This window comes from Blennius ocellaris, assembly GCF_963422515.1.
Source record: "Blennius ocellaris genome assembly, chromosome: 17".
In the NCBI taxonomy this organism is placed as follows: Eukaryota; Metazoa; Chordata; class Actinopteri; order Blenniiformes; family Blenniidae; genus Blennius; species Blennius ocellaris.
The window spans coordinates 12240790-12358348 of record NC_137666.1 but is presented as its reverse complement, the minus strand read 5'-3'; the positions used below and the strand labels follow the sequence as shown (position 1 = coordinate 12358348).

The window sequence follows — 117559 nt, the reverse complement described above, 5'->3', positions numbered from 1 at the left end:
TTATTGCGCTTTATTTATTCTGTCCTCCTTTCTGCCTCTCCAGCAGCTTCACAAGTGGCCACTGCAATTTTCACTTTCTGCTAATTCCAAACCCCCGTAGCTATGTTATTTGACTAATTATAATTTTTTTTGTCATCATTAAGATTTATTTAGCAGGGGTGAGCGTGTCTCGTGGAGGGTGTGTGTGTGTGTCTGTGTGTGTGTGTGTGTGTGTGTGTGTGTGTGTGTGTGTGTGTGTGTGTGTGTGTGTGTGTGCGTGCGTGCGTGCGCGCGCGTGTGACAGTCACTCATTTTTAAGAAGACAAGTCCCACTGAAGTGTGAAAAAAAAATCGCCTCTAATTCAAGCTGCGGCCAAGCGCAAACAGTCATGAATATCAGCCATCCAGTTGGAAGATTTGTTTTTTGCTTTTCTTTTATCGGTTGAAATAATGTCGTCGTGTTAGTGTGTTGTGTTTGAATTTGACCCACGTTTTTGTTTTGTTTTTTCCAAGTGCAGAAAAGAAAGAGACAGATTTCTTTGGAAATCAATTACCGTGAGGTTTATATTAATGTATTTATGTATTTGTTGCTCTTGAAAAGTAAGAAACGTACAGTTTTTAGATTATCCACAGTTCCCTGCGTTTTTAAAAGATGAAAATGTTGCCTATATCAAAATGTCATAGGATCAATGAGCAGCCTGTAAAAGGGCAAGCGCGCCCTGTTACGCACAGTGCGCAGTGGTCGCACGCAGAGGGTCCGTGGGCGCGTTTCTTTTTCCTCCTCCATTGTCTAAGGAAATACTACAATAAATGATAAATAGATAATGGAGCTGTCTCCTGCAGACACGTTCATCAGCGGTAAATGGGAGCTGGCGCGGAGCACCACGGAGAATTAAGGCGAAAGAGTTTGCAACATTCCTGCAGGGGATAAGTTGTTGACAATTAAAGAACACGCACAAGAACTAAGGAAGCAAGAGAGAGAGAGAGCGAGAGAGAGAGGGAAAGAGAAAGAGGTCAGGGATGCGTTCACTGTCCGTCCGCTTGGTTTGTTTTTGTTATTTACAAGGTGTTGTTTTAATTGCCTTTTATTTAAGACTTTTCCCTGCATCAGGTGCCACGCTCGAGACAAATAAAACAAGTATGAAACGCTAATTTGACTCCCAGTTTGGCGTTATAAAAATCCCACACAATGTGGATTATGTTTTTTTTTTTTTTAAACTTTAAGTCATTTAGATTTTCATTTCTCAATTATTTACATCCCAAGTAGATATTATTAATTACAATACTTTTTTTTTTTTTCAATGACTGAATGGTGCTTCAATTCAGCAGTGACTAATAATTGGGTTAAATTACGTTTTAAGACTGAGGAACAAAAACATGGTGAAAACTGCAACCAGATAAAGTTTTTCCTCAATTGTCTTTGCACACATCAAGTCTGTCTTCTATTTAAAAGAAAGGGGGGTACAAAAAAAAAAGAAAGAAAAGAAAAGAAAACAGCCAGTCCCCTCTTCCCTCTTCCAGAAAGTCTTTTCGGTGGTGCTATAATAAACCATTTTCCCTGGGCTTTATTGATCAGTCACTCTGAGCTAATGTAATTATCCTCATCAATAGGGGGACTGCAGGGAGAATCATTATGCGGTTGACATTGATAAATGATCAGCCAAATGCGGCCCTTTTCTCCCAGGGACCCCCGCCTCTGACCCGCGCACACAGGCCTACATAACGTAGTCATAGAAACACCTTATGGCAAGAGGAGAAAAAACTGCTGAAATGTTGGGAAAAAAAGGAGGGCACGCACGCACACACACACACACACACACACACACACACACACACACACACACACACACACACACACACACACACACACACACACACACACACACACACACACACACCTACAAACTGTCCCCCAGAGCAAGCCATTTTGGGGAGAGCCAGCTGCACAGCGAAGGACACTCAGCCCCTGTGAGCGCTCATTTTTATGACCACTATCCAAATCAGCAATTTGAAAGGAAAACAAAGAAAAAGCAAAACTTTCTTCTTCTTCTTCTTTTGTAATGAATTCCTCCCTCCCCTCGCTCTATGCAGATGCACTTACATATCTAAAAATATTTATTCCTCTCTCAGATCATAAACCCTACTTTAGTCGGTACCAGATGCTCTGCGGGAGGAAAGAAAGAGAAGAGAAGCAGAGGCAATAACATACGCATTATTAACATGTTGGCTGTGTAACTCGTGCACGCGCGCGCGCGCACGCACACGCGCGCATGTTGTCTCTGGCGGCTGAACTGTGTGTGGACTTTTAATATTGTTGCACGGCGAGAAGAAGAGTGTCTTCCAGAGGAACGGGCTGCATTGTGCAGCAGTGCAAGAGGGAATATATTCCTTATTTTATTCCTGCAGCAGCAGCCCGGACTGGCTTTGACAGGGAGGAGATGAAGGGGAGGAGTTGTTTAGCTCGGCTGGATCATCCATCATCCCTGTCACACCGAATCGGCAAAAGGAAAGCAGCAGAGGCAATCTACCTTCTGTCTCATCGGGGAAGAGAGGGGGAGGAAGGGAGGGAAGCAGGGGGAGAAACCGAGGGAGGGAGGGGGAGAAAAGAAAAGAAAAAAAAAACTATTAATATTAAAATCCTCTCCATCCACAGTAATCCTCACGTTTTCTCTCTTTTTCATCTGATAATCTCCGCACAAAACGGAGGGCTTCTTCCTTCCGTTTTATCCACAGAATAATAGACCACTAGAAAAACAAAAGGGTCTTTTAGGTTTTAAATAGCTGAGAGAAGAGGATAGATACAGTATTAATAAGATTCTGGTGTAAAACCAATAATGATAATAGTAATTAAAAAAACTCTCCAGTTTTTTGCAAACGTGCCTGGTTAAGGCCTAACATCCGTCTGTATACTTGGAGACGTGCTAAACAAATAGGATGTTTTGCTGGTGATATATCAAACACACACACACTCTCACACACTCACTAATGCTGCCTTTTGGCTCCAGACCTAAAAAAATATATTAAAAAAAATTGAAAATCTAAATAAACATACAATTGACCTGTTTATATTATTTCTGAAATGTAAAAGGCCTTACACTTGAAATAATCCATGTATAATAAAAAATGATACCAAGATTAGGACTTTTCAATACTTAAAAAAAATATAAATGTTGCGCTTGTTGCTGAAAGTGAAAATGTTCAAGGGAGCCCAGAATATTTGCAAATTCTGAGATATGAAATCACGGAACTGGTAACATCCAAACACAGGCTACTATTAAAAAAAAATACAAAAAGCCAGGAAAAGGTGAGAATGGGGGAAAAAATTCAACAGTCAGACCAGTTATTATTATTATTATTATTATTATTGTTATTATTATTATTATTATTATTTTTATTATTAGTATTATTATTATTAATTCACAAACAGACAAATGTCCGTGATAATTCAAATATTTAAAGGCTGGAATGCAACATGTTTTAACTGAACAGAAAATATTTCATCCGGAGTGATGTTGTCATTTCTGGTTTAAGGCTATGACTTGGATGGCCGCGGGCAAACACGGGCCGAGAGATGGAGAAAAGAGAGGAAAGAAAGAGGAGATAGCCTATCAAAGCCCATCTGTGTGCTCCTGGACGGCAGTCCCGAATCGAGCCGACAGGCGGCGCTGCAAAACGGTAGAAACCAGTATAGCACACCGAGAGAGGGCCAGACCTGTTCTCACTATAAAAGCAATTATCCAGGAAACAAATCATTTCTCTATTCTTTAAACAACCATGGACGCACTTAACAGTCAGAATATAAGCTCTTTATAATTTTCTCGCTATTCAAATAAAGCTTATATCACATTCAAATAGGTAGACGTGTTAAAAAAAAATGTTTGAATCTCCACGAATGTAATATGTATTTTGAAAATTAAAATCATTTCATAAAAACAAGATTATCATTGAAAATGTATAGACTTATTTTTATCAATTCAACTTTTCCCTCCATTTTGTATTTTGAATGACCCTTGCTTATTTGTATTTTCTCTATTGCTCTGAGACCAGGATGTGGAGGTGGTTTATTTGTTGTGTAATTTGCACCCTTAATTTGCATTTGACACTTATTTATCATTTGGAGGATATATTTGTGTGCACAAATAAATTGCCATGGCAGGATGCATTTCAACCATAATTTGTTAATGTCATTTTAAGGGGGGCACTCAGTGCTTGACTGGGCAGTCTGTGCTCAAACAAGGGAAAATATAAATGGTGTGTCTTACGTTTTGCAAAAACAATTAAACAGTAAGAAGCAACAGTATGTAATAATAATAATAATAATAATAATAATAATAATGTATTGTGTTAGGTAAACTGGGGAGGTGAATTAGGACTTTGTATGTAACACAGGTAATCACACAAAAATCTAACAAAAATCAAAAATGAAATATTTATTACAGCATTTGTGACTGAACACCTTTTAAACATTACGTCACAGTCCTCATACAAGTATTTAATGTATTTTTGACAAAGCTTAAGGGAGACGGCATCTTATCATCTAGTGAGGAACACGTGCTGAAAAAGGAAGGAATTCATGGACATACAATATCAATGCCACAGCAGATCTGAAACTAGCAAAAACATTCTTTTTCAATTGAGGTAAACACATAGAATATCTAACATGAAACAATTAATAGACTGAACTCTGTACGAAGTTTGTTACAATATTCTCTCAGCTTTTTTCTCCCAAAAGCATTGAGTTCATAATTTAAGTTTTTTTTTTTGTTTCTTTGTTTTAGTTTTTTTTTTTTTTTTTTTTTAGTTTTTTTTTTTTTTCATTTTAGGTTTTTTGGTGCATCAACCATCAAATGCTTCTCCAGTGCCACAGAATCAACGTTTGTGTCAGTATTTGTCCGTATGGCAAAGAAAGTTGATCCGCAGGTAAAGAAGCGCTGTAGGATGTTGCTTTTCCTCTGTTGAGCTTCCTTCAATAGGCTCTTACCAACGAGAGTCCAGGGTACAAAAAAATAAAATAATATTAAAATAAAAATGTATAAAACCAACACAATCCAGTGCTTGGGCAATTCAAACAAAGAACTTTTTTTTTTCTCCTTTAAAACCTACAGGGCAACATTCATTCATGAACCAAAAAAAAAGAGGGGCATGACAAATGTTCAAACTGAATCTTCTGGAGAGATCCGGTGTCATTTAGCAGCCTTTTCCCATCATGCCCTGTTCTTATGGGGGACAGGACCTGATTGCCCTCTGTGGTGGTTTGAAGCCTTTTTGAGATGTTCCATCTTCTTGGTTTTTTTTTTTTTCTTCTTCTTTTTCTTTCTTTTCTTTTATAGTGCTGTGCTGCGAGACAGTTTCTCCTCCAGGAAGGAGCACACACAGTGTGAGAGAGAAAAGGTTAACCTTTAGTTCTAAAACTAGCTCAGGAAACATAAACCATGTGATCAACAAAAAATGCACAAGTTTTAACTTATTTATCTATACTTTTATACTACAGTAGTTATAACTCTTGGAGTCTTTCTGGTGTTTCTTTTTTAAATCTTCCAGAGTGATATTATTTTAGATGTGTGTTTGAATGTGTCACATGAAAATGGACTGAACATGTTTACGATGGCGTGTGAGAAAAAGAGTGTCTTCGGGTCTGCATGTACTGTATGTGTGTGTGTATGAGAGTGTGTGCGTCTGTCCATTCTTTGCACACGTGTGTGTCAAAACATCCTCTGTTGATCTTTACCAAAAGCCCAAGACTTTACAAAGTGTTCTTGTCAGCTTGGTCCTCCGTTTGGATGAAAGTAACAAAATTGACAAGTTTTTAAAAAGGAAAAAAGAAAAAAAGAAAGAATTATCACAGCTCATCTGGAATTCTGTTTCTTTAGTGTCAAATTCTGGTCAAAAGGGTTTTGCTTTTTATTCTTAAAAATAGTCTCAAAATAGGATTTATCGTGGGCTGCTGCTTTCTTTTTTTTTCTTTTTACTGTCTTCTTGTGATAGCTGCTGTTGACGTGGTAGCAAAGTTCCCTTATACTATTGGGCATGGATGTCCAGGCCTTGTCCTCCAGTACTGGGGTCAATGGGAGTGAGCAAAGGGGGTCTCTGTGCAGGCATGGCCATTCCCGGGTGCGACGAGGGTCCTCCGTGCATCAGCATGGCGTGGTGAGGATGGTGGTGAGCGTGGTGGACGTGGGGACGGTCGGAGAGGTACGCATGGAGAGGTGGTCCGTGTCGGAGCTGGGAGGGGTGGGAAGTCATCTGGTGGGGGTTGGTGAAAGTTGGTGGGGCCATGCTCATGCCCACAGGACCGCTCTGAGGTACGTACTCCCCTGGCATGCCTGGCAGACCTGCGAGAACGACAGGAGGGGAGAAATGTGTTTACACAAGTCAATAAATTTATTTTGCAACTGCAGCTTTGACATGCTCCCTCTCCATTAACGGGCCCTAATTCAATTTAAACTCAACTTCACCAACAAAGAGCTCAGGAGATTTTATGACACTGCGTCTGTGACTACAGAGCCTTCAGCTTCCACAAGTAAAGAGAGACATTATTGCACATAGCTATTTTAGGCTATGGTGAGTGGTTTACAATGCCCAATAGCGTTGCGGTCGGGTCTCAGGTTGGAAAATGATCCTCGGTCATCCACAGACACTGTAGTCCTGGAGGATGTGAGGAAAACCAAGCAGGCACATCTATTGATGTGGAGAAGTGCTAATACTTTTACAAGTGGAACAGTCAATTCCCCGGCTGAACGTGGTGGCAAACCGAACAGGCATTCTCTCACGGGGATGCGTCTCAGTGAACATATTTGATTTAGCATCCCTTAAAGAAGTTGTTAAATAATTTAGGACTCGGTTAGTTTTATCTCCAAGAGAAATAGAACCTTAAAAGGGCTTGTTTCCACACATGAATACGAGCATTCTAAGCAAAACAAGGTACCTTTCATGAATGCACGAGTTTGTATTTTTGGAAGGCGAATAAGAAAATAAAAGATGAGGAAGCAGCAGCAAAACGGTCATAAAGATGAAAGGAAGTAGAAGGAGAAAGAAAAGGAAAAGGAGGTGGGGTATGTTGATTTCCCTCAAGCTGGACTCCACTTCAAATGTGTGGAGACCTCAGCATGCTGGCATCTCTCATACTGTGACAAGACCCAGGACACAGAGCTCGCCCAGCAGTACCACTGTTTGGCTTTTCACATGGCTGTTTGTTGTAATCAAAAGGAAAAGAGTAAAATGTGTGTGTGTGTGTGGGGGGGGGGTTCCTGGAGCCTGGGACTGGAGTATGGGAACATGGCTGGTGGAGAGGCCTGGACCTTGGGGAGAAAGAAGTGAGCAGGAGGTCCTGCTGGAGCCAGGGGGCCTGGGTCTGGGATTGGGTCTGGGCTGGCCTGCTTTGTAATGTGAACCCCTGGGGATTAGAAGCTGTAATAGGAGGGGAGAGGTCGCTGCAAGGTCACTAGGCATGCTCACTCTCTGCATTCCTCCACCTTAGTACACTGCAATTAAGAAATTACACTGGAGGGCCCCGGTGAGGGGAAGAAGGAGGAGGACAGAAAGGAGAGAGGGACAGCAAAGGCCAAGATTAATGGTCAGTCTCCCCTGGTTGAAAGCTGTGCCGTTTTCTAATACTCCCTTTGCATGTCAGTTCATTTGAAATGCAAGTGTTTGTCCGAGCAGGTCTCTTAAAACCTCACTACTGGGGTCATAAAATAAATAAATCACTCAGTGTGTTGGGGTATGATGGGTGCCCTCACCTCCATATAACCTAGAGCAGCTCCTGTTAAAAGACCCAGCACATGTTTTTGACACTGTAAGCTGGTAATCTCTAGTCTTGTAAGCTGCAGTCATTCCATTAAGTAGATCTGAGACCCCCCCTCCTTTATTAACAAGAGTGGTAAAACCATCTCAAGACAATAACCGAGGACAGCCTGGGCCTCTCTCTCTCTCTCTCTCTCTCTCTCTCTCTTTCTCTCTCTCTCTCTGTGTGTCTCTCTTTCTTGCCACCCCTACTTGCCTGCCTCCCTTAGCTGGCTGTGCACTTCTGTTATGGCACAGCAGTCCTGCTCAATGGCTGGTCATAATTAAGTACCAAATATACCATATTGTGTGGCTGTGTAATCAAATCAAGAGAGGATAATATTCCTCTGTATTAAGCTATTAATGTAATTGGTCATGAAGCATAAAGTATGTTACGTAATTAAATAGTCTCAAAATTATATAGCCCTATATTAAGAATTAGCCAACCTGAGCAAATGTTGTCTCTATGTGGCTGTTTTAGGGAACATTGCTTCCTGATTTTCCTTTTTTTTCTGCTGCCATTAGCAACGACAGGAGGGGATGAGAGAAAATGTGAGGGACAGAGGGAAACAGATGGATAGAGAGAGAGAGAGAGAGAGAGAGAGAGAGAGAGAGAGCGAGAAAGAGGAAGGACTCGAGGGGTGAAATGATCTCTGTCGGCAGAATTGCTGCTGTGACCCTTTGGAAAATCCAGTCTCCATTTACATATAAAGGGTTCTTTTAATCAAGGTAAGTGTTATTATATTGTGCCTCATTGGGCAAGGGAGTTTAGGTGTTAAATAAAATCTTGTCTGCCCTGCTGCCTTTAGGATGTGATATGTCTTGATTTTTCAAATGTCAGCACTGTGGCAGAATGGCCGGTTTAATCAGGCTCCAGCTATTTAGCTATGGAGGGATTGAGTGTGTGTGTGTGTGTGTGCGTGTGTGTGTGTGGGTGTGTGCACGTGAGTGCGTGCGTGCGTGCGTGAAACGAGACCGCATCTGTATGTGTGAAACAGATTCACTCCTTTCAGACGCACAGTGCACGCTTGTGTCTACAACCTTATAAATTTATTTCAGTGTCTCCCTGCTCTTGTCTGCGAGTCTCAGGTCAGGCTTGTGAGCGGACCCCCCGCTCCCCCCTTAAATCGTCTCCCTCCAGTAAAAAATAATCAAAACACACGGCCCCCCCACACACTCATTCCTCCCTTTACACAGCTCAAACCAAACCCCCAGTGAAGGATCGGCCATGTCACCCACGGCCCGTATATCTCGCTCAGGGACTGTAATGTACTGCGGTGTTCCCGTCTTTGCATATAAGATAATTTGGGCATCAATCCTTCCCCAGACAGATTTATGTCACTCGGAGGACAGTTTCACTTCTCCTTCTTTATCGCTTCACTGGAGCCTGCTTAATTTCTCCCTGTCAGACCCTTCCCCAGGAGATGTTATTTTTTCCCTAAATGTCCAACATTTGCATTGGCTGTCCAAGATGGGGAGAGCGATGGCGCTGTTGTGATAAATAAATTTGTGCATGCCATGCCAGGTTGTTTCTTCCCCTCTTCTTCTGTTGTTGTTGCCGCTGTTGTCTGGCGCCACAAGTCGGGTCCTCTCTGTCCCAGGATGGTTCCCCATTTTTCTCAAGTCTTCAATTCAACCCCCCCACCCCCCTCCACAAAACATCCTTAAAGTATCTTACTGAAACAGCCCTGCAGGCGAGCTGATAGCTGTTGCTGGGGGAGCTGGGTGGCCAGAACTCACTGTAGAATTATGGCCAGGGTAAGAATAAGCTATGTTGGTGAGGTGAAAGGGAATTGTGGGTGGGAAAAAAAAAAAAAAAAATCCGACACCCCCAAAGTGTAAGAAAAATACAAAAGAGCCCAGTACTTACTTCCCCCTTTTTCTTTGCGTTTTGCGTTACAAGATGGAGGTTACATGTAGTGCCATTGCCCATCCATGCCCATATTCATCCCCATTCCACTCATAGGCCCTAGAAAGAGGAGATAAATGCCAGGAAAAAGGGTCAGCAGGAGTTTGAATCACAAGAGGTCAGAGAAGACCCAGAAAAGTTGCATTAGGTGGAGTACGATGGAGGAGAAAGTAGAAGTCAGAGAAGAGCTGAAGAGTTGGGGTTTTTTTTGCACTACATCCCAAAGAACCCTTTGTTATGATCAATTGTGAGAGACTTTCCCAGATGTGTTAGATTAGAAACAAAAACACCAAGCAAGACAGACAGAACACTGTTGAGAGAATGCTAAAGATTGTTAAAAGGAGAAGGTATTTTGTCGTTAAGGTGCACGGTTAGTACTAGGTTTATGTGGCTGACTTGAGGGGGACCTGCGCCATGCTGAGGTGGCTAATTCTCAAGCTACATGACAAGAGGATCAGTGTTGATCAGCTCTGCGATAACCAGGGGTGACCCCGGTGTCCGGTGAAGCAGGCATGACGAAGGGTTGGTGGGGGTGAAGGATGCAAGGTGGACACACTTACCAGCTGGTCGGATCCCCATGTGTTGCTGACCATCCAGTACAAAGCTGCCCATTGGCTGGCCCTCTGGACTGTACGCTGCTCCTTGGCTCACTGAAGGATCAAGAAGAAAACCTGATTGTAGTCAAAACGTGGACATGAAAAAGGGAGGGGGGGAAGAAGAAGAGAAAACACACCAGACAATCAGCAATTGTCCCAGCTCCAGCCCAAACATACTGTAAGACATTGTGCTCATGTTTGTGGACCACATTGACTGACACGTGGCATGCAAACACGCATACAGTAGGTCCTTACGCATGCAAAAGCATGCACACACACACACACACACACACACACACACACACACACACACACACACACACACACACACACACACACACACACACACACACGCACACACACATGCACACACACACACGCACAGGCACGCAAACACACATTCTTGTGTGTGCACGCAGCCAGTGTCATTCAAAACCACTCTCACAGGAGATACATTGTTCTCTAAGCGAGAGAAAAAAAGCATGCAGTTTGACAGGATGAGAAGAATTTCTGCCAAGGCAGGCAATTCACCCAGTCATATAAATAGCATACGTTTCTACTCTGCACCAGAACATAATACACAACTCTAAAATGTAGACAATCCCAAAATTGCCATCATTTCACATTATGAGTGATTTTCATGATTATCTGTGATGCCACAGTAACATTCAATTTGCTCAGGTCTATCGTGTTTTGTTTGATATTATTAGCCTTAATGAACTAATGCTATTTGGAATCTGCAGAAAGCAGTGCATTCTAGGACTATAACAGTCTTATCTTGGATAATCTGTAATTCTTCAAGATTAGTGGGAGATGTTAGTCATGCTGGGTTTGTGCAGATTGTTGATTGGCACGCACTGGATGCACGCTGTCAGATATTACACACAAAAGCGCAATAACTGCAGAGAGAGTCGCCCACATTTGTAAGTGCATCTCATTTTAATCACGGCTCATGTTTGTTTGAACAATCTCCACCCCAGCGTGTAGGGATCTTTATAAGTCGGTGAAGCCTGCTAATCAACAAAAACAGCTTTTCCCTCCCTGAGACAAATTACTTGGCTTCTTTTTGGTAATGCCATAGTCAATGAAGCTTAGGGTGACTGAATCATTCTACAGGATCACAGAATGGCGTGTTTACCACTCAGTTTGTGCTTTTTGTAATCTGACCACAATAGATATGGAAAATGTGTGTTATCAGTTCACAATGTGAAGCTTTCCATAATCTAATCAAATGTAAATCTCTCACTACATCAATGTTAAATCAAAACACGAGATCTGATTTAATCATGAAATAATATAAAAACCATTCCCCCCTCCATGGTGGGGTTTTTAAAAAAGCTAATATTTATCAAATCAAAATATAACATTTGTTGATGTAAATGCATATACGTCTACATATTTGAGTTGTGCCGAATGACCAGTGAAGATCAAAATTCAGATGGATGATTCTGAGGGGATTCGAATCAAAATGTATTAAAAAATGCAAAGAGAACCGCCCCCAACCCTTCAACCGCTCCCCCCCCCCAAAAAAACTGAAACCAAAGCAGACTAAAAAAAGAAGATAACTCATAAATTGCTGCTAGCGTTTCTGGCGCTCCTCTTGTGTCCAATTAGTAATTCACAGAGAGAGTGCTAATATACCTCTCTCCCCACTTAGACTGGGAAATCTCCAATTAGAGTCAATCAGCAAACGGCAGCACCACTGCAGAACACATCTCATTGAGAAAATGGAAAAAGGAATGAACAGGAGGAAAGGAAGAGGTGGGAGTCGAAGGGATTTCTGAAGGGGAAGTAGGTGTAGGATACCCCTCGAAAAAAATACAAAATAAAAATTCTGGGCTCCAGGCAGGATGTGCTTGCCAGTAAAGGATTTAGAAAGGGTGTCTTCATGCAAACAGGGAGACGGAGCGTTGTACTGTATATCAGATGGATTGTTTCTCTTCTTTTTCTTTTTTTTTACCTGCTCGATTTGACTGGTCAATCATGGGTTGTACTATTCTTCTCCTGGCATTAATAAACCTAGAAGAGAGAGACAGAGAGGGCGAGAGAGACAGAGAGGGCGAGAGAGAGAGAGAGAGAGAGAGAGAGAGAGAAAGAGGAACAGAGAAGAGAAAAACAAACGTTAAATCACCCTGCATTCACACATAGAAAGATTCATCACAAGCCACCACAAAGACAAAACAGTTTTGCATGACTTAATGGCAACATTAGCCACCGAGTCCTTGAGAGAGGCACACACAACAAAACAGCAACAAACAAAAGGGCAATTGTGTGCTGACTTGGGAACCCAGTGAGGGATACTTTTAATGTTCCTTATGATCTATTCCCCCCTCTTTTAATAAAGCTTTTGATTAGGTTTGGTTGCTATGGGCACCGGGGAGACATTCCTCAAGTATTAAGTGCAACTTGGGCACAGTAGAGCCCTCAACATGGCACATCTCTTTCTCCTTTGCTCTACTATTCTTTCTCAGTGACTCCTGGAGCCAGAGCCATGACAACTTTAGACATAACCAACAACCTCTTGACAGAATCGGCCAAATACTATATTTGTAGTTATCAAAAATGGGCGGAAAAAAAAAAATCAAAGTAAGCCGCAGGTTTGTTGAATGAATGATACAAATGGTTCTTTTCATTGCACCCCACTACTCCGCCCTCCCACCTCCACCCTCCCCCTCTGTGGGACCCCCACTCTGGTTGCATTGTAGGGGGTTCTGCTCCCCTTCCAGCTGTCTAGAAATGAGGACCAGGCTTGGGCCACTCCGTGCTTTCACAAGGTATTGTTATGTCAGTGAGCCCATCAATTAGGCTGTCTGAAGTTTTATCACCACCACAGCAGCGAATAAGTACAGCTCCACAAAGCTTCCCCAGCCAGCCTTGCTCCTGTGGCTTTTCCAGTGTAGAGCCAGAGGTCATCTGGAGGTGACTGCCAGCCAGGGGCAACCTTTTTAACTTCCAATGGGATGCCTTGGGCCGTGTCAAACGCAAGCTGGCCACTCGGGCCAAGCTAGGGCTTCACCTTTCTCTCTCTTCTTTCCTCCCCCCCTTCACATTCAGGCTTTCACTCATTCACTGTCATAAACTTAAAGAACACCGCGTGGACATAGCACTACGGGTACTACCATGTGGTTGATATTAAAGAGGGGTTTCAAATCACGTTGGGGCTGTCCAGAAAGGAGTCCTTTGCTAGTTCCAAAAAAAAAAAAAAAGGAGGAGGAAGAAAAAAAAAAAAAAAAGGCCTCACCGCCCTCTCCTAACACACGGGCAACAGCACCATCAATACGGCTAAAGAAATGGTCATTAGAAGGAAGGGAGAGCTGGAACCAATTTGGGCTCCTAATCCCCCATGAAGCCCTGATACCTGCCCTTACCTTCTCCAATGAACTTAAACGTCTGTAATCTGCCTGGCTCAAAGTGACATGGTTAAACATACAAAATGCACGGTTGGGAAAAGAGAAACGCGGTGCTCATTTGCCAGGGGGCATCCAGAGTGCAGGTACGTAGGGGTGCTATGGGCCCCTGAGAGAAAAAGATGAAACACGTCTATATGAGAGACAGAAAGACGGAGGAAGAGGGAAGGAGGTGCAGTGCATGAATCAGAGTTGGATTGCAAATTATTTGATTGAAATGCACGATCTGTGGTTTAAGGGAGGAATGAGGATTAAGTTTTATTAACTGTGAAAGTATTTTCTGGTAGAACAAAGGGGACAAAGCATTGTTAAATAGCTAGGCTGTCAAAAACGTCTGCAGTGCTTAAGACAGAGAGACAGCTCAAGCATCAAAACCAGCTGAGCAAGTAAACAGTGAGCCATTCCTGGTATCACACTCCCTCCTTAAGCTGTGCACGTCCTGCCAAAAATATATGTGTTGCTCTCCTCTGGTCTACATGCACAAAGGGACTCAAAATCACAACCATGTGCATTCTTACCTATTCTGAGCCATAACCATAAACACATAATATTAGGAATGTTCTTCACAGGTGTTAAACTTGACCATACGGTCCTCACTCACTCCAGTGGGAATACTCAAAATACTGGAGAGTGTCAAAAAGTTCAACAAAATGTTTTTTCAAATTTTTATGGGAAATGGTGTAACTACCAGAGTGTCTGCTCTTACTGAAATGCTCATTTCTGTAGGAAAACAGCCTATCACTGTGTGGACAAATAAATGAATATCTAAATGTGTTCCCAACAGATTTGCTCCCTATGAGCATTCTGCAGTGATTACGACTGTTGCATCGCAGCACATACTTACAACGACTTCATTTTTGCACGATGCACAAGTTGCCACAGTCACTGTGACGCATGGAGGTACATTGGAGGGAGTGGGAGGGGTGACCACAAGCCCCTGTTGTGGCCTTAGAGCACCTTTTATCAGTCTGAGTAAAGCCAATTGAGATTATCAGAGTCAGGCCTGATAACACTGTTTTCCCTCGACCCGTGAGCTGCTAATGGAGTGTGCTTAGAACAACACAACCAGGAATCCTCCAGGGATGAGGGCGAGTCAACTCGGATGGATGGTCAGATGGATGGATCTGAGGACCCAAAGCCCTAAGAGAGACACATAAGTTGACCACAGGGACTTAGAATTCCTAAACCACTTGCTAAAACATACGTGCATGCTGTAAATCTACACATCGACACCACGGACATGACCACAACCGCTGCCAGTGTGTGTCCGTAGGCTAACCAGAACACAGAGGGGGGCTCACAAGGGACACTAGCTAAAAAAACCTCCAACCCAAAGCCCATGTTTTATTATCTACATCTGGTGGTCTAGCTTATTATGGCCTGCCTCTGCTCAATGTTAGAGCACAGAAACCCCAACACACACATGCACACTCGGTACACAGAGTACCTCTCAGCATGGGAACTCCATGCTGTCTTCAAACAAATAATTAAAGACAAGGTTAGGGGGTCATGTGGAGGTCATTCATTGGAATACAGCTTAGAGTGTGTACAATACCCCAGGAGAATACAGGCTGTTGGGGGCAGTGGCCCACTGCTGTTTAATGTGAGCGACTGCTTTTGTCCAGCCAATAAACCTTAAACACATTTTCAAGTCGCATATCAAAAAGTACACTTGCAGTGCTAAGTACGCTTTGGAGCAAGCATGTGAATATGTATGCATGTGTCAGTCAATATGTGTGTATTGTGCATGTCAGCACATTCTTCGCACACTACTGCCAACTGGCCCACAGTAGCACTTCCCGCTGACATGTCCTGAAATGGTGTGAGCGATTCGTGCGTACAAAACACATGTGTTCCTGCAGATATGATATGTATCTGTTTGGAACTGAGAACCCGGCCCTTTGATGAAGTTTACTGGTGCTCCAAGTGTCGCAGAGGAAAATAGCAGGAAGATATGAAAGATGGAGCCAGGGCAGCAGGAGTCCACTTGACACAGTCTCCACCAGGCAGGATCAACACAGCATCCTTGGTCACCAATATCTGCTTTCACACACAGGGGGGGGGCTTCAGAGAGTGCCCTTTCAGGTGTTAAGCACCCTGACTAACATACAATGTTTCAGATGCTCCATTTGATGGTAAAATGTGGTTTAAAATAGAAGACAAGAATTAGATGAAACTTTAGAAGAAAAAGAGAATTTCCATACTCCTGAAATGTATCATGTGCTTTTTTTGTAATGCAGTAGATTCTTAACCTGAAAGAGGCTTCCGTTTTATGGATATAAGAGTTAAATAGGATGAGAAAATACTCTTGAAGATTCCTAGAAGTTTGAAGATATAATCACAAGAAACCAGTCAGACTAAGTTCCAGTGTTTAATCTTTTCTTTTTTTTTTTTTCTTCACTTCCTCATCTCAATCTGTCAGAAAGACCTAGTTTCTGGTTAACTGACTCGCAGCCACACCTGGTAACTCACTCCTGTTGTCAGCATTCCTTCTCTGAGAAATTGTCATGCCAAACCACCCTACCCTGGAGCACAGCCAAGAGAGAAGGAGAGAGAAAAAGTGAGAGAGAGAGAGAGAGAGAGAGAGAGAGAGAGAGAGAGAGAGAGCCTCGCTGTTTGGTTGGCCAATTGCTGTGGAGCTCGGAGGAAACCCAGCCAATCACGAGTGGGGTCACTTGTTTGACGAGTTTGTGATGAAAGAAAGAAACCAAGCCAGAGCCAGAGTGAGCCAGGAGAGAGAAACAGAGAAACCCTAAACATGTCTCCTCCAACAACCGAGCACCAGACGGCTCCAAACGTAGCCTGGTAGAGGATGCAAATGCAGGAGGTGGCTTTGAAAATTGTGACGCAGGAATTGTTGACAGGTTATTGCCTTCATGGCTGACCTGCATGTGTCCATTTTGAAGGCTCATCGGCATGGGAGCGAGGGGCAAGTGTCTGTTTGTCAGTCAAAATACCCGGCCCCGGTCTGTCTGTGTAGAAAGATTACATGCAACACAATCTGTACAAGAACGTGCTGAACTCAATCCACGATCACTGCTTGCAAACACGGCTGTCCTCTGGTTCCTATTAAAGATCATTGCTTCCATACTTCCGCTTCAGACAGAAATAAAGATTCCAAACCCCCATCAATTGAGTCACATCTCACTGGAATCAAAGGAGGAAGGGTTTAGTTTGATCCTCTCCCTCCAAAAAGACAGACAGCTCAAAAAGAGTAAAAACACCCAGTAGTCTTTGACCAGGAAGTGCATGCAAATTAACCCCATGAGGAGGGTGTGTTTAGTATAAGCAAACACTAATTACGGCCTGGTCAGGCTGTGGGGCAGTCTGGGGCTACTGAACCTCCAACACTGATCTACTGTAGTGTCAACAACAATGATTTAATCAGCTCACGTGGTCCATCCAGGCCCCCTGTAACAGTTTATACACAGTTTGCCACCAGACTGAACTTACAGTATCTGTGGATTTATCATAAACTATCACAAAGGAACTTTTCACAGGCTCCATTCCTCCAGGATGGAGATAAACGACAAAGAGATAGGCAAGAAATGAGCGAGCTTCCTCAAGCTCATCCTATCAGAGAGAGTTTTCCCTTTTTTCCTTTCTTTAACTTAAAACAGGAGTCAAGAGACATACGCCGGGCGAACATTACCTCACCCCCGTGTTTGATTTAGTGCAGATGTGAAGCGGAGCAAGACAGGATCGTTTTTTAGGAGCGTCAGAGAGGGCCCACGTTTAGGGCAGCCACTGTGTTTACATAGTTTTACCTCTGTCTATCTCTCCCTCTCTCCCTCTTTCTCTCATCCACAGTGCCTCCATACACTGCCCCCCCACACATGCTCTTTTGTCTGCCTCTGAAAGGGGGACTGTTTCACCTCTCCTCCATGGACTTTCACTGACCTGTTTTTCTTTCCCTTTTTATTACTGCACTCATTGCCCATTTGTGGCATCCCCCCCTCAGCCCTATATGACTAACATTTGCATTGCTCTGTCAATCTAGCTGCAGAAGTCATTTCTCTCCGAAACCCGTGGAGTACGAGTCATTAAGACTCCAGTGGAAAATCAGACAAAGAATTATATATTTGTGTTGCGAGCTGACAAGATTTAACGAGGAGCTAATTAAAATAAATCAATAGCACTGCGGCATGCTTGCTCTGTCTCTCATTTTTTTTTTCCCCACTCTGATTCTCTGTCAGCACCAAAGAGGTGGAATACTGCAGTGTGGAAGTAATAGTAGGCTAGGGATTGTTTAGCCTTAAATTCATACTTGATAAGGATAAATACACGGGAAATCACTCAATTGTCACAAAGGAGGTAATATAAAGCAAAAAATATGAGTAAGTATTCCCAGAAGTCACTTACTAAACTACAGCAGCAACACAAACAACAAAAGAAACAAACATAGACATCTCTCCTGCTATTTACCACCCCCCGCCCCCCCAATAACACCTTCTCCCCTCTTCCCCCTGTTCAGTCAAGGCATGTCACCTCTGGGCCCGGCAGTCCAGCAGCCTGACCCCTACAGGGCGGGCTGTGCAGCCCCAGCTGCTGACTGTCCGTCAAACACCTCCAGAGCCGCGTTGGGCCAGGAAGACCACGCTTGTTGCCCCTTTGATCCGGCAAGCAGCAGCTGCTGCTCCACACAGCAGCACTTTGTTCCTCTGTCTCCTCACCACACTCTGTCCTACGGCACAAAAACACTGAAGCTCGTACAGAAGTGGAGAGAGAGAAAGAAGAAGGAGCAAAAAAAAAAGTGGGGGTTATGGGGGTGGTGGAGGGGGGTGTTAAAAAAATCCCCCCCCCCCTTCCCACAACATCAACAAGCTCTGACAACAGCAGCAGGGGTTTTTCTTGGCCCCAACGCAGCTCTCAGGCATCTCCTTCTTAACGCTTCACCCTCCCTTCTCTTTTAAGAGATACGTTAGTTATTGTTCAAATCAGACAGGGTGAAAGGAATGGACTCAGGCCAAGCCCGCCCCAGGCGTCAACACACCTGTATGAAAGACACCTTATTGTAGCAACCCTGTATGGCTAACCTGCCCTAGCTCCCCCTGTTTCATGACATTCAGAGGGAAAATCGCTTCTTTTCATTCCCCTAATATTTCCCTTTATTAACCTCTCTTACCTCAGAGGTTGGCACCCCTGCCCTGGAAAGTAATATTATTATAATATCATCTTAGAGCATCACCACTAGACAGGGGGATTACAGAAATAGCTGATCCACATCTCCCTTGTTAGCAAGGCCTTCTTTTATTACTGTTGCAGCCCTCCCGTAAGACAACACCTTATTAATGTGCATAAGTGCACAAGCGGTATTTTTGTTGCCTTCCCAGGAGTTGTGCAGGAGTTGTTTGAAGAGCACCCGAAAACAGCAAACACACGTAGGTCAATATTAGCCCCCGTCAAAGGCTGCAGCACATAGCGTATGACAGGGGCCAATAGCACCGGAAGCTAATGCTCATTCCTCATGAGCCAGCGTCTCACCTTGTGAGTAGGTGAGGGCTTCCTGCTTTCTAACACAGGGCCAGCAAGAAATAGAACAGAGACATACTGGCAGTTTGAATCACACACAGAGACACTCATGCAACACACAGTGATGGGGGGAAGAGAGGGAAGAAAGCATGCGTCCAGCATTTTTATCACCCCAACCTACCCATCAGCCCTCCTGAGATGAGAGGGTGTGCGTACAAGATCACCTCAATTTTCCAGTCATGAGGAGTGCCACCCCCTTTGCCCTGATTTGCTTTATTCCCCACACTGCCAGGCCTGTTGGGGTACTCTGTATAGTCTTTGTAGGGACGGCAGGTATAATCTCAGTTACCATCCACTTGTCAGTGCTCTCATACAAATGGGTGGCTTTTTTAGCCTCTCTGTCTCCCTCCTGCATTATCTTTCCATCTCAATTTCTTTTACCCTCTCTTTGTCTCTTGCTCTATCGTCTTGTGCTCCCTTTCATTCTCAACCATTTTTTCTCTCTCTCTGGCTGGTAATCGAGTGAGAGATTCCGTGACTCTGTGACTCCCCCTTATTGTCAGATATCAAACAGGGTGGCTTTGTGGATTACCAGGGGAAGCTGATAATGACATGATAGAGGCGTGATATTTCAAACAAAATTGAGTGTCAATTGCCTAGGCAACACAAGTGTCTGCGTTGCGGCAGCCAGGCAGGAAATAAGGCCAATCTATTTCCTTTGCTTCATATCAAACGCCTCTCTTCTCTCTCCTTTATAAGACTATAATGGGTTCAGCTCAAAGAGAAGAAGAGGGGGCCTGCCAAGAGCAACAGTTACATCCTTGCACAACACACACGCACGCATGCATGTGGCATACATGCACGTACACACTTGGAGGCGGCTTGCACTTTTGAATTTTAAAATGCATTAGCAGAAGTCAGAAAGGAGAGCCAATGAGAGGCCGCGCAGAAAGTGTCCCATTTTACCACCCTACCCCCCAAACATATACTGTATACACATGCTCTCACTGCTTTTTTTCGCTTACATACTGGTTGTGCTACTAACCATGAATTTGGGGCAGCGAAAATGCACAGCGGTCTGAGCAATTAAAAAGTGACACCCAAACCTAGAGGATCGACTACTGACATTGTCTAATGCCTGGATATGGGTGCCGCTGCACTTGGGGTCTTTAAGAAGCAGACAACTGTGGCGTACGGGACCCGGTGTGTGTCTGCATGTTTGGAAAGGGATTCTCCCTCCCACTGGGATGTCATCATCCTTTCATCATAGTGTCTCTGGCATTTGCGTGAGTGTTTCCATCAAGCACGTTTCCATGATGTGTCTAAGTGAGCGAATGAGTTTGCGTCTAGCACATATTAGTGACCACGAGAGTCATCGGTTAAATGTTGCCAGCTTGCCTCTGACTTCCCTTTTGAATAATTAATACGAGTGTCAATTGCACATAATCGCTTTGAAATACATATGCGTGAACACACAAGTGCACAAACACCCACAGTCAGAGGAAGAGTTTAGGGCTAAAAAGCCCAGCAGCAGGCTAGTGATATAAATAGCTGTTGTTTGTGGAGGGGACTGCTGGCAGAAACAGCATCGACACTGTGGAGCAGACCACAGGGACTCTGATGTGCCTGGTGGCCTGAAGCGAGCCCTCTGCCTCTCAGATCAGCTCTACCACTGACTGTGCACAGCTTTGACTGGCCTCCTTCATATGTGACAGCCTTAAACAAATACAACAAAGCCACATTCAATTCAGCCTGCAGTGCAGAACATGGTCCTTGATTTTAAGTCTAAGAACTGTCGTGAGCGATTCTTTGTATGAGACAGTGGTAATAATAGCAACTCTAAGAGATGCTTCATTTCTTTTGGAGTGAAATCCGGATGAACTTTTCATGCAGTGGCAGACATATTACTTGCTATTTTCTTTTACTCAGAGAAAGCTTAAGAGAGGCTTTCATACAGTATAACAAAAAAAGTGGTAAAGCATTGGGATGGGGGTGGGGGGTGGGGGGTGGGGGCTGCGGGATAACACCTTATACTCCCTCAAGGGAGATGTGTTCACACCACCCTTGCTGCCATTTCCCTCCTCACATGCTCAAAGAGCCTCCCAATTGAAATATCATCACCAGTAATGAGAGAGATAAATATTCATAAGGCTGGGAATTGAGAAAACCTAGATTAGGATAATACACTCATCATTGTTCTGCTTCTCTCTCTCCTTTCTCCGCTGTATCTCTGCATCTTGTTATGCATGTTATCGCATTGGCTAATAGTCGCTAATTCCTCCAGCTACCTCTGATAACTTCATCAAAGTGGAAGCGCACGTTGATGTTTGCAGGCGGAGAACGCCACAGCATGCTGCACCGTTTATTTCTCACCTCTTCCAAATTGCAAATTACTAGGTTTGATCTGAGCACGAGTTTGGGCCCGGTTCCAATCAAGATGGGATTGTTTTTGTGAAGAGGCCCTGTGACTCCCTCCCCTTTGCCTGGCACCAACTCTACTGATATCTCATCCTTAACAGGCCTGAACCAGGGTAGAGCATGGCTTAAACCAACAAAGGACTATATTGATTTATAGGGTCTTCTATGATGGGATTATTGGCCTACACCTCAAAGCCACAGAGGGCACGGGGCCATGAATCACAGTTTCAGAAAATACTCACACATGTACAACAGGTAAGAATGATATATTGTAGTGTTGTTAAGGGTGTGATTACAACTCTCCCCCATATTTTATATCCCAAAACACACTTTCATTGTGCCTAACAGGAGGGGGAGTGAGGTTGTGAGAGGTTATTTTTGAAAGCGACACCACATAAACAAAGAGGAACATGCCTATTTACATGGTGGGACTGTATATCAAAATACACAGCAATGGAGGGAATGTGTAAGACAGAGAAAATGAGAAAGAGTGAGAGAATGAGCATGCCTGGACAGAGAGAAAATACCTTGTAGAGGTTCACAGAGTTTAAAGAGCTCAGCCAAAGAAGGAGCTCCTGTCCTCTTTGGCTCCAACAGACACACACACACACACACACACACACACACACACACACACACACACACACACACACACACACACACACACACACACACACACACACACACACACACACACACACACACACACACACACACACACACCCTCCAGGCCATTCTGTTACACCTGGTCACCTTTATCCCTTTTAGTCCTCCACACCCAACCCCACCGTCCAAACACACGCACAACACAGTAGAACACGTACACAACATGCAGTCACTTGATTAACATGACAAACACGCACGCACGCACGCACGCACGCACGCACGCACGCACGCACGCACGCACGCACGCACGCACGCACGCACGCACGCACGCACGCACGCACGCACACACACACACACACACACACACACAAAGCAGCTCCCTGTGGCTAACGCAGAGCTCCTCTGGCTATCTCCCTCAGAAGATAAAACTAATTATTCCAAATCTACTCTGTCAGGTTGTCTGATCCTCTGGGGGGCTCAGTTTAATTCTCGCTTGTGCTCTCTTTCCCTGCATGTCGCTGCTTCTCTCTCTCAGTCATAAACCACAAAAAGGCCAAGAATCTGTGCCAACTGACCGACGGAGTAAAACAAATAAACAGAGTGACGAGCCGTATAGACACATATAGCATCGCAGCAGCTGAAGCACATGACTTCCTCTGTAAAACAAACAACTGCCAAACTCATAGCATAGTTCCGCTTTAAATTAATAATCAAATACTTTTGAAAAGCATCAATGGAGCGTCTAAACAACTCTGAAAAGTCACAGAAAAAGCATGACATCATCTTGCACACAATCCAAAAGGACTTATGCACCTATTGAATTGCTTAGTCCCTCTGTTGGCACTTGCCACCGCTGGCATCCATGTTAGGTTTTAGAGCTAAATAACAGGCCAATATGCCAGGGTTTCCAACTGCATGCCCTGAAAGCTTGTGGAGAAACCATTCGTCCCAATGAGCTCTAAAGGCAAATGGAAGCTCATAAACAGAGACTTGACTGTATAGACTTTGAATTTTATCTTTCAGCAGTTTCCCCCTTTTATGAGCCAGGGACCTCTATAACAGAGGGGAGGAAGGGAGGGATGAGCAGGATGGGAGGATAGCAGCAAGAGAGAGAGAAAGAAGGAGAGAGAGCGCAAGGATGACAGTAAGGATGTTAAGAAAGAAGATGATGGCAGAAAGAGCAGGAGAATAAGAATGAGGTACAGGTTGGGAGAATGAGATAGAGAAGTGCTGGGGTCACAAATCTTGCTGCTATTCTAGTACGTGACATCTTCGCTCGTTTGCGGCTGCTCATTAACAAACAATACTGCTGTGAAATTGGTTTAATGACAAAGTAATAAAATTGCTATTCTGCTCACAGATGGCCTCGGGCGCAGGGAGATTCTAGCAGGCTTACTGTGGCTGCCCGTGTGCATTAAGCTGCTTGTTCATGAAAACAGCATCCTACACTTTCTTTCTCACTACCACCAATCTTTTTTTCTTCCTCTTTTTAAGTTCTCTCTCTTCTTACAAATGAAATAAATTAACCTACTTTTCTCCCTTGTATTCTACTTGAGTTCTCCCTCTCCCACACCCTCACCTCTCGCTCTCCCTCGGTCTTCCTCTCCCTTCTCTCTCTAGTGTATTCGCTTCTCTCTCCATCTCTCTCCCGTTCTCACCCCGAGTACAGAAATTACCATCTTAAAATAAAAAAGGGAGGCTCGCCCACGCAAACGCAGCTCGACTTCATTTCAAACGCGGAGCCCTTGTTATTAAACGACCCACCAATAAAACCAAGCCGTTGAGGAATAAAAGAGCCAAAAGGAGCAGAGAAGTACAAAGACCTCCCTCCTCCCATCTCTCTCCATCTCTCTCTAATGCTCCCTCTGTAATGCCTCTTTCAGCTCCTTGCCGCTCTATCTTGCCTCGTCTGGCTTCGTTCTCCTTGCATGCCGTCTTAGCTGGGAGAATTCCACAGCCTTGGAGAGTCTTGAGCTTGTAATGGGAAAACAAGTAAAAGGCATTCATTTTTGTGCATGATCGGCCAACATTGCCCGCTTTATTAAAGCACCACCTGCTTTTCATAATGCTAGACTCACACTGAGGTGGGCATCAGGTTGCTCCATAGCCTTAGTGGGTGTCCATGCCATGCCATGACCCAATGTGCCCCCCGTGCCCGATAAAGTGGGAGTGGGCCCCGGTTAATCACACTGAGCATTTCAACAGCGCTCATGTGCTAATGCACTGCACATATACTGTGAGAGCACGCATACTCACTCAGTGGCATGCATTATCATCAGCTGTTTAAGGCTCCCATGGCTTATCCTGTGAGCAAAGCATGTGTCTAGATTGTGCCGTGAACAGATATTTGGATCACTAACAACTGCTAAAGCGAAATGAATGAAAGAATAAAAACCTGCTACAACAGGGAGCCTGTTCTATCGTGCTCTGCCAATAATGAGAATATGCTTTTGTAAATGTGTTTCACCCTCCAAAACAGATAAAATGGGATTATTATTACAGCATCAAGAAAGCAGCCAGATCAAATGAACTTTGTGAGTAGCGTGTGTTGGTAGGGGGGCTGGCACTTGGGATCTGACAACAGAGTCAATTCAGCTAATTAACTGCCAATTAGGGGTCCCTAAATGAGAGGGATCATGATGCCTGTGTTGGCAGCGCCCCGAGAGTCTCTCTTTTTAGGGTTAGGTGCACATATACACTAACATTCGTGTGCACAGAAACGACGAAACGATACACACATGCATAGCCACAACCTCTCCACACTCCAGATGTATATTTAGAAAGCCAGGGGCATGAGATGGCCACTGCTGGGAGTCCCTGGTTGCAGCCAAAATAAGGCATGACATTTCCATCTGGGTCAGTGTTAGACAGATAACCAGCAACTTCAGTCAACTAACCCACCAATGTGGCAGAAAAGTAAGAACTGGACAAAGATATAGAGCAGAGGATCGAGAGGGAAAAAAGGGCCGGCCAAAGTCTCTGTGCAAGATTCATGAGATTTAAATACTTATAAAATGTGGGGAAAAAATGGCTCGCCGAGTTTCATAACTTTATATTACATTTGGAAAATATTAGTTATTATTTTGCAGTTCATAACAGAATCGTCTGCCAAACCAAGGAATCATAAAAAAAAAATCATAAAAAAATCATAAAAAGCAGTGTTCCTAAGTGTCTCCTTGAACTCAGAAAGGGGTTCAGAAAATGCTTTTCTGAAGTAGAGGAACAAATTTGATTCTTGTGTCTTTTTCCCAGATACCACAAACAAATGTGCTTCACATTTTGCATGTGAACCTGCAGTGCTGCTTCTGTGTACATCTGCTGTGTGATTTAAACCCAGCGACGACTGAAGGGATCCGTGGAAGGAAATGTGAGAGAAAGAGAAGATCTGAATGGAAATGGGGAACCTGCTGTGAAGAGAGCTACAGAGCAGACTGTTTAGAGTGATCTAAACTGAGTTTATCTGCATGCTGGGCTATAACAGGGCAAAAACTGAGTGGAGAATCAGTATTCTACAGCTTTGCTGAAGTTGGGAAGGAAAAACATCCCTATTTTACCCTTTTCCTTTACTGACCATTTCATGAATAGAAATATGTCAACATCATCAGATTAGACATATGACCTCATTCCGCTGCAGCTGAATTTTAAAATAACTGAATCGAACTCCTAATGTGAATAAGTAACTGTAAATTGGATGATGAGGTGATGTTGCGCCATGTGGACTTTGTTCTCCTGGTCAGGACAGATTCAGAGAAAAGAAGAAAGGAAAAGAAAAACAATCAGTGCACCATGGCCCGTCGCATAGAGATTGAGCCTATTTCATCTCCTCATCTCCTCAGTGGGCACAGGCTGCTTGGCGCCGTCGTCTGGCGGATATCCTTCCCTTATCATGTGACCTGTGCTCCGACAGGGGGCAAAGGTTGCCCGCGATCCGCCCCTGTGTCTTAATAACTCACTCATTGTATTCCTTTCTGCCGCTAATTAGAGCCTCTCCCCTGTGTGTGTGTGTGTGTGTGTGTGTGTGTGTGTGTGTGTGTGTGTGTGGGGGGGGGGGGGGGGGGGGGGGGGGGGGGGTTCCCCTTGGGCTGCAGAGAGGAGACAGAGAAGTAAAAATAGAGTGTGGCTTAGTGCCCTCTTTATTGTTATTAGTGCTCCAGTGGCACAGCAGTTCGTCATCATAGATGCCAAGAACTGACATATTCACTCCCTGACTTGCTCTGCCCCCTTCTCTCTCTCTCTCTCTCTCTCTCTCTCTCTCTCTCTCTCTCTCTCTCTCTCTCTCTCTCTCTCTCTCTCCAGCTCTCTTTGCCATGGAAATGACCAACAGGCTGTCTGCGAGATGAGGGAATAATGACGGGACGATTTCCTTCCTTTCTTAGATGCCGTGTCTCTCAGTCATCTGTCATCGGTTTCATCTCCCAGGCCATGTAATAACCTGGCATGTGTGTGTGTGTGTGTGTGTGTGTGTGTGTGTGTGTGTGTGTGTGTGTGTGTGTGTGTGTGTGTGTGTGTGTGTGTGTGTGTGTGTGTGTGTGTGTGTGTGTGTGTGTGTGTGTGTGTGTGTGGGGTGATATGCATGCATGAGCGTATGTGTAAGCACTGCTGCAGTGGTAAATAATGGCAGTAGCTAGTGTGTGTGTGTGTTTATGGCAATGAGTGAGGGCACATCGTGCTGAGTCTGACACTGAGACATGAAAGGATTTGGTCAGGCTCCATTTAGCCCAGACTGATAGCAGGACACCAAGAGCTGCTGAGACAGGCAAGTATAACAGGATATACTGTAAACTCTAAAGGCCTCTTTACTGTATGGATACCTGACTTTGCCATTTCACCTACTCTAACGTCCCAGACTGCAGTGGGTGTCATGACCCTCACCTTTTTGTGCAATCTTAAACAAATGCAATTACATGTCAGACCACTCCCCTATTCAGTTTGCGTGACCCTTGTTTTCTCGTATGCAAACACTTCCTAATGGTCAGCTAATGGTGCACCGACATACTGTACGTGTATAGCATGTGCACATTGTGGGAGGGCACAGTTCCATATTAGTAATTATTTTGCAAAGTGTGCACATATGCACGCTTTTGAACACACGGGACACGATTAACAGGATAATCAGGTCCTCTTTCTCATCTGCTCAACACTAGTGCAGGGAGATTGTGGACTTTGACCTTTTCCTTTGCTCCTTATTAACGTTGGACAGCTAATGGGGTGTGGGTTACAAACAGGTGAGGCTGTTGGCTAATGATATAGATGAGATAAAGCACAAAGTGGAGTGCCTGTGTCTGCATTATGGAAACAAAATATTTCAGATCAGCTGGGTTTTGTTTTCTGAGTGTACAGGTGAGCTTGCAGGTAAACACGCCAGGAGACGTCGGTTGTACGGTACGGTTCTTGGAGAGGGGGGGGGGGGGGGGGGGGCCTTCGTGGGGCTAAAGGGGAGCTAGCAAGATGCACTGTCTATTGACTATCGCACAGAGCACCGTTGTGCCCTCGCTGGGCTGCGATTGTGCCGGCGGACAAAGCCCTGATTCAGCACATCCTTTCCCCGAGGGAGAGCTCTGGAAACCGAAGACGGCGGCCATCCCCTCCCTCCCCGCCCCCCCACTCATCCTCTGCCTCTGTCTCTCCTTCCGTCTGTCTCTATCTCTCCCTTTCTCTCTTTGGCTGGTTACATGGCAGCAACCATGCATCAAAGGGAACTACAGAACAATGCAAGGGGCCAGCCAGGAATTTGAAGAGGTTGTTGTTAAACAAGAATTTCATACGCTAAATTCTGTCCTATCCGTAGTGGACCGACTCAGCTGCCACTGGAACCAGAAATGAAAGTGGAATGAAGATCCATTAAACTGTAGCTTACTACCCAACCTTGATAGTGAAAGGTGGAAAATGTCAACATCCTCCCTCCTTCTCATCTTTCCCTCGCTGTAACATAACCAATAACTTGGCAGCATCTTCCAGGCGTGTTGACAACACCTGGAACGTATCACAGACTGACTGGCACAGTCTGAGCCTCTTCCATGACTTTATTTGTGAAAACTGATGCCTGGGCTGGTTTTGTTTACATGGATGGTGTGACATTAATACAGCCCCATGATCATATATGTTTATGCTTTACACGTGCATGTGTGTGGAAACAAACTACTATGAATGTTACACCTTTAGAGATTCTTTCAGACCAAATGCATGGAGAGTATTTCTGGGCTTAGATTTCATGGCCAATGAGAACACATGAACCAGTCCTATATCTATCTCTGTCTCTGTCTATGTCTCTGTCTATTTCTCTCACTCTCCCTGCTCCCAGGTTAGCAGAGTATTTCTGCATTAATCACCATGACACAGGCAAGGCAACTCAATTTTCTGCTCCTGTAGGTAAGGTGCATGGCGTCCCGAAACGGTGGCACGAGGCATGAAACAGGCAAGCAGGGGCTAATCTTTGGTTACTGGTGTAATTGAAATGCTATCCACACTGTAGGGTGCATTAAAGTCTGATAACAGCGGTTCCTGTGGCCAATTTAAGTAGCTTGACTTCCCCTGGCTAGAAGGGAATAAAGCAAAGGGTGAGAGAAAGAGAGAGAAATAGAGAGCGAGAGAGACAGAATGAGACGGAGTATGTCAGGTTGGAGGGGGGAGGACGAGGGAGGGGGCTGATAGATAAGGCCGACAAACCAGGCTAATTCTCCAGGCATGTTTCTCATTGTGATCCAGGAAAAATGAGAAAAAAATGAATCACAGAACCAAAAAATCAATTGACCCTCGGGTGGCTTGTCAGGCTGCGCGTCTGATAAACCTAAAAGCTTCGTTAATGTCGGCCTGCCTGTACCCAACAGATAGAGCACTTTGTAAATGAACCCGCTTTGATAAATATATTAAGGAAAGCTGTGAATAAAAGGCACAGACTTGTCATTTGTAAATAGAACCCCCGCTACATGGAATTAGAATGATAAAATGGGGTTCCATATAATTAAGTTTGTGTAAGACCTGAAATCCGTGCAAATACCTTCCCAGAATTTTGAAAGGAAGCTGTCAGTTCAATTAATCTGAACATCACCCTGAGAATGTACTGAACAAAATTAAGCTGCAGATAAAACCTGGGCTAGTATTTTGATAAGTAATTCCTGTATCATTTCTTTGCTTCTGTGATCATTTTATTTAATCCACCACCCCCAGTTATGTGCTAAGCCATCTACAAAGGCCCTGCTGGCCAGGCCACCAAAACCTTAATCCACCATATAGCTTGTGTAGAACGGGGAGGGGGTGGAAGGCAGTTTTGCCTTTTGTGGGGGCACTGGTGGCAGTGCTAGGTATGGTTTTGGATGGAGGGGTGGGGTGGGTGTTGGGGTTGTAAGGGTAGCTTATGATCTCTGCCTGCCTCCCTTAAATATATCCCACTGAATACATGGGCATCAAACCACAAAGACCACTGACTTAGCTGCAGAACACTTTACCGATAACACCGGAACATCCTGGTAGCTTACATATAATAATGTTACAAAGGTTGTCTGTGTGTGTGTGTGTGTGTGTGTGTGTGTGTGTGTGTGTGTGTGTGTGTGTGTGTGTGTGTGTGTGTGTGTGTGTGTGTGTGTGTGTGTGTGTGTGTGTGTGTGTGTGTGTGTGTGTGTGTGTGCGTCCGTGCGTGTGCGACGGGGAGGGATGTACATAAACGGTTTTCACACTTTAGGAGTATTAGCCGTTTTGGCTGGTGGGGAGAGGGAGGCGAAGGCTTTTGAAAATAAAAGGCAGAGCGATGCTGGTGGTGGAGATAGGGCAAGCGGAAATCTTGACTCACCAGTTGTTTACTTGTAAGATGGTGAGGCCTGTGTCTTGGGCTAGCTGCTTCTTCTGCTCTTCAGAAGGGTATGGGTGCTGTTGGGGCAAACAGAAGGAGAGACAAACACACACGTGAACCTCTCCGACATACAGATGAACTTAAATATTCACGCATGTAAGCACTTTTAAAAGAAGAGAACAAATGCTCCCAGTCAAGTTCCTAGAGGTTGAATTTGACTGTATGTACTCAATATGTTCCTGTGCTTGTTGCATTGTGTAACCCAAGACTGCTGCTTCTCGTGACCTCCACCCAACCCTTCCCCTCCCTCCCTCCCTCACACTGTATAGACGGCAACAGCATACACGTGTCCAACCACCCACACTCACACTCACACACACCCACACACACACACACACACACACACACACACACACACAATTCAGTGCACAACCTGTCAGAGCTGGCTAAACAAGTTTGTCAAAACTGTCAGCTATGATAACCCTCTTCCCTAGTCCCGCCACACCCACACACAAACAACATATAGTACACGTAGATCATATACACCATCTATAGAACAACAACAACAACAAAAACAACACACACACACACTTGTGAGCACTTTAACGAACCACACTTTAGTTTCCAGTAGGGCCTAACACTGATATTGTGGCATCTGAGGATCCTTTTATAATACCATGCAGCGGAATGAGTGGGCGCAGATTTACTGTGAATACATTTATCTTTCCTTGAATGTCTGACATGTATCCTGGTGGTGGCTCTTTCATAGAGAGCGGTTGAATACAGGCTAATGCTAAAAGAACAGAACGCTGTGAAATCTCCTCCACAGCTTCGCCAAGATTTTTACCTGAAAATGTAATTCTCCGACAAGGGCTGCAATGATACTATTTGTGTCAGGTCCAATCTAGAGAACATTGGCTGATATAAATGGCAGACCTTGGGCTGCCTTGCTCCCTCTGGGCCTGCTATGAAGCATGACAAAACAACAGTGATCGCTGGTGACAGATGTCTTTAAGGGCCAGATTAGGAGTCGGGGCGCACGCAAACGAAACAAATGAGACACTATGTGTTTCATTCAGCCGCTTCAAACAGAGAGCATGCCTGCACACAGAGTCACACATACACACTCACAAACGCAAGCACGGGCCAACAGAAATGCACACGGACACAGAAATATTCATAGACATGACACCTGCGGATCAAAACACACAAGAATTCCTTTTTAAGTGTGACACTTAAATCCTCCTCTATTTTCAGGTGGTTTCAGGCTTCATTAATTCACACTCTACCTATCAAGGAAAATACTTTCAGTCCTCAAAACTTAGTCGTTTGGGCTTTTTTTGCTCTCCCATTCTCAGAGAGAGGGGGGTACATTTCATGGCCATATAGCTGGTAATGTATGGCTGGCCTTGTGTTAATTGAAATTCAATTTTAACTTGAAATGATAACAGTTGCTCAAGAAGCATTTTCTCATTTACTGCTGAAATAATTGATGTAAGTAAGAATTCATATCAGAGGCGGAGAGGATTTCTCTGTTCAGGTCCTGCCTGTTTAAATGTGCCGGTTTTAATTAAAGGAGAAAAAAAAATGGTTTGAGGAATGTGCTCAATTAATAACAAACAAGGTTACGATTGGACGAATAATGAGTCTGGGTTGTGGAGAAGGATTAATCTGATTTGTACGTGTGTGTAGTCCTTTTTAATATGCTAAAATCATTAACAAAGGAAAGATGATAATGCTTGCATAGAAATACATTTTTCGATTGCCAGGTGCTGACATTTCCTTGGCTCGTGGAAACGGAGTTGCTGGCTGTGTGTGTGTGTGTGTGTGTGTGTGTGTGTGTGTGTGTGTGTGTGTGTGTAAACAAGCTCAAAAGAAGGCACTGTGTGCAAAGGAGATGTATATATAAAGCAACATGTAATCAGAGTGCAACCTTTCCTGCTCCCCTTTACACTACTGGGCTTCCTTTGTGTTTTCACACAAGCTGGGTACCCATCAAAACAACCTTTCAAAAATAACAAAATACACCCTTGCTCCATTTGTATGTATACATTCTACACGAGCATATACAGACAGAGCATTGGCTAAATATGCTTTGGTATCGAGGTGTGGGGATAGGAGAAAGCCTAAATTGGATATGGGAGTGGGTCATTTACATTGTATTAAGGCTTCCTCAGCCTCTCAGGCCCAGACCTGGTCATCAATCGCCAACTGTCAGCTGGAGCGCGCTCTACCTTGGTGATAAATACGCCGGCCAGCGGCACAGCTCGTCCAACAGCCACCACGTAATGAATGGTTTGAACAAACAAGAAAGATGTCTCATCAAGGAGAGTGGGGACGTAAAAGCCCCCCTCGCACACAAAACCCCTGAGTAAGGAGATTTACTCTGACCACATAGACACGACACTAAAAAAAAACAACTATTTTGTTCAGCTCGTACCTCTTCCAGCCCATGCTCATTCTCACCATTCCTTACCTCCTCCTGTCTAATCACCCCCGCAACCCCCATGCAGGCTTACATGCATTTGTCCACATGCACAGCCAAGCATGCACACAGGAAAGAACATTTACAAAAACACAAACATATATAACATACACCCACTAGGCCTATATATAAGCTTTCTTAATTTGCTTTTTATTTCTCCCTTAAATCTCTCTTTTACATTTCTTTCGGATTCTCACTGCCCAACATAAAGACATATATTTTATGGCTCAGACTGCAGGCCACCCAGGCTTCATGCTATGGCAGCTCTCCCTAAAGCATGGCACTCTGAAATCTCAGCAAGAGAAAATGGTGTGTGTGGCAATGGTGTCACACACACAGACATGAGAAGCAAGCCGGCATGGTGGGTGTAGTGGTTACATGGCTGCAGCAGCCGTGAAATTGGAGAATGGCTATTTAGACCTCGGAGTAACCCCTTAATGGTAATTGCAGCAGTAAAAAAAAAAAAAAAAACATGGAAAAAAAGGGGGGAAAACATATTTGTAATTAAAAATCACTCAGCAAGTACAAACAAATTTGATAGAAAAGGAAGGACTTTACTGAAAAAAATCAAACATGAAAACAAACTTCAGTTGGTTGTATTGCATTTTCTCTTGAAGATGTCCTTCTCTACCCTTGGGAGGCAGGATGACATGGTTATTTAATGGATGAAACACAAACACAGCGAAAGATCAAAGACGGTATTGATAATCTCCCCACTAGCTTTAGGGTAGCTCAATATGTTCAGTTACAAACACCAAGGCCAATATCCTTAAAAGAGGATTGACCACAAAACGTAAAACAGTCTATAAATAATTAGAGGCAGAAATGAGCAGGTTCAATTTGTTGTCCGGGCAGCGCCAGTCCCCAATCGAAACAACTCCGTTAATTATGCTGAAATCTGTTAATGGCACAAAGGCGCACTATCCTGATTCACACATGCTGTCCAGATCCCACAATCTGACCTACAAAAAGCTGAGCCAAACATCAACACAAACACAGGCGCGAAGCAGGTGGATCCTCTCTGCCATTTATCAAGACTCGAGCAGTGTGTGTGTGTGTGTGTGTGTGTGTGTGTGTGTGTGTGTGTGTGTGTGTGTGTGTGAGAGAGAGAGAGAGAGAGAGAGAGAGAGAGAGAGAGAGAGAGAGAGAGAGAGAGAGAGAGAGAGAGAGGGACTGACTGCTGGCTAAATTACAGGGTTTGATGTGCTCTGTGCTCTCTGATAGTGCTGGATGTAATGGCCCCTGTGGTCGCCTGAATATTACAAACTGAGGAAGCTCTATCATCTGCTGTGTATGGTCCTTAAACCCCCCCTGAGCCCAGCTTGGCATTTCACTATATACAATAACCACAGCTACGGCTGGACCACTCCTCCTCTGCACCACACCTTTCACCCACACTGACTCCTATCTACTCATTCAACATCCAGTTTGCTATATATCACTTTTGTACTCTCCTGACGCCTATTTGCAGCCGTCATCAAATCCCACAGCCCGATCATTATCCTGGCTGTTCCGTGCAACCCCCACCACTTTTCCCGCTCTGCCGCTTCCTCTCCACCCACTGAACCTGCAGCCGCTTTGCCTAAGCCGCCGGTGGACCCCATTGATGAATTACATCATCAGTGTTTGACATGAGTTATAGAGCCAGGTCACAGGGTTGCAGTGGCTTGCAAACCTATTCCATGCTAATGACTCCCAGGAAATCACAGGCCATTGGCTGTTTACCCCCAGTGTCTTAGCAACAGATTTACCCAGAATGATGGCGTTGATTCTGCTGCGGCTATTTTGGATCTTCCACAAGGGTTTCGAGAGCCCTTCAACTCTTGTGCTGAATCATTTTCAAATGTTAGATTTAATAATGGTGATGCATTGATGGCTTTTTATCATGTCTTTTTTTCTCTCCATCTAATTTAAAAAAAAAATATTGTATCTATTTTCTTTCATATACACCTTCCACACATTGATTGGAATCATATTTGTTTTTAATCAAGGTGACTGGAGGATGATAATAACATTCACTGTCAAAAATAATGCAATCAAATATAGGTGTGACATTTTAATATGGATTCTGCATGGAGCTAGGATAAGATTGGCACATTTTAAATATGAAGATGCTGTTGTTAATAATGCCACAATTGGCTTCTTTGACAAATGACAATGGGATTGAATGCATATCGGCATTACTAAGAGATCAAACAGATATGACAAATATAATCCAGTTGGAGTTTCAGGATCTGTGGCGAATGTTTACTATGCCTCCTGGAATTGCCTTTTCAGTTGTTGGTTTGTGACAGGTTTTGTGCCTTAAATTGAAAAATGCAGTTAATTAAGTTGAAGTTTGTAAACATCAAATATGCGGACATTTGACGATAAAAAAACAACAACAAACAAACGAAAAAACTTTAAAGGTTCTCACTATATACCACAAAGAACGATTTGAATCAAGTTATAGTAAAGATACATTTGGGAAGTAGTAAGTTAGCATTGTGATTTTCTATTTAAAGTGTAATTTTTTGTAGTTACAAAAAGTTTTCAACTGTTGCTACGCAAAGGATGAATTGAACTTGGATGGAAATTAAGTTATTCAGAACAGTTAAAATGTGCATGAACTGCAGTTACATTAAAAAAAAGCATTTATTCATATCTATCACAGATTTTATCTCTAAGTTCAGCACTACATCAATCTGGATCCTTTCCTCTCCCTCTTTGTGTGATCTTGGAGGCGGGAGGTAACAGAGGGTTATTTGGGTGTTTATTTTATTTGACTGGGAACCACACAGCTTCCTGACAACAGTCTGAAAACAGGCAAGAATGCCTCATGACTCAATGAGTCAACCCTGTTGCTCCCCCTTTTCTCGCTCTTGATTGCGCATGTGCGCGCACGCACACACAGATTCGGCCAACTTATAAACAGAACTCACATGATGCCAAACAACAAACCGCACGCACTGCATGCCAACCGCTGATAACAGCAAATGAAAGTACATCCATATCTACACCTCATACAATCTGCATTCAGAACATACCACTACACTTCTGTCTCGCTCACTGCAAACTCCAAAGCTTCCACACTAAGTATAAGGGCTCTCAGTGGACTGCCCTCTGACAGTAAAACAGTGATGATTGCAAATACAAGGCGGATGGCAAAGCCTGCGGCATCTATTATAGAGCAAAAGGGCCCCGAGTCTGTCTGTCTGCCTCTCTGACTGGCTGTTTGGCAGTGCATCAGTACTACTACTGCTGTTGCTGCCACGGCCCCCCACAACAATTGCTGGCTGGGCTCCTGAAGCCAGCTTCTGGACCACAGCCAGCAGCCTGTTTGCTCTACACCATTAATTTATGTTCACTGGAGACAGTGCAAGGTTGTAGAGAAGCTCTACGGCATAACTGCCCCGCTTGCCTGCCAAGCTCCAGCAAGAGTAAAGTGGGTGAGGGGAGTCAGAGGGAGGCAGGAATGAATGGAAGAAGCGGGTGAGGAAGGAGCCCTGGAGGATGTGCGAGATATAGGCATCTGATTGTACCAAGCTCCATGAGGCTAAATAGCAATCACTCCCACACAATCCCAATGCACCTCCAGACTTAGCGATCGACCAACAAAGAGCCAGAGATGTTTTAGGGGAACATTTTCAAATGCTATCATGCATAATGAATTGATAAGATATCACTTTTATCCCATAAAGCAAATAAAACAGTGAAAACCATATTCATTACGTATATATAAATCTGTGAAAGACTCCCCAACGAGTATCTATTGAGCTCAACCTATGGATCTATTGGAGCTTGCCAACAGTTATATTTACAACCTGCCTGTGTGCGGTGGGGCAGACCTGGTCCCGTTTGTGGCCTGCAGTCATATAGATGTGCCTATGCAATCATCAGATCGAGTTCATGGCTTATTTTTCCAACACATGGCTGGCCCTCTGCGTTAAAGAAAAGAAACACGATCCCCCCCCCCAATGCTTACAGTGGGGCCTGGTCTCCACTCCATCTCTATTCTGTCGGTCTCGTCTTCTCCCACCATACTCCAAAGGCCCCAGCAGCCATCCCTCTCTCACTACACGCTAACCCCTTTGCCCTCGTCTCGTATCCTCTTCACTCCACCTCTTCCCTTCTCCTCTTCTCTCATCTCATCTCATCTCGTCCCCCTTTTTCAAAGTTTCCGCTCAAGCTTTAAGCCAGGTCCTAGAGGGCAGGGATTTGGCCTGGTTTTTCAGACCAGTCTGTTGGCTTTGTTGTGGTAACTGCCTGCTCAGGGGCACCCAGCTCTGTTCTGCTCTCCTTTCCAGCCTTTCTGATGTCAACACACAGCCACGCTCACTACTCACTCTCAAGAAATCTTTAAAACATCTTGTTGCAATGATTACAGCTGAGCCATAGGACCGCCCTATTACTATAGAGGGGGTGTTCAAGATCTGCAATATAAAGTATTCAAATAGTCTGTACATACCAAGGGTGGTTCAAGGAAGGAGAAGTGATGAACCAGCAATATATATATATATATATATATATATATATATATATATATATATATATATATATATATATATATATATATATATATATATATATATATATAGACACACACACACACACACACACACACACACACACACACACACACACACACACACACACACACACACACACACATATACATATACATATACATATACATATACATATACATATACATATACATATACATATACATATACATATACATACGTGCTGGATGTGTGAAGTAGTTGGTGTGTTTTAGAGGTACTTTTAAGACCTATAAGCAGATCATTAGAGGCCTGGTGGGCCCGTCAAAGCTGGGGACCCACCCACTTGGGACAACCCCATGTCCATGGCACTTGTTACTGTTGCTAGTCATAAAGCCATTGAGAGCACATGCTATAGCTCGAGCACAGTGAACAAGCTGAGCCTCTGAATAAACAGTGACACTGGTTTAATGACGTATGTACACATTGTAAAAAAACATTTTCTGAACTGACTGAGAGACTTGACCCGAGGAAACCTTTTTTAAAGGTGGATTGAGAGAGAAAAATACAGTGTTGTTATGCATATTTTTTTTTATTCCTTTAAGAGACTATTGGTTTCATTGTATGGCAAAGTTCACCAGTCAATCAGTCTGTTGGAAAAAGTACTTGACGTTAACATGCAGAGTCTTTTTAAGTTTATCCTCTTTTCCAATTGTGTTCTTTAGACTTTGTTTAACTTTCAAAGTCAATGTAAAGTGAGGCTGATCTTCAATAGAAGCAGAAACAGATTCATTTGTGAGGAGATGGACAGACAGAGCTGAAAAAGGAGGGTGGACGTTCACTCTTCAAATAGAAACTACTGAGAGTTTCCACTTGATGGTTCTCCCTTTCATTGTGCACTAACTTAATGAGAATAAGTATTCAAATCCACAACCAACACCTCTTTTAGCTCTCTCCGGTCTCTTTCTAGGCGCTCCCTCTGCCTCTTTAAGACTCCACATTCTCGGGAAGAAAAAAAAAAAAAGGCCAGTTCGTTGTAATAGCAAGCTGCGGGACTCAACAACAAGAGCACAACCACTTACAGAGGACAAACAAGAAACCCCCGGGGCCAACTATGGAATGTCAAGCCAATTTAGACGATATCACAGGACATTTGTGAAGTCAATTTTTTTGTTTTCAGGTCAAAAATCAAAGGCAAACATGGTGGGTAACATTTGTCCATTACACTGAAGGCAGGAACACCCCCTCCCTGACTGAAAAACAGCTGCAGGGGACACTTCCTGTTTGCTAATGATGCTAAATGTGTTCAAGTCGACCATGTCAAATTTTCCCCCTTTGAATGGACAGCTGGGGTGGAAAGAAACATTTTCTCTCTTCTGCTTTTTTCTCTTCCTTCTGCCGGTACGGAAAGCTCTTAGGTCAGTGACAGACATGCACTTCACATCGTGTCCCCGTCAGTGAGACAGAGAGGCAGAGCTGATGGTAACCATAGGTGCATTCATCTGAGATCACAAGTACTTCCATTGAACAAAGCCAGCCAAGCCCTGATCAGTCACCACCCGGTCCCTACCTGTTGTGTCTGTTCTCCCTCACTGAATATACTTTTTTGCCTTTCAGAAATGCACGTCTTCTGAGCTCTCCTTTCATCTCGGAGTGAATGAGTCAAGGAGATATCTCCTGTCATTGCTCAACACGCTGGCTACGCCGGGCTGTGTGGACTGACGAATGCCCTCAGGATCTTTCAATTTCTTAATGTTGCTCAACGTAGAGTCGGCATGTGACAGGAGTTAAAAAGCCTTTTTTGAAGTAATGCCAAGAGAAGAGAAGAGAAGAGAAGAGAAGAGAAGAGAAGAGAAGAGAAGAGAAGAGAAGAGAAGAGAAGAGAAGAGAAGAGAAGAGAAGAGAAGAGAAGAGAAGAGAAGAGAAGAGAAGAGAAGAGAAGAGAAGAGAAGAGAAAGCAAGAGAAAGCTTATGTAGCTTTTAGGCCAGGTTAATTGCAGCCAATCTTTAAGCACATTCTTCCATCGTCTCGCTCTCTCTCTCTCTCCTTGTAGTGCTCGTAGGCTGAATCCTGCCCGGGGGCCGAGGTGACCTTTGACCTGGCTGGCCTGCCTAGCTACAGCCCTCTCGTTTGTTAGGCGCTTTATCCACTGACAAAGCAGGCAGGAAGTTGGCAGCCACCCAGCAGCCCCATGGGAGGATGACCATCAGCTAGCTCAGCTTACCGCTTATTACAGGATGGTGGGGAGCATGTGTGTTTGTGTGTGTGTGTGTGTGTCGGTGTGTACTTATGTCTTATGCATGCACTGTATGTTTTCACACATGTATGTTTACAAATGTGCAACTGAGGGCATCTGTGGCTGCATGCTTTGAAAGACAAAAGACAAAATCAGATCATGACTGACATTTTTTTGTGCTTTCAATTTTTAGTACGCTAACTAATGACATGCAAAGAATAAGCCTGGAAGCTACAAACGGCCCTGTCTCCAAGCTAACCAGATCAGCTACGCATGTTAGCAACAATCAGGCAACCTTCCAGCCACTGGACTCATGGGACCCCAGCACACTTCAGTCTCTCTCTTTCGCTCGCTCGCCCGCTCCAGTCTCCCTATCCTCCACCTCCTCTGCAGCCTGTTCATCAGAGCGCTCAGAACAGCTCACTAAAACATTATATCATAAGACACTCCAGTTTCACTCTCGCCACTCCATAAAAGTCAGGTAATTCATACTTCATTTATATACCTTCCCATTAATAAAGCTGATGAACTTTTACTCCTTAAATCTAATGGGCCATTTTAGCACGACTGCCAGCGCTTGCCGTTTTCTCTTTCTCTCTCTCTCTCTCTCTGTCTGCCTCTCCTCTTCCTTCTACTCATCTAGCACTTTGGAGACACATAATCCACAGACACTTAGCCACCGCTCACGCAGTGTTATATGGGTGAAGAGAGAAAGGAGAAAGCTTTGGAGATTTTGGAGACTTTTGACTGACCTCTGCCACAGATGCGCAGTGACACGTACCGTATGGTGCGTTTGAACACAGGTTTTTTTTTCTCTTTTTTTTGTACTTTTTTCCATTAGTTTCTCTCCAGTGTTTTCCTATACCTTTGGGTCTGGGTGCAACAGAAGGTCATTGACCTACGGGCCTAACGCAAAGCATGATGGCTCCCCAGCTCGAAGACTGTTGACAAGCGTCTGTGTTCTTTTCAACAACTCGTTGAACCACCCCCCTACCCCTTCCCTTCTCAGGAATGTAACACAACCGCTCACTGAGGTAACCCAAGCCCCTCCCCTCTCCCATCCTTCATTTACAGAAAGAGAAAGAGAGACAGAGAGTGAGAGCAAGACCAACTGGGGGTGTTAGACAGCTGTCCCCCATCTCCCCATCTAACTCTTGCTCCCTCTCTATTTCTCTTCCTCTCTTTAGATTTGCTTCTAGCCCACTGCCTGTGGAATAATTAATGATGCAATTGAGCCGAGGAGAGGACTCTGACCAGCAGGGGCCATTCCTGAATGCCTGGGTAGCCTTTTTATGGAGGGCCGGAAAATAGAAACACAGAAAGACATGAAGAGACAGATAGGCAAAGGAAGAGAAGGACATAAAACAGTCAGACAGTGAGAGGAAGAGATTGTTAATACTCAGTTCCCCAACAGTCTTCCTCTCTGTTTTCGTCCCCTCTAGTCTAATCCTCCATCCCCATCCCCCTCTCCTCTCCTCCATCCTCATGGCAGGATTGGGGGGCCTGACCTGTCTGGTGATTGATGGTAATGTCTCAGGAAGTCATTTTCCCCGACAGCACCCTGCCGCCTTTCACCAGGCCTGGTGCAGAGGTGAGCCTATCACATGGACGCTTTTAACTCTTTGCTCACTCGCCGCCCAGATCTCTCGGACCATCTATCTCACGCACCTCTTCCCAACACCAACTTCACTCCGATGCACTGCTAACACTTACCCATGAGCCCGCTAATTATTATACCCTGGCCAGGGTGAGAAAGTTGTCACAATTCTGTAAGGCTAAAAAAGAAAGAAAAAAAACAGAGACCATCTTGAAGTGGATCTGCCAAGCAGCCTTTAATTCAGGTTGCTGGGGATGGATCCCCAAGACTCCATTACTGTCAGCGCTTACCACCTCCATTATGGCAATTAGGACATGGTTCCAACACTAGGAATGCTTTGCTATGCACTGGAATTGCTAACATCTGCCGTGTCTTCGCTCCATGTGTCAGAGTAGAGTTGTCGTTTCTTAAACACACATCTTTTTACAGACACACTCTCCTTCTTTTCCTCTTGTTTCTTCAACACTGCTCTCTACATTTATTTTCTTAATTCGACTCAAACTGTGCCTTAAAGAGATCCCTCTCTGTTTGAGTCCAAATAACCTAAAATGATCCGTGAAGAGACTTGCGGTTCTCGTTTTCAATAGGCTTCATTAGTTTTTAATATCTAGCCAAGGAAGGGAGAGGAAAATGGCATAGAGATAATCAATGGAAAGGGGCTGGTAGCCTATTAATCTCCCCCAAAGGATTGTGGGTTAATACACGCTCTTGCATAGGCAAACATGGCTGTGTGGTGAACACATCTGTCTGCCTGGATGGGCTACTTAATGAAACAGCCAGCGTTTGGCTGCTGAGATGGATGTCGTTCCCCCAGTGAAAAATGAGTTCTGCTTCCCACTATGCTGAGACAGAGCTACACATGATAGGGCTCCATTCAATTCACTAGAGACCTGACGGTGCCCCTGTGCGAGAGCAGCTTAAACAATAAAGGTGCCGGGGAGGAGAGGCAACGCATGGCCACTAGAGCAGGTCTTCATGGAGATCGTATCAAGGACTCCTAATGTGAACAAGACTCAGACTGATCTGGGAAGGAGAGTAGAAAGACTAGATGAGCAATAGTACAGTAGACAGATAAAGGCGAACAGGGAAGGGGAGAGATGAATGCCGTGCCACCTGGGACAGATAAGCAGGCTCAATGTGTTTGTGTGAGGAGATTGTGCGTATGTCTGTGTGTATGCATGAGCAGGTATTACTGCCTGTCTGCCAGGACATGTGTGCATGTTTCTCTGTGTGTACGTGTGTGTGTCGGACAGTGTCGGAGGTGACCCCTGGTCAGGGAGTCCTGTAACTGGAGCTCACCTCCGGTTCTGCGAGCTCTCCTCTCAGTGTGCTAAACAGCCACCTGAAGACAGGATTAGCCATTGTGACCCAGCCCCAGAGGTAACTGAGATATACCTCCAGGGACAGACATGAAACACACACTGTCACGTGTTGCAGAGACACAGCCAGGTGGGGCGGGACATAGAGGAAGATAGAGGTTTTAAAAAAGAACGACGGAAAACGAAGATAGGATGTGACAGGTGGTGGCAGGGATTGTAAGTGCAAACAGGACACTTATAAGAGGATGAATGCAAGTAGGATATGGTATAATGTTGAGCAAGCTAAGGTGAAGGTATCAGTGGTGTTTGCTGTTGTCTAGTGAAAACAAAGCATCAGAGCGTAAGAGGATTGAACGGTCTAACCCAGCGCCTTAGGGTAGCTGAGATTTGTGCCTATATGGAAATTGATGCCTGTCAGCCTGTCTATGACTCAACTCTGACTGACAAAATGCATGCATGTGTGTTTCTGTGTGCATGCTGTGCTATGACAAATGAGCAGTGCTTAATTTGTGACTGATTATGCAGGCTGTGGGTGCCCTAAACCCCTTTGAACTTGTAATTGCCCCTGGTTTCAGTAATGAACATTAAGGAGGATTCAGAAATGTGTGGCTAATTACAAATTTGCCCCCTTTTACATTTTTTTCACCTCCATGCTGGATAAGAAGGAAGAAAATGAGGAGCGAGACTTGAGGTAGGAGGAAAAGAGCCAAGGAGGAGGGTCTAGGTTGGGAGGCATACACTGCTGTTATCGGCCTCTTTATCTAAATAATTGTACAAGCTGGTTTATGGGGTTTAGAGAGGTGCTTTGTGTGTCAGTTGCTGCAGCCCCGGGGATATGGGGGACTAGCTTTCCCCATGATCAATATTCAGAGAGATTCACATCAGGTGCCACTGCCTGCTCTGCTTAGATTTGGATTTATTTATTTATTTATTCTTTTTTTATTGGTTCTCTTCACCCTCTATCCAACTGCTTTTCCTATCAACTGGTACAGCATTTAGTTTTTTGTTTTTTGATCGTGAGATTAGAATCTATGACACATTTCAATAACCCTGTATATCATGGGGAAATGAGCAAGCAGAAATCCAGGGGTCTGCTCTATGTGGAGAGCAGACACACTCACAACACATGGCCCAATATGTATGCTTGGCAGAAATGCTTGAGCAATGAAGCACTCTGGGTAAATGTCTGCGGTGCAGGGAGGGTCCACTGTGGCTACCGGAGGGGAAAGAGTTGGAGAAAGCAGCAACAAATTGACCCGCTCAGACTCAGTCTTTGATGTGGACGGGGCTCTCTCTTAAAAAACAGTCCATATGTTCAGAGAGGGAATGAGAGAGGATATCAATGGGGAGAAAAATGAAAAGGTGAGGAAGTGGGGGGAAGAGGTGAGAACAAGAGACATGGCTCCCAGTTATAAGGACCCCACTGTGCAGGAATCCCACCGCCTGCCCCTGGACTGTGCACTGGGCAAAACAAAAGCATGCATTTGAGAAGAGCAGCAAAAGGAGGGGAAAAAAAATCACACAAAATGGCAGGAGTGGGATTTGGTGCAGCTAGGGTCCCATGACTAACCAAACAGTGAAACAAATAGTCTGTTTTTGATTTCGACTCATTGCCTCCATCCCTCAACCTTTACTCTCTCCTTGCCTCTCCTCTCTACTTCAGCCTGGTTTGCCGTTGCTATGCATGTGTTGCTCCTTTTCCCTTTTGCATTTTCTTCTCTTGGTGTGAGATGAATATCAAAGCAATGCTGGAGCAGCTTGGAGGCCTGCAGCAGAATCTCATTGGCCTTCATGGTCCCCAGCAAGCAGCAGCCACCGTTCTAACAGCTCTCGCCACAACTTTGCAATCAACCATCGGGGCAATGAGACTTGCCTGCAGGGTGGAACCCCTGGAAGGGTAAGGGGTAATTTAGAGGAACTAGCTCTAAGATGTGAAACCAAAATCCTCTTAGACATTTTGTTATGAGTAAGATAACCCCAAAAGTGTAGAAGAGAAAAAAAAAAAAAACTGTACAGAATCAGCTCACAACATCTGCCTTTTTTCTTTCACCAGGGGCAGGTATGCTATCACTGACTACCACATGGGTTCCCCCCTTATTACAAATGACGTCAGTCTACCCTAATTCCCATAGAGTCTGCTCAGCCAGCTTGTAGCCAGAATCAGTGTTATGGCTACAGAAGCAATGGACAGCTCTGTAGGCAGGGAAATCTTCCTGGGCTGGGGTCTATTTTCAGTGGAGCATAGGATCTTAAAGAAGGCTCCTAAGCGCTTTGTGTGAGCATGTGTGTGTGTGTGTGTGTGTGTGTGTGTTCATGTCCCTTACTGCTCAGAGCAGAGAGTTTATAAATCTGACTGCCCTCCATGGGCTTTGCTCTGTTTGTATTTCGCTGTGGTCAGGGCATGTGTAGTCACCTCTGTAGGGGCAAGTCAAACTCACGCTGTGCTCCCGCATTTCCATCAGGACACCCCAACTGTAAAACCATCGTTTAAGAAGCACATCACTTTTCAGGGAACATTCCTCTTTTGCAGTCTTACTGAAGGATGAGTTAATGGTTTTGCTCATTTCTTTTTCCTTTGGCAAACGCTGAGGAGCTTCACACAGCTTAATTGCCTCCATGCAGTGGGAATGTGCCGTAAACAGTCCCTCAGCAAAGGCAGTCATTTCTGCTACTTCATTAACCTGCATTAAGAGGCAAACAGCAGGAATGGAAATGAACAGGAATGGGTAGAAATGACAGGAATCATGAAGGAGGTGGAGTAATGGAGTTATCCAGGTATCCCTTTATTTAGGAATGCACAATAACATGATGCTCATGTTGAGGGTGAGAATGCCTGAGGGAGCAAAATGTTTAAAAAACAGCAAATATGCCATTAGTTCTGTCAAACACACTGCGTGGTGTATGCAAGGTTAATGTGCCATACTTTATATGTCAGTGGATTCCACGTGGGGTTAGTTGGCTTTGAAGTGTAACTGTGACAGATCTGGATTAGGGGGCAAAGTGTAAAGGTCTGATGTCGGAGCATGAAATGAATTAGGGCTTATTACATTCTGATGCAGCACTAAATCTCTGGAACAGCTACCATCTATGCCAGAGCACACTGTAAACAAGGCATACAGCTGTGAAACGCTAACACTTGAAAGTTACAGCAGAGCTAACAAAAACAGGATGGTGAACTTGATGAAGCTCATAGAGAATCACAGATAGACTCAGGAGGTCTTTCCTATCCAGAGCCATCAGGATTTATATGCTTCTATATACAATGTGCCAGAAAATGTGCCTTTTATAGGACAATTTAAATCTATATCATTTTTGCTTACTATTTGTTTTCTACTTTTTATGAATTGCTTGGTATTAATGTATTTTCTTCCATCCATCCATCCATCCATCCATCCATCCATAGCCGCTCCCTGACCAAACCAGAGATATAATCTCTCCAGTAAGTCCGAGGCCAACCTTGAGGCCTCCACCCAGTCGAATGTGTTTGGTAAACCTCTAATAGGAGGCGACCAGGAGGCATCCTAATTAAATGCCCGAATCACCTCAACTGGCTCTTCTCAGTCCATCCTCAAGCATATATTACATTTTCTGGTATGTTCAATTAATAATTGAGCTGTGACAAGAAAGCTGAAAACCATAGACGCTAGAGCACCAATTCACTGTAATATTTGCACTTGAGGGTCTCTCTTAGTAAGAGTCTGCCATTGCTATGGTAGCCTCTTAATGGTGGCCTGGCTGGGGACGAACAGATGGCAGACTGAGGTGGCTTGTGTCTCTGTTGTCCAGGGTCGCTGAGCAGCCAACATTAGAACACAGCGGCTAGACAATGGCTTGGCACCTCGACCCCCACAAAGGTCTCCTCCACACTCATTATCAATGACTTTCAATGACTCCTGAGCTAAACATCACCAAACTATCCTGTCATATTGTCTCCAACATCTGTTTTGCAAACACACACAAAGCAGCGGGTACGGTCACAAAAGCAATGTGATGACTCTGTTTTTCCCTACACCGTCCACTCAAAGTCTCACATTTGGGCAGTGGCAGTGAACCAAACTGTCGCCCGGGTTTCTATGGGTGACTGGAGAACTGACTTTTGAGCTCCTGAGGCAAACAAGCACATGACAGATTAGTGTGTGGGCCTCCTCCAGGCCTCCACCTCTCTGACCCCGAAGAGCCCCCTCTTTACCCCCTCCCCACCCTTGCTCTTATGCCTTAAACCCACTCCTTGCCTCTCCTTTGTCTCCACCTTCTCTTCGTCCACAATCACAACCATCTAAGGAGGTGGAAAAGCAAACTCATTTTCAATCCAAATTTTTGGTTTGCTTTGTTTTGATTCAATTTTCTTTCATCTTTTGAGGTTTGTTGTTGTCGTTTTTTGGTTTTGAAGTGTTTACTTGTCTTGGGATATGGACATGCTGTCAATTGTGTTAAAGAAAGGGTAAAGTGAGACCTCTACCTTGACTTGCTGGATTGTTCATTAATGAAATAGCATTAATTAAGCACATGTCAATGACTAAATGAGTAAAGTCCCCTATGAATTATTTTTGTTTAAAAAAAAAAAGTTTTTAGACACTGCTAACTATTTATAAACAGTACTGATATTCATTTCAAACTGTGCATTCATTTAACATAATCATGCATTGTGCCATGTATACTGGAAAGAAAATGTAGTCAGCAAAAAAATATGGAATAAACAGCTTTCGGCAGTTCAGTGTTAAAGGAGGAAGGGCTCGGGTATTTCAAACTGTTTGCAGATGTGTGTCTCCACCAGTTAAATGCTGCTTGTACTGGAACAACACACAAGGATTAGAAGGACTAGATGAGCTTAAACAAAACTGGGGATACTACAGGGCTGACTGTTTAGTCTACTCAAACAACATGCCCTCTCTTTTTGAGGGATGGACCTGTACACTTGTTTATCGTATGGAACAAACATCCGTTGCCAGGGTTTGGCCTTGCCTGTGCTCATGTCTTGTGAATGACCCTAGCTGGCTTCTTTTATGTTCGTCTATAAAGGGTGGTAGAGGGAGCAGCTCCCATAGGAGGGCTCGACCTGACGATGACACCCTGTTGTCATGGAGACTAATGCTATGTTGGGCTTGGGTTGGGAGTGCGTGTGTGAGTGTGTGTTCGGGCACATTGTCACCACGATATCTAATGATGTTTGCAGCTCCGTACACTTAACTCCTGACAAAAGTCCCCCTAAGACCCAGGAGGCTTCCATCTCAATTTTGTACACAATTTCATTAAGTTCATGGGAAATTCCACAAAACCAACATTAACCCAAGCTTGAGGATTCATCAAATTAGTTCCATCATTTCCAAATATGATTGTACAACATACTTGCAGCAGCAGACACATGATATCTACCCAATATTGATGACGTGCTGCATTCATCTCGAAAAAATGTGAGACCTGCCTCCTGTGCCAATTGTCGTACAAACATGACAATAGAGGCATCACAACAAAGCCCACAATCCTGTTCATGACACAGCAAGATTAAATTGGTTAGCATAAATAGTGCTTGACTTTGAGGCCTCAGACTCATGTCGCCTACAGCGGACAAAAGTGAATTGCAGGGTCTTGTGAGGATATTCGTATGGAAAAGCAGTCATTTTCATTTCAGCACTTCAATCAGAAGAACAGCCCAGGAGTCAATAATCACACTTTGGTTGCATTCAAAGGGATCAAAACAAAAGATTACACATATATCCTCGGCTACCATCTGATCATACTTGAACATTTTCAATCTAAGCATTTAGTTTTACTTCAAAATCCAATGACTCTTTAAATGACCAAAGGATATATCACTTCCCTTTCAAGGAGCCCAGGGGACCAATACACCTGGCTTAGCAGCTTAACAGCATTTCCCCAAACACCCAGGCCAAAGGGTGGCCCGGCACAGAACCTGAGACGCTTGATGCTTGAGAGGACTACCTACTTACTCATCTGACTGACCATTCTCCCTCTTTCACTCAATCCTTCCCTCCCTCCCTTTCAGCTCACACGTACACACGAGGCGCACACTTTGAACAAGCTCAGTTTGCTCCTGAGGTCTCCTATTTATTTTCATAGGTGTTTGAGGGTTTACACTAGTCAAAAGACAAGGCCAAAGCTTGGAGTGGTATCTTTGTATCTGAGTGCTTCCTGTTTTCATTGCAGGGCCGACCCTTGTCTTTACAGGGGTGAGTGAGGGCTAGCAGTGGGCTAGCAGGGGGTGAGAGGGAAGGAAGGCCAGGGGCGCCAAGGGGCTAATTGTAAAATTTAGAGTTTGCTTTTGCCAAAGACAAAAGGGCATCACACATGCAACCCATGAAAAACTCATCCCTGCTTTCTTTTTTCCTCCGCACTCTTTGCCAATTTCTGTTCTCACTCCTCTTCTCACGTCCACCTATGCAACTCTCTCTTCTCATTCTGAATTCTGTAGTTCCTGCTTTTGAAGTACCTCAGAACATTTTACCCCTAACAGTGAAGTTTACCTTTCTGATAACATAATCTCCCTGTAGTATTGAAAAGCTTATACCAACAGTCTGGGATTTCCCTTCCCCTAATGTGGCTGGAAGACATCCAGAAACTCATGGTGAGGGAGAGAGGGAGGGCGGGTATTAGAGAGAAAGAGAGGGAGGGTGGATAGAAGAAGGGAGTGCAGAGACAGTCTGACCCTCTTCTGCCAGCTAACACCAGCTGATCTGTCCAGCCGTTTGCCAATTACGTATGGGACATTTAAGGTTGCCAGATCACGTGTTCTCTAGTGCATGTGCATATGGCCTCAACATAAAAGAGGTCAGGGTTACCACAGCTTCTCCTCAGAGCAATGGCATGGTCTTTTCATGTTTTGTGAGATCAATACCGAGCAAAAAGTGTATTTTCCCCCTGACTGCAATGTCGACATCGTCAGGCGGGCGGTAAATACAGCTCAAAACGAGGTTACTTTCAATATGTGAGTGTCATGATGAAAACAATCTGCAATTTCTCCCAAGAGAGAGTGAGGTCAGAGTAACACGAGGGAAAGGGTGGGAGGGTAGAGGGCAATTTTGTTATACTGAATCTAAAAGCCAACAGTTGTTACTATTGGCCTGTGTTGTTTTTTGTGTGTGAAGGGGGGTCCTGTCCTTTTGAGCTTTTCAGAAGATGTGACAATGGCTGGATGTTGAGAACATATGTAGAGAGACCCCTGTGGCTCATGGAAGAGAAGCTCCATGCTGGCCCCTCAGTTTGAGAAAATACAAGGCTTTCTCCTTTCACTCCTCAGTTAATGAATGCGTGAATGGTAGAATGCTGCTATAGGCCATTCAGGGGCCAAAGTCCCCAAGAATTCACCCTTGCACAAACGCATCCAGCTATGGCAAATACATTTGCTTAACAAATTAAAAGAAAGGAGAATGGTTAATGGGTGTGTATGTGTGTGTGCGAGTGAGAGGGAGCGAGTTTATGGGTGGGAGACCAGGATGGTGAGAAGAGAAGGGGGATAATTCAATTAGTCCTCTTCCTCAGTAGAGAAATGAAGGCAGGTTAAAAGGGAGGGATTATTATTTGTACAAGCCTGGCTAGGGGTTCACACAAAAGAAACAAATAAAGATTGAAGAACATCTACAAGCAGGCAATGTGATAAAGGAGAGAGGGACAGAGAAAGAGAGGGCCTTGAAAGCTCCGCTCTGTCTGAATTAACTAGCTCCCTGAAAAAAAAAATGTGCCCGACTTTGAGTTCCCCCCTCCTTCCTCTTGCCACTATTTCTCCATTTTAAAACAAATTTGCAGAACTGTTGGTGACCCTTTCAGAACGTCTATGAGACAGCGAGTGCTGAAGCTGTGTGAGGTTTGCAACCAGGAAAAAAGCCAAATCACGAGGAAATTTCCAGTCTAAACATAAGGTGTGTTTATGAATTGTGTCCATGCTTATATGAACCTACAGTAAATTCCACGTCGACATATATAACATTTTACAATTTTTTGTTTGTCAAACACTAACAAGGTACTCCACCAAACATGCTCCAAGCTCAGGGGAGGAAAAAGTCCTGGGGCACGAGAAGAAAAATAATAGGTAATAATGATCATAAAAAAAAAAAGTTGATCCTCCCTCCCACCCTAAGCCTCTGAATGAAGCTTGGTCTATACGGTTTGCTGAGAGGTCTCCAGTCAGGGAACGATGGAGCTGTGAACAGCTGTGAAGTCATTTTGATAATGATGAGAATAATAAGCGTGCAGACTGGCGTGGTGGAGCCGCTAAGGCCTGCGAGGCTCAGGGCTTTGCAGTTGCAGCTTCACTGCTCCTGAATAGATAAAAGTGATTAAAGCACTCCTGATTATCCCTGACCAATATGTAATGGATTTACAGCCCTTTCAATTAGGCTGTATTTGCTGCCTGCTTATTACTTGGGCTTTTGGTTAGGTAATCAGGGTACAGGGGGCTTTAAGCTGGGAGTGGGTACTGCATTGGCGGTGCCGGCTACAGGGAGCACAGAGGGCACCTGACCCTTTTAACTGTGCGGATGATCTGTAAGACCAAAGCTCTACACAAAGTCTCCTCAACTTTCTCCCTTTATCCATTTTCTTTGCCCATCCCCCTGTGTCATCCCTCCATCTCTGGGACAGGGAGCCACAAGCTCCAGCAGCTTATGTGTCTCGGAGTGGCCACCTCCTTCTGAAATCTGACCTGTGATGCAAAATCAATACAGCCTGATGTTCTGATAATGTCCTGACATTAGCAAGGGTGAGGGGACATGTGAACCACCCCTAAGATCCACAGAGACAAGCTGAAAAACAAAGTGAGGGAGTACTTTATGATTTTACACAACACATTCGATTTGCTGTGATATTACAATTTGAGGTTTACTGAAGCGAGTAAGCAAATGTCAGTGTTGTTTTTGCCCCCTCACTTTTGGAGAAGTACATTCACAAAAGTGTTATTTTGTTAAACATCCATTCAAATACAAATTAACAATTGGCTGAGAGAAGAAATGATGAAACCAATCCACTGATTCCCCAATTATTTACACTCATTCACAATATCACAATCATAACCTAGTATAACATTCCTTCTTGTGTTACTGTGCAGTAAAAAACCTTGTTCATCAGGGAAGACAAGCACTGAATCTTTGAATGCCACAGATTCTTGGGCCCTTTCTGCTTTTCCCTGAGAGTGCTGGGCAGAGTAAACAGTTCAGACTGATTAGATTGACCTGGTCACTATGTTCCTCTGACAGGTGGCTGACAGGTGAGCACCACATCACTGCCATCACTCACTCTCCAGCTTCTTCAGTAACTACTTTGTGACAGGTGTGTGTATGTTCTGGCTTATTTGTGTATTTTTTTTAATGCGTGTGTTTCTATTTGCATTGCTTTCATATATCTTTAAAATGAACTTACCGTGAGATGCTGGAAGAGCCATGCCCTCATGATGTTCGTAGCCACCTTGGGGAAAATGCCACGCTTTTTCTGCCTCTTCTTATCTTTGTCCGGGTCGTCGTCGTCCCCCGTGCCAGGCGATGCGACGCTGTTGTCTAAGCCATCTCCTGGACGGGAACCAAACCCTGAGTTAAATAACATCCCAGACCACACTACTGACTCCAGGCAATTCAACAAATCCAGATGCAAAATTTTTTAAAGCTGACACACAGGTACAAAGCTGAGTTTAAGGTTTTTGATAGATGGATACATGGACAAATACCATGGATTGTTAAGGAGGAATTCAAACATGGTGCTCTGAGGCCAAAAGAATTTCTGCAGCAAAGCCAGTGTTTTGTAGTGAAGTTATAGAGGAAGGGTGGGGGGGGGGGGGGGATTTAGGATGGCCTTAGACGAAGGCCTGAGCAGAGAATGAGGGGTTTACTCAGAGGCCTAGCAGAGCTGCTCTATACCCCAGAGCACAGGAGAGGAGAATAGGGGTTAATGACTCAAATGTTATGGTTGGATGCTGAAAAACTCGCTTCCTCGTTACATTTCTACCAAAGGAGGAAGACGAGGAAAGGAAAAAAAAAAAATGGACAAGGACCCTTCAAGTACAGTAGAGACTCAAACTCATGCCATTAATTCAATTAAATTTGCATGCTTGACATAATGTGGAGCATTTTTTCATCTTTTGAAGAGAGCCAAAGGGGACAGAATGGAGTTATGCAGATATGTATAGTAACACGCAGACATTCATGAATTCACAACATGCAGTTGGGTGCCTGAGTATGAAAGTAGATATGTGATTTGGGGTTGTTCATTGTTGCACTTCGATGCACATAATGGACTCTTCGTCTGCTCCCCCCACCCCACCCCGGACCCTGAACTCCCCCCCCCCCAACCCTCTGCCCCTCTTCCCGCCCCATTCCGCCACAAGATTAGCATGACAGGCCAGCGGCAGCTTTGCCTACATTAATGTCCATCAGCGTTTGATTTCACAAGGAAAACACGCACACACTCCAGCATGGTTTCTCCTTTAAATTGAAGTTTCCATCTTTGTCCCTTGCCTTTTTCTTGTTCCTCTTCCTCTGCATTAATTGTGCATTAGCAAAAATGATTTACTTTTAACAGTCATAGTTATTTTTTCTTGCCCCCGGGCACAAATGCCTTGAAAGCCTTCCTTCAGGGCATCTAAATTATGTATCTGAAAAACTCCTCCACTAAGGAAGAGAAGGACCCTGACATTCTGAAAATTCAGACTCACATGTCTTCCTGTTTTTGGAGAGGCGTCAATCACAACCACCTATACAAGCCTTAATCTCACATAAATATTTGAACTAATAACATTAAAAAGGGGAAAAGAAAAAGGATCCGACTGGTGGTGTAATCAAATGCAAAATAAATGAAGAATACAAGGACAGCAGGGGCCCGCACTTCTAACTACTTTCCCCACTTTCTTTTTCGCCCCCTCCTTGTTTTTCCCTCTCTTTTTCTTCCATGTCTTTCTTTTTTGTCTGTGCACAGTGTTTTCCTTCCACATCATTAGTGCAGAGCCACACAAAAGAGGAAAACAGAGAAGTGCCGACTTTGCGCTCTCTGTGTGAAGTTAAAGAAGCAACAACCCCTCTGAAGGACATATGGGAACAGGGACACAGACTCGGGGTGTTGTAATTGTAGAATGGGCATTCATTAGTGGCAAATGCCATAAATCCCAAGCTAAGTACGAATCCTTGTTCAGGAAAGCCTAAAACAATAAACTTTGGTCTGGCCGTAGCCCTACCCTGACTGTGAGGGGCTTCCTGAGAAATGCGACCCATGCGGAAGCTAAGACTAACTCCCTCAGTTTGCTTCCAAAGTTCAATAAAAACACGAGTGAGCTGTGAATTTTAACCCCCCCCCCAACCTTTGTTTCCCTGCTTTTGAGCTTCACTGAATAATGTTGATACACAGTTTGGTGTTTGTTTGTATGCCGCTAGGTTTTGTGTTGATTTTCGAGCTAGTCTCCAAATCCCTCTCCTGCTGTGAGCAGTCAGGCTCATCCAATAGAACCACACAGTGGCCAAAAGGCTGGCAGATTAATTTTATTGACGTTTCCATTTTCACTGCAATGCGATAGCCTCCCCCCTGGCCAGGGCCAGAGCGACCCGTGCGTATTTACAGACTGACCTGTCACTTCATTACCCAGCATGCTCGCTGCCTCCTGCCCTAGCCCGCGAGGATGAAACCAGACTCCGATGCTTTTCAAGTCCTCTCTCTCTCTGACATGCACATCTATACCGAGATGTATCCACAGATCAAACGTGTGGCTTTCAAGTTTTAATTCTGTGTACACTTGTAATCGTTTTGCATAACTACACACTGATAATATAGGTAGGAATATTCCATTCATATTCAATACAAATACAGATTGAAGAAAAATCAAGTGTGGATGAACATGAAAAGAATGATAGAAACAAAGAAAAGAAAGGGAAACAAGAGAAGCGGGGCAATAAAGGAGAAGAAATAGAATAAAGAAGATCCAACTTGCACAACCTCATTACATCTAAAGGAGAGCTGGTGCTTTGCATCCACCCCCACTCCTTTCTTATGAGCAAGAGAAGGAACGCTGCAGGGCAAATTGTCCCAAACGCTAATGGCTTCTGACTGTTCCCTGGCAACTCTGCCATTCTAACCTGTGTGGATGTGCATGCTGAAAAAAATTGGGTAAGGAAAAAAAAAAAGTGCGGGGCAGAGCAGGGGGAAGCGTCCCATCATCTGGCCATGTGACACAGATGGGGGTTGGCTTAGGAGGCAGTCGAAGGGCCTAAGGGAGCCGAGGTGCTGGAGTGTAGCCCCAGGCACTTTTGGAAAAGCAGCGCCCTTGGAGACGGAAAAAAGACATACCCCCCCGCCTTCGCTCCCACTCTCCCCACTCTCTTTTCTGTCTTCTCTCAACCTTTCCTGCTCTCCCCTTCTCCCTCACTTACTTGTTCACAATCTTGACTTAAAGTGCTTGCAATGAAAGTTTCTGTGCATATTCTCATATGTGCGAACACAGTGAAAGTGTAATCACGCAAGATGGAAGACAATGACCGGATGCAATGAGGGCAAGAGAGTGAATGAGCGTGTTAGCAAACAAACAAGACCAAGTGCAAGAGCACATTACACTCACATACATTCCCTCTCTCATCACCAGTGGGTGGTTATTAAAAATGCATTCAGATATATCTCCTTGTGAGTAAATTGGTCTCAGGGCTGAGCTCATTAACGGGTTGGGATAGGACTGTAAACACATTGCAGCTCTGCTTATCTGATGTTGGCACATTCAGGGTCGCTTCAGGATTTTGTGCACAAAAATTGTTTGGTACAAAGTGTCCTCCAGTCTCTGTAAAGAGTAAGGGAGACTTCGGGGAAGTCCTAATGACTCCAGAGCTCATAGTTCATGTCTAGGAGGTACCTGCACCTCAGGGAGCCACTACGGTCTAGTCAGCCCTACAAGTATTATGGATATGACCATGAGTAACACATATTACGGCTATCAGCACATTGAGAATTCCCTCTCCGTGCTGTTCCACCATCCTCATATACTCATGTGTGAATAAATAATGACTTGTCAATAGCTGGAGAACACATTGAAACCCAGTCATGATTAGTTATCAAATAACACTCCAGACTGGTTCTTTTACCATCAATGTGCATGCAGAAGAGCCCGTGGACAAGCTTTAGATATTGTGTGTATTATTCTAAAGGTTGTGCAGTGATTTTGCACTGGGAGGCCCCGGTGTTTGTTTCAGGGTAATGAAGCAAGAGTGTAGAAGCAGTGGCCTATGGAAGCTGTGGTTAAAGTGACTAATTACAACAGACCCCCCACGCCCCCTGTCAGCCCAAACTAGTCAGGCATGTTCACCCAAGCTAACCCAAATAAGGAGAAGAGGAAAAACTCATGAGGGGAGTTGGAAGGAGAGAGAAGTCGAACAGAAACTGAGAGGTGTGTCGTTTTAGGGGCTTCTTTGGCCTTCTCTACCTTAACACACCATAGTGACCGAGCCCTCCACCTCTCCCTTACACCACATCCCTACAGGCTTGGCTGCGGAGAATGAAGAGAAAAGAAGAGGGGGGATTTAGAGCCTCCCTTTTCCCTCTTTTTCTTCTCAACTTTTCAGCCAACATAAGCGGCGTTTAGCACATTCAGTCCCCCAAATGGCAGCGAATGAGAGAAGCAGTGGGGGCTCCTCTTTTGTCCGTCTGGTTACCCCTTTTATTTACTCTGGATTTACGAAGGGGTCTTTGCCGGCTCTGGGACCACATGCTCTTGACGCACACACAATCTCTCTCACATACACACATACACAAACACGTAGAGGCCCTATTCACACTGGTGAAACGACGAGCTCTCTGTTGCTCTGTGCTGACTGAGGATTACAGGGCTTTTGCTATAACCGCATGCTACCAATATGTTTCGCACTCACATAACATGCAACATAGACAAGTACTAACGAGGAGGACATAATCCCTTTAATGATAAAACACACACTCGACCATCCAATTTCTAATAGTAAGTAAGCCATCAGTGAGTTTGCGTGTCCGTGTGACCACACACCACATGGTTTACTGTGCCCATTTCAGATCCATACAGTAGCTGAGGGCTCTAACCTGAACTGTTTTAGTATGGCTGCACCACTGCAGCCAGTGTTTTACGCTGATTATTTCCTGATCTGTGCTTAAACAAGCAGCAGCCCCTTGCACTGGACCATAAAACAACAGCTTAGTAAACAGCAAGCATGCTGACAAATTGGTAGCGCTCAGGCCGGAGTCATTAACAGCCTTAAAACCTGTCAGAGCAATTACAACAAACTCTCTCCTTCAGCAAGTCTGAAGTCTCCCTGCCAAACTCAGATGTCACTGCCTGCCTCCTCTTTACTGCCCTTTTTTCTACCCGGACACTGGCGAAAGGTGAATGAGAAAACACTACCTTTTATCCCTCTTTCCCCCAATGGCCATAACACCCTGGAGAAAGGAGGACAGACCTCCATCTCGAACACAGCTGTATCTGCATCTTGGGGGCTTCAACCGTGCAGTTCCTTTTGCATGAGAAATAATGTGTAGTTGTCTCCCCCCAAAAACACATCATTAAGTGTTCCCTTAAATGAAGTGGAATAAGAGCTTCTAATTAGATGGGGTTTTTTTCTATGTGTGGGGAAGCGAGGCAGTCAGGCAGTAAGAAAAGCATGGAGGGAAGGAGGGAGGGAGATGCATGGGGGTAGGGGGGGGGGGGTTGCTCAACAGCTCCTGTACCTCTTCTACTCCCTCCCTTCTCCGCCCCTTCTCTAAGCCCCCTAACCCTGCCATCAGGCAGATATCTCTCTGTCATCCCTGGAATGCTGGAGATAACTATCGCCTCTCCACCGATACACGGCCTCTCTCCTCTCACAGGCACAGCACTGACCCCACTGTGCACATCCCTACCATAGAGGGCGAGGCTGGAGTGGAGGGAACAGAGAGAAAGAGAGGGGTGGGGTGAGGGTGTCAGGGTTGGAGGTAAAAACTTGTTTTTAACAGGCAGTTAGACTATTTTACCTTTTAACCCAAAATATGGGCTGGAGCAAAGCCACCCTCCCCTTTCAGCTTCTCCCCTGGAGCCAAAGATGAGCAGTTCATCCAGAAGCAAGAGGGAGGAAGAGGGGCCAGCTGCCTGGTTACTGCCTTTTCTCCAGAGTCACAGCCTCCACCTCTCTTGATCTTTTCAGAAGATTATATTCTGCTAAGATCTGAAGATTAACCTGCTACTTGCAACAAAGATTACCTGATTACATCATAAATTGGAACTTTAAGGATCACACAGCTATTGGCATTCCAACTTCACTTTTTTGTCTTTCAGTTTCATACGTATAACAGCGTATGTATATCCACAAAATTATGCTGCTTTCACACAGATGTGGACTATACATGAACGCATGCTTGTCGGCTGCGACAAGGCTCAACCATCTAAAGGGGGCTTTTCTCTGAGGAAGAAAAAAAGATCCAAAGAAAAGAAATGGAATAAAGATGTATAAAAGAAAAGAGGCAGGCTGTTGCAGATGTCAGGACCCAATTTGCATGAATGGCAAAGGGCTAAATTGCAGGGGATGGGGGAGCTACCCTCCACCCCCTCATTCGGCTTTTTTTGGGGAGGGGGAGAACTAAAAGGGAGTTGTGATGCCCATGACTGCCCCTCACTCAGCAGACAGGGATCAGTGGCTAATGAAGGGCTTTGGGTCTCCACCAGACATTTCACACTCTCTGCCTCCCTGACAACTCCACCCTGCTCCCCCTGCACACTAACACAGAAGAAGACACTGCCGCTTCCCTTACTCTCGAAATCGAACCAGGATAATTGGTCTCACAGGTAATCGCGGTTCATCACTTGTTTCTTCATAAACAAATTTACAAGCCTTTAACAAAGAAACACAGGATTGGGTGCTCACAGAGAAGAATACCTGATTCCTAAGGTTTGATGCTGCATTAACTATTAAAGAATAAGTGTTGTCCAAAAGTAATTGGGCCAATGCTGGATTGAAACAAGCATGGTAATTAGTAAGACATGCTGCTTTCACATCATACAATATGATTACTAGAAAATACAAGCTCGATCCACTTGGGAGTCATCATTTTATGAATAGAGTGATAAAACAAAATAGAAGAAACAAACAAATGGCGACTACATAGTTGCACCATATGGATCCAAATGCCAGTAAACAAATGCCTCCATAATCCCTTCTAGGAAATATCAAAGTCTTCTATCGAAACCATGAGAAAAAGCATCTGCAATGCTGGTTGTTAGTTTCAACTGAGTGCGGTTGTGATTCAGAACAGCTTACACTGTTTGAGGCAATGTATGATAACAGCATAAGCAGTGATTTTCTACCCTCAATTACAATTCCAAACCAAACAAACAAACTTGGTGTTTTATTACTGAAAGAGAGGGACAACTTGGACTTATTACAGACAGCTTTACCTGATCGGCAGTGGCATCAAACAGAAGTTTAAGAGAGATGGGAGATTTTACATAGCGCTGGAGGGTTTGGTGGAGTAAATGAATTAAAAGGTTTATAAATCAACAAGTCAACCATCAGATTGTAGCCTCTGCTCAGCAGCCCTCTCATCAGCCAAATGCCATGAAGTTTTTTTTTTTTTCCCTCCTCGCTCCCTTTTTTCACACAAATGTCCTGGAGGCAGGGAACAAAGCGAGCAGAACTGATTACTGCACTGTTGCTCCGCTCCGCCAGTCTAAACTCTGTTTGGCTTCCTAATGAGCTCACTAAAAACCCAATTCATCACCCATAACCCCTTCTCAACCTGCCTTGAAATCCCCCATTATGGGGAGTCAAGGACAGTCCGTTTACAGGCTTTGGGCTGGGGTCAAGGGCTGTGAGGGGTGGATGGCAGTGGCCGTGACAATGGTGCAGGCAAGGTTATTTTGATACTGGGGATATTTCCTTTGTCTCCCTACACATATATGTGTTTACTGTTCATTTTATTCCACCTAATCTGCTCCTTTGATTGTCACACTCCATTAATTTTAAACGCAAAAAGATAATTGAGTTTACTACTTCAGCATGGTGGGTTGTTTTTCCAAGTCCTATACCAGCTTCCCCCACCCTTTATGCCCCCCCCTCTTATTCTGCAATACCAGCGGTGTCCCAGCCTGAGCGGAGGAATGTCCGGCTTGATGGCTGCAGCAGCGGGAATGTCCCGTTCTAGTCAGCTTTCGCACCAGAGATTTCAAGTTTAATACCCTTTCGTCTCATCCCTGCAAAGACTGGAATTCGGTGGGAAGGGGAATGTATTGAGGTGGGGGAGAGGAGGTTTAAAAGAGTGAAATACAGTTGGTGCATTAAGAGCAGGGCAAGTAAAGAGAAAAAAATGCAAAAGAAAAAAAGAAGAATATGGTAACAGCTGAGAAGGTAGAAGATGGGATGTAAAAGAAAATGTGCTGGTTGAAAGGAGGAGTCAGAAGCTGAGAGGTGGAGGAGGACAGCAGAGGGTTGGGGTAAACTCCCACAGTTCCTCATTACATGGAGCTGAAATGATCCTCCTGACACCTGAGCTGTAACCAAGAGATTACAGAATTGATGAATCCTTGGTTTAAAATGCAGCTGTTTTATTCTGCTTTAGTAATTAATTCTTTTTCCGATAGAGTATTGATTTAGCGTAGCCCCTGATAAAGTTCAAACTGAGAGAGTTCCCTCCAGGGTTTTGGGTTGGCCTGCTCTAGAGAGTCAATGAAAACTTCCTTTCCTCCCTTCACCTGCCTCTCTCTCTCTCTCTCTCTCTCTCTCTCTCTCTCTCTCTGTCTCTCCCCCCTCTCTCTCTCTCTCTCTCTCTCCATGCAGTTTACACTCATAAATTAATCACATCTGCAAAGAGTGAAGATCTTAGTTAGTTGATATTAGACGCTTTTCTTAATACTATATTTCCCTCATTATTTTAATATAACCATGGCTGCACAAATACAGATGCCCTTATTGACAAGTTCATATTGGATATCTTGCCAAAACATAACCTCACACAGTTTCACTCTGGCTTCACATCATACATATACTCATGTATGTAGCTCCTTCACCAAGCTGCTGATTTCTTCATTTCCTTCATCCTTCTCCGTCGCCCTCATTCTCACCCTAACAGGGAAATCATGGCATACAGAATGAGAGCGTCTCTTTTCACAAAACTGCTCTTTCATTCTTTTTATCACTGCGTTTTTCTATACAGCTGTGAGTGAGAGTCTGATCAACAGAGGGTAGAGTGGGTCTCTCCAGGGAGCCAACTAGCAGAGAAATCAGATACAGCTTTACAAGAGAGTCAGACGCTCATGTCTTGTCAAGACCCCTCACCTACCGGCTTCTTTACAAGTCAATAACCAGGGCCCAATGTCCTCCACTGGGCCTTGGCACACATTCATCTCTTTCTATAGGAAGCAGATGCAACGGGAAGCTGAGAGGTTCTGATCCCTGTGTCTGTCCCATAATTCTGTCCAAAAGTTTTCTTGTATGCTGCTATGGAATAATGCAAGCTTGGGATATGTATTTCTAACATGTTCGCTGTTGTGGGATGCTACATTTATCCCCAATATATAACAAGGACTCTTTTGACATACTCATAATGCATGGTGACAAATAATTGGTGACCCTATGAAGACAGAAGAGACAGTTAAAAGCCTTTTTCAATATTAAGAACTAATGAAAGAGTGAATGAATTATGAAGGGAGAAGGGAAAAATATAATTACAAGGTGGAAGTAGTGCTTAATACATTTACTCGAGACTATTTCCTTTCGTTAATGGAACTGCTGCATGCAGAGAGAGGACTTTGACGAGGCTAGTATTGACTGTTCGCCCAGCTCCTTAAGGTAAATCCAGCAGGTCATTTCATTAAGGCCCAATTCCATGGCACTAATTTTGATTTTAGGGGCTTGACAGCTGTTGGCAGTGGAAATTGCGATTGCAGGATCTGTGAGAGAGGAGCCTATTACTGCTGCGAAAAATACAAATTGCAAGGCCCCAGTTCAAATTACTGCCAATCTGGCTTGGTGACCCACAAAAAGTCTGATTTCATCACACTCTTGAACATCATCTTTTGCTAGGTTGCAATCAAAAGGAGAGAACGGACAAAAAACGGTTTGTTTTGAATTAAAACTTAAGAAAATTTAAATGTAGTTTAAAACAAAAAAAAGTCACAATGTTGGAGTTTGCATGTTCTCTGTGTGTTCAGTGTGCGTTCTGTCAGGAATTGGCTCCAATCCCATATGATGATGGATAGATGAATGGATGTACTCCTTTTTGTTTCACATTGCTGTATGTTTTCTGTGTTACAGTGCATCTATATGATTTAATATAAAGATGAAACAAATAGAATTATTTCAGAACACAGTAAAACTGCTAGCACATAAAGCAAACAAAGACTTGAATTATCTCCTCCCTCTCACAGACTGCTGATTCAGCCATTTCAAAAAGGTATGTCTGTATTGCAAACAAAACAGCACTTTCTTTTGGCAACTTTTATGAAATATGTGTTGGGCTTCTATTTTCCAAAGGAGACATTCCCAATTCTCCCTCATACAGCATAGATACTGTAGGCTGCTTTAGTCTGGCACTGAGATGATGGATCTGACTCACAAATTGAGCTCTTAATCACCCTACCATGCAAGTTAATATGCAGCACTAAAGTTCCAGAAGGAGGGGGGGGGGGGGGGCTCTTCTTCTGATGCTATTAATTAGCAGTGCTCTATAGCTCTCAGCTTTTTGAAGCTCCCCATCTCCTTTTGTTTCACCCTCTTTTTCTTTTTTCTTTCTTTTTTTTTTGTCCGGCCTTTGCTATTGACTTTTCAATTTTCACCTCACATACACCCCCCCCCCCCTGCTCTAGCAGTAGCACCAGTGCTTCTGCAGTGGTACCCAGCCCAACAATACCCCCAAGCCCACTCTCCGAGACGCTGGCTGGGGAGCCCAGAGAGCTGGGCCAGCCCTTAAGCTCCCACCAGCCCACTACTCACTCCCCACGAGACCAAAATCAAAGAGAGAGGCCCTTAAAATATAACCATGGGTATAATGAGGGTGCTCCAAAGAACAATAAGCATATACACCAAAGAAGAGAGAAGAGTAGGAGTACAAAAGGAAGAGAGAGAAAACTATAGGAATGTTGGCCCAAAAGTGTTCTCGAGAGGTGAACAACAGAGTGTGGATGAGAAGAAAACAGAACGATACTGTGCAGTGGGAGAGAGGGCAAAGGGCCACAGCCAGTGGTAATGGTAGCCAGGGCCACGCATCTATCCAACCACGTATCTGAACCCGAAACAACAAGGGGGTCTGCCGCATGCCTCTGGAGCCGAAGGGAGCCAAAGGGAGCACGACTAATTTCTGCACAACAATGGGCCTGGATGAGCGCCCACACAATGGCAGGTGCTTTGAATAGCAGCAGGGCCCTTGCAGCAGGGATCTTCTCCTCTCTCACTCCGAGGGCTTGGGCTCTGGCTTGTGTAACCTTTCATTTTCAACCAGGCTTCCTTTTGACTCATAAAGGATGAAAATGATCTCATGGGGGGGCCAAAGGAGTAAGAGACAGCAAGGCCTGCAAGGCAAAACTCTGACCAAGTCTGTCTGTCTCCTCAGTTGCACGTTATCTATCTCATGTTTCTTTCCTTCCTTCTTTCCTCCTGTTTACATTAGTGGTATTAACACGCTTCAGTTTCCTTGAAATGATCGCTTTTTTGCATTTACTGTATTCTCACTTGTTTGATTCACAAAAAACTTCGCTGAACTTCTTTTATGATTTTGTTTTGATATTATGTCAATGACTGTTTGTGCTGCATGTTATCTTCTGCCGTGCTTGTTTTTGTTGTGCCGCTGCTGGGCCGTCCTGTAGGCCATGATTCAGTGGAAAAGGCAGTTTTCCCCCCACCTTAAGAGCATTCTTTCCGAGGTCACAAGGTCAGGCTTCACAGATGTCTCCTGCAGACACTCAGTTGTCTAAGGACCGCATCCCTGGGAGTAAGCGTTCGTACTAAACAATGCAGTTTTCCCCCTCACTTTGGAAAGTGTTAAATGTTTGTGTGTGTGTGTGTGTGTGTGTGTGTGTGTGTGTGTGTGTGTGTGTGTGTGTGTGTGTGTGTGTGTGTGTGTGTGTGTGTGTGTGTGTGTGTGTGTGTGTGTGTGTGTGTGTGTGTGTGTGTGTGTGTCTGTCTGTCTGTCTGTCTTTCCCTTCCAACCTTGTTGTTTATATTGTTTTATTTTGAATGAAGCAGTAGAGTGAGAGCAATTTTTTCCAAGGTGGAGGATTTTGTGTTGAGACAATAAAAGAAAGGGCCGGTTATCACAAGATAGTGGTGTTTTCTTGGTGCTTTCATTCCTTTAAACACTCCCCGTCTCCCTAAGTTTCCTCCAATTGTTCTAATGGGGCCTTAGTCATCCTTGCCTGATGGCAGAGAGAACGATGCTTTTAAAGGTCTTTTTCTTCTCTCGGTATGTGTTGCCAGGAGTGAAAAATGAAAACATGTAGTAACTGTCCTGAAATCGACACTGCGAGACTGATACAAAAACCCTTGAGTAAGCAGTGTTGAAGCCAAACAAAGAGCAAACCCTAAATGAACAGAAAGGCAATATTTGAAGAAGAACATCATTGTGTGTAACCCCCCCCCCACACACACACACACGCGCACACACACACACACACACACACACACACACACACACACACACACACACACACACACACACACACACACACACACACACTGAATCCCAACAAAAATGTAGAGGAGAGAATTCCTGAGCCAAACAGCTTTCATTAAAGGAAAATCAGCTTCTGCTTTTCGTAGGGGGCGGAGCGTGACTGGTAAAAGAGACGAGATTGCACCATTTAACATGCAAGTTCTGCCTCAGAACATGGAAAAGTGTGTAATTGGAACAACATTTTTTTTTTTTTTTAATCCAGGCGGTGAGCTATCCTTGAATATCTTGCTCCTTTTCATCTTGCTTTCCTTGTTCCTTTTTCTCTTCCTTCGTTTGATATGGTGTTATTGCTTCCCCCTCCAAACATCTTGTCTGTATTCTGCAAATTGATAACCCTCTAAATGAATTATGGTAAATGCATAATGAAGGTTTTCTCAGCTTCAGCCCTGCAGCCAGCCAGGAAGGAGCATCTCGTTTGGCATGTTTGATTCGTTTTGTTGCGCATTTAGCCCCAGTGTTCCTTCAGAGTGTTCACTGCTTGGGGCATGTAAATAAGAAATTATCCTTGCTGACTAACATGGCTAATACCTCCTCTGGGGTAATCAAAAATTATTAGACGCTTGCTTCCAATAAACATTAGGGCTCATGGCACTAACCACTGTCGAATCGCTCACCTCCGCCCGCTCCCCAATAGCCATAAAATGGGTGAACAAAAGTGATCAGGTGTGGAAAAAGCAGCCTGGCTACGTGGAAACTGAGAGACCGCGGGACTGCTATTATGCCTAAAAAAGCAGCCCTTGGCTTTAAGAGTCATTAAAGCATGTACTAGAGTGGGAATCAGACTAGAAAATGAGCTTATCTTGCATAATGCCCTGAAAAGCTTTGCATAAACGTGAAAGATGTGCGCGTGAAAATCAGCAGCAGAGAGGAAGAACTCGGATTGTAACACACTTCCTTTATCATACTCCCACTCTCTTGGAAGGTGGCAGCATGGTTAAAGCACTACCTGTAGGGTATAGCTGCTTTGCTCAGTTCCAAATATGCCTCTGTGTGTGTGTAAACCCCGGTTTACACAAGAGAAAACCACACAGCAAGTGAACAAGCTGCAGCTAGCTCTGCTAAGCCACTCTACTCAACCGCGTTCTGTCTTTTGGAGGGATCTTTGCGGTGATGTGAGGTTTGGACATTAGGGGGAGGAGAATTGGGAGGGTAGGGGGTGGTGGAAGAGATTAAAGAGCCAAGGGAGGCAGAAGAAAGAAAAGAAAGTAAAAGAGCACAAGGCCCATTGGTCAAACACAAAGGGGAAGAGAGGGAAAGGACATTTGAAGTCAGGGTTAAACTCCAAATAAGCACACCTTAAACGGGCCTGTGTAAGCTGGCAGTCGGGGTTTTTGGAGTTTCCCTGCAGGTGTGCCTTTGACAGGCTTGGCCTTCATAACCTTTCTCTGATCTAGAATGGGGCCCGGGGTTGGACACAGAAACCGGTGGCATCTTGCTGTCTCTCGCTCCCATTCTATGTCTATTACACCCACGCACGCAGGCCTAGATTCTGCTAAAACACACACACACACACACACACACACACACACACACACACACACACACACACACACACACACACACACACACACACACACACACACACACACACACACACACACACACACACACACACACACACACACACACACACACACACACACACCAATACACTGCCAGACAAGGGGAAAACAAATCTGGTGAGGACTAGAGCAATTGGATTATCACCTCTTAAGGGTGACTTCTTGGCTGACCCCCTTCAGGCTAGCCTGCTGAAACAAGACAGAAAATTTCCTGGGAAAACACTCGCTCCCTTTAAAGAACTAAAGCACTGTCATCCTTGTGAAAATGCAGCAGCGGCAGCATTAATGGACGTGGAAATGCCCTTTGGGGCATGTGCTCCAATCCCTTTTAGCCATATTACATCAGACCTCTGTGCACTCCTCATCAACACCACATGCACTGGTGTAATCAGCAGAGGAACATGGGTGTGTGTAAACCCACAGTATAATGAACTGATCCAGCCGCACAACGGCTGGATCAGTTCAATGCCTTTGTTTTTGGCTAAGGGTACAAGAAAGAAAAAGTCTCTCCCCTCCCGTTCCTTTTACTATAGTTGATTCATGATTACTTCCCCACAACGCCGTTTCCTCTGTGCTTGTCAACTATGCCCCGCTCACTCCCAGATAAGCTGGTCTTCATCTACTTCTGAGAAGAAGACAGAAAAAGAAAAGAAAGAAAAGAAGAAAAAAAAAACATTTTCCGCCAGCTTTCCCCTTAATGGTGCAAAACAGACATTCTCCTCAGCTGCTGTCAGAATAATCTGGATAATTTTTTCCCTATGTTCTCCAAACATTAGTTTGCACATTAGGCTGACCCAGTTAATGTGCCTTTCCTGCTGTGTTGGACCCAGTTCCTGGCCAAGTTAGGCCATGCTGGGTTGGGCCAGGTCGCACCAGGGGCCTGTTCATGATTATGGACCAGAGGGACCAGGCCCCATCTAGAGCTGAGGCAGAGGGGGAGAGGGAGGGAAAATCAGGAGTGCAAAGGACACGATAAGAGTGGGAGAGCTTGAGTGTCAGGGGGGATGGAAGGGCAACAGGGTGGTGGTGATGTTGTGGGAAGAGTTTGTAACTGGAAGCGAGGCTGACTATATTGGCAGTCCACATCATCTTATAGTACCTTTTCTTTCGCTGTTTTCAAGCACAGGGTCAGAAGAAAGACAGAAAGAGCAAAAACAAAAATGGAAGAGAATGGAAGGGAGGAAGGAAATAGGGAGCTGAGGGAGCTGATCATTCTCTTTAATCACATTTTGGATGAGGGCCAGGTAGTCTGCGGTACTGAGAGCGAGACAGAGAGGGGTGAGTGAGGAGAGGGATACAGTAAGAGGGTGGGAGAAAGAGAAGTGGAGAGAGAGATGGAGGAATAAATGGAAAGAGAGGGAGAGAAAGAGAGGATAGAAGAAGGACTTACAGAGAGAGAGAGAGGGGGAGAGAGGGGATGAGCCTGAGAGCAGAGCCCCTTGAAACAGCTTGAAGTGCAGCAGTGCTTAAGCAAGTGTGCGCATATGCCCACACATACCATGTCTATGCGTGTGTATGAAAGACAGAGTGACAGCCGTTCCCGTAAATGCCCGCGAATGCTGAATCCAGCAAGAATCTGGTGTTAGGGCAGAGGCAGGGAGAGATCCATTTTAAAACTATGTGCATTAACTATACTTTTCCCCATAGATTAAGCACTCCACATGAATAATTTAGCCTCTTTTATGCTAATGGGATCATGAAAGTATCCCCTCTGTACCATGTTTTCTACCCCTCCAGAGCAACTCTTCTCGGCTTTCAACAATGGCCCTGCCCCTTCCCAACAAACCATCAGACAGACGTGCTGCACTGTTTCCACAACAGACACCTGACAAACATGCGGCTGACATGTGGTGACACAGCTACAGTGGCACTCTGCAGCTCACTGAGGAACTGTAGCATTAAGCGTCATTAACGTTTGTCTTTATCTCCTTTTCCGTCAAAAGCAGTTGCTGCTGCTTAGTGTGATACTGCAAATTATACAAGCGATGCACATCATCGCTGCGCGTGTTTTAATGTTAATGTGATCTCTGATCTCACCGAGTTGACTTTGCAAGTGACTCCAGAGACAGACTGTTCCTCTTCTCACCTTCTGATTGCTTCACTGTAGTTCTGTGTTTTCTTTACAGAGAAGTGGATGTATCCTGCGTGGTTATGTGCGTTTTTGCCCCCCCTTCCTTTTTTTATTTTTATTTTTTTATTGTTAATTCTCTGCCATCACATGCTAAACTACACCACTGCACACACATCTATAAGAGATACACACGCTTGTGGTGTTGTGGTGAGGTAGGAGCACTGTAAAAATTATCAGTGCTCCAACAGCTGGGAGTGAGAGCCATGAAACAGCAGGGCCTGGGTCTGCTTTATTGTTTATCTGTTGTTTATGGGCCAGTGTTCAGCTTTAATTACTACACTAAATTAAACTCTAACAGGCACTTAGAGGGAACCAGCTAACACATGCACGTGCATGTCCACACACACACACACACACGCCCACACACACACACACACACACACACACACACACACACACACACATGCACACACCCAAATCGTATATTTTATATACACAGACACACCTCACCGATCACTCTAGAGCTCCTGTATAAGCCACTAAATGCAACAAGGCTTCCATCTTGGGTTTAGCAGAGACTATGGGGTTATTTCTATTGTGGTTATATGTACGTATCCGTCTTTCTCATTACCCACTTCTTAGACTGTGAGCATAGTCATTAAAAAAAAAGAAGAAGAAGCAAAGGTATAGGAAATGCAGGAATCAACAGGCCTTGTTCATGCTGGGACACCAGGAGTCATGTCCCCAACAGGAATGACCTCCCTCTAGTGAGCTCAACCACAAAGACCTTGCTGAGTGGGGCCCCAAGCCAGGGCCAAGGGAGCTCACCACACTCCCTACACACACAGAGACGCACACAAATGTACCACAACACCATCAAGCTCTGCATGCTCCCTTGGAGCCGAACACTCAAACTCTCCCTCTCTTCTTCCCTTTCTCTCCATCTCTGCCTCTCTCGGCCTCTCTGGGGAGTCTGTCTATCCGCAGAGCGTGGGGATTGTTCAATTGCTGAGAAAATGTACAAACTGCTTTCTCCTCTCTTCTGTTGAGCCTTTTCCATCTACAGTAGAATCTGGGAATTGTACAGAAAGCCCCTTTGCTCGGCACTCAAGATGTCAACGTGGATTTGGTCTTCATGCATAGCTAATAATTACAAGTATGGACTGGGGCTGGGATGTGCACACACACACTCTCAGACTCACACATACACTGAGGGGGGAAAGGCATTACCTACCATGCTGAATCAGTGTAGGGGATTTACACTTCATGACTGAATGCATTTGACTTTACTGTGTTTGGCGTGGGCAAACGTGCAAAGTATTTCATCACACTGCTCCATCACACTTTGGGTGCTTAACATATTAGAGACACCTGCTTGGAAACTGGCGCAGTCTTAAAGCACGTACATTCATCAAGTTTAACTCCCTGCAACTGATGTCTCTGATGTTTCTAGATAAGCTTGGAGGAGCTCCAAAGTACTGTTAATCAAAATGATGTGCATGCCGAGCCAATGAAGTTATTGTGTGTTACCTTCAGAACCGTCTCCCCTTCACTGGTGTTTGTTTATCAAGCAGGAACATAGGGAGTCACTTTCTAAAAGTCGATAAGTGAGGGCACAGAATTTAACCTCGGGTGTGATAATTCACAGTATCTATGTTGGGACATAATTTCAAAGAAAAGTAAAAATGAGGGAAAGCCAAGTCTGCTACGAGTGAGGATTTAGGGAATGATGCAGATCCCAGTGGTGCAACAAGACTTTAGCGGGAATCTTTACTGACAACTATGAACATGCTCCACCTTGGTTTAATGCATGACAGTAAATTATTCTGCAGGAGGGATAACACATATTTGCACCCTTGTAAAATGTTTTTTTTTGCACATTTATGATTTTTTCCATTTCCTCCCACAGTCCAAAAGCATGCATTGAGGTTAATTGGTGGCTTTAATTTGGATAAAGCAGTAAACGGGGGGGGGGGGGGGGGGAGTTTAATCCTTACTTTAATATTTTGTGAGATATAACTCTGAGTCATACATTAAATACAGGAATGCTTAGGAATCTGTTTTTCAGGTAAATGCTTTTCAAGCCATGGGCACAAATAAAACGTGCCCCTCAAGGTGGAGGGATGACAGGGGAAAGTTTATGTTTTTCTTGGCAGCTGAAACCAAAATGCCCCATCGGTTTCACATACTCTTTCACTCTCTCCTCCTCCTCCCTCACTCTCAGCCATCTATTCTGTCTTCCTCAGCTGATCCACATTGTCACCCCTTTTAACAGGGGCCAAGCTGTTAAAGACCCCATTACTGAAGTGAAGCGCACATTTCACGTTTTCTCTGTGGACTCCAGAGTGAGGACTACAAATTTTATGTTGAAATGTATTGAGATACGAGGCGAGTTCATGCGTGGAGTGGAGTGGAGAGGAGGAGTGGAGGGAAAGGTGGAGAGGTTGGAGAGGGAAGGCTCAGTCAGAATGGAAGGGCCAGAGTCGGGAGTCAGCGAGCGCTTCAAGCGTTAACGTAATTGCAAGAATGTGAAAAATGAGGCGGCGGGGCTCCCGAGCGAAGCGAAAGGTCAGAGCATGCCTCACACAAAACAACTGGCTAGAGGACGGCCTCATTAGACCATTAAATCAGCTGCCCTTGGTCTCTTTCCCTTTTTTTTTTTCTCGCTTCCTCCTTTTTTCTGCCGTGCCTACTTTTTCACCTTTTCTACTCTTTCACCTCTGTAGATCTGTGGCTCCTGCTTCACCTTCGTTTAAATCTCTGCCTCTCGTTCGAAGTTGCTTGTTTTGTTTCGCACCACGAAACGTCTGAGCTGGTGAATCTTTCATTTAGCGCGCTTCAGTGCAGGTCGCGCTCTGGCCCTGATTTAGTCTGGGTCTATCTTGGCCCATTGCATGGTGCCGTACCGTAACTGTCTTTGGCCTGCATCGATCCGCTGTTACTGGATACGGTGGGGAAAGGAGTCGATAAGTGCTCTGTGGATTACAGGTCACTTGTACTTATGTGTGTAAGATAATCAATAGGCAGTGCATTTCTTTCTCCCACCGCCCCCCCCTCCCCCCTCCCCCCTCCGCTGCTTTTCATCTCCCGTACTACATGCATTTGCAAAGAAGAGTGCAAAAACTACTGTACTCTTTTCTAATCAGCCTTAATACTGGGTCTTTGACTAATATTAATATTTTTCCGACAAATTTTATATTTAACTTGTTGAACTCTATCTGATATTTCCTTTTTTCATTTTAAATCACAGGTAATATCCTACATTTAACAATGCAGGCCCTCTGTGTGAGCCCAGTCATCTGCTTTGCTGAAGGGTCCTTGAACAACAGAGAGTGTATGTGTCAAAGGAGAAACCGAATGGATTCCTCATCAGTAGTCATATGACTATTAACCATTCTATCTTTATATTTTACTGTGTGGAAGATTCATCTTGTTTTACCACAGCTTAGTTATCATCATCGCTCTCTCTCTCTCTCTCTCTCTCTCTCTCTCTCTCTCTCTCTCTCTCTCTCTCTCTCTCTCTCTCTCTCTCTCTCCTTCCAACTAGTCCTGACACAGCCAACCACAAAAGGCTCCTGTAACCCCGAGTCTGTGGTCAGTAATGGTTGAGAAGCTCCAGCTCCTGCCTGAGGGAGGAGGAGCTAATTTGACCTACCCCACAATGGACCACACATCCCATCAATATGTTTGATCGCCTATTGGCAAAACGAAAGCTTTGAACAGACACAATGAGTTTAGCTCGGTGAGTGAGCTGGTATAAGTGTTGTATGCAGACAGTGTGATGAAATTTTATGAAAAACTCTGGACACTGCCAGAGGGCACACACAGATACACAGAGAGAAGAAGCACACACACACACATACACTGCCGCTAGTGAATGGAGATCTTGGGTGCATTCAAAACAAGTGGAAGATGAGGGGGAAAAAAAGGTTGGGAGCTCATCGTCTGATTTCAAAGTTCAAATAGAATATGTAAATCATAAAAAAAATCTCAAAATTACAGAGATGTGAGATTTAAATTGATCATCTCCAATAACATGCGGCTTTGACAATTTACATGTCAAAAGTGATGTAGATGATGACGACAATACAATAGAGATAGCCGTGACTTAAATTCAAATGCATTTTTTGAAAAATGCTTTATGACTGTTTGGCAGGTCATGTCCTACATAACATAAGACTCAGTGAGACATAATTAAAGGCTGTTGTGCAGTTAAAGTTAATATGGTTTAAATTGAAGCAAGAACTGGCAGAAATAGACAATTAATCACCGGCTTTTGTTCAGCTCTCTAAATAGCAACATTTTGGAAACGTGGGTATATTACAGCGGCTGTGGTTTGTATTTGTGTGCGAGTGTAATGATGGATAAGCGTGTTCATTTTTAGGTGTGACTGTGTTTACATGGACGCCAGTCAAAAAACAGGATAATCCAAAGTGCAAAAGGAAGGACTGGGACATGTGTAAAGAGAGATGTGCCATCTACTCACAATAGATCTCACATTTGACGGCATTAAAGTGAAGTGTTGGCAACTCTATCCATGTGTGTTGATTTATATGTCCTGTATGGACGTATGCCTGTCCTGCATGGAACCACGCATGTTTGTGTGTTACTGCTTGAGTGCACATGTACACCCATGTGTGTATATGTGTCTGTATGTGTGTGTGTGTGTTTGTGTGAGTAAGTGTGAATGTGCTCCCATTTCTGTGCTGGCTCACCTTGTTCACTGCTGTTGTCGCCGCTCTGTGAAGCGTGTCCCCCGCTGGAGGGCCCCGGTGTGCCGGCTGAGTGTGTGGAGGTGGCGTCATCGTGGTCTCTCCAGGAAGCTGGGTTCTGAGGTTTGAAAAGGGAGAAAGCGAGCGTGGGATCCATCCATCCATCCGTGCATCCAACCACATTCCCCGTCCAAACCACAAACCAGGAGGAGAGAGAGCAGGAAGGGGAGGAGGAGGTGGAGGAAAAGAGGGTAGAGAAGGAGAAACACAGAAAAAGAGAGAGAAAGAGAGATCATATGAGTATGCTGGAAATGTGACAGTGACATCTGTAGGAGTCTACAAGCTTTGTAGAGCAGGTCCTTGACCTGCTTAAATTTTTCTGGCAGGACAAAAATCCGCCATTACTAATTCCACAGCAAGTTAGCAAACAATCAATTGGTGTTGGTGACAAGCCAACACACTGTAATCAAAGAGTTTCATTAATGCATGAAAGAGATACACAGCGCTTTAAATGTAGCGTTTGATTCTTAACATTGCAAGTAAAGTCCTTGTAATTGTCTAAACACATACGGCAGAGCACAGCAGAGTTCATTCATCCCATAACCAATTGAAACTTCCGTGTCAAGTGTGAAATATCGAGGTAAAAAGTCCAAACAGACCACAGCCGCCATTAATCATTACCACTGTCAGAAATGAAAATAAGATATGACAGTGATTCTCCTGCTAATCTGCCAAAAATGTGTCCACGCCCACAGTGACATACACACACGCCCACAGAGGCTTGCAGGAATACTCTTACACACACATGCTAATGACATAATAGAGCCAGAAGTATAAACACACATGCACGCACACTCACTTTTATATATACAAAGACAAGCTTTAAAAAAAAGTGTTAAATCTCGGCGGGCTAACTTCAAAGAAATGGCCATAAACAAATTCATAGCTTTTAAGGGGCCTTTCTTCTCTCCTGCAGCTCTTTTTTTCTCCTCCTCCTCCTCCGCCTCCTTCTCTTTTTCCTGGTCATTCCCACTGCCCTGTCAGTGCACACGGGGAAACAGGATTTTCTACTGTACAGGAAAGGCTTTATCAGTGCCACATGAAGTCAGGCTAGAGGTGGAATTTCCTCTGCCATTCAGGCGATACAGGGACGGCCTGATCACGTCATTTACTACACCTCTGCACCACCGTATACACACTTTGAACAGCTTCTCAGAGACAGAGCTGATACGGCTTCCTTGCTCACGCGAACCCTCACTCGTTTTTCCCAATTTACCGTGTCACCTGAGCATGATGACAAAATCTTGGCAGACGTGAGCCCTGCGTTGTCTGGGGCCCAAGAGAAGCAGCCCCTTGAGCAGAGCCCAAGCCAAACAAACAGAGGCCTGCACCAAGGCTTCCCACAAACCTCAGCCCACTTCTCAGTTCCCGCTATGTGTTTTTTTTCCTCCCTCAAACACACATAAACACATCTACATACATACGAAAGCGTGGGGGGGTGGATGTACAAGCCAAACAATATTCCAAGAAATAGACCGGTTTTACCATTTTGTCCAACTTAGGCAGAGTTCCTGATGAACTTCTTTTCCCTCCGCTCCCGCCAAAGTGAGGCCTGCCTGCCTGCTATGGTGCCCCAGTCAGAGTGAGCTGTTCTCGCGGAGGACAGACAGGATAGAGCCCGGAGACTAATGGAGGTTTGGAGGGAAACGGAGGCTATAAGACGAGCTGCTGCCGAGCTCCCCTGGGCACGCAGTCCTGATGTGCTGCTGCTTGCTCTGCTGCGGAGGCGAGGCTGCTGCTTTGCCTGTGAGCGAGGCCCTTTTATCTGCTAAGTTTTTGGGGGAAGGCGGGCTGTTTTCTCAAACAGCTTGGAGCTGAAAACAGCAGACAGAAACACACAAGACCCTTCAGACCCTGCGCTCCACTCAAGGCCCTCTCAGCGTCAGCTGTTCACCGGATGGCAATCAGATAAAGAGCTCGGAGAATTACCGAGAAGAGGGGTAAGAAGACAGGGTGAACAATAGCCCATGCGTGGGTTTTAGCCCTCCAGAGTGAGTGGAGAGAAAAGTGTCCCCGCTCAGAGAGGGATGGATGATTGTGATGTGAGCCACTGATCAACACATGGTACACTTCATGGGAACGAGGTCTGTTGTTACAACAATCTTCTGTTAATCCTCAACACAGCACAGGCTGAGTGAAATCACTAATATGGGAAAAGCCCATCAACCATCTGAAAACAGTCTAATTTTGTCTTTGTCAAATTCATCAGAGAGAGAGGGAGAGAAGAAAGAGAGGTAAAAAAATAAAATAAAATCCCAGACTCCCAGAGTGCATAATGTATTTAAGCAGAGCTGAGCTCTGTGCTCTCAGAACAGGCTGTTGTTGTTCCAAGAGAAGAAAATGACTGGGTTCTACTTCCTCACAATGAGACACCCACTGCCGGCAAGACGCAAGACAGACCTGAAAAACTATGCCTGCTGCTCTCACACACACACGCTCGCCCTCTCATTCTACCTCTCTCGAACACTCTCCAGCCATGGACACAGCATGGTTTTTAATGCAACAGCGGAATCGATAGGACTTAATTTAGCTATCATTGCAGAGTAATGTGTCATTTTTAATGGTGCTGGCACTAAATTAAATTCAAAGACACCCCGGCTAATGGTGTTAAAGGGAATGATATTTTGCAATGATTTGCAACCCTGTGGATTTAATGGGCCTGTATGCAGGGATACAGATAAGGGTTTGTTAGTTTGGCTCGTATAGGACAAAAGTAGACTGCAGCACTACATATATTATAATAAAAAAATAATACAGTAGATACTTGGACTAGTGGGTATTCCGAGGAGGGCGCACACTGCTCTTTTGATACCTGTAAGATACTCCTCATTCATAACCATGACTGCAAAACAAGACAACGAATATCACAACAACAGTGTTAACTTTCCACGCTCAACAAGGCGACAAAAGCAACAGCCTTTCCTCCCCATGAATAATTTAGTGGGCCTCTCTGAGCAATGGAGGGTGCATCATCAGACACTGCAGTGCGCAACACAAACACACACACAACCATTTTGTCACAACCCCCATGGGTCTGATAAAGTTCAAACAAGTTGTAAAAAAAAAAATCATGTCACCCAAACAGTCTTCTTCAACCTACACAAGAAGTCCTGGAAATAAAATTGAGGAAGATGCAGAAGAGGAAAAAAGAGGGGGGAAAAAAAAAAAGACGCCTCGAGCCCATGTGACTATTCCCTAAAGCTGGGCATAATTAGGAGTCAAACACGGTTCACTCCATGCTCTGCACTAATTGTGTTAAAGAGCAGTGTTACCAGGAGGAGGAGGAGGAGGAGGAGAATGCTCGCAAGCAAATACACATACATGTGCAGGCGGGGACGCACACACAAACCAACACAATAGGACTAGATAGAGAATAAAATACAAAAGGAGCACGGTCTCTATGGGCAGCCTTTTCTATTTGCTGGGGTTAGCAACTGGCGGCTGATAATACAAGTTGTAATTAATATAAAAGCAGGAGACAATATGGGAAGGAAGACTTGTAGTGCAGCCAGGCCACAGGAGAGCTGGAGAATGCTGCCGCCTCCTTTGCTCCTGTCCCCTGTTTCTCATTTACAAACACCTGCCTGGCACAATCTCACTTCCCTCCCTGCACTCTGCCTACATCCCTAGGAATTTCAAATAAAATTGATTTAGCAGCATCATTGAATTTCCCTCAAATTCCCCTGAAACCTGGAGGGAAGTGAAGAAATGCGTTGGTGTAGTGTCAGAGTAAAGCTGGCTGTGAATGACTAGCCGTATGCGTGTGTGCATCACTGCGAGCAGCCGCTACAGGGATCCTGTGCTCAACATGCACAGAATCGCTGACACACCAGAAACACGGAGGATTGTAAATCATAAGGCGAGCTGACATTTCAAGACACATCTCGCCACATGGCACAAACAGACATAGAGAGAAACTCCTCGCACTTTTATTTGTTGGACTGAGCTCGTAATTATACACAGCCACTTTAGAAAAGAGTAGGTGCACCTCTATTGCACAGCTGAACGTTTACAACACCGCCAATTATCCACAATATAAAGACTCCTCAATTTCGCAGCTAATAATTCATCGCAACATGTTTTAACAGACAAGCACGATTGACTGATTGTATTTATGCCTCAAAACTTTCTCTGCGGCAAGAAAACGCTCTAATTCAAAGTTGTTCAGTCACATTAAATGTTCAAATGTGTCTTCAGTGAGAAGAGATTAAATCCTAAAAAAAATATGATTGCTATTGTGATTCATGGGTTTGGCTCACATCAAAATGACATATCCAAATAATGACAGGCAATATAAATCTCTCAAATCATCATAGATAACTCAGCTTTCATGATATCTAAATAATATATTTTATGATGTATTTAAGATTTAACATAACTGTATACATGATTTTACTCAGCTTTTAAAACCATCATATTCACAGTTAAACTTAACTGTCGATACTGGGAGCAGTGGGTTGCTGAAGTGCTTTCAAATGATTCTGTGAAATTATTTCTATATGTGCAGAATCTATGTGTTACATTTTATTATGCAAACATGGATTTTATGATCAAACATCACGGCTGTGCAGCCTTGCACTGTAGCCATTTACTCCACACATGCAGCAAAAGAAAGAAGAGTGTGGGAGATGCAACAAGTGAGCAGAGCCTCTGCACAGCCACAGGAGTGATGATTAGATATGCCTGCCAACGGTGCCATGCCTTTGAACACTAATCAAATAGGAAATGTAAGGCCAGACATCCCACCATCACAAAACAATTATGTGGCACAGACAGAGCGACCCAAGTCAACAATCCACTGTTCTCACGAGACCCAAACATAGCCAATCCCACAGGAAAACAAAGCTCAGAGACTGAGAACACCTCAAAAACGGGGAAATTCTATGGTCCAGCAGGCCAATTCCACCCGAGGCCTCGTTGTACTCAGAGAGCTGCATACGCACAACACCACACATAGTAACGTGCAGAAATAGGACGGGATATTACTTAGTGCCCATCTCTACAGATACACAGTAAATCACTGCACTGCCTCGAAAATGAACGATTGGATTACTTGATTCAACCTGTGACATCACGAAATCTGACCAATTGTCTACAGCAGCCTGAGCCCGTACAGGAGAAATTGATCTAAATGAAAATAGCTTGTTTCCCTTTTTCCCTCCTTCGAGCCATGCAGAGTGGAGATAAGCCACATCATAACTACTATAACTCCCTCAGGACAGCTCTCCAAAACAAAGCGCTGGGACCTGCAAATCCGACAGAATTTTCAGTAGAACAAATTGAGAACTGTGTAGAAATTCAGCAACAGATTCCACAGTATAATACATATGCATAGAGGAAATGAAAAAGCCCTCTGCTAATATGTAAGCTCGACTGAAGAAGCAGCACAATGGCACACGAAGACACAAAGGCTAATTCATTAGACAGATAATACTCAGACACTCTTAATTCTATTTGTCTCCCTAATTGGATGTAGCACAGAAGAGACAGAAATTTTATTCATTAATTAAAAGACAAGCAAGCAAACCATTGACAAGTACACACAGGCACACACACACACACCCCACATTTACAAAACTACACCGCTGTGTGTTTTCTCCCCCACATTCGCCTTGAAGTATACTACAGCATCCTTTTTTCCCCCTCCTCCTTTCTTTTAAATAGGATGGAGGTGATGTGAGGAGGGGGCAATGAGGTAGGAAACCTTGGGTGGGCTACGGGGTTGAAATAGTCACCGCGAGCGAATAAAGAAAATCAACAGTGTCAGCAAGGCCTCATCGTCATCTGCCTTTGCTATAATCCAATCATCCCTAAGACAATGCTGCATTCAAGTGTAAATAAAACTGGGCTTATTATGCTTCAGCGTCAGGTATGAGGAGGGGATTGGGGGGGGGGGGGGGGGGCAGGGGGAGAGGTGGATAAGGAAGGAGACACAGACATAAAAACAAGCTCAACGGCCTGCCTCCTTCTCCAGTGAAGAGCCTCATCATCTCCAGAAAAACCAACTTTCACCAAATGAGATGTAGCCCTGGGCTATATATTAAAAATGCATATCAAAGCAAAGAAAAATGGACGTGAGAGATTCAAACTAAATAAATTAGCATATCTAACTATCAAACCGCCTTCCTCTCCTCAATGAGACACGAGGACAGAAATGAATAATGAAACACAGCCAAACACAAGTGAATGAATAAAATAAGTCAATAGAAACAAGTAGAACAAAAATTGCTTTCCATCCAGCGGCACTGTTTTGTACCCGTGTGCTTTCTGGGTATTGTTTCCAGTATTTAAAACACTCATGAGGCATGTGAAGCTGCACTCTGTTCAATTAGACATGGAAATTACAGCTGAAGAAGTTAACTATTCATTACAAGGTTTTTTTAGATCATGCCTGCACTGTACGCCTTTTGCACTTCAATAGTTTCTCTTTACTTTCTGCAAATGGCATTTCCATTCCAGCATAATGAGGTGTACACATGTTCTCACATACTAAATTTTAATTTTATGAATAAAAAAAAAATATTAATCTAGGATATGTGTGTTTTCATGATGTACCACAATTATTGAAATTCCCTCTCAAGCAAACAAGAGGGGGAAAAAAAAAGAAAGATCAGATTTAGTGAATTTCAGTCCAGCAGTTAGGTATAATAAAAAGTTCATTGGTGCCACAGAAGAGAAATAAATCCCTCAAAAGTTAAATACCTAATGAGGTGGTCACTCCAAATGACTCTAAGATAAATAGCTTGTCATGTAACCTTCTTTGTTTATTGCTGCTGCTGGTTTGCTTTATTGGCATATTTAATTTTCTAATTATCAAAATATTTCTCACAAGTGGACTCATGACAAAGCTGGTGTCTGAGCACTGGAGGCACCAGTGGAAATTGGCTTGAGTATCAACCATCTGCCATGAAACTAAACAGGCTAGTTTATCTAATCTCTGCAATATAAACAACTGCATGCCTCATTTCTACACTTGTGTTTGAGGGCCACAATATTGTCGTTTTGTCCGCTTCTGAAGAAGAAGAAAAAAAACCCAGCCTCGGCATCCTCGCTCTTATTTAAATCTTCGCTCCACCTTGTGCAGCGCGCTGCGTGGCTCTGCAAAGGCGACGCGCTTTCAAAGGGAATCCACTGCTATTAGGCCAATGGCCAGACCCGACAGATGCAGCGCAGAGACTTTGCATAACACTTAAATCTGCTTTAATTCCTAATAGGCTTGGCCTTGTGCTGCGCAGATATTAACTAGTCACTTTGTTAAACTAGCCGCTCGTTTTCACCCCCACCAATACACGAGCTTTGTCACAGGCGCGCAAGACGCATGTAATTCACGGACATCAACTCAACGTCACATTGTCAGCGCCATCCCCACTGCGGGGGGAGAGTCTGTGTTTATTACGCCGAAAATACACAATTTAAAACAGGGAATCGATCTTCGAATTTAAAGCTACTGTACTTCAGGTGCATATAATTGAATTCAGCATTATGGAGCCTGCAGCCATAAAACGGGGAGCAGAGGAGAAATCAACTACAGAGCAAACCACACGGCAATCAATACAAAACAATTAAACACATTAACATCAACAGCAATGGAAGGCCTCCAGACGAACCATCATATGCCTTGTGAACTTGACATTGATGGTAAGCCTTTAGCTCTGAGATCTCTTTCAATAGGCTACCACTTTCTCCACCTCTGCAGCAAAATCCACAGCTTTACGCACAGGCCATATCCAGCTCCCACAGCCCCAAATATAAAGCCCCTTTCTTTTTAAATATTGGCCTAAAGCTAAAGCTTACCGCTGATACCCTGCTTTAACGTTAAACCTGCGTAACAGATAATTGCTTCACGTTTTTTCTTTTTTTTTTTGTTGTTTTTTTTTTTTTTACAGCTTGCAACTCTCAATAATGCAGGGCAGCGATTTGCGCACACACACACACACGCGCGCGTGTGCGCGTACCCTCTAATACACATTCACACCCACTCAAACTCCTGCCCACAAGCGAGCACGGACGCATTATGCACACATCACTGCCCCTAATCAAAAGACTAAAACAATAACTCAGTCTATTGTATCACATGTAGCTTTTGACCTTAGAACATCGATCGGCAGATTTTCCTTGCAGAACAGAGCATGCTCTATTCACTGGTGGCACACCAGGGTCACACACCGAGCAGAGACCAAGCGGCCCAAAAGTTGGCTTCAAGACAAACATCAAGTAATCTTATTACCTAGCGATAATATATTATGCATATGCACTGACTATGAAAAAGCTGCGCGTTCCGGTAATGTTTATCAGCAACAGGAGCGCGCACACACATACACACACTCACACACACGACCAAAACTCACTGCACGTCACAATTTATGAATAGAAAATCACAGAGCGCGTGTTACTTACATGATCTGCGAGGTTAGTCGACGATCCCGAGAGTTCTTCGTGATCTGACTTTGAGCTGCCATCCCGTTCATCAATAACTAGATCTATTGGCATTTTTCCTTTCAAACAACTGATGTACCGGTGGCAAAAATTGTCGCAGAGCTCGTGCACCTGGGGAAAAGGAAAAAAATACGTTTTCAAGATGTGGAAACGCTTCAGCCATATAGTCCAAGAATAACTCCAATTAAGGGGCATTATAGGCGGCGAGGAAACAATACTGAAATTGTTGCAGAGCTTATTATTCTCCTGAGACCGGAGCAACAAGTTGAACGACAAAAAAAATAAAAATAAACAGCATGCCGTAAAATGGCGAAATAATGAGCAGCTGGAACAAAATCCTCCGGATCAATAACAATGTGCAACATGGGCAGGGTGCCTCGAACACATTTTATGAAGAGTCACTTCAGTTGCATCAATAGTTTACCAAATAAGCATGCATATTCTATTGAATTGAACTGTGAGACTTTTTCTCAGTGCATTCACTAAATACTAAAACACGGTCCATAATGTCAGTTGTATTATATTCGAGATTTTTTTTTCAGCATGCCAAAGTTTTAAACACATATAGAAGTAGAAAATTCACCTTTTCTAATTCCAAGAGATGAAACCGTAATACTTGTATGGCTTGTATCATCTGAAAAAAAGGAGCAAAACAAAACAAAATTACACAAAGATCACATGGTTGATGTTCTTTGCATGTGTGCAAGATTTTGAAATAAATAAATGATAAGACTACAATGGAGTGAGCTGCAGCCAGTTCGACTATAACAGAAAGTTGTGCAGTATCTTACAGTCTAATAAGTGATTATTACACTGGTGATCTGGATCAGTTAGACGATAAACCTGCTCAATGACAGCAGCAAACGTGCTCACACAGCTCCATTTCCAAAGTGACCTGACATCCGTGCGGAAGTTTAAATCATATGTTCGCGTTTAGTGTGTGGACACTTCAGAGCACCGCCGGAGAGTAAAACCGCACCGACAAGGGAATAACTGAGACACTGAGAGACACAGAGAATGTGCTGCTTACCAAATTGTCCAACTCTGGATTTGATGAAAATAAAGGTTTTTCTGCTCGGACCTAAAATAACACACCAAATGTCAAAGTTAGTTTGGCATAAATAATATATATATTTTGCAGAATGTGTGTCTAATTTTATCATGGGATGCAACTTGATAAATATATTTTTTTTCTTTTTTAAAACAAATGAATCAACTCGTGCGTTAAGTGTAAAACTGTGCACCGGACGCACAGTTATATTCATGATATCAACAGCAAGTTTTATAGCGAGAAAAATATATATATATATTTATATATGCACATATTTTTTTTAATGGCTCAGTAGCTGCATCCACAATATGCTTTAATGTTGCAAAAAAAAAAAATGACCTGTTTGGCAAAGACTGCAATATCCTCATTGAAGGAGTCTGAAGAGCAGACATCGCCGCCTGCTACGCCGGGCTCCCTCGGAGTACACGTCGCCAACTCGCACTTCTCAAAAACCAATGCGAGCAGTGGGAATAAAGGGTGACTGCAAGAGGGGAAACACAGCCTGAATACAGCACCCACTACAAAAAATGTGCAACCAACCTGCATAACTATCGCCTTCCTGTACTTTCAATCCTTTATCGGTCTCATTCCAGTTAGAATATATGACACAAACACATTTCATAGTTTCACTTCTCTCCACTGTAAAGTTTTTACGCATTTATCCTACAACACGTGACAGCATTTAATATGAAGCAGAGAGCAACCTAAACGTTATCTCTGGTTTCAAATTTTCATTTTTTAGTAGCTGTTTTGAGTTGGGAGTAAGAAAACATACACATCTGGTATATTTCATTCCACGTTCCAGCGTTTTAGACTCAATGTGATATTAATGGACTAAGTTGAGACTGACATTTCTTGCAGTGCAAACAAAAAGCGGCTGAGAAAGACGACTAAACTGTAACAAAAAACAAAAACTCAGTCGTCTCATGTCACCTGAATTTTACAAATTAAAAACAGTCTCCAAAAAGAGCTCAGCAGGAATGTTTTGTCAGTTTTTACACTACAGACTGACGCATCGAGGACTTTATTTTCCATTGTATTTCCAAAGACCTGCACAAGTTAATAAAACTAATGGTATTTGAGCAATCACAATATGAGATGATCGCAAATAATAATTTTTGAAGGTGGAAATATAATTAAGAAAATTATTGCAAGTGACAACACGCGAAAACTTAATTTAAAAGACTGTCATTGGGTTATTCAGTTTCTCTCCGTTTGACGTGCGTCAGTGTACAAAATAAATAGTGTTAACTATTTCCCAGATGAAAACGTGAGACAATGAGATAGGGGAGATTAAGTCTACACTACATTCCATGATTATATCACTGGATTAGGGCACTTTCTGTGAATGTATTAAGTGATCAAATGCTGTAATCACATTTTTAGTTTTGCACTATCACTAACGACTTATTATAATCTCATAAAGGCATATTCAGAAAGTCACACCGTGCGTGGTAACGCGTTGTGTGCGTGTGTTAGTGTGTGTTACTGCAAAGGTTGTTCCAAAACACTGCAGAAGTTTTTGAATGCGTTCAAACGAGTCACAAATATTCTACACACTCGGTAGTATGGCGAGTTTAACAACAAGTTTGTAGTGTAGAAATATCTTTATCCTTCACAGAAACTTTCCGGGTTGGACTACGAGCGGCGTGTTTCTTATTTTACAGCTTGTATTTCGATCTTAAAGCTCTCTTACTTACTTGCAGGGTTGACGGCCCCTTGTACAGCGAGTGTAAAATTACACATCACCAAAAGTCCCCGAACTAAACAATGGAGCCCCCGAATGTGCGGTCAAAGTTGCACAAAACTGCGTATAAATTTAGCGCACGGAGAGAAAGTCCAAGAAAACAAAGTAAAAAAGAAAAGCTGGAAAACTTTGGGAATTAAAAAAAAATAAAAAAAATCACTGTGGGCGCTTATTTTAGTTGGTGCCAACCTTACCCATAAATTTGATCTTTATCCCTCTTTAAAACGTCGTTGACAGCAGAGCCCATGCTGGTGGGCATAACGTTCGGATGGGGCGCGTGGGCTCCGTAGTGCTGGCTGGTGTGCAGCGGCGGTCCGTGGTTCAGGTGGTGGACCTGGGGAAGCGGCCGTGGCGCGTGCGGGTCCACGTACATCGACGCCGACACTCCGTCCATCCCACCGTAATGGGCCAGCTCATCGTACTGGGGATACAAATTGAAGGAAAAGTCAGCGGACTTCCCGAGTACTTTTTTGTCTTAAATTTGAGAAAACCAATGTAGAAGGAAAAAGTAGAAAAAGAAAAAGAAAGCATGCCCGTCTCATTCTGAACGCATGCACGCAAAGGAGAAACTCGTGAGCTGCTCCTGTGAATACACGCGGCAAACATGGCAGACAAAAGTGTCATATAATATATTTGCGACTAGATATTGTCATTACCAAAAACATGATAAGTTTTGCGCTCCCCGACGCGGAGTTTGGTGGTGGAAAAGAGCGAATTAGTTTGGAGTCTCCTTGTGAAAGTGCTCCAAACGACTGTGGCGGAGAGGCTGTCGGTGCAGGCAGAGGCTGTCACTTCGCTTCAAGACTGAGAGCGCAGCAAAAATGTCAAATATAGCGGCTTTGATATGAATACTTTGTAAATTTGCCAGCACCCGACGTGAGGTTAGCGATACGAGGGCCTCCCTACAGTGGATTTGAACAGGTAAGTGTAGGAGATTTAAAACCTACCCTTTGCGCCATCAGGCTGCGCTCCAATAAACTCCTGAATCTGTCGTATATTTAATATCCCAGTCCCGGTTAGAAAGTGATTTAGTGGCAAGATTCCTTTTTCAACCAACTTTGCGAATTCTCCTATTCGCCAGAGTGGTTCAGATGAAGCCGAAGCATCGGGGAGTTTTGCAATTTTTCTTGTTTTCCCTCTTTCCTCGGAAAAAAAAGAAAAAATTGCGCCAAAGTGAAGGTTACAATCGGCCCATCAACAACCTGCATGTAACTAAACTGTCGTGTCTCATGGCTTTTTGCCACTCCAGCTGTCAATCAAAGCCAGAGGTTGTCAAGGTAATGAATGAATGACGGTCGGTGATGATGTTCAAGAGAAGGACGAATCTTTTTAGTCCGTTTTCATCCCGCAAGTCCGCGTCTCCTTTAATGCCTCCAGATCGCTATCTTGTTTTATTATCACTGTAGTAAAAAAAAATAAAAAAAAAAAAAAAATAAAAAAGAAGAAGAGAAAAAAGCAGTAGAAATTAAGAGATTGCGATTCGGATCTCTCCTTTCTTTCCCCCGTAGGTATTTCGTCTATCTGGCGAGACTGAGATGAGTGAGTGTCAGCGAGTGTTGGCAGGTTGGCTGCTAGCTTGCTTATAGAAACAGAGTCAGTTCGCAGCGCTGAGCGGTGGGCGAATGAAATGACGGATCCCGGAAGTAGTGGTGGCCATAGCCAGTCCTACAGCAGCTCCAGAAAAGAGAGAGGAGAGACCAAATCTTGTGATATGCAGAGTATATGCGAGGCGCAGGGACGGCTTCAACTCCACACTGGGGGTAAAAAGCCAAAGCAACACAGCTCCAACTCCCACCCAATTTCTTTTCGCCGAGAAGACTCCTAAAGGGGAAAAATAAAAAAATAAAAAAAGCAGAAAGGGGTTGAATGAGAGAGGTTCACCGGAGCGGACACTTGGGGTGCAACTGAATCAAACACAAGCGCAGACCGACATCAAACGGCATGAATTATGATTAAGAGTGGAAAAAAGTTTATTTGAAAGAAAAATTACGCACTGCGTACCCAAACGTTTACGCACGACAAAATACAACGTCAGATCACACACATATATGAATGTCTTATCCATTCTTTAAACTAGAAATAACCTTAACTAAAAAAACACATTACTAACACGTTTTCATGTCATTTAAAAAAAAATTGTTTTTTTTTTGTTTGTTTTTTACCAAGACATCTTATGACTGCTGAGGTTAATATATGCTCATGAGGCTTCTTTGTTATCTGTTGTGTGGTTATAAGCCGGTGTGCATACGTAATATCTCTGTAATACCTCCTAATCTCGCTGCTAATTATTGCTCTGGTCTTTTTAGCAAATTAAACGGCGCACAGCACCCCTCCGAGCCCGCAATGAACTTTTCCAAGGGGGAAAAAAGCTTTTGTGGAGAATGTAATTTTGTATGTTTCTTTCGTCCAATCGCCTCTCTTGATGGAAACCCGTGCCTTACCTCAGAGCAGTCAATTATCAAAGCTCCTGAAGATCATCAATCATGTGAGGAGATTGAAGTTTAGAGGAGGAGCAAACGCTGCGGCCATCGATTGCAAGTGAAGACCTTTTTGGAGCCCGAGCACTTTTACGCACAAAACAGAAGCAGGCCATCTATCCCCTTTAATATTTAGCTCAATCGGTGCTAATATGGCATCATGACTGTATTGATAGGTTCTCACATAAAGGCTCCATTTACTGCTCAGTGACATTTTTGATGGTGGAAATTAATTATTCACAAGTTAGGATTAAGGAAGACACACGCACAGGGAGATGGGCTGTGGCTACTGTTGGGGGGGTCAATAAACTCTCCCAACAAACAAAATACACAGAAGAGTTGCTCAGGGTCGATTACAGAAATAGCCAAGTTAAAAAAAAAAGAGAGGAAAAAACAGATTTAATAAATGAAACCGTGACAACAGTTATGTTTGTTGGCATAAAGGGGGGGTGGGAAGTGGAGGACTGCAGGGTTTGACAAACGGCTGTGTGGACATTTCAACGAGCAATACCCCGGGAAGGAGCTGCAGAGCGGTGCGCAGGGAGCCAAGGCATTCACCGTCTCCAAGTCTTTCTTCACGCACACTCTGTAAACACTTCCAGCCCGGCAGACTCTGCAATTGAAGACTGATATTTTCATAAGCTAAATACTGTCGCTCACATTGATTTGTGCACTAACGCTTGATTTTTTTTTTTTTTCATCTTCCTCCTTTGGACAACATTGGTAAGTAGCATAAAGCTTACTGTATCTGCCGCTTTGTTGGGAATGCGCGTCCTCCCAGGGCGCACGGAAGGGAAAGTTTTGAGGTTAAACTATGTGGCATAATCCGACTAAATGCATAATTTTCCAAGCATGGCTAATCTCCCGTTAAAACGCACAGTATAGTGTCCTAAAATGTAATCGACATATATTTTTTAATAAATTACATACCTCCAGATCGCGCGCTCACAACGACCTTTTTACACATTTATTGTAGAAACATGTGATTTGCCCCGGAGGAAAGTGATGCAAACACCCGAAGAGCGTGTGAAAATAGGACAGGCTAATTGCGCGTGTCCAATGCACGGCTCTACAGAAACACATCCTTCCCTATAAAACTTCCAGCAACGACTCCCGACGACGTGAAATTTTCAGCTCTTTTCTTTTCTGAACTATTTATTTGAGTAATTAATGGGGGCTATAAACGCAATGCTTCACCACGGACAATGTTTAGGTTGTGAAATAGGTTAAATCCACTTAATGACATTTTTTATGTGGCATTACACAAGTCGCTGTTTAATTTTCTAATTTCATTTTAATCATCATTCGCTCTATAGTTAATTAAAATTAATTTCCTCATAAACAAGGCATGTGCCAAGTTGTACTCCCCTGCTTACAATCTGACCGCGTTTACAGTTCAGATCATTCCAGGAGGACACCTATCACAGACAATTAGACTTTTGTAAGTAGTTTTATATTTCTTCGCGCATAGCTGCGCCTTTCAGGTGCGCATACAACTCTTAAGCGCATGAAGAAAAAAAAATCAGTAGATGGCATTAACAGGCGGTAAAATTTCATCTGGTGGTGTCAAATTGAGGTCAGTTTAGGGTTAAAGCTCTCGGTGTCCGTGTGGGACATGGCCAGCTGCGTTTGGATTCATTAGGGGGGGAGAGGATCCATTTCAAGGAAAACACTACTGGGACAGTCACCGGGCTAAAGATCCACCGCATGTCACATCCTAAAGGTGTACCAGGATCGCCTGCATGCGCCCGAGAAGCAGCAGCAGCAGCAGCAGCAGCACTGAACTTCCACTCCACTGTTTGCTCTTTGCAGGACTTACAATCCATCTCTCCCCCCCACCCGTTCTTGCACTGCAGGGCTGGTTTGTTCACACACAAGCCTGTTGCTAAATATGGAGAGAAAAGCATTGTTGATTTAATTCCCTCAAAAAGATCGCTGATATGAAACGAGCTTTAAATCCTCTTAGTGACCTTAAACACTCCTGGAGAAACAATTGGCGCTCAACTGCAGGAACAAATAAAATCGCCCTAATCTTGTTTGTAACTTTGTTCTTCTTTGGCCCTCTTCACTATTTCAGATTATGTAAATGAGTAAAGCTAATGTATAGAGGGGCTCAGATAACGCCAGATCATGGATTGACTGCGGGAGATCCACGAAAAGCAAACATCTTATAGGTGGACTCACTGGAAGAAATTCCGATTTCTACGCACGCTTTAAAGTAAAGGTTTAATTTTACGCACAAAATAAATATCTATGTAAGTTTTCCTTGGGCTTGCAAGACTTAACTTAGAAGACAATTTAATTCCAATTAAAAAGCTGCACGTTCACATTTGGCTTTCTTCATTTGTTGACATATTTTTTTTTCGGATTGTTCTTCCAAATTATTTGTTTACAGCATTTCAGCCTCTTGTTGTTTTCCTCTTCCAGTCCTCTGCGTCTGAACTCTTTTTGACCCCGGAGTGAAATGTGACTATAGGGTTTCAGAAAGTGGAGTGAGCAACTCAAATACTTGTAAAAGTTTCGCGACTAACTGTAAATTCTTCAGCTCCAAAGCCTCATTTTCCCCTCCACCGATTCTCAGAGTCTGGTGTCAGAGGGTTAGTAAAGGGAGGAGGAGGAGGGAGGGAGAAAGGAGAGAGAGACAGACAGAGAGACAGAGGAAGAGAACACAAAATGTAACTGTGGCGTTTTCCCTTCGCAGACAATCCAAGAAATATGCGGCCCTCTAGCGACACCTGGCGGCAGCCTCTGGTGGCCGAAAGCAGTGCCACACACGTGAGGAGGCCCACGAAACATTAAACTTAAAAATTATGACACGCTACTAATTAAAACACCAATTGACAATTAAAATACGTTTTAAAATTAAAATGGATACATTCCAAATCAAATAATTAAATTTCCCAATGACATATGATGGTCAAAAGCGAATATTTAAAATCAAAAGATTTGATTTTTTTCAAGGTTTTATTTGATTTTTTTTTTAACTTTGGCATCTTGTATTTTTTTTCCTTGTAACTTTTAATTCATTTGCTCGTTGACCCTTAAGACATAAATTCCGTTTGCACTTAACACCCTTCACCAATAATGTCATCAATACTGTGACGTGTCACAAATCCAACAAGAAATAATTAAGGGTCGATTGTTGAGTTTAATTTACGGGTCCGAAATATTTCATTCTGATTAAAATATTTAAAAATATTCCCAAACATACACAATTTCGTTAATTTGAAAACAGCAATAAATCAGACAGTACTATGTTTAACTTCAAATGCACTAATTCGTATGCGATTGTTTTAATATTAAGGCAATCTAAAGATTTGTGATGACGTTTTTGCATGCTAAAATACAAAAAAAAAAATGTTACCAAAGAAAAAGCCCAAATGTGAAATAAATAAAATCTATTCGCAATGGTTGATAGAATGCAATTAATAAACGCGTAAAATATCCATCCGTGGAACACGTTTCTGTACATTGAGATATAAAAGTTTAAGATTGGCCTTGTGTATACCCCCCCCCCCCCCCCCCCCCCCCCCCCCGAACGAATTCATCATATGCAGGTAAAAATAAACAGCAGCATGCCAAAGTGTCCATCCCGGTGGAGAGGAGAGGAGTGCGCCTGGCTCTGCTCTGCAGCCTCAGCTCTGTGTGACACACTTTGCGCAGGTCACCGCTGAGATTAGAGCCCGTCGTTAACGCCTGCTCGGATACACCAAATGCTGCTTTAATGAGCTTGCATCGGGTGTTTGTCCCAGAATACCTGGTGTGCACGCTTTAGTAACGCCACAGACTATAATCCCCGTGTTTCCCCCCTTTAACACGTGGCTTTAGGGTAGGGACAGCCCCGGAGCGCGATCCACATTTGGAGCAAAAGTCCGCCACGTTTTCGTTCTTTCTTTCTTTTTATTTAAGTTAGATTGAACAGGTCGGAGCCTATAAGGCCTGTATCCAGCCACATTACCAGATGTAATTGAGAGAAGTTTAAGTGGAGGCCGGGAAACCGAGGAGTTAATAGCAGTGACCCTCTTGCTGTGCCTCTGTCGCTCATCATTTATCAGGCTTAAGGGGCTTAAACAGGCAGCACAGAACCACCTTTTATTACATATCAAACCCTCTCTGCCTTATCTACATTATAAGAAATACATGCATCGTTGCCTGTTATGCGGATTTAGAAATGGAAACATGTCCAATAAAATCGCCCTCCTTCGCTGATCAGAGGAAATATGTCTTTAGGCAACTGGAGAGACAACCCCACCGTTTTAAGCCTTTATTAAATTGTCTTAATTCCCTCTTTCTACTTGGAAATATGCAATCAGCTCTTCCGCTGTTTGTCCAGCTCAGAAGCTGGAAAGAAGTCTTCATGGTTTCAATATGATTAGAAAGTGAATAAAAAAACAAAAAAACGCCATGAATTAAAGCATGCTGCCTGAAAGTTCCTGCGAACTTGTCCAGATAATGCACGAAATATGAAAGATTTTCAAGTCTGTATTTAAAAAAATAATAAGCATTTCTTATTACAACTTAGACTGAAGATACAGAAAAGTGGGATCTTCTTTATGAGAAAATTAATTAAAGGTGTGAAAAAGAGACAAACGAAAAGGTGAGATATATTCAACTTGCTTCGTGTGACGGCTTTATTTATACAGCTTTAATAAATTATCGCAAGTCATTAAAACTACTGCGTTTGAGGGCGTTAAATAACTGGTCAAGTGAGAGGAAAAAAATAAATCTTTTCATATTTGAATACAGAAGAATGAATAAATCCATATTTTTTAGAAATGCTGGCTCAAGGGTTCCGGTTAAACTTCAGGTCCAGGTCTCAGTTGTCTTGCTGGTTTTCTCCAAGGACAGCTCGTCCAGTCAGGCTGAACGCAGCTGCATTCACGTGGAGCCACGCGTTTTGATATTCTAGTCACACAACAGGGTAAACACTGCTCTCCTGTTCAATAAACATCATTGATAAGGGTTCACATCCAGCATGAACTTTACCGCATCAGCTTTTCAAATGACTAATTGGAAGAAGTTTGCCGTCTTGCTGAAGTTCTGAATATTTTTAGTCGGTGTTTTTTGTGACAAATTGTATTAAATTGTGTGAAAAATGGATGTAAGTTTGGCAATTGTGTGGCTTTCTGTGACAGTTCATTTAATGTAAATGGATTAAAATGGTTAAAAAAAATTGTATTTTGTTTCACCCCTCTCATTTATTTGTGCTTCACCACATGTGCAAAACACACAAGCTCATTAGTATCATTGAATCATCACACACGTACACACACACACACACACACACACCCACACACACACTGTAAGTTAATCAAATGACTCAACCCATGAGACAAAAGCAATTCATTTGAATTATAATAAATGTGCACTTTGCGGTATCTCCTCTCTCCTCCTTGTGTGTGTGTGTGTGTGTGTGTGTGTGTGTGTGTGTGTGTGTGTGTGTGTGTGTGTGTGTGTGTGTGTGTGTGTGTGCGTGTGCGTGTGTGTGTGTGTGTGTGTGTGGTAACCGTCGCTGTCTGACCTCCAGCTCGCACTCCTCACAGCGTGGGACGGTCCCACTAGAAAAACCACAAAACACACTCGACTTGCTTAACACAACGCGGCCCGTCCCTTGCTCAAGACTCCCTCCGTGTTTCAAATACCTGCAGAAAACAATGCCAGTAAACAAATGTGGATGGTTTGTTTGTGTTTGTGTGTTTTTGTCCCCCTGCCTTTCTTTTTTTTTTCCATGTTTATGCATTCACTTTCCATCCTCTCTCCGATATCCACAGCCTGGCTCCCTTCTGCCCCCCCCCCCCCCCCCCCCCCTTCTCTCGTTCCTCATTCCTCCCTCCCTCCCACTCCACTTTGGTTCTGCAGGAGTTCACATGATCAAGCAAGGTACCCAGGTAATTACCTGGCATTGTCAAATAAAGCGACCACTGATTCAAATGAGGAGTGAAGTATCAAAGACCAGCGTTGCCTTTGCAGCCACTACTTATCCACACAGGAGACAGAGAGGAGATCTGAGAGCTCGAAGACCTGCAGGGAGGCAACAACAACACTCAGCCTTCCCTTCCCGGATAAATATCACCAATGGGAGCAACAGAGCCAAACATGCCCGGGTTCACTCGTAACAGCACATGTATTTGTATTACATATCCAACGTATCCATTATTAGCTTGTGTATCCTTAAAAGTGGCCACGGTGTAGATTTAACAAGCAGGGTTTTGCCATATTCTCAGACCCAATCCACATGTATTGTCGGCCAGTGTCGCCCTCATAAGGTCAAAGGTTAAACAGTTCTGATTGTATGCTGAGGTAGTTGCAGGCAGTGTGGTCCTGCCGCTTTTTTTTTTTTTTTTCCAGTCCTCCAATATTAAAGCATTTATTCTGCATTCCTGGATCAGATACAAAGGGAGGAATAAAGACAAGCCAGTCACCAGGATTAGAAAATAATAGCGCATTAATGTTTGGCAGTGCAGTTCCTCAGTCAAATTAGCTGCTTAACCACATAATCACTTATACTGTGAAATGTTTGCATTTGATTTTGGTCTTGCTGAAAGTTGCACGGTCCCAAGTAAACTTATTAAAGTGGTGTACATGTCTTTTTCTCCCATTGCACAATAATATAGTGCAGCTCCTCCTACGTCGACATCATGAGGACAAGACCTTTGACACGGTAAAGTGGAGGGTGACCTCAATGAACGTTGTCACTGTTCGGGAAACAACACTTTTAGGAAAGAAAAAAAAAAGAAAGAAAGAAAGGAAAAGAAAAAAAAAATTTCTGATCCCTTCGTGTTCGACCGAGACAAGCAGCGTCCTGGGATTTCTGAGAGAGCACCTGTAATTTGACTTGCCACATCTAAATGGAAGTTAAATAGGTTACGTCGTTCAACAACAAATAAAATGCTTGCAATGCTTTTGTGAGTGTTTTTCATGGTTGGAGGCAAAATGGTGCTGGTGATGATGTTTGAGTGCTTAATGCTATAAACACACAGACTTTCCTCCCTCTGGCATATGGATGGCTCCCAGGGACACTTCGCATGTAAATATTCATAGAGTGATGGGATGGCCTATTAATTATTAAGCACTGTAAAGAAGTGCGATACTTTAGCATTAACATGCGACTCTTGTTTTTTTTTTATTTGCTGCACCTGAGGATGAACATTTGGAGGTGAAGTGTGTCGTATTTTCCAGAATATGGCGAGGCTAAAACCATATGAGCTCAAGTCTAACTTTCAGGAAATAAAGAGTCATAATTATCAGATGGAACATGAGAAATATGTATGAACATGTATAATTAACGTCTGAGCTAAAAGGCAATGTGAGTTGATTACAGCGGAGAACAGAAGTATTTCTCTTACATCAAATCTTTGTGGCATGACCGCTCTTTGGTTTGTCATGAAAAAGGTGGAAGTTGGAGCACTTCCTCTTTAACCCTTTATAGGGGATTTTTCATTAAAATAAAACACACCTCATCTGGCTTTTTGTAATACTTCAATATAATAAAAGTCAGTGTAAGACACCTTTGTGTGCTATTGGTACATTTTTTTTTTAAAGCATTCTAATGGCAAAAAATGGCATGTAATTGACCAATTCTAACTTGAGAATCTCTAAATTGGACACATTTGTCACTGGATTTCTGTGAAAGATTTGCTACATGCTATTGAGTACCTATCTTCCTATATAATACATTATCTGCAAAAAAAAGTTGCGTAAATATTGAACATATATTTGAAAAGTTGCACTAGTCTCACGTGTCCAAGGCTTTACTCAAGCACACATTTTCATTCATGACATTTTGAAGTTAAACATAAGCATCAGGCAAACTCTCTGGAAAGAAAAAGGCTTTTGCCAATAAAATAGCAGCAGCATCCATCTCAACGTTCGGCATGACAATTTAATTGTATATTATTGTCATGGATATGCATTTATTTAAATACAGATATCAGCAAATACAATCACACACTTGATGTAGGTTTTTTTTTTTTTTTTTCAATGTCTGCAAAGGTTTGTGGCCTGTGGATCATGACAGCATGTCACACAGTGATGGAGCTCGAGTGGAGCCATCGAAGAGATGTGGTTAGAGTTCCATACCTGAGATTCACTCTGCAGAAATTTGACAAATAAGGAGTGAAGTGGCCCTACATGAGTGTGCGGTTAGATAAGGGAGAAAGTGAATAACAAGACTACAGAAATCACATTTATTTGGAACAATACCCAATTTATTTTCTCAGTTGAAGGACTGCATCTGTATCAAGCTTTCTCATAATGAGCAAAGGAAAATGACCTCGACACGTCATATGTCGTGACGAACAGAAATGAGTGGGCGATCCACATCATTTGGGTTGACTCAGAGAGGACACTGCTGTACTGTAAGTTCCCTCCGTTCAATTAATTTGCCTCCTGTAAAACTCACCATCAGCTGAGTGGAATTGAATTAACAATTTCCCAAGCTGATTTGGTCTTTTAAAACCCTCATTACACAAAAAGCATTGTATACATTATCAAATCCCTCGGAGGAATATGGAACCAAGACACTACGTTCATCCCATCATCGCCAAGTTGTAATATTATAATCAATTACCATGGATGAACTAATTGTCCAATCTCTCACTTGCTAATTAACCCTGGAAATATAAATGGGACAAACTATTGCGCCACTTTTAAAGGGGATGCACAAATTGAGCTGGTGCGTTAGTTAACGTGGTTTGGTTTCTTCATCGGCTTCGTCAATATGCATGAGCTTACATCAAAGAGAGCCGAGATAGAAATGGGGCTTGCACAAACATGGAACACATTTAAAGATCCCGCATATGCAAATGCACCGGTTCTTGTTGAACTCTTGTGTTTGCATAACATCGGTTGACACAGTCTAAGAGAGCTTTCCTGTGCCACTTGTGTATCGACCACAATACACACTGTCTTCTGGGATGTTTTATTCTACAAGGCGGGTTTGGATCCCTGCATTCAATAACGCGGCTCTTATTTTCCAAATTGCAGCAGCTGCGAATGTGTCTGAAATTATGTAATTCTATGCAAAGGAGGCCTGTTGGTTAAATGCAGGCTGGGACACACGAGTCTATGTGGTGCAGGTTCATGTTTTGCCCACACAAAATTCATGGACTAAATTCCTCTGTTAAATAAGTGAGGTGTTTGCATATGTGACTGTAGTTTTACATTTCCAGGGAGTTTCTTTTGGCTTGCATACAGTAGAGAGACAGTAAGCTGATTGTAGTGTACATGAAGACAGTGGCTCCATGCTCTTTAACTAAAATGCAAATAAAGTGAACAACACTCATTTTTAACCTAGAAACATAATTTTCTCCTTTGTAGCGCCAGTAAACAATATTATGCATGAGAAATAAATGTCACACTCATGTGAAATAGCTTTTTGTAAATTTACGAGAACCCCACAAAAAAATAATAATAATGAAAAAAAAAAATGGACCTAAAAAAACGGACAACTTTTTGTTTTTTGCTCTCCTCTCCTTTGTTCTGCCTTGTTGTCAAATTTGAAATTTAATACTGTTTTCACCTGACTCCATCTGTAGAAAAGATATCCCACATTCCCCTTTAATATTCACTGGTAGTTAATTATTAAAGGTATGTATTTGAATTATAAATATACTAGTTATACAGAAGTAGGCAAAGCAGGCATATAGCCTGAGGCTAAATTCCTCCATTACCCATTATTTTCCAGTCTGCCGTCTCCATATGCCTGCCTCCTATTCCTATGTCATCTCCAAAAACACTGAGGCATTCCTTTGTACTTACCTACCCCTCCCCACTTTGGCCACCCGAAAAAAAATCTCCCCCTCCATACATATGTGTGCTGCCTCCTTGAAGTAGGATGTCACACTTGTCTTAAATATAATGAATCACTATCTTCAAGGCATCCCTGGATCCCAAACACTCCCCACAGAAACCTGCCTCGTCCTCCCCCGTTTCGTGCCTCTCTACATGTCACAAATCATCCGTTGTGGAGGGCTCTCCACTAAATCATTAACATTGTCAGAAATGACTGGGCCAAGAGTGGGAAGAGCCCAGAGATGCAACAGAGACGTACGTACATGTGATGGGAATATAGAATGGTAAACAAAGACGCAGCCTCATACCCAGTCTTCCCTTTTTCCTTTTCAGTTCCCCTTTGCTTCCTCTTTGTTTGTCCCCCCCCCCCAACTCTCTTCTTCATCCGTGGGATTTCAGAAAAAGAAAAAGAAGTACAGTATGAGGAGGAAAAAGTAAAGAAACTGTCAAAGAACTTTAACAACTCATGTGAAATTTTTAGCCTCCATTCTCTAAAGTGATGTGGAGTTTTTCCTTGAAGTTTTTTCCTGAAAGCTTTTTGCTGTAAATCTTGTAAATAAAGAGACGGTGCAATATAAGAGATTACGTATTTGGGAGTCCACCATTGAGAGGATAGTCAAAAATATGGCCTCTTTTCGTCACTCAGGTTAACTAAAACTGTAGCAGCTTTGTTGTCATACAGCGATAATTCTCCTGTCATACGGCATTAAAGTTTATTCCATATATACGGCACATCTTGAAATGCAGGCTCCTCATGTGATGCTACTTATCAGGCTATTTCCATTTAATGCTATAGCCATTCTTATATCTTACGTGTACACTCCGAGCTGTGCTATCATCCATCAAAAGGATTACTAATTTTCCTTCAATTTCCGTTGCTCTCTTAAGATTCTAAAGGATGATTGATAACAGATGAAGGAAAAGCACAGTGGTACTGTTTTTAACCTTGCTGATGTCATTAATCTGCTTTATACCCATGAAGGTAGTAAAGGAGACAATGAATTAGTCATTAAAGCACAGGTCAGTTTATTAGAATTCCTGATTGAACTGTAAAACGACTTCTCCCAAGATGCCTGGGCAGAAGGAGGAATCTGCAAAACCAAGGAGGGAAAAAAAGGAGCTGAAGATAGCAGCAAGAGGAATTCCTGCATGAGTGCATTTCTGTGGAGAACGACAGCGGGGTCTCTCAGGAGCCAGCGTCCTCCTGACAAAATGAAGCCTAATTAGCACACAGTGCTTTAGCACATAGGAAATGATTAAGAAGTCCAGAAATATTATGCACCTACATGCATTTAAATATTAAAAAACACAAACTTCTGGTGACTCTTCATTTGGATGAAAGTCCTTCATGCCTCTTGTCAGTGATAGGAGTGCTGGCTTATGTTTGTCATCCTTTATTAAGCCTCACAGTTGTTGGCTGCACTCCAGAGGACTAGTTCAGATGGCCTCAGATTTTACAGCACAGTAATGATCTAATGAGCGGTGCAGAAATATGATGGATCAATCAAAATGTGGAGTAAAAGTTAGCAGTATTGTTTACAGGATGGAGGCTACTAAAGTGAAACCTAAGTACAAACTAAGTATAAGCTTCAACATGTAATTTCTCTAACCACCTTTAAAATCATGAGCTTTGACTGATCACACCTGGAATTGGAAATAATACTGAAATGTTTGAGATACGATTCATTTTTGCTTGTTTGTATCAGAAATGTAATGGATTTGAATGAAAATATTACATACAAATAAATGATATAAAATCCCTGCTATTCAGAAAACAATTAAACATGGTTAAATAAAACTAGTACTTTAATTATTTTGTGAGAAAAAATATATACATGAATATCAACAAGAATATTTGTTCTACTAATGCGTGGCGACTATACTGTTGGCACATCCGATTCCTAAAAATGGACTTTTGCTGATATCAGAATTAGACAATCTAACGTTTACTGTGTCACAGCACTGACTTTATGTTTAAGTTAACCCTCCAGTCTGAGAAGTCACACGTCAACGTATCCATGTCTAATTTATTTCAAGTAAAACTCAAGGATGATCTAGTTTTCGATTCTTGTGGTCTCTGTCTCCTCTGTTTTCTGTGTTGTGCTAATGCATGTCATGGGAGAGGAGCTTAAAAACCAGTGAAGAATGAACTATCACCTCCAGAGACATAAACATATTGGCTTTCTTTAAACACAACTCAGACCAAACAAGAGAATGTTGACTTATTTTCTAAATCATTTGCTTTATTCATGTAACAATGTTATTCCGTATATTGTCTCCATTCTGCTTTTGGTTGGTTCTTTACTGATGTCGTGTTATTGTGGTTGATCAAAGAATTTCAAACGGAGGAAAAAAAAACCCACATTGCAAGCAAAGTAATAGCAGTTGAGGAGAAATTCACACTAATTCCTCCACGTCTTTCTCCAACAAAGCTTCGTGTGTGAGCATAAACTGATCAGCGGTGCAGTTTTCTAATCTATTCCAGGCTGAATAATATGCAAAGAGCAGCATTTGCATTAATTTCCAGAAAACACTTGGCACACAGCAGCGATAAGTTTAAGAGTTGTAGCTTGTAAATGCTACCTTCCACTCCCCAGCAGCCCTGGATAAACACATATCACAGTTATGAGAAAGTGGAATATGACAGCTGAGATATGCCATTATTAGCCAGCACTCTCAGGCATGTAAACATCTTACTCCATTAAACGGTGATTTTGTGGCCTGTGTAAACTCTGTTTCCATGGCAGCAAACACAATAGTGTTTATTTATGTAAACAAGGGTGTTTGTGGATGGGATGTGAAGATCAATATAAACAGCCCATCCTAAATTATCTAAACGGGGATGTGTTGCTGTGGAATATTGGGTTATCATCATGCAGCAAATGCAGCTTGTGGGCTTTAAATTCAGTGAAAAATATTAGTATTCTCCCGTGCCGGATTGTTATGGAGCTTTTCAGGAAGCTGATTGTGTCGTGCCAACCAGCAAGGCCACTTATCACAGTGGCGGACTTCAGAGGATGGTGATGTTTAGTCTATGACACGGGGAGTGAAACTCTGTCGGGATGTTTCAGCGATGTTTGAAACCAGGTGCTGGGAGCACGTGGGCACACGGCTCTGACTTACACTGTGGTGACTTCTTGTTTACAGTCATGTCTACAGACTGTCATCCCAGTCTGCCCGACTCCCTAACTAAATGGAACTTTCATTTCCTGGTTTGTAAATGAGTCTCTCCCTCCGCTTTTGTTTGATATTTATTTATTCCGTTTATGTGACAGGAACATTGCACATTAATCAACATCTCAGCTTTCACATCACTGTAAATGTGTCAGTCCCTCTCTCCCTCTCTCCTCCCCTCCCGCTCGCCGCTCCTCTCTCCTTCCCTCGGAGCGCAGTAGCCCCCAATCAGCAAATCACCACCGTAACTCTAATGAGTGAAATTGCTTATGAGGGGAATCTGTTTCCGATGGTGGGGCTGATGATTAATGCACACTGACAACATGTCTTTCCTCCAGGAGCTTTGCGAGGCTATGGCAGATGTGTGACGCCACCTCCTCGAAAATGGCCACGCTCTTCCTACGAAGGGTTGACATCCCAGGGGGGAGACGGATAAACTGGGGGATGCTTCTGGGGGATCAGCTGGGGGAACTGAGTGAGCTGGAAGGTTCAGGAAAGTCGGCAGTGAATGCTGATAAGACTAACAATAATAAAACACTGACCTCACTTCACTTCTCTCAAACGCGTAAATCTTCACATGCACACATCAGCTAGCATGGGGCTGTTGGAATAAATATTCCAAAAGGGCTTCTCTTGTATGCAATGTCATAGCTTGAATATCTTCACTTTATTTAGTTAGAGGGCAGTGGTGTCGTGGTGAGCACTCTCCCCTCACGGCAAGAATACCTTTAGTTTGAGTCCAGGTTCGGGTATGCATGTCATTTCTCTGCATGCAAGCATGTATTCTAGTTTTCTTCTATTCACATATACTTTTATTTTGCTTTTTTGAGTTTGGGGGCAGTGGTGGGCTCGAGGTTATGGACTTGGGATTGGAGGTTCACAGGCTTGAATCCTACAGCTGACAGGCCACTGACGAAGGCCTTTGACCCCCAACCAGCTCACCAGGCGCCCACTGCTCTTAACATGTGTAGGGTTAACTATGAATAGGATGGGTTAAATGCAAAGAATTTCTCCAAGAGGAACACTAGAGGTAATTTAACTTCCTCCCATTCCTCAAAGACATGCATTTGAGGTTGCTTGGTGATTCTAAATTGGCTGTAGGTGTGAAAAAGTGTCTTTGTGTTTGTGTTTGCCGTACGGCGGACTGGTAAAACATCCACCTTGACTGATGGTTAGCTTGGATCAGATCTTAATCAACCATTCTGGTGAGGCTTATTGACTTTTTAATAGATGAACAAGAATGTTGTTTTTTTTTTTTTTAAGTTTGGTTATGCTGTGCAGTAGCATTGCCTCCACTGTTGTTCTGATTGTGGCAACAAAACAATGAACTGAGGGCATTTTAGAGGAAACTCTTTGGTAGCTCAATCCTATTTTCCTAATTATTACAGAAACTAAAAGATGAACTTCTCTGACCTGGTCAAGCAACTTCAATTCCCTTTGAACGCGGTCATAAATTTGCAGTAGATAGCATAAGAGTGTGAACGTGTATGGCAAGTGAAGCCAAAACTATGGCAGAGTGCTGGTGGTCTTACGAGGCACATGAGAAAACATCTCACATGACACAATGTTTCGTATTAGAGGAATTTGGTGGCTGCAGTTCACCTCTTGCTTCAAATGTTCAGCTGTCTGTATTTCATCATGCACGGATATTTCATCGGGCTCCTGGTGATGCTGAGAGATTGCTCACAACTAATGGACATTTATGAATGACTTATTATGGCTACATGAAACAAGCCATTTATTTAGACAGTTGTTTGAAACAAGTACGACGATAGCACGAACAAGCATGCCATTCTTCTGTGTTGCACTTGCAGTTTAAGAAATACACTTTACGCCATATATCATGAGTAATAAAAATGTCCCGGATACATAAGAGTAATCTCGTAACTACTATGTCTCGGCTGTGCAGCATGTGACGGGTCGAGATTAATAAAGAACTATTCATCTCTAGACTTCACACTTCAAGAGCATTTCTTATCTACCATAACCATTCTGTAAATTACATTACACAGACTGAGAAACACTTACCCTTGGTTTGTAAGGCTCTAATGTAACATGCACCATTATCAAAGAATTTCTACCTAACGACCCAACTAACCCGAACGCTTCTTTCTTCATTCCAAGCTTGCAGATTAGATGAGACCCCACTGAGCCAATGAGCTTCAACAAAACTGGCTTGATTGCCAGGGATTTAGCGTCAATGATCCTAGAATAACAAGGAGCATATTGTACCATCAGCACAGGGCTGCACAGCCAGGCCTGTTCCAGGTTAACAGGCTCTGAGCTCAATGATGGAGGTAATGATCTCATGAGCCAGCAATACAGGTGAATCGGTATCCATATGGGCTGGGGGAAATAGAGGAGGCAAAGAATGCACAGCAGAGAAAGTGCAGTTTTTATCCATTTAAATAATGACTACACATACATTCATGTTGGGAATAATGGCAGTATTATAATCCTAAATTACAAAGAGCAATGAAGGGTCATGAAGGTGTGGGCACATTTTAACAGCAAGTCAAATAAAAAAATTATTTAAAAAAAACACATAGGAGATGATATTTATATCATGATTGACTCATAACAAATAACTAACTTCCATAAATGTGCAGTGGCATTGTGTCTATGAGGCACATGTACAGTATCAGCTTGTAAGCAAGTCATTATCACAGTGAGACCACTGACGCTGTTACGCATCCCTGTCAATATTTTGAGTGGAGCTTCAGCACTTTCCACAACTCTATATGGAACGCTTTGACACTCCCACTAATTGTGTGTGACTTTTATCAAGCATTGAAAATCCAGTTCTTGTAATTTCCGCTGTAAAGACACCTTGTCAGCCGGTCGCTGCCAGATGCCAAAGTGGTGGCGAATGAGTGAGTGGAAGAAAGAAAGAGAAAAAGCTCATTTTGATTATTAGGATCTGATTGACACCAAAACAAAGAACAGTCATAGAGCATTGTGCATTTGTTTTTAATTTTCCACAAGTTTTTAATCACAACATATGACATCTGTCAGGGTGAGGCCTCTGTGATATGAGGGAGATGGAGAAAGCACCCGTGGCTCTGTTTGTGGTGGAGGCGGCTCAGCGCGTTTATATATGACTCTGTGTACGTGTTTATGTAAATACGCGCACAGTCGCATCTATATCACCCTTTTTTTGTCTGCAGTACGTATAGAAACATACACCTGGGTTGATGCTGATAGTACAAAAGCAAGGTAGCATTATCATTACTTTACATATCCGCCTGTCTGCTAGCACCACTCATAAGCTTAGTCCCTGTCGCTAACCGCCTTGGGAGTTCAGATAATGTTCCTTGGCTGGCAGAAGACAGGTTGATAGCTGTCAGTGACGGAAGCGAAATAGATGACAGGATTTCATTGGGGCACCTCTAAGGCGCATTAGGGACCTCAGGATCCCAATCCCCAAACAGGGGATGAAGAATCATTTTGTCACAAAGGCACAGGGTCGCCCATCACTGTCTAATGCATGCCTTGATTAATCGTAGGGATGGATCAACATTATGTCCTATTCAGGGAGATGCTTAATTGCCTCTGCCATCCAACTCATCCATTGCCCTAATGATTGTGCGTCTGCTTCCCTGGACACATGCTTAGTCTGGCGGACCGTAGCTTAGCAGGACAGGACCCCCTTAAACATCATCACCAGCTGAGAGCTTACCCTCTTCAGACACCTTTACCTCCCCCTGACTGCGAATATGTGGATAAATGGATCCGGCTTCATCGCCCGTAGCCCTGTGTTTATATTCACAGCAGAATGTCTCCGAGTGTTAATGTATGTAGATTTCATTTCTGATGAGTGATTATTTGACTGCTCATTTTGCCTGAGATTTATGGCACTCTCTCTATCTCCTGACTGCAGTGCCACTCTTATCTTTAATAAAAGAGATGAGGACATTAATCAGGTTTTGTTGGCGGCCCTTACTAAGACATTAAATGTATTGTATGGGGTAAGTAAACACGCTTCACATCCTTCTCTCTCTCACAGTGGAGAGCGAGAGTGTGAAGGAAGGAGGGTGAGGGACAGAAAGACGTGAGCGAGGAGGAAGAAAAAAAAAAAAGCCTCATTATATTTATCATAATTTCACATCTGCTGTTTTTGAAGCAATGTACCATGAGCCCATAAAGTGTATTACAACTGGGCATAAATTCAACTGATTTGTGGCTGCAGTAGCTAATTCCTTGAGTACATTTTAGAAAAACAAGCACTGAGCCCTGAAATTGCAATTCCATAAAGGCTTTAAATTACTGAGTACAGAATCAAGAACTTGCCTGATGTGCTGCGGATGGTGACCGTGTTATAGGGGAAAAGCAGCACTCCTAAGATAGAGACAATAAAACCTGAGATGAGTGAGCCATATACTCAAACAAAATAAAGGAAGAAGGCTGGCAACATGATAAGGGGAAGTGATTATCATGCTGCTGGATCTCATTTTACCCTTTTAACCAGGAGGATGCGTTTTAGAGGACACATATAGTTTTCTTAGCTCATCATATCCGTGCACTGATGCCAGATAAGCCTCTTCAATGAAAAGTAGTAAAATAACCTGGATGTCATCACTACTTGAGCCACAAAATACACAGAAATAGCAATGTACAGTCACAATCTTATGTATACAGAGCCTCTATTCATAACATTTATGCTTCCCCCTTTAACTTGTATGACCGGACGATGGTTCTTCAGTAAAATTCACGGATTCACATATAAGACTTTGCATGATTTGCTGTCATGCGAACTCCAAGTGTCACATTCCAGAATTAATATTTCATGTCATTCTTTTCCAGCCGCTCTTTCTCCCGCCCTATCACCTCTTCCATCCGCCCTCGCAGTCTCTCGCCTTCTTACTCCTCTATCCACAGTCATTTGGGGATCGACATGAACAAGATTTTCATATCAGGTAAATGAATATCTTTATCACAGAGGCAGGAGCCGGGATGCTCGGGGAGCTGGAGAGAATAATCACACAGAGCAAACAGTCTTGGGGGAAACAGAGAGGCACTCAGTAATAACAACCTCTCTCAGTCTCTCTCACACTGCTCTCTGTGTACATCTAAATAGCCTGCTTACTGTGGTGGATGCTGTGGGATCAATGGCTTTGCTGTGGCTTACCGCTGCCTCCAGACCTTTCATGGGTTTAATACCAAAAAAGAGGGGGAAGAAAACAAAGTAAAGTTACGACTTGAGCTCTGATTATTTTTGATAAGCTCATAGAATATAAATGTTATGATTGGACATGTTGGCCACATTTAAGGGTTTTGTCTCCAGAGACGAGGGCGTCAGTCATCATTTTGGATGAGAGTGAGAGACCTCAACAGCCTCCAATGGGCAATAGTACACCTTTTTCTCACTTTGGTTTATTAAACTGAATAAAATTCTACATGACTTTCAGGTGACTTAAGGGATTCATTGTAGTGATTCCCTGACTCTTCTCTGTACTTTATTTTCTGTCCTGAAGGCGTTATACTTTTACTCAACTGTCTCTGACTGACATTCTTGAACTGGAGTCATTCCTTGTTTTAACTGATTGGTATCAGTTCTCCACACTTAAACTGCAGAATTAACTTAAGAGCAATCAAGACTGATCAATAATGGTTCAATGTTAGGGCTTTCTGTTTGTGTTTCAAAAATGTAATTCTTTTCCAAAAATGGGTTTCATAGTGTTTCATATGAAGTCCAGCCAGGTTATCATTGGTGTTCATGAAATAAACCTGTTTCTGATTCAAAATAATGATTTGAGTTGAATCATGATCTGACTAATGATGTTCGGTGATGTGTCCATGCTTACATAAATAATGCATAATGTACACAACTCTACTACCAGAACCATCATAAAATGGGTAAAACATGTCTTAAAAAGGGTATTATTAAACTTGTTTGTTATTTCAGCTTTTGGTTTATACTCATGATTGTCTTCAGTCAAACCTTTACTCAAATAAAATGATTGTCTATCTAAAAATCTGAATGACTTTACTTCTCTGACTATTTCTTTATTGTCAACATAATTTGGATATTTTCATTCCAGAAGGGAATTTCCCCAACACTTTTGGGATGTGCTAATCATGAAATGAAGTTAAATTTGTATTTTGTCCGTCTAATCCGATTTTCCTGTCTGTGCATAATAATATGTTCTCCACAGAAAACACTAAAACATCTCAATTGAAAAATACAGATATGTGAGAACTATTACTAAAAGCATGTTAGCATGCTGACATTAGCATTAAGCTCACATCACTGCTGTGCTAAATTACGGCCCAGCACAGCTGATTGCATGGCTACAGACTCCTGTCTTGATTCAGGGCCGCATGCACGAGACATAATTAAAATACATAGGACTAACATTTTTCAGACATTCATCCAAGCTGCGCATTAATTTACATGCAAAAAAGAAACATTAGTGGAAAATTACCGCGACGAGACTCAAAATAAAGCACATTATTTGTGATATTGATGTGCACATTACAATAAAACAACACTGATTACCAAGCACTAAAACACATTTTATCACTTGCTGGGCGTAAAGTTTGCAAGCGTTATGAAAGTTTTAGTTAATGAACCAAAGTAATTTGTTTGTGTTTTACAGGGTTGCTGACATTTAATTTACCTGTGCAAAAATTGGGCGCAACTCATTTTTTTCTAATGTGGAGTGCTGGACAAAAAAAGCCATGTCTCTTTATTGCAGTGCCAAATAATAGTTGATTTAAAGGCAATAAAACGTCTTCATTAGAAGGTTATAGTTAAGAAATATTGAAAGTATACCTAAAAGTGTCACTTTTATAGTGAATGAACAGGATAATATAATCTAAAAAGGGTGTGATTATATTCAAGTCTTGTCCTCCAGCATTATCTCGGAGCTCATAAAGAGATGAAATTTAATATGATGCTTTCAGTCAGTTTAATTGAATTTTAATTGCCACTTTGGACAGAAGGTTTAGATCTAATCAATAAAATATTAAACTTTTGGGGCTTTGACGTGGTGCATTCTCCGTGTCGCCCTCGGTGTGAAGCTTCCCGTGACTGGAGGGGATAAAAGTGCCTGTTTATGAGCTGAAGGAGCTAAGCCAACATCTTGCTGTGTTTCAACAGAACACAGTGGATAAATAACACAAGGCGAATGAGCTGGGATTCTATTAATTACACTGGTGTGGAAGAGCGGTCGGTCACCTTCAAAAGAAAGGCCTTTAATGTGCCAGAGCTATAAATATTTTGAAATGTCACACCTTGGGAAGACAGCATCAGGCCAGAGCTGTGGCGATAAATCAGAGTCTGAGAAGAACCGGGAAAGACAAGATGGCTCTTTGGTATTTTAGAAATAATTACTAATACAAAAGGGGTAATGAATGAAGCCATAAATTATCCTAAAAGAGACCATTAGGAGAGAATTAGTTTATAAAACTCGTTTCTGCTCCTTAAAATTACCCTCTCAGAATAGCGTCTATTTTACGCCATTCATAACTCATGGAAAAAAACATGTATGCATAATATCCCTCACACGGCTGATTAATGGTAAATGAATTGATTTTCTTCAACTGATTTTAAATAGGAATATTTTTCCTCTCAAGATGCTACAAATTCAATCACGAGAACAGTTCCCTTTTATGAATATAATGCAAATTTTATGGTGTCCGAACCTTTTATGGGAACTATTAAAACTTGAAATGAATTGGTGCAGACTGCTATCCAAGTTCTATGGTGAAGCAGATGTGACCTGGATGAAGACCTGTGCTGTATTTAGGCCACTCATTGCCTGCCACCAGCATCACTGGCTCTGCATACAGTTGTAAATCTGACGGAGTCATAGTTAGGCTGCTGCATGGATGGAAGGAATTTATCCTCCATCCCTGTAGAGTGAGACCGGGAGAGAAAAATGACATGGCCCATCCTCTAAGGCTCATAAAAGTCTAAATTAAATATCAAATGGAACCACTGATGGATAGCGTCCCTTCCATGGATCCCCAGCGCCGCCTCTGCCTCCACACCCTGACACGACAGGTGCTGCTCACATGACTGGAGAGCCAGACAACTTTGTTAGCGGGATAATTCTTGGTTCAATGCAAAGTCGCTGTGTACAAAATGAAGGAGTGAAATAAGGAAACGCAACAAGGCGGCATTATTCGTCACCGGTTCCTGCTGGCTTTCTTTCAAAAGATTCTTAAACATTATACTGTGCCTGTATGACCGAATGAGGATATATCTTCAGAAGACTTAAAAGTGTAATTTGTCATCTGAATTATAGAGTATATCGTTCTCTGTATCCATATTTATAAACTCGCGATTCTCCCTTCCTCAGCAGAAGAACACTTTCAAACATTGCTGTCAGAAGGGAACACCTCGCAGGGAGACACTGTAATACTAATGCCAACCCTACCACAAAAGCTGGCGCTATCGCCAGGCTAAAACTGTACATTATGAATCATCAATTGTCGCCCTGCTTTGTATTATCCCCAGAGAAAATCCCAATCTGGGCTTGAGCCCACGGCTGATGGACACCCCATTATTCACTCGCGCTTCTTCAGCTCTGAGACAGGAGTGGGGATAGGCAGTAAAACGACGGCCTTAAGATTAATCCTCTGCTCTTTCTCCTGCTTCCCGAATCAGAATGAAATAGAAGATTCCCTTCCCTTAATCAAAAAGTTTTTATCATCTCCCCCCCCTCCAGCTCAGGAAGTGGGGATAATGCTCCTTCCACTGCTCGTCCTGCGAGCTGACATTGAGGTGGGTGATGAGAGGGATCTGCTCTTGCTGTCTTTTGTACTGAAACAAGTGAGAACAATTTAGATGAGCTATTGGTCGTCGATCAATATATGTATTATCTCTCACACAACTCACTGCACAAGCATTAATACTGAGGTGAGCAATCCCCACAAAGCACCGATAGCATCCGTGCCATTGAATGGCCTTTTGAATTACAGTAATAACATGTTTAAACCGAACAGAAGTTCAAAGTGTTGCTTTCTTTCGTACAAGGACAGTCCGCCAATGAAGTTTCAAAATATGAGAGTTTTGCGGCTCCACTTTACTTGAGTTTTAAAATTCACGTATTTGATGTCATTTCTCCTGGTAGATGTAATCACATAATATTCCCCAAGAGAGGGGTGGACAACCCTTGTGCCGTGCTGCTTTTTAAGCCTCGTTCGGACCCACTCCTTGGTTAACTTTTGTCCACAACCATCCACTACTGCTACGTGTGTATGCATGTGCTTCACTACTGCATGTTCACACATTATTTGTGTGCTATACAAATAAAGTTGATTGATTGATTATTTTTGTCAATTGTGTTTTTAAAGTTCTGGCTGATGTCAACAAAGCTGTACAAACCCTCCCCCCCCAGAAAAACAACACCAATGTTTCATGTGTATGTTTTCTCCCAAAACGTTCATGTTTCTCTAAAAGGTGTTAATGTCGGTTTGTGTCATTGTCTCTGTGTTTGCCCCGTGATGGAGTGGTAACCCATTCAGGGTTTACCCTGCCTTCACCCACAGTTTGCTGGGATCGGCTTCGACTGTGAACTGAATAAAGCATCATAGAAGGTAGATAAATGGATCTTGCTGATTATATGCAGGATTAACTGATTGGTTTACATGTGTGATGGATAAGAAAGCCCTAGGTGTAGCGCCTAAAACCGGAGATACCTGATTTGTAACCTTTGTAGATTAACACATGTATCACAACAAATGGCTCTCTGCATTGCCAGTGACAGCTGAGAGTTGTTTCCATATTTCAAGCAAGTTTTCATTCGATTTGGTGAAGGAAAATCCAAGCTTTTGATCTTTCTTTCTTGACATCTCTTTGCTGACAGTTGTCTGGGACCTGCAGGGTTTTTTTTTTTTGGATGCACACGCCCACTCGTATTATACAAAAAAAACAAACATGAAACCCATCATTCCCCTGGGATTTGCATTGGGCCCTGCAGTCCTCTACTCCCACAGCACCTGTAAAATTACAAGAAAAGAATGACCAGAGCCAATTATACCAACTTCACAACTTCTTTTTTCCCCCCCTCCCGGCTCATAAGGAGAAAATGTGTAGCACAAAGTGAGATGTGATTTGGCTCTCAGCGAGATCACAGGCTTCAGGTGAACTGTGAAGTTGTGGCTCTCGTCACCTGAGTCTTGGCTCACACAGCCAACTTCACCAAGGTCTTGATGCCGCCATGTCTTAGCCCGCATCACTTAGCAGAGGGGTGTGAATTTGTTTTCACCCGGGCGTTAATGAACTGTGGGCTTTGTGGGCTTAATGAGAGCAGGCTCCTATTCAAGCAGGGGTACCTGGGAGGAGGAAGAGAGTTCACAAACTTCTCCCATGCCACGGCTTGAAAGGTGTTTTAACAAAAGGGATGTTGACGGCCGCCGAAGCATTTCATCTCTGACCTGCCAAATCAGCAGCACATGGAAACAAGACTCTGGGACTATTCGTCATCCATCAAGAGCATGCAGTTTTGTGCCACAGTTTCTGGCTTCCAGCCAAGTCCAAAGCGACTCATTGTACAGCAGCCAAAAGACAAAGGCAGCTCCCCCTCTGCTCTGTGAGAGCGGTGCGTGGAGGTGTGGGTGGTTATGCAGATCACTAATTGTACAGGCCACCGGGGAAAGAGAGAGGGGAATGGCAGCTTCTCTCCAAGACGTGCTGAGGGAGGGGAGAGATGGACTGGTGTGAGCCACCCTCCCTTCTCTCCCTCTCTGTCTCTCTCTCTCTCTCTCTCTCTCCCTCTCTTTCTCCTTCTTTTTCACTCTCTCTACCCTAAATTGGCAGCTGGCAGGCAAATGAATGCGGTGTGAAGTGAGCCCACTGAAGTGCAGGGTCCTGCTGTTCGGGCAACAAAGGAGCTCCATGCGAGACATCTGCTGTTCAGTTATCAGAATACATTTAGTCACGTGCCTCCTTTTCCCTCGCTCTTTCTCCATTCCTCTTCCACCGCGGCCCCGCAACATCCATTCTGTCAACTGAGAGCTGAGCCTTTCTTTCTCCCCACTTCTCTTCAACCGCATTCTTCTTCAGATCACTCCTCCGCTGACACTCCCCCATCCCTTCCTCATTCTCTCATTTGCCACCATAATCCCTCTCTCCACCTCTTCTTTCGGTGCCTTTATTTAAACAGTTTAGGTCTGGCAGATAACCCCGGAGTGCTTCCTATCTGGTCCAAAATGTGTGAACCCTGTGTGAATGATCACAAGACGGCCCGAGGAAACGGCAGACTGAATCTTAATGAGCCACACTCGCACAAGCAAAAGTAAATTGAGCTTACCGCCATGATAAATTAAGCTAATGAATGCAATTGTTTTGTGGCACGCTGGCTTGGGCTGAAGCCAGATGGTCAATACTTAGTGCTGAGTTTTGTGGCTCTTGTCTTACTTTCCTCTTTTCTTTCACGCTTGGGAAGTTTTACAAAATCACAAAAATGATATCCTAATTGCATATTTGTGGTGTGTGTAATTTTAATCTTTTTTGTTAGCTATAATTTTAGTTTTTCACTTATGTTAATGGCTTGTATCACAGTAGGTATAGCGTCTGTTTGTAAGCATTAATACTGCATTACTAAGCAGGGACTTGAGCTTGAATAAAACAAGAAACTAGTGTCATGATGGGGGACTATTTCTTCCCATTTCCTGTCCTAACTCACAATATCCGTGTTTACTTTAACATTTAATCCCTGTAAAGTGTGTCACTCGTTTTGCATGCTCTTCACTCTCCACTTCGTCCTCCATCCTCTCCCGGCGGAGCACACTAGCATGAAGGTTGCACATCCAGGAAGGGACAAACCCCCTCCTGTACTGCGTGTAAACTAGATGACTTCCTCTAGGCAGGTGGCACATATCCAGATGTTCTCTCAATTTCCTGTCTGTGTGTGTGTGTGTGTGTGTGTGTGTGTGTGTGTGTGTGTGTGTGTGTGTGTGTGTGTGTGTGTGTGTGTGTGTGTGTGTGTGTGTGTGTGTGTGTGTGTGTGTGTGTGTGTGTGTGTGTGTGCGTGCGTGTGCGTGTCTCTGCTTATGTGTATGCATGCATGTATTGCCTGACACACCCCGAGATGGTGACCTCTGTGCTCTCCCCACAACATCACCACTGGAGCAGTTTACACCATAATGACTTGTATCGCCCGAGGCCCCGCCACATCTGTGGCTCCTTCCTCCATATCTGTCTCTCTGTCTTTCCCTCTCTGTCTCCGAGCTGCCCTCCTCTTTGTCTTTCTACCTGCCTCACACACGACCTGCCTATAACTCACCTGCACATCCTTGATTCCATCCAGTTTTCTTTTTCTTTTTCTGCAGTCTGTCATAGACTTTCCCCAATCACTTCATCCTCACTTTGCTCAGCAGTACTATAACTGCAAAAAAAAAAAAAAAAAATTGCTCGACTCACTTTGCAAGGATTTAATGCATGTCTAACATGACACCTATCTCACGTAATAAACAAACACATCATTCACTGTCAGCAAGCTTGAAAAGGCAGTAGCAGCCCCTCATTGGACAGGCATAGAGTCCAAGATAAAGTACGGGGTCTGCTCTGCCAGCACTGACTGAGTTGAATGTCACATGGAGTGACTTGTGCTCCACCAACAACAACTCAGCTCATTACACACCCAGGAGGACACGGAGGGGAAAATGGTGCATCCAAAATGTGACCATGTGCTGACCAGGCACTCTGTGCCGTCCGTCCCCCCCCCCCCCCCCCCCCCGGCTGTATACGGAGAGCAATGACCTCTCACTCAGACAGCGTGGCGTTCGATCGATCACACGTGACATTTGTGACATTGCATGCATCCGAGATATGCACCTCCAAGGTGTCAACTTATCAGTCAAACCATCTCACAGGCCCACATATATACATATCACATTACATGTTTGGGAGCTCCTGTGTTATAACGGGTGAAGCCGCTTGCGGTTGGAGTCAGATTCTTGCACAAGGTAAACTGTGTCTCTGTGACTGTGGCGAGATGTTGATGTTCGTCTCAACTTCACTGCTGACAAGCTCCGAAATCCCAAACAGATGGACAAAAAATTGACTTCATCAAGACTTCAACACACAAGTCTGTTTTCCACACCACAGAAGTATCTCTATTCTCTTTACACAATACTGGAGCTAGCGCTAAGATACTGTAACCATCTGGATTTTTTAGTCAGGCACACACGCACACGCACACGCACGCACACACACACACACACACACACACACACACACACACACACACACACACACACACACACACACACACACACACACACACACACACACACACACACACACACACACACACACACACAGACACTTCGCTCACCACACACAGTGTCTTGTTTTCAGGTTCATTAAGCCCCAGTGTTACCCAGAGTGGCTGACAGGATGAGGAACAGTGCAGAAATCTCCCCCTGCAGGTATCCATTCACATTATCATTGGGAAAAAGCCTCTCTCGTCAGTGCCCTTGTTACGGCTCGAGGGGGGACCACTAATTAGAGAGACAAGAACTGGTTGAGAATAAGTCCATTACACCCATGTGGACCCAAAAGCTTAAAATACCTGGAATATCAGCAAACTCCCAGCATCTCTTCCAATCGCTCTCCCTGTGCCGAGGGCATCTTTTATAACATGGAAAATTATACTGAAGGAATTGAAAAGATCGACGAAAAATAGAGGGCAGAGGCTGTCAGCTGTTTAAAAAGCTTTATGAAAATTATCTTCCAATTAGAAGTGATGATTAAATCAGATGTGAGTATGTGTGTGTGTGTGTGTGTGTGTGTGTGTGTGTGTGTGTGTGTGTGTGTGTGTGTGTGTGTGTGTGTGTGTGTGTGTGTGTGTGTGTGTGCGCGTGCGCACGTGGCTGGGTAAACTCATGAAAGAAAATTTGGTTAGTTTCCTCATCACCAGTGATTATTCTAATAGATCGAAACCCAAGTGCACAAGTCATGTGACAACTCATTTTATTCAAATTAGTGGAGCGACAATATAATAAAACCGATGATCACAATTTAATATCAATTCTGAACCTTAAAATTCCAAACAAACAAGTGAATAATCCAACAATCAGTAACTCAATCTTTAAGAATATTCATAATATATTATCCAAATGGTAATATGTTATGCAATTCTTTTCTGTGATATGCACACTATGTGTTATGCTACATTACACAAAACCATACAGTATTATACAGTAAAGTTTGTAATGCAATACTATATCGTGCTATATGATGATATGAAATGAAAAGCGTTGCAACGTTAACATATACTCTGCAAACCCATAGTATTGCTATCATACTATGTAATGGAATGCTAAACTGTACTGCACCTGATAAAATGCATGCAATACACTGCTATGCAATGCTATACTGTATACTGCTGTGCTTTACTATACTACACTATGCTATGCAATAGTAATAGGGCTTTTTAGGTCCAAAACAGAAATTGTGTATACTAACTTGTTGGTTTTAACTGATTAATAATTACTGGGAGTACAAATAGACAGGGCTTTGCAAAAAAACAAAACTTTCTTAAAAATCATTACCTACTGTAACTTCAAGTTATGAGTCCAATTCTCAGAAAACTGGTGACAACACCTGTCAGTGTAGTAAAATTACTACAACTTGTTTTTTTAGAGAAATCAACTGCTCGTGTAATCTACTTTTATCCTGTCTATTTTGTTGCAGGTATTGCTTTTTAGGATATACTGTATAGCCTTATTGGTTAAGGTGTGAAAACCTAATTCATACCTATCATAATTCTTTTGCATTTTGATTTTGTTATGATCCCACAAATGATCCATTACTTTGAATGGAGGCTTCAGGTAGGCAGGTGAATTCGGCTTGCAGTTGGCAGTATTTATGCAAGTTGATTTAACTGCTGGATAGGGTCCTCTTGTGAAACATGAGTCAGTTCCAGCATTTAACCTCACTACACTAATTTATGCACCATGGCATAGGGTAGTTTATCATCTGCTCTTTGGGGAGAGACAGTCATCTCATTAGGCAGGATTTAATGAAATGCAAGGATACACTTCTTAATTCCATAGATGGCTGAAACAAAAATCCAGTGTAAATCCTGCACTCCTTTGTGGCTTTATAAATTGTAGCCGGCAATAGAGGATTTCTCAGGAAGGGGAGGGAAGGAGTGAAGGTGGATGCCAGCAGACACTTCAGAGGGGAAAGAAAGAAGATGGAGTTTTTTGTCCACCTGAATATATATGCCTATAAACATGTTTCCTAATTGCAAGGTTCACAGCTTAAAAGTGGTAAACAAAGTAAAACAAAAACAAAAACGTTGCACTAAGGTATACTGATTCACATTACAAAGCCTTTTAATGTCAGATTTATGGTCCATGGACATCTCTAATTTAGTGCATGAAAGTCTTCTCTTACCAAAACAAAAGCCGTGTCTTCCAGTGATTTCCAAAGCCCTTAAGGGTCTTCTCAGCACCTTCTATCAAACTGACATATCAGCTTCCACGACTTACTAAGTACCAGCAACACCAATAAAACACATTTAGATAGAAAATGATAATAAAACAACAATTAGTGCGTGTTTTGCTGCTCACTTCTACAGATATTGCTCACGCTAAAGACTTTCCTTATAAAAATTCAAGCCCGTATCCAATGCACCATCAGGAAAGACTAATAATATACCAACAAATAATATTAAAAGACAGTCACAGGATGGTTAGGTTTTGGAAAAGATTGTGGTTTAGAGTATCAATAGTCAAATGGACTGACTGCTCAGATGGCCTATATATGCTTTTTTCATGGGGAAATGGTTTGGCCTCTACACAAGAGTTCATGTTAGTTTAAAAAAATATCTCAAAGTCAAGATACAAATATATCTACTGACAGCAATACATCTGCATCATCAGCATTCACCCTGCCTGCTATTTTTTACAAACCTTTGACTATTGTTCTAGCCTCAAGCCAACTACGATATGTTAAATCATTCTGCAAATACAGATCTCAGCTGGAAAAAAAATTAGGGCAGAGCCTCGACTGTGTTTGGCAAATGTACATGTTCATATCTGGCCAGCCTTGTAGAAAAAAGCCACCAGACATGTTGCGAGCTCATCATCAACAGCACGACACAGAACATTAACAGCATAATTTACATAAAATTACTTACATACCAGAGTAGTAATTTAATTAGTTTGACCGCTACAGTGCAACAGTGAGGAATAGATTCATACTGAGACCATGAGGGAGACTTGCTTACTCTTCCACAAAACTAAATCCTTCACACAATATCATGAAATTGAAATGGAGACATTATTGAAAATCAGATTGCATTTGCTGAGGGCATCTCCTGACACAAGCTTCAGGTCTTAACACTAGAAAGCACATTTGAGAGTAAAAAGAAATGTAAATGCTTTGGATTAAATAGTTTCACCTTTACAGCAAACAAATAGCTTTGCTATAAATTACATATAGTAAACGGTTGATGTTTATTGAATTAAAGTTGAGGAAGGCTTCAAGTCAAAGTAGCTGCGTTAACACTGTAACTTTTTCAGACGATGTTAGCGTCTCATGGACTTGGTGAAACAACCCTTTCGACTATTTACAAGTCTCCCCCTCAAAACACTGTGACGCTTCAGATGGCGACGTTATGTAACTGATGTGCACAGGAAGCAATCCAATGTGCCGTTTACATCAACTTGAATCAGATCATAAACAGGGTTACACCACCTCCTCTGATCAGATTGGGCTAATCAGAAGTGTTTCCATGACACATTTCAATGTGACCAGCAGGCATCCTTTCATATTATTTTAGACAAGTGACCACAGTAATTGAGTTTACTCAAATAACAGTTCTGGTCAAACTAAAAAACAAAAAATCCCAATCATAGAGTCAATTTCAGAGTGGAGCCAAAATTACATAGCCGTGTTTGGTGGCTACTGAATAAAAGGCAGCCCTGACCACATATTCAAAAGTATGTTACAACTGACATTCAGCAAAATAACTTGATTATAACAAGAAGCAGATTTAAAAAGTCATACCAAGATGAGCCAGTATTTAGAATAAATATTGTTCTTCCTGTGTGAGATATCTGACCCTGAAGCTATCTCAAAAGTAATCTGCTCTGATGGTGAATCATATTTCACACCTTTTTGTGAATTCAAATGGTTTCAGGCTTAGACCAAAACGTCAGTTGTCATCCGTTATAAACAAATGAAATGATAAACAACAAACCGTTTAGGCCTGAAACGATGTGGTCATCCTACCTTAAACAGACTACACGAATCAGTCAGTTATGATGAGTCGACCTAACAGAAATTAGAGACCATTTGATAGGGCAAGGTTAAAAGATGATGATACATGTTTGATTGCAAATAACAGTGTACATTAATTTCTTAATCATGGAAAAAAGCTCCAACATGGGTCCTTTTGCATATCTGCATCTGTGAATGTATCTTGAGCCTGTTTTCTTTGGAAAACAACAGCAGCTCTTACTCAGCATCAGCCATGGCTAACCTGACAGAAAGACTAATTCTTGTCCACTTGGCTTTTGTGAGTACCGGCGTAAGACCCTTTCAGTATGACCCCCCAAAAAATGTAATTACCGATCACCACAACCACTGAAGAGAACCTAATATCCTATTCACCCCTTCCACTCTGCAACCTTTTGGAAAATGCTCAGTTTTTTTTTTTTTTTTTTTGTTCCTGTCCCTGTAACACAGCTAATACAGTATTGTGTATTGTTTCTGAGAAAAATGATTTTATGACATTTCCATTAGAAATATGAAAGTTTGGGTGAAAAAAATGGAGCATGCGGGAAGTAGAGGAACATTTTGGGGGAGAGGGTAAAAAGCGATTGAAAGGCTGTAATTATTTGAAATAGTCTGCTAATGTGTATTATCATGTCATTAAATGTAAATGAGATGGAAGCTAAAAGACCCAATGCGGAGGCCTTGTCGCTTGCTGTACAAAGAGGAGAAGGGAAAAAAAAAAAAACTATTACCAGAAAAAAAAGGGAAATGTCAAGGCTATGTGCAGCCACATAAACATTTAATAAGCTGAGCAACCTATGACAATGGAACAGGACATTGTCATTTGATGCTGTGATAAATTTACAAACAGCCACTGCAACTTATCAAACCTCTGAGGCTGCTACTGACGCACAGATAAAGAGAGGGCGGATGGCGAGAGCGATTTAGTGGGAAGATCCTGACGCTGTCTGAAGTCCTGACTGTCTTGACTGTGAGTGGGCGTGTGCACGAGTGCGTGCGTGCATATGTGTTTACTCTTGCATTTGATTCCCGACGTGAGCGAGCATCATTCCACTCCAGCTGCTTAATAAGGCTGTCTGGGCCAGCAGCTCTTCATGGCCCCAAGCCCTGTTATCAGAAACATTAAGCTGAATATTAATGGCCTGGCCCGAGACGCATGCCATTAAGCTTGGTTGGCCATTTCTCTCTGTCCTTTCCCCACCACTGTACAGGAATTAATGAATCGTGGGTAAAACAGGGTACACAAAAGAACAAGAGCGAGAGATAGAGAAAGGGAAATGAGAAATGGGGGGCTCGGTTGGTGGCTATTTCTCAAAAAGCAAAAGATGAATTTGGGTAAGAAGTCAGGCATGTCGTGTGTGGGCAAAGGAGGAGAAACGGTGGCAACATATCTAAAATTAAACTGGTTCCCTCACTCCATTAATAAAACACACATCCAGTTCAAAGAAGGAAAACAAAACAGAAGAAATTTGGGTTATGATGTGTTCATCTCCATTTCCTGTGGTTGTACAGGCACATAGGTTTGCAAGTGAAATAGAACAGAGAGAAAAGGGGAAAGCACTTA

At 43.3% G+C, this 117559-nt stretch overlaps 1 protein-coding gene across 2 annotated transcripts; it reads right to left on the bottom strand.

Moving 5' to 3' along the window:
• Positions 1–4508: 4508 nt before the first annotated feature.
• meis2a (Meis homeobox 2a) lies at positions 4509–83761 on the bottom strand. 2 transcript variants are annotated; one of them, XM_080513115.1, is made up of 11 exons: positions 83541–83761; positions 81939–82080; positions 81579–81629; positions 81132–81182; positions 80510–80659; positions 72056–72170; positions 51447–51592; positions 29956–30032; positions 12227–12285; positions 10231–10341; positions 4509–6311 (listed from the first exon to the last, which is right to left on the bottom strand). In XM_080513115.1, exons 1-11 carry the CDS (start codon positions 83738–83740, stop codon positions 5998–6000), a joined length of 1416 nt encoding a protein of 471 aa, XP_080369241.1. In that variant the 5' UTR covers positions 83741–83761; the 3' UTR covers positions 4509–5997. The 2 variants fall into 2 exon arrangements, with proteins under 2 accessions (XP_080369241.1, XP_080369242.1); XM_080513116.1 differs by having other exon boundaries at positions 10231–10320.
• Positions 83762–117559: the final 33798 nt, after the last annotated feature.

Coding starts and splice junctions, on each gene's coding strand:
- meis2a (XM_080513115.1), bottom strand. CDS start 83,740: ATGGACGGAGTGTCGGCGTCGATGTACGTGGACCCGCACGCGCCACGG. Junction 10,342..12,226: donor TGACCAGTCAAATCGAGCAG/GTAAAAAAAAAG, acceptor GACTACAATCAG/GTTTTCTTCTTGATCCTTCA. Junction 6,312..10,230: donor CATGGGGATCCGACCAGCTG/GTAAGTGTGTCC, acceptor TCGTTCTCGCAG/GTCTGCCAGGCATGCCAGGG.